The sequence below is a fragment of the Typopeltis vanoorti genome, chromosome 5 (assembly GCF_054136105.1).
Source record: "Typopeltis vanoorti isolate ZY-2024b chromosome 5, IOZ_Tvanoo_1.0, whole genome shotgun sequence".
NCBI classification, from domain to species: domain Eukaryota; kingdom Metazoa; phylum Arthropoda; class Arachnida; order Uropygi; family Thelyphonidae; genus Typopeltis; species Typopeltis vanoorti.
In genome coordinates, this window is record NC_143553.1 from 58,400,799 (window position 1) to 58,544,977 (window position 144,179).

Genomic DNA, 144,179 nt, shown 5'->3' on the forward strand with positions numbered 1-144,179 from the left:
GCAATCGCTGTCTTTCACTCGAACAAGCTTTATTCCTCATTTCTATCCCTTCCCCCCTAGAAATAAACGAATATTATTTTTCTTCTTGGTTATCGGCATCCACTTTTCCATTTGAACCTCTGTTCGTCAGTATATTTCGTAGCGCGCTTGGGAGGATTGGTGCTCAAAGTCCCTCGGATAAAACCTACGGCTTTTCGGTTCTTCTGAGATCCTCCTCTCCCCCCTCCGTCAAAGGCGCGGGGAGTTTATCTGCACGTGTGCATGTTCCACTCAGCTCCAGTCGTCTGCTGACAGAGTAGGATTAAGGCAGTGGCTCGGAGTTTCTGGTAAGGCAAAACTTTAATGTTTTCTTGGGGTAAAGTAATGCTCTGTTGGCCCGAACTGGAGAATTTTGTCCAATAAGAAATGTCATATTGGATTGAAAGAAAATGTCCTTCGAAACATAAAGTAAATGATGGTATTAAGCTACTGTCGTGACACGCATGGACCCCCATCCCTGCCCACTTCCACAATCTACTAAAAGTGCTGATGTTAAGCAAGCATTAGACCAACATATATATAAGAGAGATGTTGAAATTTGTAGCAGACAGTTGAAATTACAGAGGACAGGTTCTGCCATTTGCAATCTATGTGGGAGTTAACGTCTTAGTCGGACACGTCAAGGCAAAATAATTTCTTTAATTTTTTTTTTTTTTTTTTTTTTTTTTTGTAATAGCGTTCAAATCTCTCGAAGCTCTGTTTTGCCCAATAGTAGGAAGATGTAGTGGTTTGAGCAGTCTCTATTTATTGGAAATGACATATTGATTTATTTTAACGGATAAGTGCGTACTCACTTGCGCATGTCACCTAGTTCTGGTAATTGCAGAATCTAAACACAATAATAGAACATCCAGTTTCACTAATCCATTGTTGCTAATCGAATCATGGAATATTGTTTTTCCTTCAACAATGCAAATAACATGAAATTGATTTTTTTTATATAACTGTTGTGATACCAAAGTTATTAAATAATGTTTTCTAAACAGAAAAAAAAAACAATTAAATGAAACAGATTTATACAAAGGATTAGAAAGATAATTTTACTAACAATACATTAGCAAGCATACAATAGGAAAAATTCTGATAATATGATCTACTCATACTGGTAATTTTTAAGTTTTTTTTTTAATTGGACAAGTAAAAAATCTGTATGCTTTTCAGAAGTGTTAATAACTTTGGATAATATTTATATTTTGTTTTATCTCGAACGATAAAAATTCCCAATTCTCCTGCTTTTTCGAAATGTATTTTGTTCATGAAACGTAAAAAAAGAGCCATAAAATGCTTACATATATATATGTGTGTGTGTGTGTGTTCAAAATTAAATTTCAATATATATATATATATATATATATATATTGAAATGGGTGTCCCAAATTCACGCAAGATTTAAATTTAGCCCCATTTCTGCGGTAAAGTGTTGCCAACGAGAAAAAAAAACAAAAAAACAGCGTGACAGCTGACAGTTCAGGGTTATTAAAAATGACCCCACACAGCGAAGAGAGTTCGTTGAATGGATTATGGAACAACAACAAGCGGATGCTTATTTTTCGAACAAAATCATCTTCAGCGATGAGGCTCATTTTCATCTTGATGGCTTCGTTAATCGACAAAATTGTCGCATTTGGGGTTCAGAAAATCCACGAGTGATTGTTGAGAAATAAGTGCATCCACAACATGTCACTATTTGGTGCGGATTTTCGGCTGGAGGCATCATCGGCCCATTCTTCTTCGAAAATGCGGTGGTAAGGCAATAACAGTTAATGGTGCTCGCTATCGCGACATGATAATCCAGTTTTTTGTGCCTAAATTGCAAGATATGGATGTCGATGACATGTGGTTTCAACAAGACGGTGCCACATGCCATACAGCCCGAGAAACAATTCAATTACTGCATGGGTCATTTCCTGGTCGTGTAATTTCCCGTTTTGGTGGTCAGAATTGGCCGCCCAGATCATGTGACTTAACGCCGTTGGACTTTTTTCTTTGGTTTTTTTATGAAGTCTAAGGTTTATACCAATAAGCCCACCACCACCCACGCCTTGAAGGAAGAAATTGAGCGCTGTATCAACGAAATTCAGCCACATTTATGCAAAAGGGTCATGGCAAATTTCGAGAAAAGAGTGCGTATGTGCCAGCAAAGCCGTGGAGGTCATTTACCCGATATGCTATTCCATGCATAACCCTATACTGTATACTTTATGAATCAATAAGAAATTACAATTTTTTAATTAAAAACCCGCGTTTTCTATCAAAATTACTTCTTGCGTGAATTTTGGGACACCCTGTATATATATATATATATATATATATATATCCCACTAACACGCCTATTCTTTCTCTCTTCACTTATTCCCTTCAATTTCGGTATGGGATGTTAAAATCTGTTTCGGAGCGGATGTGTAACGTAGTAAGGGCGGCGTGTCTTCTTCTTGTAGTTTAAAGATTAGTACGTGGATCACTTCTGTTACCGTAGTAACTGTGTGCGAACGTGATCTCTCTGTTTATCTTTGCTCTTCTTTACTCAATCTTTATCTGTTTTCCGAGTCTTCGGGTGCTTCTGTGTTATCCAACAATAAATATGAAAGGACCGAAGTATCCTTGAAGAAATGTAGAGATCGCATAAGTTGCTTTGATCTCGAATCTTATGTTTTTTTTTTTTCCTTTTTGTTGCTGTTTTAGTTACCGAGAAGTTCAAAGAATCGATTGTCAATGCTGATAATTTGCACTTCTATCGCACATCCAGGTAGTCTCGGCATCACTTAATGATACTTCTTTCCTAGTATTGTTAAATATATGATGATGTACAGAGGACGTTTATTAAATAATACTGATGGGTACCTTCAAAACATTAGCAGAAGACGTAACTATTGGTTACTGTTGCTTGGATACGAACGCATTGTTGAAATCCTGCAATTGTCCATTTTTAATTATTGTTGTTACGAAATCTCTTTCATGATGTTTACTCAAAGACAACAATATTTGGCTAGCAATCGCTGAAAAAAAAATGGGTAAATATTGCACATTTCAACAATAGGTGCAAAACCTGAGTCACAATGAGATGCAGATTAGAATTTCTTACTATCTGAAATAAAAAATTCATTTGCACATGAAATAAATCTAAATATAACTTTAATTATCATGCAGTGAGTGGGTTAAGTAAACATCGTTGACACTTTACACTTATAAATAATTTTAATAAAAAAAAAAAAGTGAATCGCAAACAGGTTTTTGCTACATCAATTAGCGATTAAGATCTTTCTATTAATATATCGTTAGTGTCTCCATCTGGTGGTGACACTTGTAAACAACCTCCATTAAACAAACATTATTCTTTGGGAAATTAAAATCTCATATCTGTTTAACGACTCCTCGATTTTATGGCTATGAGCTCGTGTAGTCGAGTCATAAAGGACTCCATCAGGATCACTAAGATAGAGGACATCATTATTTAAAAAAGATCAAGAAAGAAATAATGAGCATTAATGTTGATAATGGAGAATCATAAAAAGTATAACGGAAAACTTTATTACTGAAGTAAAAGAGCAGATACATCCGATATTGGTACTGCGCTCATCGCAATAGAGGCCCGTATGGATATTAAACTCACAGTGAATATGAGAGAAAGTACTTGTTGAGGACGGAGGGAGGGAGGCGTCAGAGAGATGGGGGAGCACGATGGCGCATCTCTTGTTATTGTACAGTAATTTGAGTGTCATCCACAGAGGACATCTGGGAGCAATGAACTTTATATGGAACATTGAAGAAACCCAATTGAGTGCTACGGATTTACTAATCCAAACATTTCGGTGTTCTTTTGATGTAGCTTATATGTAATCATCTGAATGCAATTCTGCATTTTATTTCTTTATTTTTTTTTTAAATTATACTTCTGTTTTATTCATTTTCAGTTGTTTTTTTTTCACTTGTGGAGGTATATTCCTTTTCTCCCAGTAAACAGTTTCAGGCGATGTTATCATGGTTGTCATACATCCAATAGGATGGAGGCATTATAAAGTATCCTACCGTATCCAGCACTACTTAAAGTATCCCAATAGCATTGAAATATCATAAACTATCCTAAAGTATTCTAAAAATATTGAAGCGTTCTAAAGTATTCTAAGAATATTGAAGTATTGTAAAATATCCTAATAGTATTTTTGTTTACCCCCCCCCTAATGAGCAGGCTTACGACTAGCTGTTGCAGCCGGATCATCACTCCTTTCTGCATCCCCCCCCTAAGGGCAGTATTTCTGGGTGTAACCCGTGTGCGTTCATGGGATCGGTTTGCCTGTTCTTGGGAACGGAAAACCCGGGTTTCCGGGCGAAAAAAAAATCCCTACCTCCATATGAGACCGGCTAACTCACCTTTGGTTGAAAGAGATCAGATAAAGATTGCTCTCGTCACTGACGGGAATCGAATCCAGGTCTTTCCGACCAAATGGCTTCGTCCATACCAACTGAGCTACGAAGGCTCACCATAACTACTGCCGGTTATCAATAGATGCTTAGAGACAATATAGTGCTATTTAGTCAGATTAAAGGCGATAAACTTCTGCATCTTTTACAGCAAAAGAACTCTTAAATACATAATGTACTTATTAGGCAAAGATATACCAATACCCTAGCAATGCAGTAGAAGGACAATGGAGAATATATATTTTAGTTGGTATTTAACACGATAGTTATTTCTACAAAATAAAAGATTTTTTTTAACTAAAATTAGTCTGTCTCAAGGTGATAGACTCTTTCTTACAGAAAACTCAAGAAGAAAGATGCGAAAGAAATGTACCAAAAATGGAAAACTCAAATCACACAGAGAGAGAGAGAGAGAGAGAGAGAGAGAGGGAAGTTAACCAAATGAAGTAGAGTGAATTAGATTTCCAGAGAATGAATTGGGTTTCCAGGGTTTGAATCTCTAAGAAGTCTCAAAATAACTAAGAGGTACGTCAGCAATGCACACAGCAAGCCAAGAAAGAAGTTCTTTAAAGTTTTATTCGAGAAAGCACACAAGAAAAGAAGCAATCACTGCGATGAATTCCATTCGCATGTTCGCTTAGCAACAAAAGTTAAAAAAAAAAAAAAAAAACTCCGAAAAAAAAAAGAGATAAAAAGTAATACTTCGCCAAATAAAATCATTCTCCATAATAAATGGTTTTTAAGAATTCTATTTAATAAAACGTCCACCTGTCTGCTGAGACGAGTTCACAACGCAAATGGCTGAGAACGATGCTCATGAGTGAACACCTTTATTCTGGGCAAATGCAAACATCTGTTTCCTTTCTTAGCATCGTTAGGTGTGCATATGCCAAGTTTCTGAGAGAAATTTTCTTACGTTCGTGCCGATGTCTTAGCACCATTACTAAGGAATGGATGCCGCCGTTTCATTAACGAGAAATACTTTTAAAAGAAACATCGCCTTTGAATAACGACCTGTTTACGAATGCGTAATTGAGATAAGATGAAAGACAATTAGCACAGAGAAAAGCGCAGGGGGGAGGAGATTGAAGAAGGATATCGCATAAATCTATTCTTTTAAGATCTCGCTCTGATGACGTCATAAAGAAGTTCTCGTCACGCGTCTTAATGCATTTTCACTGCGAGACCACCTTGAAAACGGAATGTCTTCAACATCACTTATATACGTGGAGTCTGAATGTGCTCACTATATTAAAAAAAAAACAACAACTAACGATTGTATTATTTTAAAACTACATTCTTATTTCTAGCGGATTTATGATATTCCACAATACCAATAAAGGAATCAATCTCACCGAAGAGTTTAGCTTATATAAGGACACCATCTTGGCCGAAGGGTTTGCTTATAAATCATAAGGACCCCATCTTGGATTGGGAGAGACGTTTCCAAGATAAAAAATGATTTCATCATTCTTGTGTTTTTCCGAGATATGATACAATTAATGTTTGTTGTTTCTGTCTATATATTGACCATTAAGTTCCTTAACCTATCAGTGCTATATGATGAATAGAGCGTCCATTGCTCAGTTGGTTCAACCGCGCCTTTTGATTGGAAAGACCTTCGTTCGAATACCGTCTATGACGCGAACCTTTATCAAGGCTTTTCTACCAAACGTGAGTTAACCAGTCTCGTACGGAGGTGGATATTTTCCTCCCAGAAACTCGGGTTTTTCGTCTGTCATAACAGGCGAAGCATCTTTTTCTATAATAATTCCCTAGTAAAGTAGCATTGCTACCCCACCAACCACTAGGCTGAGGGAAAACATACACAAATGATCAACATATTGGAGAACCATTAAAAAAATAAAGAAAGATCTGTGTTTTTAAAACAAAATCCAGTTCTGTTTTCTCTATTCCTGGGGTTTTTGACATGCAATATTTTATTATCCATCGTCATCATCACCGTCAGTGGTTTCCACAGGCACTTAAGCACCCTTGACCTTCCAATTAACCCTGGATTTCTTAACAACAATTCTAGGATAGGGTGGTTAGCTCACTTTGTATGTAAATTGTGTGTGTTCACCGAGACCAGGTTTGCCTGATTCCCGGACGAAAACCTCGACCCAGGACAACATGACGTGGATTGGAAACCCACGCAGATCATCTCAGACAAACTGCATCTCGAAGATGTACATTGATAGATGGTCTGGCTTCGTAAAATAAACTCCTGATGTACCAGATTCACTTTGTCAAATAAAACCACGAACCATTTGGGTGGAAAAGCGTCTTCGACCGACTCAGTATCGTTTCTCCACATGTAACATTTAGTCCTGATACCGCAGCTATCTTAGAAGCTTTCAGCAGAAATTGTTCCTTCAAGACATCTCTTTTTGAATGTGATAGACGAAAAAAAAATGGTTTTATATTACATCACATCCCCGTTGAGTCAAGCTGCCACTTTTTTCCGCTAGGTGGCGTAGTGGGGTGTTGCTGAATATTTACAAGTTGTCATCTAAATCCGGTTAGCAGTCTCTCTAAAAAAAAAAAATAATAATAATAAATTTTAAAAAATCCTGAATATTTTCGAACAGAAGAAAAAAAATTAAGAATAAAATGTCTAAAAATAAATAAACAAAAAATTGAAATTATTAATTTATAAACACCATTATTCATTGACAGGTAACAACATGTTATAGTACATCGATAAAAAAAAATAATACAAAACCCTATTGTAAAAGAGCTAATAGATATTTCTCTAGCATTATTGACACTGCCATTTTTTCTCCTAGTATACATAAACTGATCGGAGATCTGTTCATAGACAATTAAAAAACTAAACAAAAAACCATTTCAGATAAGAGGAGAAGTTCCTTTTCATAAATCAGCTATACCAATGTTGGCCTACCTCAAAAAACAAGTAAAGAAACAGTTGATCCAAGGCAGCTAAGAAAGATGGAGAAGGAAAAAAAAAAAACAATTTGGCAGACTTCCAAATAACACTGCTGTGTGACACTAGGCTGGAGTGTCGTTATTCAGTATGTGCAGTCAACTGCCCTTAAGAAAAATTGCCTCCGGAGTGTATAATCAAGTGGTTAGTTGGGGAGGGGGTGATGAATAATAATAATAATAATATAGCGAAAAATGGGAAGATTCACTTGATAAGGTCGATAAACATTCACTGCTGATAAAAAAAAAAAATGAAAGAAATACAGTAGATAATTCAAAACACTACAATAGTATTTATTTAAACTTAATTAAACTATTACTAATTACCAGTAATTATTTATTTTTTAATTATTTAACATATTTCATTAAATTTTGCAATCATACTTTTAACAATATACTGACTTTTTCCTAACTTCATCGTATTTCGCAAAATTTTCAGCCATAGTTACTGTTGAAATTGTATATAAAATTGGATAATAAATTCAGGTATTAATGAACAAAAGCAGTTAAGTAGTCATTTTTTTTTTTATTATTATTCAGAAGTTTTTACACAATGCATCCTTTAGGCAGATGAAAGAAGAATGTAACTTGTCACTAACCTAACTGTAATCAGTCTTAACATTGAGATTTAAATAATAAAAATATGTTTGTTATAATAATGCTGAAAATTATATACATTACACACTTTCGAATAAATTAGTACAAAGTGGCATGAATTGAAGTACGCAAACGTAATTAAAAAAAATAATGTTATGAAAATAATTTACAGTTGTTAATCTGAGAAGATAAAAAAGGTGTGGAAGTAATCTCTTATAAAAATAAAAAACTTAGAAAAATAAAATATAAATTAGAAAAAAATATAAAAAATAATAATGGATACATCATTTTTAATTAAAAAAATATATTTTTTTGAAATAAAAAACCCACATTAGATAGAAATAACTAAGAAATGAATAAACACAAGCTATACGATACGAAACACAAGCTAAATACTATAAACAACTAAAGATACTTATCGGTTTAGCGTTTGATTGCTAAAACAATTACTGATACGTAGAGAAACAGAGTTAGGCTAAGATTACTGAATACATTAAGAAAGAGAGGAGGGGGTGGACATACAAACATCCCTATCATAAGGTCCAAAGCCTGTTACGTTCTGTTGAAGGGCGCAAAAGATAATTGCTTCTTACCTGTAGCTACGATTTGTTGTTTCTTGACTCGGCTTTCTCTTCATTTTTCTTTCACTCCCTGCTAACCTCCCAAAGGAATTGGACAAGAAGGATTAAGCTATTTTCCTTACACAGAACTGCAGGGCCGTGTGGTCTCATGAGAACAGCTTCTATCAGACTTCGTGTTCGAAGCGATAAAACCCTACTGTAAATAGAGCAACATAATGCACCAGAAAAGCGGTCGATATCCGGAAGGGTGTTTTGCAAACTACACTATGTGTAAATGACTTCGGGATCCATATGGGAACGAGAGGCCGAAACAACTATACGTCTTACTTACACTTCCACTCTCCCATCATACGGAATGCAGTATTTCTCCGGCAACATGAACTCCCCATTTAAACCAATACTTCTTAATCCACTTTAGCAATTTTTTTCTCTGATATTTTTCATGTCTGACATTTCATCTCGCATATACTGCGTCTGAGCTACATTATTAAAAAAAAAAAACTATATATAAATATATCTATCGGCACATGCCATTTATCCATAGTCCTTATAAGGACTGGCTTAAAGGGGCGAAGCAAGAATGCTTTTCATCTTCCCCGTTATCTGTAGAGGACAGTGTATGGATAAGGTGTTATTGAGCAATTAAAGCTCTGATCATGGCAGGAGGGTAACAGCAATAGCTGAGCCTCAGTTAGAACTTCATTGGCTATAGAATTGCCATCCATTACCTTCCAAGGATATTGGATTGAATGAATCAATAACCGTAATGTGTAAGTAAAGGTGATATCTCAAAAATATCGGACGATCCCTAGGCCACTCATTCGTGGGCGAAAGACCGTCCAAATCTCAGCGTTGGTTCTACTCAGTGAAACTCGATTACCGAGCAGAACCGCTCAAATTCCGAGGAAAATAATTCACCGACAAAGCCCCTCAGCGGGCCGTGCCGGAGAACACCTTCCCCGGAGACTCAAAGTGCTCCCTTAAGGCAAAAACCTTAAGAGAGCGAACTCAAAAACTCATCGCCCAAGTGGGTAAGAGCAACAGCCGAACCTCAGTTAAACTTCATTGGTACAGCTTTGCGTTGCTATCCATCACCCCCAAGGGCATTAATGAATCAATAACCGCATCTCACGGTCGATTGATTCCGTACCCAAACCGCCATTTATCCATACTAGTAACTAGTAACATTACTGGCTTAACGGGTGAAGCAAAAGCTTTTCATATTCCCGGCTATCTTAATAGAGACTGTGAGTAGAAAGAGTTTATGAGCTAATTGCTCGCCCTCAGCAGGCTAGGAGATTAATCCTCAGTGAGGGGTTTGAGGATGGCTTTAGGTCTTTTGTGCTTCGAGTAGTCCATAGCATCATAGTCAGCAGCCAGTTGGATCAGTCTGTTAGGGTGCACAGTTGCCTTTGAAAAGAATTTGGTTGCTATAGTCTGCATGAAGGTGTAGATATAGGGGACCTCCGTGTCCCGGTGCAGTCGGACAGTTCGGACGAACCATGGAGCGCCCAGGATCATTCTGAGACACTTGTTCTGAATGCGTTGTAATTTAATGATATTTGAGTTTGAAGTATGGCTCCAGGCCGGTGAGGCATAGGTGAGTATTGGACGAACCATCAGTTTATATATGAGAAGTTTGATTCTGGTGCTCAGCTTACTGTTTCTGTTTATTAGCGGATAGAGCTGGGCTATGGTTTTTGACGTGTTTACACAGAGAGTCTTGATATGGGAGTTGAAAGTCAGTTTTCTGTCCATTACTACACCAAGATATTTGATCTCTGTTTTCCACTGAATTTTTGTGTTAAACAGGAGAATATCTTCATTAGGAAGCACTGATCTTCTAGAGAATAAGACGGCTACGCTCTTCTGAGGGTTCACCTGGAGTCGCCATTTGGCAAAATATTGTTCTATTTGTAGTAGGTTTTCTTGCAGTTTCTTGATGGCTAAATGAGGCTTTAATGATCTGGCCAATATCGCCGTGTCATCAGCGTAAAGAGCTTTAATTGAAGATAATGGGTTGTGTGGGATATCATGCAAGTATAAGGAGAATAAGATCGGTGCTAATAAGGATCCTTGTGGAACTCCAGCCAAGATGTGTTTCTGTGCAGACACTACTCCACTTAATCTCACTTGCATGCGCCTATCGCAGAGGTATGTCTTGATGAGTTGAATGATTCCGATTGGAACACCGGATGATATAAGCTTGTATAGCAAACCATAATGCCAAACCTTGTCAAATGCACTGGCTAAGTCTAGGAAAACAGCCCCAGTGCATTGACGCCAGTTAAAACCTGTAATGATATGTTCCACCAATCTGTGTATTTGTTGAGTGGTACTATGCAACTGTCTGAAGCCAAACTGCTCCTCAGGCAGGATGTTTAACTGGAGTACTGAATCTTGAAGCCTAGTAAGAATTACCTTCTCAGCAATTTTTCCGAGATTAGAGATGAGACTGATTGGTCTGTAATTTTGTGGCAGAGTGGGATCCTTTCCAGATTTATGAATTGGTATTATGTACGCCAGTTTCCAGTAGGAAGGGAAATACTTGTAGTGAAGTATGGAGTTGATTATGTTTACCAAATGAACAATAGCTTTGCGAGGTAGAAGTTTTATAACTTTGTTGGAGATGCCGTCGGGTCCAGGAGCCTTTTTATTTTTGAATTTCTGAATAATAGCATATATTTCAGCAGGTGAGGTGGGTGTGATTTGAGTAGAATGTGTGGGAGCAGACTTGAGTGAATATCTGACATTACGGTGTATCTTGTAGATATGACTAATGTCAAGGTGACTGTATGCAGGTTTGCATTGATTTTCAAGATGATTCGCTATTGCCTCAGCTTTATCAGCATCGGTGTGGATGAGACCTGAATCTGTTTGCAGAGGGGGAAGAGGTTTGTTTTTGTTCTTGATCTTACGGATAAGATTCCATACAGAGTGGTTATCAGTGGAGATGGAGGTCAGTTTTTCTTCCCAGAGTTGAGATCTATGAGTTGCGAGTGCATCTCTCACTGCAGAATTTAACCTATTTAAGATCCGCTTGTCTTGTGGTGCCCTAGTGTTGTGGTATCTTTTCCTAGCCCTGTTTTTTCCCTAATCAGATTCATAATATCTTCGGGCAGATGGTTGGGTTTGTGGGTAGTTACAGGGGTAGTAACTGCTGCACAGGCTGCTGTGATCTGTTCTGTTAGATTTTTGACAGCTATCTCAATTTCCTCTTTTGATTTAATGATGGGAACAGGACCAATATATTTTGGAAGCATCTTGGAGAGCCTTTCCCAGGGAATAAATGAGTGAGGGGGTGGAGATAATTTTTCAAGATTTCCTAATTTTAATCGTATTGGGTTATGATCTGATGATAAATCATTGATTGTCATTAAATTGTATTGGAGTCTAATGTGCTGCAGTATGGCAATGTCCAATACATCAGCCCTACCATAAGTGTTGTGATGGGTGGGATCAGCAGGGCCTATTACGTGAAGGTTGTTGAAATCAGCATAGTTCTGTAGTATCTGTCCATTTTTGTTAGTGGAGTGGCTATTCCAGGTAGGATGTTTGGCATTTAGATCCCCTGCCACAATGGTAGGCTCTCCAGTATCAAATATGGCATTCAAGTCAGAAGATAGTAATGATTTTTGTGGTGGATGGTATGCTGCAAAAATTTTTAATTTGCCTACTGAGCTCGTGAGAATCTCAATGCCAGTGACCTCAAGAGTGGAGGTAGGAGGAAAGTTTATGGAGTGATGTGAGATAAAGTTCTTGATGAAAATTGCTGTGCCTCCACCTCTGTGGGTTGATCTGTCAGTTCTATATGATTGATATCCGTAGATTTTGGGATTGTCTGCTGGTCTTAGATGTGTTTCGTTTAGTAATAGAACATCTGGCCGATGCCTATGGACAAAATTTTTAAGTTCTAGGATCTTATTTCTTAAGCCGTTGGCATTCCAGGCTATTATCTCTAAGGATTCTGGTTTTAATTTTTTACTGTTCATTAGTGAGCGCTGAAATGATGACTTGGGTGTCTTTGAGGAATCTGTTAGTAGAACTTTGTGAAGGATTAGATCTGCTGAAATCTAATAGCATATTTGCCAGGGACGCGGTGATGATAGCTGTCAAATTTGGGCGTGAAGCTGGCTGTTCTAGGGATGTCTGTTTAGGGCGGGTTACATCCGCATATGACCTGAACTGCCTTTTTAGAGTTGTTTTTTGAGGGAACTCAGTTTTCGGCAGATGGGCTTCTGAATCTTTATTCTGAACTTTAGGAGACTGTGAAGTAGCTGCAGATGTAGGTGAGCTAATGGAAGGAGAGAATGTTCCCTCTTCTGACCTCCTATTACGTGGATTATGTAAACATCCTTTGTAGTTGGATGTGTGAGGGCCGCCGCAATTGGCACATTTAGCCGGGGTAGATTTTGGTTTAGAGCAGGTGTTCGTTGGGTGACCAACCCCACACTTCAGACACTTGAACTCTGCCCTGCACATTTTCTGGGCATGCCCAAATTTTTGACATCTGTGGCATTGCCCAGTAGAAGCTCTCTTCCTTAACGGTTCTACCGAGATTTTCAATCCACAGATGGTTGTCAAGTCATATATGTGTTTGTGGGCTTGACTGATTTCGATCAGCACCAGTGGCATTGGAGTCTTGTTCCTCCTGGTCATTCTGCTGACCTTGATTGGTGGTAAATCATTCGAGTGCAGATCCGCAATGATTTCATCTGTGGAGACATCCTCAGGTACGCCTCTAATTACAATCTTAAGATTTTTTTCGGAGCCGAGCGAATAAGTATGGTACTGGACCCCTCTAGAATTCAGTTCTGCTGTCAACCTACGGTAGTCTGAGACAGTGTTGGGGTGGATTTTGACACCATCTGTGATATTCTTTGCATTGTTGTACGAAATCTTTAGGTTGTACATCATGTTCTTTATTGTCATCCATTTTTTCTTCTCACGCAGAATAATCGGGGGGATCTTTTCCCTTGCGGAGGTAGGAGAGTCTGCAGCAGAGCCATCTTCTACTACAACATCCATTATTGGTGATTCAGAGGTCGCGGTTTTTCGCTTTTTGCTTGCGCGAACCTCCTGAAAATTAGCATCAGCATGGTCAGTGCGGGAATGATCATCAGCCGCCGCTGATTCCTCAGCAGCGCCGCCCTGAAGCAGTTCAAGAAGCTGAGCATCGTCAGCATCAACCTCTTGGATTTCATGAACTACTACCTTGCCAGGCCATTTTGTGTGGAGCAGATTTCCAATGTGCTTGAAAATGGCCAGGAGCTGTTTAAAGGTGAGGTCCTCGTACGGTACATCTGTGGTTGGATCCGCAAGTTGTTCTGCGGAGCAGTACATGCTGTCCATTTCCACCGCACTATGGTAATAGACAGTTTCTATAACACAATGGCGATGCTGATGGCAGTAAGCCTAGCGTATCGCCGTTGTTTTAGAAAGAAAAGGTTAACTTACCTACTAGATAAAGCACTGAGGAAAATATGTGACTAATTATGGTAGCAAGCAATTAACTACTAACCCTAATGATTAAGCATAACTATAAATCGCTAAAAACATATCAAACCCGATTATAATTCACTATCAATAATACACGACACTGAACACTACAACACGAGCCGCCATCTTTTTCCACTCCCATTTATCCATATATTTGATGGATGAATTTATCTTTATTTCATATAAGAAAAAAAAAGACATCTATTTAAATACTAAACTATAAATTGAAAGTGCTTTAATTTAGTATAAAAAGATATAATAATGGAGAGTATTATGGATCCATTCATATTTAATAACTAATTAACAAATATATTTGCTACAATTTTTAAAAATACCATAATCAGTGCAAATTAAGTATGATGCCGAGGTTATATTCTGAAAAGCTCTTCTAAATATTGAAGCTTATATTTTTTCTATATTTGACGATAAAATATAAATGGATCTATAATATTCTCTATTTTAATAAGACATGAAAGTAAAACTCAATTATTTTCACATATAAATTTAAAATTTTCTCCGCCTTAATAATCACAACAAAGTAAAAAAAAAAAAAGGAGAGAAAACAATAGAATTGAGACTGAGTGAACATTCATTTAATTAAATTCACTATAGCAGAGTTTCTTGATCTACGTGTTTGGTACTAGTCTTGCTTTGTCTTGTTTTACGTCATATATCTCTTTAATAATTGTAGAAGTTGTCTACTCTTAAAATATTTTAATTAAATTTATATAAATAAGTTTTACTTTATTTTGTTCTAAAATATAATTCTTATAATGATGTTAGAGAAGTGCCAACAATATTTAAATTTAAATAATATTTAACACCATGACTAATAAATAATAAAATAAATTTCGATAAATTTTCGAAGTCTGTAATTTTCTTTGTGACTAATATCTGAACTTGTGTGACTGAATAGTCAATGTACTTGATCATATTTTAAATTTCGATTTATTTTCCCACTTATTTATTTTGGAGTATGGTGATACACGCTATGAAGCAAGTACGGCACCATCTTATTAAAGCAAAGTTACCTAACTTTCGAGGCAAAGGAAAATTTAACTTAGCCAAATATTAGTGTACATAATTTTAACCAATTCTAAAAGAATCGATTCTAATTCTAAGAACATACATCTTGTGATTAAATTATAACAGCTGATTCAATTTAAATACTTTCGTTGTTTGTGATAATGGAAGCCGAATCAAAGTCTCGAATAACTCGGCTTCCGCTGTTGATCAAACCAACGAATCAAAAGGGCTCAGTGCTTGTTGTAAATGTACATTAATATTAATCTTATTTACATATTTATATTGCATAGGGACACGCTTTGTTTCATTACAAGCCCATCAATCATGGGAAACCGGTTTTTAATTTATTATTATCCTTTGGTATTGATGAGATTTTCATCCGGATGTGCACGACCGTATCCCATAGGCCATCTGTTACATTAAATAACACGAATTTGCATTGTTTTTAGTCGGAGCTACTTAATTATATTTCTAATTGTTAGCGAGAATCCTACTGTTACGTTATAACTCTTGCATTGCAATGAGACCAGGGTTATCAAAGATGAACAGTTGCTTAATTAACCTTCGTTTTCCTAATTGCAATTTTCCGTGACACGAGAAGGTTTGTTTTCTTCATTTGAATCTCTAGCGAGGAAACTAAAGGCGAAATACCGGTTGAAGAAAGCAAACATACGTTTTAAGAACAAGAATCGTGAACTTTTCTTAGCTTTAGGGCAAATATTTTTTTAGATAATTTTAGATTTACTTATATTTAAATTATCTGAAGATTTTTGGCTGGTTATTAAAACATTTCCAATCAAGGTTTCATTCACGCTGTCGTGAACGTTTTAAAGAGAAAAAGATCGTATCATTTGATCAAATGCTTTCTCATATATGAAGACAGGCCTATAAGAGCACTCAACTTCGTAGCGCATGGCGATAATGTCCTGATTGCCTTTTGATTAGAAAGACTTCGGTTCGAAGGTCATCTAGGAGGACTTTTCAATCGAAGGTGAGTTAAGTAGTCTCATACAGAGGTGAAAAAGTTATTCATCCCCTAAAACAGACACACTGGCGGAGAACACATGAAACTAACAGATATAACACACTGATCGCATAGCTTAAGTGGCTTCGGTTATAGCTCAAACCAATCGGATCCAAGAAATTTTGTATACTTTAAGGTAAAAATGGTAGAGAAAGCTACTTGTCTGTGGTAAAAGCAAAACGTGGGTTGCAATCGCTAGCATGATTCCCGACTACGAAATGGTTGTAAATCTGCATTAATTTTAGTACTGCAGCTTAGCTAAGGGTTACATAAAACCAAACATGGAATTTTTTCAAACCACTTTAGCCTTGCGGCCTTGTTGTTCGAATCCCACCATAGGCATGGATGTTTGTGATTGTCTGTGAAAATACTAGTGGTGGTGGTAGGCAGTAGATGGCGCTGGTGTAGATGATGATGGAGACGGAGAGATGTAGAGTAGGTGCCCTCCCTCGATGTCTTAGGATTCCGTGGAGGTGTCGTGTAATAATAATAATAATAATAATAATAATAATAATAATAATAATAAACTATAACTTATGGTTAAATGTAGGTTCATCGATCACATCAACCCCTGAAAGAGAGGAAAAAAAAACTTATATTAGCATCACATTGGGGCTTATTCATGAAGAGCCCCCCCCCCAAAAAAGTTTGAATCTTCGATGGGTCAAACAGCTAATTAAATTCATTATCTGAACCTTTTAAGTCCAGGTATAGAACCAAACTCCTAAAACCTCTCGCTTTAGAAATTAAATTCGAACATTCACCTCACCAAAAAATATGAACCGTTTGTACAAGTCTTGTTTAGAAGACAAAGAACTTTCATGTAGCCAAATCTTTTCAAACAATTCTCAAGTTTGTTATTGATACAAACAAAAACTCAGCTTGAGTTGGTTATTTCTCATGTTTCTTCCTTTTGTTCTATCTACCGCCGAACAGCAAAGTAACAGAGTTATGTGTCTGACAAATGTCGAGTCTTGCCACAAGGTCATCATCTATTTACTTCCCAAGAAAGCCTCCATACAGACCAGCCCCGGCGATACTTCAAAACTCCAACACACACAGCCAGTCGCTCGTAATACTGTGAAGTGATCCCGTCAAATTGTGTCGCCTTGCAAATTGAACACAGGAGATCGATTTTTACCCCCTCGCCCTCCTCTCGAGTAAGGCCACGGATGGTCGTGATGGATGGAGGAATATTCTTATAGCTCCATTATTCCCTTTCTGGCTGGATGATTGAAGTCCACCACTGAATCAAAAAGTCAACGACCATAAATATTACAAAGTGATAAACTTGACATCGGTAAGGCCAGATGGGGGGAGGGGAGGGTAGCAGCAATTTTAGCGTCCGTCTGTAAGGGTAAGCGATTGTTTCGTGGAGGGTAGAAAAATAATGGTCCTTTTATTGCCCTGCTGGTGGCACAGGCTGTGAGTTTAAAGGGCGAAAACAACTGGATATTCCACTTGCCTGATCTTCGAAAAGAGAAAGTTGAAGTTCATAAAGCTGCAAAGTACATACGGATCCAACAAACATCTCGAGCCATAAACCAAGAGCTGGAATCATAGATGCAAGAGAGAACAGACAATATTATTTTTAAAACTTCCGTATTTCCATTTTGCTAGAACAATTCGCAACAAAACTTGGAGGTGAGTAGAAGATGTCAATGACCTAACGTAACCTTTCGACTTAGGTTATTAAAAAATGCATATGTGTGTTATCCTCAGAGGGCAACCTTCAGAGCACGAAATCTGATTACACCTCGAAGAAACTGTTTTAAAGCTATAAAGTTGACTGATTCATGATGAATACTATCTACTTAAAAAAATAAGAAAAAAATTGACTTAGAATGCGCCCTACTTTATCGATCGTATACTTTATTACTTTCCCTTCTCTTTGTTACTGTTTACCGTGATAGAGCGAGTTTAGTAACATGTCAGACATTAGATTAATCACGAGTGACTTTTCTTGACACGGATCTCGGTAGCAAAATGCATTCCTGTGGCACAGAAAAGATAATTTTATTATAATTTTTTGTACCGTTAGCAATGTCGCCTTGAGATCTGTACAGGCGTGGAACGCGAGGAACGCGGGCCACCGTAGTAAAATGTGTAAGTATTTTATGGTTAGGTGACAGTTTAGGATCTTGCTAGAAGGATATGTCAGGATAAAACGTTACCGGTGCGATGATGGTCATTGGTTTATGGTTTGTCTAATTATGTGCACTTTTAATTTCCACTCAGGCAAACTCAGATCAATTTCAGCATTCCAAACGTTCTTCTTGCACGTCCAGAATGATGCGGTAAATATACAATACAGCAATGTCTGAAATTTGCTAGCGTAAGCCTTTTCACTTGGTGATGGTTATTTATTTTTTTTTTTTATAATTCGAAAATAATAAACTTTTTACGTGAGATTATATTACCAGAATAATTCAACAAACAGTTTTATTGAATGGGGAAGATTTCCTTAATATAATATAAATCTCACATCAGCTGAAAAAAACTTTACCATCCTAAGTATTAAATAAAGTTCTCTATCATTTTACCTTATAACATTCCATTATTTTAAAAGACTGGGAATCTTTCGAACACATCTGCAAACGCATTCATTCCTGAGGCATTGAGATATTCGATGATCTGAAAAAGACTCTAAAACTGAGTTAACCAGTCTCAGAAGGGGGAGGCGGGTTTTCGCTTCCCCAAACTCAGGTTTTTTATCCTGCAAAACAATACACGCAGTGAACAGACATCGTAATACTCTAGCTAAGATATTTAGTTCATCCTCAGTTCCAACCAACACAATCATACCTCTAGGTAACTTAGATCCTAATCTTGTACTTGTTTCCCCTTTCACAGAATTACGTCCCATCAACCACTCCCAACCTCGTATCCTTTGGCGTCAAGTGGGATGGATGATGGTCTCACGGAGAAGCTCAAAAAGGTTCTTGCATTTAGGACGAGATTGGTTAACTCACCCTCCCTCGAAATAGTCAAGGACATTTATTGAGGAGAATTGAAACCAAAATACAAGCTTAGCATAGTAGATGAAGTCTCATTTTTAAAATCTTTTATCCTTTCTAATATCAGACTTTCTTCTGAAATATTTGTTGTCAAATCGTTCGATGGTTTCGCCTCGTCTAGAAATGCTTATGTATAATATATACCCATACCGGCCACTGAATTAAGGACTTTTATTTAATACCATGTTGGATCTTCTTTAGCCCGAATTACAGCACATATTAGGTTTGGCAGGTATAGATTCCACAAGGTGTTGGATTGCATCTACGTCTACAACATAACAGGCGCTCACCAGACAGTCTTTTAACTGGCTGAGATTTGACGGAAGAGGACTGTTTTCTAACATGTCCCATACATTCCCAATGGGGTTCAGATCCGGGTTTTGTAGTGGCCAAAGAAGATGGTGGCAGTCGCTGTCATGTTCGCTGAACCGCTGCTAAACAATTCTTGCGTGATAGACAGTAGCATTTATCACCTATTGGATAAAAAGTCAACATTGGAAGACGGACTTGATCGGAACAATGTACAGATATTCCTTGGAGGATACCCGACCTTCCAGCAATATCATGGCACCCGTTCCGTACCAACAGAACCTGCCCAACACCATGACACCACCTTCAAAACGTTGTGTTTACAAGCCTAGCTGGGATAAATCCTTCATGAGGGCTCCCCGCCAAACAATCTATCTACCGTCGTTACAGAAGAAGGTATACCACGACTTGTCGGATCACATGACTTTTTTTCCCAGTCTTCCAGTTTCCAGTCACGGTGTTCTTGACACCACTGTAGATAAACTTTCCAGTTCTTCTCAGCAATCAGTGATTTTCTTATAGGAATGCGACCAATCCTCTTCAGTTCCGTGTGCATAGTTCGGTGAGATATGGGCCGGGAGGGGCCTTCATTAAAAGCTTCGGTCAATTACTGCACGTAGGAAGTTCTGTTTCAGTACAAGCCTTCTCAAACGACAACGACAGTCTCGTTCTTGACAGTCTTAGGACCACATTTACTCCTCTTAGACAAATAATGTGGGTTATTTTTCCACTGATTAAACCCCAGGGATATCTCATCTTTTGAGAAACCGGTCAGCTGAACTGTTTTCAAAATCGTGGCTCCAGCCAGCACTTACAAGAACCCCTTTATCGAACTCCGAAAGATCTTTTGTTTTTCCCGTTGTGATAAACACTATTGACTGACCAGTAGCGTTCTTAAATAGTGGCCTAGAACGCGGTGACGCACTGGCTAAGGATTTTGAATACACGCTGCGTAAGTGATGTTTACGTACATCTGCATAAAGATTTCTTGTTCAATGGCCGTGTGTGTAATTCGGCATTCAATTAGGCATACACCCTTTTAAATTGTCATCCATTCAATCATATTTTCGAATCATTTTGTTATGGAAAATTGTCCCATTGAACCCAAAATTCGAAATGATGGACATATTTTACTAAAGAAAATTTCACTTGCCAAGACAGTATATTCTTGCTTAATCCTTTATCCAAACGTACGCAAACAAAGTTTGCACGTGATGAATTTTCATCACTAAGTTACTTGTATATAGATGCTTCCCACCACTTAGTATCCCATAATGCGAAGAACACTTCCTTTTGGAAGTGTGTATTGCTATGGATTATGGGAAGGGCCAACTGTCCAGACAGGTTTCGACCTTGTTTTCTGTGGCTCATCAGTGGGAGCTAGACCCAGAAGAGATACTAAGTTTGAATTAATGCAGAAGTCATATGTTTCAAGTGCACATGTAGCAAAAAGAGAACCCAAATTATATATTTTTTCAGCTTAAACATATAAACAAAGCAAGCTTTATTGACCCCACACAGTTATTTACAACGATTTTTTATCAAAGAATTTCGAAACCACGTTCCCCACTTCTAATCACTTTCTATTTTTTTTAGTAAATTCTCTTTAAAATTTTTAATACAGTAATAGTAATTACATAACTTTAGCGACAAATATTTTTTCTTTCATTTTTATATGTTCATTAATTTTACATTGCAAGATACGTAAACATTCTGTTACAGACATAAATATTTGACATTTATAATATAAAATATACCTGGAAACATTTCTTTTAGATAATTTTTTTTTAAATATTAAACGCAGATACCCGGATCACAACCATCTCTATACCTCCGGAGAAAAAAAAAAAAAAAAAGACTGTGTCAGCATTATATAATGTTGGCATCCCTACTTGAACCTTAAGAGTAGTGTGTGTGTGTGTGTGTGTGTGTTCTCTTTTGAAAATGCAAGTTCCACCAGACATGGTCTTCCAAAATAAAGCAGCCTCATCAATATTAAAAACTCGCTCAGCTAGTGGCATCAATGCAAGCTCAACAGGCTATTTTTACTGCATCGCAATCTGCTTTATACGAACTCCCATGCAACTTAACATTATCTAGACTAAAATATTTCTTAATTTTTTTAAGCACGTCCCTCCTATTTAATTAAAATTTGCCATAGATTATTACCAAAAATGAAACATTGAGCATTAAAAACCGTAACCACGTTTCAAAAGCTATTATTTTTTATTTTTATTCGAATGTTTTAAAAATCAATTTTAAAAATATATAAAATATATAACGGAACAAATTAAGCTTTCAACAGATCAAATAGCGTCTATGTTTCTAATAATTTCCATAAATTGCTCAATTATGATTTTTTTTCCCTTCCAATTTCTTTTAAATTTGTGTAATACAACCAATACTTCTCCCTACAGATTTTGGATTTGGGAAACCGGAAACTACATCACTTGGGATTTTAACTTCCGGATCACGAACAACCGAAGAACTTTATTCCTATGTAATGACTGTCACTGGAGTCTTTTGTGGGATTATTTCGTTATCCCTCCAGGGAGAAAACAGACATCCGTCTCACTATCTTTTCGATGGATTTCTTCCTCTTGCTTGGTAATCCCCAGTACGGAATCGTCCAGTTTACAATTAGATCGTGTTTGTGAAGGAGATTACCCTTCCACCTTAAGCAGCTTAATTTTGCCATACTCTAGCTATGCTCAGGGATTTGGGAGGCAGCGGCTTCACCTGACGGCGTTCTAATGACAGTCAACTATCAGCACATCCTCGTTCAGACAAAAGAACCTTCTCCCCCTTCCCATCTCCCCCCATTCTCGTAGGAGTCTTTAAGCTTGGAAGACTTATAAAGATTTTTAGATGTAATTGAAGAAGTCTCGCTGAGATCCAATGGTGAGTAGGGGGGGAATAAGGGTTAAGGGGGGGGGGGGGGATAACGAACTCTGGGTCTGCGAACCAGTAATGAACGGCGCTATTCACCAAGGAATTGCTACACAAATGTATGCGGAACTTAATCAACAGTGTGCTGTTAGAATTAATAGGCCGTCTTTTACTCTTGCTTACTTCGTTGTATTCATGGCTGTTAAGACTAACTTTTGAGCCTCGATTCAAAGCAGGTATTTTAATACAAAGACCTCCGTTCCTGGCGTAACGAAACAAAGCCGTTTGATTTAAGAGGAGATGTAGAAAGACGCAGTTTTAATCAAGTCGTCTTCTCTACCCTCTTTGTAAGTTGATGCGAAATTTGAAAAGAGATAAAAGGGTTCTCCGTCCCCATCACTCATTCCAACTCCTCATCACTCCATCTATTTTGCAAGCGAAAGAAATTAAACTTTATTCTTAAGCCGGGCTTTTCTTTTTGGTAAGTCAAATGCATTTTCCCCCCACCCACCCACCTCCGGCGATGACTGAGATCGCCTTCTAGTGTATACAAAGAATTTTAAATAACCCTTCAACTAATTGCTGCTATTCTAGCTTAGTTTGATACTGCAAATAAAGCGCAGTTAGAAACTATGAAGTTGTAAGTCGTAATTGGTGAAATTCAGTGCAATCCGACCAGGTAGAAAGCCTGCTGAATGTCTGGTCCATAGATTGAATTACTAACAGTTCCTAATTCGGGGCAATTACATCCTACGCATCTGTATTTTCGGTATACTTATTATGACTAATATCCTAGAGTCGCGTCAAGCAACTAAAGGGTTCTTCGCTAGCTTATTATCCGCCCACTTAAAATCGTACACGGAACTGAAGCAAAGCAGCAGACAAATGCCTGCACACTTGAGGTAGCTGAATAATTAAGGTGTCCTAAACTTCAGCTGCTTTCTGAACTACTAATGGATAGAAGCAAGTGCTGATAACATACCAACGTTCAAAGATGATTTTCGAGTCATGAATATAAGTCAAGTTGCTTTTATGAAAGCAAAATCAACGCATGGTAATTTTAATGCTAACGAGATGTCTTTGAGTTGCTGTTCAATAGTTTCTTTACGTTAATTAGACACAAATTAAATATTATTTGCACCAATAAAGTACGATTTTGATATTATGACACAAACTTTAATATGTAGCAACAATACTGGGACATTTAATTCTGGCAATTTGCCAAATAACATTTATCACACAGCTAAAGGCAAAAAAAGAAATTGTTATACTCGTAGATATTGTAACAATACTAGACTTTATAATTCTACCTTAGACAAATTCTTTATTATTCTTATTTTATTATCTTATTTTTCGAACGAAAATAATAATCACTCAAGCGGATCTCCGGTTAATAAAAGTATCGGTGTGAATTTTATATAATTTCTAACAAGAGAATTTCTCTATTTAGCACTCAAAACAGACATCTCCACTTATACCAGATAAAAATAAATATTTTTTATGGAGTTAACTCTCCAAAGAAAATATTAAAGGAGAGATAAAAGCCATTAGAAGCACGAAACATCGAAGACCTTCTAAACAACAACTACCTCGCAGGCAAACATAATTTACACTTCGTGTCTAAGCGAGTAAATACTCGCTATTTGATCTTTTTCCTTTCGACACAAGTCTCACTAGGGACACCTTTTATTACTACCATTCATTTGGCTAAAATTTTAGTCCAAACGGACCAATCGTTGACGAGCCTGTAGGCGATTACAGAGACCAATGTCATAACTTTCACCTGCACGATGACAAGTAGTACTCTCTTGTCGCAATGGGTCCTCTTTTTTCTTTTTTTTTTTTGTTGCACTCTCTCCAGACGGCGCCTCGAACGCTGTAAAGTGAAGCGCTGTTTTGAGTTTTATTAGCGAAGAACGCCACCCTTTCGGTCACACTGGGATTTGTCGATCCCTGAAATAAAAGTTGACTCCGCAAGATTACTGTGTTGTCAACAGGACACGTGGACATTTTGTGTCGCACGCCAAATGACCTTTTCTTGTACGGCAGAATTTTATTACCATAGCCTATAGCAGGTATCGATGGGATGATGCTCACCTGAACATTTCATCTTGTCATGTGGCAGTTTCCGTTGACGTATTTGGCGAATAAAGTAAACCCTGTTAGTTAGTTGGTATCTTATAACACGATAAAACTACCAGGCTTGGAGAGTCGTAAAGTCTTTATATACATTTCAGAGGTACGGTGAATAAATGACGTGACAAATGGAGCTATCTGGAGTCTTGACTATGCAGCAAATTATCATCCTTGTGATATAAAACTCAGTTATGAACGTAATAAAAACACGGAAAAAGTCCGTAGGTTGCACAGTTTGCTGTCGTAAAGGACTCGAGGAGTACAACTCGGTTGAAACTCAATTTCAATGATTTCCGAGATCATTCTGTTTGCAGATGCTTCCAGGACCTCTGATAGTTTATTTATTTGCGAAGTACTCATCTCAGATATCTCATACTTTATTCAATATCATCTTGTTGTTTTGCAATTTTTTCCCTTCAAATTTGTGCATAATTTGATGTTATTGTTGCAATTAAAAACAGATTAGGATTGATTAGGATTTTTTAAGTTTCTATCTTTTGTAGAAGATTTATATCTATAGGTATCGTAAAAGCTTTGGAGTCTGATCATTTCTACAAACTGCCACAGGTGGCGCTGACTATCGATAAGTTCAATCCCTTTCTTTCCACGTCATTTATTCAAACTTCGTAAATTTACATTCCCCTATCTCCCATCATTTCTTTACCATCCGACAATTAATCCTGTACGAATACGTTCAACAGCCTTACATGAAATTCTACTTAAGAATTTTTCTCAAGATCGTCTTTGTTGATAAGAAGACGGCCTTTAGGATCGTGTATCTTTCGCCTGTGTGCGTCTCTCCTCATGGCAGAGATCTATTGCCCAGATCAGGTGTGACTTTGTGCGCTTTGCTGTGTCACCAGACGCTTCTGGTGATATATTTCGGAGGACCCGTATTGAGCAGGGAGGACATTGAGAACGTATGAGTCTCGCTCAAGAAAAGCACGGGTCTACATCGGTGATTTATTTGCTCTCAACTCTCTGTGGTGGATGTCAGCTGGAAAATAAACGTACGTGTTCCCCTCTTTCGGAGCATCGGATGGATCTTTGACACATCGCAGATTGTGCGTTGGTGTTTATACAAAAGAACTATTGCCCGCATAAGGTACGGTAGGCAACATCAAACTTCATCCCCCCCCCCTTACGTTTCGAGCTTGCTTGTGGAGAAATCAAACCCAATAGCTAATTCACCATTATTTAATCCCACAAATGTCAGCGTTTTGCTAGTCTATTTGAAACATTTCTCACTATATCTCTAAAACGATTGTTTAGAAATTTAAAGAAATACTTTAAAAAACTTTATATTTTGTTAGAAATATTAATGTAACTTTTATTTTACTTATATTTTAATAGTTAAAATAGTGAAAATATGAAGGATGTCTAAAATTTGGAAAAAAAATAGAATATACCTTTAAAAATTACAAACTATAATAATACAATAAATTATAACAAAAAATGATTCAATTGGTTTTCTGACAAATATTACACGAATAAAAGTAGAATAGTTCCTTTTTGAAATAATTAAACTTGTTAGATGTGAATAGTTTATGATAACCTGATGAGACAGACTAGGATTCGTAATCGTATGAATGAGCTGAAATGCAACAGATTTCAAAAAAAGAACAGGTAACTCAGATTTGATGATTTTATTGAAAAATGTTTTGAAATGATCTGGTCATTCATTCTCTTCTTTTCCTTTCTTTTTCTGCATTTCCTTTTTTTGCAGAAGGGTTATAATCTGTGCATATAAGACTGGCTAACTCAACTTCGGTTTCATTTTTAGTTTATTCGCAGTCATAAGCATCTTATCTTATCATCATCTTATCATCATATTACTACCAGTTTTGAATTTAACACCTCGAATATTTACTTCTTATGTCCTATAGAAGCTAGCGATAAATCAATGCTCATTTAGTTTTTATATTATTTATTTGTTGTAGTATCCTATCATAAAAATGCTGCGAATTTATAAAAATTATATATCATAATCATATGGTTCTCAACTATAAAATGATTGTGAATCATCCTTCGTCAACAGTTCGGATAACTCAGTAAATCTGATCTATAACCCAAAATAGTTCTTGTTCGATGCCACTTCAAGACTATCGTAAGCTACATGGTGACATTACACCAGCTGATAACAATCATCTATTAGTCCATGCCATATTCGGGTTTGATTCATATCCTTCAGTAACAAGGCAGGTTATTCGGTATTTAGTGTTTGAATACTAAAAATAAACCAATGTCCAAATAGTAATACAGTAGTACAATATTAATACCTAGTTGAGAGACTGAATCAAACCAATTTTGAGTCTAATTTTTTCCCGTTCTGGTACAAAGCACTATTAATACAAGTTTTTAGTATATTTTTGTTATTAAACGTAGTTAGCCTCGATAATATGGGGTGAGTCATCTAAAAGATTTTTTGCTTTTAAAGTTAAGTCTATTTACCCTGATAAAATTTCTGACACAATCCATTCAAAGAATAAATTATTAGCTAGTGTTTAGTTTTCCTATAGGACTGTGCATCAGACGATGAACCTATCAACTGACATAAAGAAAGACCAGGCCGTATCTACATATCAGGTTCTTTAGCAGAACGTACACTACAATATGCCCGCATTTCAGCTCAGCTTTGATCTCCCTAGAGTGGCATTCGTGATAACTCTTCCAAAAGAGAGAGAATGGGATGGGACAGAGAGACAAGATGCTTCGAGACATATTTGTCATACCGTCTAGGGAATGTAATGACAAACTCAAGAGAATGGCTGTCCAGATGGCTGCTACTACTGCATATAACGGAGAATGTTTTGTTACAGTGCTGCCGCCACCGGCGCGTTATTGAAATATTCGGACATGTTAAAATTTTTTTTTTCCATACATCATTAAACATGTAACTAATGCAATTGAAACTAGAAATAAAATTTTTAGAGTATATATTTTGAATTTAAACATTTCTAGCTTTTTAAAAATATTGATTTAAGTTGGTTTTCACTAGTTTGCTAGAGCAACTCAGCAAAAATTGTATTCACCGATTTATTTATTTTATTTTATTTTTATTTTTATATTTTTTTTTGTATTCCGTAGTTTTATTTGCGGAAATATTACACGAAAACTCAATAATTCTGACTGAAAATATCACCTCGTTTTCTATATCTACAAAATCGGAATCAAACACCAAATAAATTGTGAAGGAATCTCATAAAAGTAGCGCCCCTCAAAGGGAGAAATTCTCACTCCTATTTTCATCTTTATGCGAACGGCAAAAAATGTAATAATAATAATCGGTTATGTTATCAATGACACATCGAAGAATTCTTTACGATGTGAATTTCCCCTATTTATAGAAAGCTGTGACGGTTTTTATAGATCAAAAAAGAGCGAACCGTATGGTTTGCTTGCTATCTACTACCTGGCCATCGTGTCTAAGATAACTACACTTTATGTTATAGCTGGTGACCGTATGGAGAAGCATATGTAACGATTTTGTGTCAAAGATGCTAGAGCACCCCATTAGGATGGTGAAGGCTGGGTCCGTCTGACTTCTCCGACTGCGATCCCAAGTGTTCTACCAGCTGGAGGCAAGCAACTATCACTAGAGACATATCTTTCGCCAGAATGATAACAGAACTATTCGAGATGTGTGCTTGATGCAACCCTTTCCTATAATAAAGCGTGTCATGACCATAAAAGAAACGTGCTACGAAAATTCGACTTCTTTATGACTCGTAGAAATGGCGTTATAAATAATAAAACAACTCTGTTCAATGCGTCTTCTTCTCAACATACGAATGATTGGAGCAAACGATTTAAAAAAGAATTTGACAAAAAAAGTTGAGAAAAGATTTGCATTTGTTTTTCGTTTTAACTTGAAGTGGCGAGAAATGACGTAGGATTTTCATCTCTACTAGACTTCACGTTTTGAAATCCGACTTCGTTTGTAGGGGACTGGAGCAATTCGAAGATAGGAAAACCATGAAAAAGTAGATGACGTAACAATTAGTTTTCCATTCTTGCAACATTAGAATCAGCTGTTAAATTAGCAACAATATTCTAATTGTTGGACAACAATTAAATACGATATTTTGCCAATAGATGCGCTACTATATTTAATAACTTTTTCATTGTTAAAGTAAACAACAATTTATACAAATGTCATTTGTATAAGTACATATACAAATGAGGCGATACTAAACGAAAACATCCATTATCAATCACTATACTATATCAGATGCATATACAATATTTGAGATATTTCAAGACCAACAGAAGCCAGATAAATAGTATCTGAGAAGGAGGAAATATATGGCAACGAATCAACTTGGAGAACAGTGTTTTCAACAATAATCTTCTGAGAATCTTTAATAGATAAAAAAAAGTTGCATGGAAGTAAATTTTTGGTTTGAATTGCTCGAAACGAATAAACTACGAGGCCAGTAGGTTGCTTTAAGTTGTGCATTATGTCTATTAATTGAGTGTGTTCTCTGGCTAGTTTGTCTGTTTTGTGGTATGAAAAATCCGAACTTCCACTGAAGTGAGTCAGCTATGTCTCACACAAAGATTTCCTGCCAGAAACTCAGGCAGGAAATCTTTGTTTCCTGCCTGAGTTTTTTTATCCAGCAAAACAATAGACAGAGAACACACACGCAGTTAATAGACATAGCGCGATTTGGCTATAGGATTAATCATCTTATTAGAATTAATTCGGTTAACGAAAATTCAAATCATTTGATCATAACAGGCCATTGGATTTAAAACGTTAATGAAAATTTTATTTATTCAGCAGTCTGATTACGACAGACCACGCACCATTACAAACTACATTTCGTATCAAACATGCTTCTGTGGACGTTGAGGTGTGGAATCACCATGGCAACCAGTACTGTGCATCATTGCAGTGGCTTCACTATGATACGAAAATTCAATCATAAATTATGAAAACTAAAATGAAACTTCCTCAATCAGCACACAGCAACTGTTACTATGCTAGAGAAGCCGCAGGCGATAAGCAGTACGGAAGATAACAATAAATCCATTGATTCCGGATATCCTTTTAAGTTTGAAAGTAGAATTTGTTTCCTTGACAAACAGCTAAAGGATCTTACAATGAGTGAGATTCAATCAAAAGGGTCAGGAACTGAAAGTAGATATATTTTGATTGGATAAGAAAGAATGATGCAGCCACAAATTTTTTCGGACATTAGCGGGAGCATGTTTATATGAACGAATGCTCATGTGTCGTATAAATTCACGTGTGTGTGTGTGTGTGTGTGTGTGTGTGTGTGTGTGTGTGTGTGTGTGTGTGTGTGTGTGTGTGTGTGTGTGTGTGTGTGTGTGTCTAAACTTTATTTAGATGTATTGATCAAGGGAATGGCCGGCCAGAAATAAATTTCACAGTCGGCTGGCTATAAAAGCTGAGCTTTGTACTAGTTGCAAGAGAAAACATTTCTCTTACTTAGTGTCTTTGCAGAGCTGGGCTGGCTCTGGTCAATATTTAACTGTGTAGTTCCGGCTTATGGTTTTTGCAAGTAACACAGCGGAATCCTCTTTATTCCGCTGCACTTTGGCTCGGCTTGTGTGAACCACCATTGGTCCGGAGGGTATAGAGCGCTACAACGCCATCAATGATTCAGGGCATTACCTGCTCCCGTACCTCGCGGACAGAACGTAGCGTCGTAACGAAGGGTTCGGTCGTTTCTCGTAAAGACAACGCCTGCCCTTTAATTATTGACAAGTTTACCGCGGACAAAGAAGATACCGTACCAGATTAACCGGGGCCCTCGCGCAACTGTGCAGTGCTCTGTAGGAAACGAGGAAATAAATATGGCCAAACAAACATGGCAGTTGTAAACACGGAGAGACTTGAATGGAAAAAAAAAAGAAGCAAGAACTTGTTCTCTATCTCTCCCTCTTTCTGTCCTATCCATGCGCGCATGCGCAGTTTCTCCACGCACTAGCATTGAAGCCCTCCCCCCCCTTTTTTTTTCTGTCGATCTAATATTTATGAGTGATGATTATTTCAAACTCCGTTGTTACCTCTGAGATTTCTAAATTCGTTTGTGTGTGTGTTTCAAAAGAAACCTTTTTTTTTTTCTTTCAGGTTTCCACGAATTTCCCTTTAGCAGTCTGACATTGTAAGAGATCAGATTTGAGCTTACTGCAAGTAAGAATTCGAGATGTAATTCAGCACTCTCTTGAGAAATCATGAAAATCTTCTGCTACAAAAGATCCGGCACATACAGAATTTAAATTGCTCAAAATAACATAAAGTAGTCTCTTTATAGGTAGAAGGCAATGATTGTGATTTCCGGTCACGAGGAAGCTACCGGATATAGATGCGTTGAGCAATGACGAATGAAACATAAGAAGGAAGGTCAGTTATAAAACCTGCCGGTCGTGTAACAATGGACGAAAGAATGTTACATGATTTTCGGAATTCTTTCGATTGCAATGGCTGATGCAAATACTGTGTGGCAGGCAGTGAATATACGTAATCAATACGCATCATTTTATATTTTATTAATATTCGTTTATAATAATTTTTTTAAATGTATTTTAAACCAGTACGATCAGCTTAGTCTTGCGCGCATGCTCTGTGTTAACATAAGGGTGCTATTGACAACAATAATACGTGTTGTTAACGGCAATAACAATTAAATTCTTAGCAATGTACATATTGTTAAGAAAATTATCAATCACGTGAATTTATTTTTGCAACAATGTCTACATTATTCATATTAACAACATTGTTGGCAATTTGTCCTATTGCTAATGGCAGTAACAATTTAATTTTTAACAATATAATAGTACGAAATTTATCCCGTGCGTTATCTGGTTTTGTTCACATTATCAATATTGAAACTTTTTTGCCCATAGTAACCTATTTTGAATCATTTGAATAATATTGAATTATTCGCAAAAAAATAAAATTAATAAAATAAAATAAACATGAGACTTTACATTTGTATTGCCCTATAATAAATTTTGTATTTAATTTTATATCTTATTTTCCTAAATTAGCATACAATTTCGTCTTTGTTTCTCGCTTAGCTATCTCCACACTCATGTTATGGAAATAAATTTTTCTTGATGCTACAATACCAATATTTGCCCAAATAATTCATTTACGTTAAAAGAGAGAGCGGCAGATTAATATGAAATTGCGGGTGCCGCCTCTGGCACATTCAGATAAAGTCCAGTGCCATTCCACTAAGGCCACGGCACGGATAAACATTTAAATTACGGGACGAACTGGAAATAAAGTAGAGCTGACAAAGAGAATTAAACGAAACATTGATTAGTGCCATAAATTAGCCTCGTGGGGACATTACAGTGATGGAAAGGAGGGGGGAGGCTTACAATTGAGAATATATAACAGTGAATAGAGAGTACATTTTTGAAAATAATTCTCATACATTAACGTAAGCGCGGACGAAGCAAATTATCTTAAGCTGTTAGTGCCATCTATGAGTCATTCTAGAAAATACAACTTATAGTAATGCAATGCTAACGTCATTTATTACCACAAGTTACCTACTACACTTACAGAAACATCGAAAGTGTCGGAATGGCGACAAGAAAGCAGACCATAGAGTCGGTCATTTGATCTTCTTTCGTATTAGTGTGCATTTGTGTTTTGTTTTATTATATTTTCCACATTGTGTTCCACCATTTAAACATTAATCATGGATTTTATTCGTCCTCCTAATCTTTCCATTCCTATTTCTGCGTCCTTCTATGTTTTTCTACTAATAATATTCTTAGGGCATCGTTTAAGCAGTCTTTCCAACTTTTAATGTTATTTTTATTTATTTTTTCTCTTCATTCTTGCATACCATAATTTTATACAAGACCGTCTTTCACTTCTCTTAGAGATGTAGCCAACTTTTTTTCTTTTTTTCAATATAGCCGCCAAATGATTTTCCCCCTGCCTACTTCAGCAAGGATGAACCATTTGTTATCTTCTCCATACCTCATATGCCTACTATTTTCCCTGATCTCAACACTTCAATGTTTTGTGCACGTTCCACATTTACTTTTTTTATCTTTTATGGTCGAACTTATATACTGTTCAAAACTGTTTTTTTTTTTTTCAATTCGATTGAAGATCATCGTCGCAGCAAGTTTAAAATCTCCTTATTCCATTCTAATACTAATCCCTTATATTAATTAAAACTAATATTAATCTAATACTAATTAAAAGACCTCTATAACCTAGGTCTCAAAGGACACCTCCCTAATTAATGATAAAAGAAAACAAATCACTTCAATAGCCTTTCTGTTTACATTATCATTAAATTGGATCTTGACTTTATTTTTAATTGGACTTTGTATTTAGAGAGTTTTGGGACCTGCTTACGTGGTTAATTTTTTTTTTTTTATCATGTGAATTATAACCAAAAAAGACTGGAAATCTGTGATACAATTTTAGTACTGCAGTGAATTTGATAGTCTAATGACTAGAATTTTCAAAGAAATCCACTTATTTGATATAAAAAAGAGTCCACTTCCGTCATCCATTAAGCCAGATATGATCTTGGATCCGTAAATTGCCTCTCACCTAAAGACATTCACAAACATCGATGTAACGGTGGGATCCAGCCGATCCATGTGGTTAATCAGACAAACAAACGAGGGTATTATTAGATCGATTATACTTTTATTTATTTTAATGTCAAAATTATATTTCCTATTATCGATAAGAAAGGCGACACTTTACCGTCAAACATTATGGAACAGACAAGTCACACACTTCAAACATGTCTCAAATGCATGACAGTTAGAAGAAACAAATCTACAAAAACGTTGTTTAATCAACTATTGCTGACGAAGTTTTCGCTAGCAAAAAAAAAAAAAAAAAAAACCCTGAAAATATTGGATATCTAATGAACCGAAGAAGCCAGTGTCCTTTGTAAAAGATTTATCTTTGCAAAAACGCATCCAATCTTTTCTTTCATTATGACCCAGAGCATCCACCCAGACACTGTTAACATCCTCAGAAAGAATCCCCCCACCACCACTACAAAGCAACAGTGAGACCATTACTAAGATGTAATATCTTCTCAAAAGACCTTTAACCTTAGACATGTAAAATTAAAAACCGTAATCTAAAATTATAGTGTCAAAAAAAGTCGTTTCGGTCTCCCTCCACAAAAACTCAAGTCCCACCAGTCGTATTTATCTTCATTTATGAACTCCTAACGACCGATAAACTTGAGAAACCCTTTCTACTAATAAAAGAATTAACCAAACACCTTAAAAAAGAGACAGAACACATATCATCTCCGTTTAAATATTTTCCAGATTTTATTTACAAAATGTAGAATATCACATTTCATAAGGAGAGCTGATTAGATAACCTGGACAACCATCATTGTCCACATTTCCACGAAAAGAACACCTCCTTAATAAAGAAAAAAAAATAATCACGTTTGATTACTCACGATTGTTAGTCACGATTTTATTAATATTTTCATACGTATCCTTAATTCTAAGAGGTAGGCTATAACGGCGGAGTTTAAATTCCACCACCCATGGATGCTTCTAACAGCCTTTAGGTGGTACCTGCTTTTCGTCATCCATTGTGGCAGCATCTACTTTGCTTATTGGAAGTCTAGAGACCAAATCGGAGACCAAACATATAAAGCTATGTTTGGTCTCCGATTCCCTTAACCTACCCACACATTAGGCGGTAAAGTAAATCTATAAAAATGCACCATACCCACGATACTGCGTCAAAGGTTTCTCCAATAATAATAAAAAAAAATTCAATTTTTTTAACAGAACTACTGTGTAATTCTCCCTTCCCATTTTACTTTCTCTGTTAACACTTAACCTGTGTTTTTTCTTTCTCTCTCTCTTAAAAGCATTTACTTTTTTTTAATTCCTTCTCTTCTTTCTTCTTTTTCAAACAGACCTACACACGAACAGCTACAGAAGGCATACCAGATCAGTGCCGTGAGTGGCCAAGCAAGCAAGAAGAAACCTGAAAGTGGTGGTCCTCGGAAAAGGCAGAATTAGGGAGGCTGTTCTTCGGAATACTTTCCCTCACCTCACTTTATTTCCTTCCTTTTTTCCTTGTGCCTCTTTTTTCTTATGTCTTTTACGAGAGCGTTATTAGAATACCGAAAACCACCCGAAATGTAGGATTAGTATTATAAGTATTTAGGATTTGCTAGCAGTTAAACTGAGCCCCCGTAGCTCCCCTCCATGTGGGACACCTGTTTGTGGCGGAGGGGGACCTCCCAGTGATGGTACTAGCCCTTTTCATTCTTCCTCTTTTTCTTTGCTTTTCTTCCCGTATTCTTTGCTCTACTTCTCTTGAGTCTTTTTCACTATCCTTTTTCCAGACCACCATCACTGGGATCCAACGCCATGCCGCCGTGTTTGCCGTACGGTGCGACCCGTGGACATTCGGAAATACACAATGTGGTTTCCGTAGACATCGATCAACTTTATACCATTTAGTTCGGGTATAAACTTGTATAAGAGATGCATTTCTGAAGCGAGAACATCTTGTCTCTGTTTTTTTTGTTTTTTTTGACATGGAAAAAGCTTATGACACACCCTGGAGATATGGCATATTAAAGACCTCTATAACCTAGGTCTCAAAGGACATCTCCCTATATTTATTAAAAACTTTCTGTCCAGGCGAACTTTCCAAGTCGTAGTGGGAAGTACGCTATCTCGACCATATCTCCAAGAACAAGGTGTTCCCCAAGGCTCTGTCTTAAGTGTAACCCTTTTTGCTATTAAAATCAACTCAATCATTGAACAGCTTCCTCCCACTGTAGACAATGCTCTATATGTTGATGACTTCACAATTTACTGTCACTCACGTAACTTGAGGACAACTTCAGCAAGCAATTGATCATGTCTCTCTGTGGGCTCTTAAGAATGGGTTTAGGTTTTCAACAGAAAAAGCTGGATGGGGTGCTGATCGAGCTTCATTGCTCCATCTTTATCGTGCACTTATACGTTCAAAGCTGGATTATGGGTTCCAAGTCTATGGTTCGGCAAGGCAGAGTAACCTACGATGGTTGGGATTCCATCCATCATCAGGTTATATGGATAGCTCCTGGTGCCTTTCGCACTTCACCCACTCCAAGTCTCTATGTAGAAGCAAATGAACCGGCTCTATCATTTCGACGGAAACAGTTGACTCTTAATTACGCCCTAAAAATAAAATCTCTCCCAGATCACCCTACATCGAATAGTATCTTCTCTCTGCATTGGGAAGCTCAATATCACACACACACACACACATCAAACTGCTATACATCCTTTTGGTATGCGTATTAAAGAAACTGTGAAAGCTGTTAGTATAAATGTTGACAACATTAGCTACACCAAACATAACAGCATTCTTCCATGGCAGGTTTGCACACCATCATGCAAACTCTCACTTTGTCAGCTACAGAAATCTTATACCCCATCATCCATCGACCTGCAATTGTTTAATGCAGACAGAGCAGCACACGCTGATTTCTTACCCATCTATACTGATGGTCTAAGAATTAACACCAATGTTGGCTGTGCTGCTGTGTTTCCTGACATTATTGTTTCAAATCAGATCCCACCTGACTGCAGTAATTATACAGCAGAGTTACATGCCATTCAGCTTGCACTTGTGCATATAAAATAAAACTGCTACCAAAAGTGTATAATTTATACAGACTCATTGAGCTCTTTACAGGCTATCTCTTCTCCTATGCACTCGTATAATCCTCATCCAGTACTTTATGAAGTTCTACACCTGCTTCACAAAATGAAAATTCTTAATTTCGATGTTCAGTTCTGCTGGATTCCCAGCCACATCGGAATCAAAGGAAATGAGGCTGCAGATGCAGCTGCTAAATCAGCCCATACCTTCTCCACATACTATTTGACAGTTCCATATACAGACTACAGACAACTTTTAAGATCAAAGCTAATTGCTCAGTGGGAGTTAACATGTCAAGAAACATCAACAAACAAATTATATAACATTAAACCTGAAATTAAACACTGGCATTCTAGTCAACGTACAAAGAGAAGTGAGGAGGTTGTTCTTGCTAGGTTCCGCATAGGTCACAGTCACCTTACGCATTCTCATTTACTGAGAGCTGATGACCCTGCCATATGTGAAAAAATGCAACACACATCTCATTATTCATCATATTCTGGTAGATTGTCAAAAATTTACACGAGAGAGGAATGAAATTTTCACCTATCTAACCAAGCCATATACACCTAGGGAAATGCTAGCAGACTCAGGCGAATTGCATGACGTTTTTAATTTTTTAGAAAGAATTAATTTGTACAAACACATTTGACCATAAATTTGTTTATATGTAAATATTTTTTTGCTTAACTTAACTTTTATACATACGTATTATTGATTATGTTAAATCTTACCAATTATGTATTACCATAGGCCTTGATCTTGTATATTTGTATCGCCCTGCTGTAATTTTGTTAATATGTAAATACCATAATGCTAAACTTAAATTTTATGCATCAATGATGTATAATAATTCCTTTCTGACTCTTTAAGTATTAGTATAATAATGTTTGTTGTAAGCTTACTAGATGCAGACACTGTTTTCCTTGACTTGTTTTGTATATACATATGTTAACCTATAGTTATCTATTTATGTACTGCTGAAACCTCTGCAGTAATTTTGTTTATATGTAGATACTGCATCACTTAACATGCATTTTGTGTATGCATCTTATTTACTACTTTATGTTTCGAATAATCATGTAGTGCTGTAGGACATCTTACCTATTTGTGTACTTTCTAGTAATTCTGTTTATATGTATTCTAAATTCTGTTTCTACTGCATTGCTAAATTTAATTTTCATCCATGCATATTGTATAATAATCCCTTTTTGCCTATTTTTGTACTGCTATAAAGGTATCTATTATAATCTTACATATATGTAGATACCACATTCCTTGGCTTAGTGTTTCATATATTATGCATTAACTTATATTGTTAACTATTTTGGCACTACTGTAATAACCTCTGACCTTGTGTGTTGCTGTATCCTCTGCAGCAGTTCTGTTTACCTAGAGATGCTGCTTTGTGAAACAATTTTTCTGTAAATGCTAATGTTGTAACCTTTAGTATGGCACAGTATGACTTTTGTAGTTTTTGTGCCAAATAAACTATAAACCAACCAACCAACCAACCAACTATCGTAGCTCAGTTGGTTTATCAAGCACTTTGGTTGGAGAGACCTTTATCAGGTCTTTTCAATCAAATGGTGAGTTATCCGGTGGATGGTTTTTCTCCTTGAAAAACAAGGAAATCGGCCCGGCGACCTCACAAATCTTCGGCTATAAATACTTGCCTTTAGAGGATGCAGAAGAGGATTGGCTTCCCGGCTGCATTAATTCGCCGTTATCGTTAATCCCATCCCAAGGAACGGATGAGTTAAAGAAAAAGAGCAGTTATAAAGCGAAAAGTAGTTGCGGAGGAAGTACACCAAGTCGCTTGGACCGTGAAGAAACTATGTCTGAAATATGTTTTTGTCATGAAAGGCTAGAAATGTAAGATAAGCCTCAAAACGGAAACCTTATCTTATTTAGAGTCTGGGTATTTTCAAGATTAAGGGAAAGTGAAAAAAGACCTTTCTCTTGAGAGAACAGACAACAATATGTTTTGGCAACAATGAGATTCAGCAGTTGTCCTCACAGAAGGATAGACACGATCACAGTCATAAAAACTGCTTATGAAAGTTTCGATTAATGTCTTATCTCTCAAACCTAAACTTTGTGGTTGCTATTTGTCTTCAGTAGCTAAACTGTTTAGCTTCTGAAGATTCTTTAGCCTAAACACATCCAATCACATCAAATTTATTCAAAATTAAAAATCCAGTTAAAAAATTAATTTTCTTCCTGGAGAGCCCCGTAGCTCAGTGGGTATAGACGAAGCCCTTTGGTTGGAAAGACCTACGTTCTATTCCCGTCCATGACGTGAGGAACCTTTATCTGGTCTCTTTCGACTAAAGGTGAGTTAACAGGTCTCCTACGGATGTATGGGATATTTTTTTCATCCGAAAACTCGGATTTTACGTCCCTCAGAACAGATAAAGCGGCACCCTGAACAGATACGGATTTTCAGTCATAAATACATTTTTAATTCCTCACTAGAGGGCTCAACGAGCCGTAAGGAACAGTTGAAGAACAGGGAGAACCCCATACGAATAAATTAAATTAAATTAGCCAATAGTTAGGAATTGAATAATGGTCTGCAAGATCACTTAATAAAAAAAAATAACGTTAAGAAAATCATAAAACGCAGATTCTTTTGCTATATATATATATATATATATATATATATATATATATATATATATATATATATATATATATATATATATATATATATAATAACGAAGAAATTATGAAAGAATTAAACCAAGAATCAGTAACAGAAAAAAATAAAAAATATAAACATAAATGGAAGGAACACGTTCAAAGAATGAAGACAGAAAGATTACCAAAAGAAGCCTTAAAGTACAAGCCATTAGGAAAAAGAAAACCAGGACGTCCTCTTAAACGATTCAACGATGACTTCTAAGGCCGGAACAGGGCATGCTAGGCTTAAATCCTTGATACGCATGATGATGATGATGATGATATTAAATCTAAGACAGATGAGGGAAAAAGTAGGAGTGGATTATATAAATTTGGAAACGTACCTTTAATTTGACCATAAGACCATCTGTTTTGACTATAAGAGTGATACAATGGTGTTTAGTTTACATCTAAAGTTAACATAATCAAAGCAATGACTTAAAATTAAAATAGTTTTAATAATACGAATTGAAATGTAATGTAATTTTAGTATTCCCCTTAGAAGGATCCAGTTTCTTCATGTACATGAATTGCTGTATGTATTGTCGAATATTTCTTTACGTAAAATCTAATTATAAAGACGGAAATCCTATTTAGGATATAATTCCCGAAAATAAATGATGGGATGCAGTTAAAAAAAAAACATCGATTGTCAACATAAGTCGGATGTGGACACAATGCAATTAATTTATTAGGTAATCTTTTGTCTTTTAAAACCAATTTTAAGTAAAATTATATTTTACGTGGGATGTTTGAAAATAATTCATGCAATATACGAATTTTTAGAATTTTTTACATTCGAATTTTGTATGAAAGTGGATTTTCAGCAGTCATCAAATGATAATCCTATTTAGGAGATTCTTCTTATTGTAAGAGCGGCCTTCTTTATCACCAGCTGCTTTATAAATGACAAGGCCGACAATATTCTTTCTGTATTTTCCTCATGTGCTCCGTTAACAAAAAAAAAAAAAAATCTCTGATATCATTCGGTCCAAGGTTTAAATTTATGGTTCGATGATTTAACTATTGGAACATCTTTCTACTTTTATGACCATTGTAATGGAATTCTATTCATTTTTTATTGTGGCATTTTTGTCATTTTTTCTACGCTTTCTTTGATGTCAAACGTCTTATAACCTGCAGATCTAAAACTATTCTTAGAATTCATCTAGCTCTTTTCCAATTAAAGTAAAGATGCCATCAGTCATTACAGATTTCTAAATTTCTGTTTTTATCTCGTTATTGTTCTACAATAATTCTTTATTATAATTTTCGTTTACTCAGTAATCCATTAGATCTTTTTTTTTCTATCTATTTAAATGGTACAAAATGGAGAGTTAAAGTACTACATAAGATGAAATTATTGCTTTTTTTAAAGAACTATTTCTTTGATAAGTGTCTTATAACCTTCGGAAAAATAAAATAAAATAAAAGCAGTGGAGATTTTGTAGATTGGCTGTTGGCTGACTTTAGAATGTAATCTACTGACATTGCATTTGGGACATATTACTGCATAAACTCTTAAAAACACACAAAACTCAAAGAATGTCTAATCGCAGAATATCCAGACTTCTTTAGATCCATCTGTAATGTGCCCAACTTATCTAAAGCATTTGGGAAAGTAATCCATCCTCTCTTTTCGTGGCATATTTATTATTTTATTTGTTTTTTTCCCATTATCCATTCTTAATGACATACACAATCTCTCTAATATTCAAAAGATTAATGAATGCACCCAAATTTATAAAAAAAAAAAGTCATCACTTTGTAGTTTATCTGATGAATATCACTAATGAGAGCTGATCTTCTTCATCCAGCTCTGATGTGAACCCTCTGAGTACTAACTGTTTGTCCTACTTAAGGATGCACCTAGAGTATGTCATTTTGCGGACGACGAGCAGCTGAACCAAACTACTTGTAAAGCATTCCGTGTTGTAGTAAAGAGTTTGACGGGATATGAATATAGTGCCTCACTCAGAGATGAAAAAAGTGTATAGAAAACGATGGAGATGTTTTATTAAAAATTAAAGAATGCTTACCAAAGATGATAGATTAATCCAAGTAAATGTTATTGTTAAATAAATTATATTTTCTGAGAGGAAAAAACGGAGATATTACTTTTGTACTTCTTGTATATCATAGGGATTACGTATCAACATATCGTCCTTTGATCGGAAAGACCCGAGTTTAGATGGTGTCTAGGATGCGGGGGGAAAAAAGAGATTTTTCGACCAATATGTGTTTTTCAGGTTTCATGCGCAGTTTTTACCCTACTCCGAGTCTCTCTCAGTACAAAAAAAAAAAACAGGACAAACTAGCCATAGAACACAACACAACTCACATCGACAGTCATAAGAGAATGGAAGTGGGGTTAACTGCCCTATCATTACCAAATTTAAGCGTACAAAAACTAATCTCCTTGTCTATAACTGGTCATTGGAATTATTAATACAAAAGGGAATATAGCATATCACTTTATTCGCTGTTAAACAGATCAGGTTTTCCATATTGTTTACTTAGAAGTAAATATTATCAACTGAAGTGATTACCGTAATCAAAGAAAGAACAGATGTTAAGAAAGAAAAAAAAAGGTTTTTGTATTCATCTCTCTGCTTTCGCATGTATAAAGATGTTAAATATTTAATTAAGACCATCACACAATTAATGCATACCAGTGCTATAATTCTATATTAAGTTAACGAATTAATTTCTTTATCCTCGGACATTATTCATGGAGTAATAATAGAAAACTAAATATAAGACACCAAAGAAACTTGGAAAGAAAGTTAGGCACTCATAATTAAAGAGAAAAGTGTTTTATACGTTCTAATCACGAAGCAACAGCGTCTATCAAATAATTACAAGCAAGCAGGTTGACGTGTGTAGCTTAACAAGGACGTCTACACTAACAGCGTATCAACCTGCATATTTAAGGCCACGCTAACTGCTGTGTGTTGATGGCAGCCTACAAAACTTACATCTAAAATTGAAGAGAAATTAGCGTGTTAACCAGCAGTCAGTCAAGTAGTCAAGGGTTGCTTAATGCCAACTCCATCGAAATTAATAAAGGACAGAAGTGAATTGTCGCGTTTTCTGATTGGTGTTTGTATCTGTGGGAACAAGAAAGTGAATTATGTGTTTGAGACATTATGTGCGTTGACTTTGCAAATCCACAGAAAGTATGTGACTGAGATGAAATGAAAGCTCTTTCTCTTTGAATGTTGTTATGAAATATAGCGAGTTACAAACAAAATATTAATTAACGCAGTTATCAACTTATATATCCAACGAATATATTAAAGATATTAAAGATACAAAAACATCACCTAAAAACCGAACACATCTAGTTAACGTTGCAATTAAATTGAAAGGTGTTGGTAATAAATTTACAATTAATGCAAATATTTTAAATAAAATAAAGTGAGAAGCTTTTTTTCTTGGATAAGATTAATATTGCAAATCTTTTTTTATTTAATTATTATTTTTATTTTAAATTAAAATTGAATCATGTGACATTGATTCCAATAGGTTCATTACTGATGTTTATATTGATTTAGATGTTGATACCTAAATCAACCCGTTATATTTCATATTGCTGTACACTTAGTATTTTAAACGGTTAGTTGGTAGACATGGCGAAATATCAGCATTTCTTATTGAACTAACAGCCCCGTCTGTTCACATAAATTTCTTCATTATTCACGATTGTCTTTTTATGTAGGAAATGGCCAAACTAAGTAGAACTCCATATCGAAATAGAAAGGTGATTTGCATTAATCTTAATGCAGATTAACATGATAAAAGTCGTAAAACTCTTCCTTGTAGATAGTAATTCTGGAAAATGCCTTTTCTCAAGCACCTCTTTACAATCTCATTTGGAGAAAGAAAAAAAAAAGCTGCATAAAGTTTTAGACCTGAATAACAATTTCCACCAATGGGCTACTCTTTGAAATTGTCTGTAATGTTGAGGATTCTTGCTATACTAGCCATCCCCTAGACAAAGAGAGAAAGATGGCAACATCTCACGCGAAAGATATGTAGGGCAATAAATATATTAAATGATTATTGTTTCCTCCTAACAAAGCTTACAGACGTGACACGCCTAGCATAAATTACTCCATCATTGCCTCGGAACACGCGACTAGTTCCCTTGTGTCCTCGTGCTAGACCCAACAACAATGCCGTTCCTTCGCATCACTTGGCTTGTAGCGTAACAATGGGCACACGTGTTTACAGATGTAAATGGACTCTTTGTTGGTTCCACTAGTTTTTATTGTTTAGGTATTAAAATACCAACGAGATCCCAAGGCTATTAAAGGCTAACATAAATCTCTGCAGCCACTTTGCAGGTTTCCATATAAACCTCAAGTATGAATACATTAGTCATAAAAAGGAGAGCGTTATTATTACATGTCTGGTATTAAAACAAACTTTTATGACTTAACTCGGTCCAAAACTTGCATCCGTTGCACAAGACAACTTTAGCAAAGTTTTAAAACATTCGAAAACTTTGCTACATTTAAAACAACTGCGACCACAGCTAGGATATAGTAAGGGCTTCCTAAAGTGAGTTATAGTTATGGTTTCTGGTTAACAGTGGGGTGTTTTATGACCGCACTTTACTACGAATTACATGCGGTTTTTTGACGCTTAAGTAAATTAAGTTTTTGTAAAGGAAAAAAAAAGCGGAAATTTATGAAATGGCTATTTGCGTGATGCATGTTTGATTCCTTTGAAGGATTCTGTTATTTAATTACCCAACAGTTAGTAAATTTATTGCCCCCCTCATAATATCACTCTCATCAAGTATAACATCAGCACGTTTACCTTAATGAGACTGTCTAGCGGCTTTTGTGTATCTAAGTGTCTTCATCTTCCTTTCGTGTTCCACCTCAGCAAACCAATTCTACTTAACTTTTTTTAATTAACGAAGTCAAACAGAAGAAGACAACCAGAAACAACTGTAATTACAAAGAATGTGGTTAAGGAAATAAATCTAATTGCCACTAATTTTGGTTGTTTCCTATATCATTACCGTTTGCAGCATGTATGATTAGTTGGACCTCATTTTTATGGAAGTCTTCGCGTATCTGGATTGGTCTCACGCAAGATATCTTGGGTTTTCTTTTACTCACAGTCCGTCAATGAATACGTGACATGAGTGTTGCAAGGAGTCTTAAGGAGGATTAGGTCACATACGATGAGAAAATGCTCTGCAGTCTGTGTTACAGTGGCTATGAACTCGAAAAAGAGGGTTACGATGGAGAAGAGATTACTTGCAATGCATAAAACATTACTATCCGCAAATATGGGGTGTTGCAAGAAAATGAATTACTCAGGTTTAAGAAGTAGAAAGGAAGAAAAAGTAAAGAAAGAATATTATTCTCTCACTCTGTGTTTTGCGATTTCTTCTGTTAATTTTTTAACTGGAATGTTTAGAAGACGAAAAAATGCACCTTGTTTATACTAGAGGTAAACAAGGTGCATTTTTTTTCGTGTCTCTACTTGAAATAGAAATAACTAAGTCACGTATTTTTGAAGTTTCTCTACTTTTTGTACTACAATAGGATTCTATTTCGATGTGGTACACTAGAAATATTTATGAGTATTTTGCAACAAAAGTGAGTTAGGCAGTGTCATATGGATGTGGAAGAACAGTTTTTCTGAAACTTTGATTTTTCCCAAAAGAAGGCACGCATGGAAATCACAAAATCTCGTAGTAATTGCAGAAAATACATTTTCTTATGCACCTTTTCCTAATCATTTGTTTAAAAATGAATGAAAATAAACATATAAATATAAAGCTTTTTCATGCATTACTAAAAATCCTAAAAAGGGCTGAGTCCTTGACTCTTTATACCTTCATCTGAATGAAGAACATCTATGTGGATGGGATGTTATTGAGCTAAAAGCTCTAATCATGACGGAGTAACAGCAACAGCCGAGCCTCAGTTAAAACTTCATTGGCTACTGAATAAGTAAAGCCATCTATAAAAATTAGACGATCCCCCGGACCACTCCCTACGAGTGGCCGAAAGATCGTCCAACTCAGGGTTGGTTCCTCTCAGTGACGGACACCCCACCACTGAGCAGAACCGCTCATATTCCAGAGAAAAGCATCCACCTACAGTGTCCCTCACGGGCCGCGCCGGAGAACATCCTCCCCAGAGACTCAAAATGCTCTCTCAGGGCAAACCCCCCGAAATTCCAAGCCCCCCCCCTCACTGGGAGCAAAATTTCGGAAGAAACCTAAGAGAGCGACACTCTACATCCCAGGGTAACGGCAAGAGCTGAGCCTCAGTTAAAACTTCATTGGCTACAGCATTGCCATCCGTTAGCCTGGATGTCCTAAAAAGGACTCACTATCCTCCTCTTTGCTATATAAAAAAGGACTCACTATCCTCCTCTTTGCTATATATATAGCAAAGAGGGATAGTGAGTCCTTTTTTATATAAATATATCAATATATATATTTCACAACCTGAAATATCCAGGTGTATATAAGTTATGGTGCGATTGTAATATTCCTTATTTGGGACATACTAACAAATCTATTGAACTTCGTATAGAAGAGCATAAGAGAGACATCTCCTATAAAAGATCACATGCATCTGCACTATCCAATCATGTTCTTTTCTCAAACAATCCTCATGATGATCTACAGAGTCACTCAGTTTTTTGCTGGGATAAATCCGAAAACATTTTTCGTTGCAGTGATGAGTTTGGGAGGAAAATTGTGGAATCCTCCTTAATCCTGAACATTTGAACAGCAATTTGAGTTACAACATCCCTGATAGCCATGCTGCAGTTGTTCAATACTGTCATTCACGATAACTCGCAAGCACGCATGCAACGAACAATAGCGCGTGAGATAGAACAACTTGAAAAATATAACGTTTTTGTGTCAATTATGTGTTGCATTTTTTGTCTGTAATTCTCAGTTTTTTGTAATTTCAATTTTTATTATTATGTTCTACATTTAGTAGATACCTGAAGAAGGCTGTAAAAGGCTGAAACTAGTTGTATTATTCTCATTAAGACTTAATATTTTATCTCGGTTTAATGTCATTAAATATTTATTAAATATTTATAGTCCTTATATAGTCCTTATAAGGACTGGCTTATAAGGACTATTTATAAAAATATAAATATTTATATTTTTATACTATTTTATTTTATATCATTTAATAGTAGAAATTCAGTAGGTGTTCGAGTAATAATTTCTAAAAACATTTTATTTAATTGATATTTCTAATATTTTATAATAATTATTGTTATAATAAAGATTACATATTTTTAATATACTATTTTATTAAATATAAATGAAATGTAACAATTTTCTAAATATTTTCTTCAGTACATAATGCATTATGGGCGAAAAGCAATCACAACAGGTCTAAGATCTGATGGAGATTTTTTGAGCGATTTTACTCTTCTAATGATGAATGATTCCACACTTCTGAACAATATTAAAAGTTAATTGCATTTAAATAGTTTCGAATATCTTATTATCGTGATTCGATTATCCCAACAATGAAAATTTGGTCAAACGTTTCTAGCGCCATCTAAATTCACATTTTACACATTTTAGTATATTGAGATAATTTAGTGTATCTTTACATTCTATTAAATTTCTATTAAGAACGAAGACTAGCCTTTCAGTATATCGGAGCGCCCAATCTATTCTTGTTTGCTATTTTAATTCCATCATGGACACTGGAGTTGCGTGGAAGTCTAAGGACAAAGTACTAATGAGGTTATTTATAAAGCTGTTTATACCGCTCGAGCCTTTAATTAAGACAACCCCTTTGAAACCGTCTTACTCCTATTCACCGCTCTGTCATTATCAGATTACAAGGCCTTTTGGAAGATGTTTCAAAGTTGTTAGAGAGAGATGCTTCCAGGCAATCCGCCCAATCCACCCTCCCTCCTCGCGCTCCGAAATAGGGATGCGGCAACTCATCAAGCTGGCACAGGTCTACCGCAAACTCCTCTTCCACACTTGTGATTGTTGCTCGGCCACCTCTCACCTTCCCTTTCGACTTTATCGAACGTAGCTATTGTGATTACTGCGATCTGGCTTATATCACTATAATTACATTACCTCAGTGACCAGCGCGTGTGTGAGTGCACGTGGGCAATCAGTTGATTTCCTAAGTGTGCACAGATAAATGCCTTGAAATAGACTAGTCGTTTTTATCATGATTTTTCCCTCTCTCTCTCTCTCTCTCTCTCTTGCATCGATTTCAGCCAATGCATGCGAAGAACGTTGCTCAGGTTTATTCACTGCAAGGTTTAGGAAATAAAGAATAAAAAAGAAAAATACGGTGTGTGTGTGTGTGTGTGTGTGTTTCGGACTACTATTCGTGTATGGGACTTGGATTCGACTCTCGTCTAGAACGTGAGCAACTAAAAATAACCGAACTGAACTTTTCACACAAATAAAACATTTTTAAAGCCATTTTCCCATCACTGAGATTCCAATTGTCTTTTCTACTTTGTAAGGCGAAGCTGGAGCTACCGAGGCTTCCAATGGGTTCATGATCCACAATTCACTCCAGAGATTATTTATTAATCATGCGTTTTTTATGCACATTACGACAATAATTTCTGTCTGTTGAATGCTGTTGTATTGGGCCGTGCAGGACGTGCAAACAACGTGACTGCTTGGAATAAGAATGACCAGATGTTATTGTTCTTTATACTTTATCCTAATACAGTGTGACTGAGCTCTACTTCATGAAAACTGGTGTGTATTGAACCATTTGTTTGTTTTGGGCTGCCAGTTCTTTCCATTATAACTAAGAGCCGCATATCGATATTCAAACGTATTGTAACCCCAGCAATTACATATACATCAGTCTGACAACAATCTTCATCCATGTAAATATCTAAAATAAATGAGCGCCTCTGGGTGTGTGGGTGGGTGTGCTATGCAAACACATACACATGAAAGATCGTAAATCTGTAGTACATTAGTACCACAGGTAGACTAATGATTTCTTGTATTTTTTATTCATTTTATTTTCTTGTATTTTTCATCTATATTTTATATAACCTAGAAATGGTGCTTTAGATACCAGATATAAAACTTTTTTAAACATCAGATCGCCATTAAGTTGAGCGATAATCCTACACCACACAATGTCATTCATCTCCTAATTATATATAATTTTTAAGTTCCCATAATGATCCTGACACCCCGTGTGTGGTGGCCGGGCTAAGAATAGCTCCACTGTAACTCATGCATGTCGTAAGAGGCGACTAAAATGGAATGAATTTCGAGAATTTCACTCTCTTAGGTTAGGTTTCTTCCGAAATTTTGCTCCCGGTGAGGGGAAGCTTGATTTCAGGGGTTTGCCCTGAGAGAGCATTTTAAGTCTCTGGTGGTTCCATAATGATCCTAACACCCCGTGTGTGGTGGCCGGGCTAAGAATAGCTCCACTGTAACCCATGCATGTCCTAAGAGGCGACTAAAATGGAATGAGTTTCGAGAATTTCACTCTCTTAGGTTAGGTTTCTTCCGAAATTTTGCTCCCAGTGAGGGGAAGCTTGATTTCAGGGGTTTGCCCTGAGAGAGCATTTTAAGTCTCTGGTGGGGGGGTTCTCCGACGTGGGCCTTGTATGTGGATGCTTTTCCCTGAAATTTCCCCCCCCCCCAAAAAAAAGATCCTAACAAAGAAGCAGAACTTTGTGATATCCAAAAATGGGTATAATTTATTTTCGTTAACGTCAGAAACGGTAGAAAATATTCTGCTAAATGACGCATAGTGGTATTCAATTTTTATTGGAATTTAGCTTCCGGTGATATAATTAGCATAGCAAAGCAAATACAGAATATCAAACCGACAAACTATCGAGTCTTAAAACCAAAATCATTCCATAGAGTGACTTCAGAATTATATTCGTAACTGTATCATCAACTGAGGAATTAATATAAAGTCTACTTTTTAGTTTTTAGTCTTTAAATGTAGAAAAAAATATTGTTTGGGTTTATCTGGTGTCCTCCAATGTATCTTTTTTGTAACGTTTTGTATATGCAATGTAAATAGCATACAATAAGCCATCATAAAGCAAAATCGAAGTCTGTTTTAATCATTAGAATACAGGAACTCTAAAGTACACATGTTGAAAGCAGGATGTTGTTATAACAGTCGGTCTGACAAAGTGCTCCGATAATATTCATTAATTTTCTTTAATTCTTTTTTTTATATATCTTTAATCGCATTCGCGATTGATAACGTTCAATAAATTATAGGATGCTTACATCAGGCCGTTCGTTACGTTTTATTCTTTGCAGTTGTTCACCCTTAAGCCACGGTATCGATGTGCGATAGTCAAAGTATGGTGCATGCGGATCCGAAATTAGTGGCAAGTTCTAATCTAACAAGCTTTCTGTCTACACTGAAAATATATCCCATAAATAAAACCAAGTTTATCTTCCCTATAACTGGATAAAAAAACTCCATAACTGTTTTTTAAAGAATTCAAACATGTGACATGTTGAGAATATTGCATTTGTGTAAGTTTTTTTTATAGAATAAATGAATATGAATTCTTTCAATAGATATAGAGACAATTACAACGAGTCACAAATGCATTCTCTTACATATCCTTCCATTTACGCAATTATGTATCTACTTTATGCTACTGACTTAAAATCTAATAATCGGTATGTAAACATTAGACAAGAAATGCTTACTTATGCAGAAGAGTGACTTGCGAATAACTAGAAATCAACTAGTTAGGTGTCCAGGCTCTTAATTTGTGTACATAAGAGGGAGGGGGTCTGGAAAGTTCTGATAACCACCTAGAAGAAAATTGATATTAAAGCCACCGATATAACCACAAGAAAGAACATACGAGGATATAAGAACATAAGTTGCCTTCATAACTCTGCTACTAGTATGTTCTTTCTTGTGGTTATATCAGTGGCTCCAATATCATTTTTGTTCTAGGTGTTTATCAGAACTATCCAGACCCTCCCCCTCGTATTTATATCCTGCTTCTTGATGCTGTTTATCAGAGAATACGCTATATTTACGTGTATAATCTTCCTACATTTTCTAATCAGTATGAGATTTTTTGCACTTGGGTAACATCTTATGATATCCTTTGGATAATTTTAAAAATGTAATTTGAAATTTCAAAAATAAAATTTGAATTAAAAAAAATATTAAAGTGGTGCGCTTTGCGAAAAAATCCTACATTAAATAGTGTGAATGAACGTGTTAAATACGTCAAAATAAGAAAAACGTACTTCTATTGGATAGAAATAAATTTGGTCCATATCAATACTGCTACTGCTATTTTTTTTTCACTTTATGTTCTTCTCTATTCAAAAACATTGTGTTTATTCCAATGTTTACACCTAGGAGTTGGAAGTACATTGTAAAATATCGATTGTAAAATATCAGTAAAATGAAACTCCCTATTTGATTCAATCAAGTTCAAATTCCATCATAAGCAGGTATATTTTGCGAATATGCTTAGATAGGAAATGATTCCACTGTCCTGCTTACTGGGAATCTGAAGTTCCATATTTGGTATCTAGAGCAGACGGAATTAATCCTTAGCCCACTCATGATAACAATATAAAAATACTTATATACTATCAAGCTAACAGCTTCTACTGCGTGGAATTTACATAAAAGACATAACTATCATCAGTGATTTCATGACAACACTTAAATGATAAAACTTATTAATTCAGCACCAGTAATATGACTATCATTGTTATAGCTGTTTTTTTTTTCGTATGATGATACAACGACCGTGAACTTCTTTTACGGGGAGATACGGCAACATCTCAATTCCCACTATTTTATCCACTATTAATGTGTTTATGGGGCAAGTTTGCCTGTTCTGGGGGACGAAAAACCCGAGTTTCCAGGTGAAAAAATCCCCTACCTCCATATGCGACCGGCTAACTCACTTTCCGGCTTTGTCTATACCAACTGAACTATGGAGGTTCTACTTGTTAGTAAAAATCAACTAAAGAACTTCATATCAATTGTTCATATTGCTATCATATAACCTAGATGCAAAGAACATAATCGCTCCTTATCCTTATAAGGACTGGCTTAAAGGGGCGAAGCAAGAATGCTTTTCAATTTTCCCCGTTATCTGTAGAGGGCAGTGGAGGGTAAGTTGTTATTGAGCTATTAAAGCTCTGATCATGGCAGGAGGGTAACAGCAATAGCCAAGCCTCAGTTAGAACTACAGCATTGCCATCCATTACCCTCCAAGGGTAATAATCACCACATCTCACGGTCGATTAACTTCATCATTCCTCATCCCCACATAATCGCATGATTTACGCAGAGCACAACAATAAAAATTATATTAAAAATGAAAAGGTGTGTTTAATTTTTCACAGAAAAATTACTTTAATTATTTGATATTTTTAAGATATTTTTATCAAATAATTTTATTGTATATGTGTGTAATTTAATTTATAAATTATAGGTTTGCAAATTTTTACGTGAGATTCACATAAACAAACCAACTGTTTTTAATATAATTGCTAATTATTGTTACAACATAGGTGCTATTAAGAATATTTAGCGTGCATGAAACAATTATGTATTTTTTCGTAAAATGAACATCTGGGAAAATATACCAAAATATAAAATTGCTTCTATCACTTAATTAGGAGCTCCTAGTAGAAGTTAGGTCGGCGATTTAAATGACAAAAAATGATTATCCCAGGCGATTTACTCGTGAACTATTATTGATACCTTATAAATAATCTTAATTCTTTCGCTTACAGCGTGCAGAAAAAAGACCTGGATCTATCGAAGCAATACCAAATCGATACAATTTCAAGCAAAAATAGCCAATAGTCGATAACTGGCATCCATTTCTGGTTTAAGGGGAGTAGGAGGGGGGAACGTTTCTCCACTTCGATCACAACGAAACCCATTCTGTCACTGGTCACTTTGTAACGCGCGAGTAAATAAGGAGGAAAAAATACGTGAAAAGTTTGCTTGCTTCGTATGTTCTTTGCAGTTCCTTTGCTACATTTGCGATCCACAAATCAATAAGAGACAAGAAAAAAAAGAAAGAAAGAAAATACTTGGTAAAGTAGGGAGAGGCCAGCAGGGCTGGCTTTTCTTTTTATTTTTTTTTTTCTACGTTCGATAATAGACAGCTGGCGTCCTCTGTTCACTTGGAGATGTTGTCGTTTCGTTGTGGTCATTGGTGAAAGGCTGAGATCCTCTGTCGTCCGAGGATGTTCAGGATTACAACGGTCTTAGGGTTATTGCAGTGGCGAACATGCGCTTTGATGAAAGCGGAACTCTTGCAAGTTTCTTAGCCATCCTCCCCCCCCCCACTCCACTCTGTACCTCCCTCCTTCCCTTTACTTCCTTCTTGTGCTCTCCATGCGAGTTTGTCTTTGCCTTAGGCGCTTCAGGATGACTTCGTTTCCACTCATTTCTCAATTTTAATTGGCTAAGGATTATTACTAACAAGTGCACCTTTTAAATCCAAGTTTCAATTAAGTTTTTATCGCTATTAAAGATTCACATTCATTTATAGAGGCGGCGAGTGTCTGCACGTGTCACACTTAGGATTCGTGTGTTTGTGTCATTGTTCATCTATTTTTCCAGTCATACTTTAAAGCAAAATTCTTATGTAGATTAATTATTTCTGTTAACTGACGCATTCATCAAATTCTAATTCGGAAGAGTATTAGAAATAATACACGGAAAATTCAATTAAAGAAAATAAAACAATTATCTGTTAACATGTAAGATTTTCTCTTCAGATTTTCACTGATTACTTTTCTTGTTTTAAAAACCAAGAAAAAGACTTTCGATTTCGAAAATAAATCTCACTAAATCTTTCTTGTTATTAAATATTTATTGATAATTACAGTACTAAAGGATAGGAGAATTTCGTCTTGTTTTTATATAATTCCGAAAACAAGGCAAGTCTACAAGATTTTAATTTAGAATTTTAAATCCTCCATATCCCATTAAAAATAATCTCCAAATGTAAAAGAATATCTCTTTAAATATTGTAAGAATATTAATAAATAATATAGACATTTATATATTATAATGAAGGATATTATAGATCCATCTATATTTTATAGGCAAGTATGAAAAAAACTTGACTTTCGTGATTTACCAGAGAGCTTATGAGAATAACCATTGGCATCGATGTTACCTTGGTTTTTACAACTTAAAAGGAACGAACTTTGTTTTTCTTAAATTACGAAACTTTATATATTCGGCTATAAAATATGGATGGATCTATAATATCTTGCATTTTAATATATTATTTATGCCAAATTAAAGCATTTTGCCTTTATACTTTAGTATTTCATATTAGCATTATTTGCATAATGTGCACAAATCTACTTTTCCGAACTACACATTATAACGTGTTTAGTTAATTATTTATGAATGCATAATAAATATCGTTTAAGTATTCATCCAAAGAGGTTAACTTGATTCAAATATTTAGAGTCCTTATAAGGACTGGCTTAAAGGGGCGAAGCAAGAATGCTTTTCATCTTCCCCGTTATCTGTAGAGGACAGTGTAGGGATAAGGTGTTATTGAGCTATTAAAGCTCTGATCATGGCAAGAGGGTAACAGCAATAGCCGAGCCTCAGTTAAAACTTCATTGGCTACAGCATTGCCATCCATTACCCTCCAAGGGTATTGGATTGAATGAATCAATCACCGCATCTCACGGTCGATTGACCACACTTCTCACCAAATTTATATATATCAAATATTTAGAGTAAGAACTTGACATAAATTTTTAGATCTAAGATGAATTTTGTTTTATGGTGTACTTACTTTGGACCATAGTTTCAAGGTATAAATGGACTAATCCATTCCTTATTTGATTTTTGGAGTAGAAATTATGGATTATAAAAAATTAATAAAAGAATACAAAAAATTATTAATTAATAAAAAGGGACAAATTCTTAGACTACCCATGCTACTGATGTACTGTTGGTTTACAACCTTGTAGGTGAGAGTTGCAGAAAAAAACTAGGTAGAATACTAGCAATTATAACAACTGTTACATGTAGTATAAAATATACATTCGTATTACAATGTCGACACATGCAACTATACAATTATATTACATGCAACGTAGCATGAAATTCAGAAAACATAAAAAAAAAACATAATTTTGCAAAATCCTTGCATGCATTATGCAATCTATTTTTTAGTTATTTATAGAACAAATACTTATATAATGTGAATTATTATTAGTTTTTTTTTTTTAATTTCAAGAAAACTGCGAATAGTTGTCAGCGTGAAGTTGAAACGTCAGCAAAATATAATTTCATTTTTTATTCCCTTCAACATCAATGATTTTGTGGGCATTTCGAATTAGAAAATTCATTTCATTATCTTAATAGAATGAAAGTGGAGATTAATTGCCAAGGAATATTTTTAGCAACAGATGTCCCTCGCGATACATCACTGACTCGGTTCCTCGCTCTGTTGCGGAGAAAAATAATAGATTGCTTCTTAAATCGTTTCTCTTGGGAAAGTTTTCGCTTTTATATCCGATGAAGGCTGTTTTTATCTTCCTGTGATGGCAATAATTTGATTTTCATACACTCCTATTAGGAGCCACAATGTCTCGCTCGGTACGACACGTGCAAATTGCATTAGCGAAGTGTATTGGTCGACCAATTTGGATCTCTAAACCAAATTAGGTTTCTTGTCTTTTCTACTACCGCGCACAACTGGAGGATGGTAAAAAATAAAGATGGAGCAAAAAAAAATGTGAGTCGGCTGCCATAAAATTGAGCATACGATGCGTCACCACAGATTCCAAACAAAGCTAGATGCGCATCACATGACTGATTTTTTTTCTTCTAGAAACAGAGACACCTTTGGAATAATGAAACAGTTCACGCTATGATAGTCTGCTAGGTTGAGTTTCTTTGAACAACATTACATTTACACAGTTTCATATTAACAATGCAGACAGCTTATTCTATACAGACTACATTGTTCGATTTCTTCTGTTGACTGATGGTTCAAACAATACAAACTAAGCATAGGCGATTATTAAAACCTGTGTGACTTTTGATCCAGGTAGTTGTAAAAGTCGTGCACACACATACACAGGAACTAAAATATTATTATTATTACGAGACACCTCCAGAGAGTCCAAGGACTCATCGTGGGAGGGCATACGACTCTACTTCTCTAAATATATCTCATCCTCTCCACTACTACTTAATTCTCCAACTACGATACTACTACCATCAACGCCATCTATCGCCTATCATCACCAACAACAGTATTTTTTGTCTGTAAATTGTGTGTGTTCTGAAGGCAGATTTTTCTGTGCCCACCTAGCCTGCTTCTGATCAAACATATCGCACGGTTGACAGAAACAAGCCGGTGGTAGTCGGTATCATGTATGGAGATTGTTCTCACGGCATCGCTGGTGCGCTCATCCCCCCCCCCACCACCACCACCACTGAACACACGTTGACCGCTAATTCTTACTTGAACATTACTTCGGATCAGGTATTGTCCTACATGGTAACAATCAGGCCCGACAGATCTAGTCTTCCAGCAAGACAACCCCCCCCATGTATCGCATCTGTGCAACTATAGTTCATGGTTCGAAGAAAACATCCAAGCATTCCGTGTGTTCTCCAGGCAGCCTAATTTCCTGATATTTGAATTCCATTGCCTCACTTTGTCAGTAACCTGCAGGAGCTTATTCTAGTTAGTCAGAATATCTCAGGACACATTCTATGGTCTAGTAGAGTTCATGCCAAATACGACCCAACATGTAGCTAGGTGTTTTTGGATCATGACTGTATTTTTAAAGATAAATTTAAATATGTCATTTACAAGTTACATAATTTCAGTAAGCGATACATTTCAAGAATGCAAGTCTGCATTCTTGAAATGTATCGTTTTCAACCAAAAAGTCAATTTTTTTTTCACAATAAACAATAAGTTCTGTCTACTGCTTATAAGTGATATCGCTAAGGTAGGGTAAGCAAAATGCCCCTGTATTCTTTCAAGTGTCTCAAAAAGGATTCGATAAATTAAGAAAAACAACTAAGTAAAGAATTAAATAGAAAGAAGTAAATGCACTTCCAGGTTATGATCAAAGCAAAATCAGAACACATTGACATCAGGGAATTCACTCCCCCTTGTATAACTGGCCCCACCTTTACGAGTGACAGTACTTAGGTCACCATTCTAATTAATCTTGACAAGCGCCCGAGGAGTTCAGTTAATAATGTCTTTTCGGCATCCCATTTCTGCTAAAAGTACATGCAAAATAATAGTAATTCAATTTACTGTTAGCATCTTTAGTTAAATGAAGCCATCACAGCAGTGTCAGTTGCGCTCTTTCTTTCATTTTCATTTTTTGTATTAATAACGTCAACTTGTGCTTGAATTTGGTGATAATATATACGTTAATTTGGTGCACTGTCTTTCACGTACATCTGATGATGACAAAACAGTCCTTATAAGGACTGGCTTAAAGGGGCGAAGCAAGAATGCTTTTTATCTTCCCCGTTATCTGTAGAGGACAGTGTTGGGATAAGGTGTTATTGAGCTATTAAAGCTCTGATCATGGCAGGAGGGTAACAGCAATAGCCGAGCCTCAGTTATAACTTCATTGGCTACAGCATTGCTATCCATTACCCTCCAAGGGTATTGGATTAAATAAATCCCATGACAAAACAGAGAAAAATTCGTGAATATTAATAGAACTTATATATCAGCGAAGGCATGGTATCAGAGTATGTCGAGAGAAAAAACAATAGAGATTGCTGTTACGCTAAGTGGTAAAAAAGAAAATACAAGATTACATTAATTAAAAAAACATTATAATCAAATGATATAATTTTAAAATGACACAAAGTAGCAAATCACAAATTAAACTATCATTCAATAAATACTGGAATCATGATTTAGGTTTAAGCTTGTGGGGAAAAAATTAATACGCATGCTCTGTTTACCCAGCTGTTGCTCTATCTACTCTACTATAAGTGAAATTGACAATAATTTATTCAACAATAAAAATTACTAAACAATAAAATTAAAGAACTATAATTTTTCAATATTATTGTTGCTTGCGATATATTATTGTTACCAATACTTGCAACAATAAAACATGACAGAAAGGATTTAAATGCTGCAAAACCCTTTAAAACACGGAGTAAAAATTAATAAATATTCCAAGAAGAATGGCAGGAAGGCGAAAGAGTTAAAGAAATATTTTAATATTCGTGTTAATATTTATTGATTTTTTTCGGAAACAAAATAAAAGAATTATTTGGACGAATGCAAGTCCAAACTCAAAAAATAAACACACACACACACAAAAATTATAAATATAAGGTGTTCTTTCTGTTGTTTTTTTTTTCTGTTAAGGAAAACCACTATGCATGTATTTCGAAACTAGTTCCGACAACCTATTAGAATTTCTGGGCACATTCCATACATTTTGATTACCGCAATTCTGGGTGGTGTCGCCATACATCGTCGTTTTCGCGTGCTCGTCATCCTCCCATCCGCATCGCTCAAACAGCTAACTGACGAAAGTAAAAGACGTGTCTTGCAATGCGAGCGAGCTTAAAAAACTCAGCAACACGCATTGAGGGGAAGGAAGAAGGGGGTGGAGAGTTAGGAGAAAAGCTAGAAGAGAAACCCGAACATAAAGCACACAGATCCTCTATCGTTACTTTACAGAGCTAAATTCTTCTGTTGAGATGGACGAATGGCAAATGTCAACAACCCGTGACGACCCCTAGTGCTGAATTTCATTCGGTTCCATCCCCCTTTTTTCACTACCCCATCAGTCTCGCACTCGCCTTCGCAGCAAACTATTGTAAAAGAGGAACACAAGCGCGCATACCAAACATGCCCATCTCCCAGAAGAAACTGCCAGCTCGCTCTTCGCTTTTACCTTCCCCCTTTACACTTACTATTCACTGCCACGCGCAGACGGCATAAGGGCGATCGACTATTTGCATGAAGTACCTCTCCTTTCGGAAGTGTAACTCCCCTCCGTTGAGACTAGTTCTGTTCGCACAATATGTTGGCACTCCTGAATTATTAATGGCGTCCTTGCCTGTATTCGGGATAGCTGAATGTTCCTCACACACAACCTCATATAATGACCAGAGCGTGGAGAAGGTGACTGACGTATACGAAACCCAGCAGAAGCCCAAGGACTCTTCAATTACCTATATTTCCCCCTGCAGTCGGAAGTGACGTAACAATAAAGATTTTTTTAAAGAAACGAAATTACTGATTAAGTAAATTTCGAAACTTTTTAAAGTTTATTTTTATATTTGGCTATAAAATATAACTGCATCCATAATATTCTTTATTATATTTAATGATTTCACGTGTTTTTGCAACTGATTAATGTACTCGGTTTGGAGAGCTGACAAGAAAGTCAGCAACTATGATCTGAGGTAAAATCTCTTGTTTTTTAGGTGAAGAGTTCGCATATCATTCTAGAAAAAAATTAATAGTCCGATTTTAAAAAATTGAAAGATATTATTCCTTAAAAATCTATTGACAATTTTAAATTGAAAAAATACTAAATATTTTTTATTGATAAATTTCTTATATTTTCTTAATTATTCAATCTTATTTTTGTACACCTCTAACTTATATTTTTAATATCTTAACTAAAACAAAGTTTTTTTTTTTTTTTTTTTTGTAAATATATCCCCCGTGTGGTTGCCGGGATAAGAATAGCACCAATGTAGCTAATGCATGTCGTACGAGGCGACTAAAATTGGTACCCTTGGAGTGCAATGCTGTAGCCATTGAAGTTCTAACTGAGGCTCTGCTATTGCTGTTACCCTCTTGCCATGATCAGAGCTTTATAGCTCAATAACACCTTCTTCTTACACTGTCCTCTACAGACAACGGGGAATATGAAAAGCATTCTTGCTTCGTCCCTTTAAGCCAGTCCTTATAAGGACTTTGTATGTAAATATATATATATATAAAAGAAGAAATAAAAATATTTGTGGCTAGTAATTTTGTTTGTAACAGCGACACCCACTAGTGCATCTTCACAATACAATTCCTAGCTTCTATCGTACCCAGTAATATCATCTTCTACTGCAATTTCATGTCCTCTGTGGCTTCTCCAGCATCGCACACCAACTTAATTCGTTCCACTCCAGCAAACAAACAGAAATTCTATCTCATATATCTGTATAAATTCAAAACACACAGGTTGTTAAAAAACTCATTTATTCTAGGATACACTTTTAAATGAAACTTGAAATAGCAGAGCGTAGGGCGTTTGGCTTTAGGAGACTCGTTTTTTTTTCCCTCTTTCTTGAGACTCAGTTTCAAGAAAGCACAAAAAACAGATATCCAAAACGTTCCTTGGCATCACGATTTAATCTTCTGTTCATGTATTTAAATCAGATGTGTCTACAATTACTAAGAAAACTGACATCTAAGCGAGCGGAATCCAGCAACTCCCCACATTATCACGAAGCGCGAATCTCCTCTAATGCCATCGTCTACCGTTTACACAGGCACCATGAATATTTAAACGCGTCACTGTGTATACACAAATAAGATAATCTATCTCTCTAACCAAGTCGCTTTCATCAACGATATTCAATGCTATACGAGAAATAGATAGCAAGGTATTCCTATGTCTTCATAACAATCTCCTAGAGAGTGTTTCACTCTCTAGGCTACATAATTAAATAATAATTCTAAATTAGAAACGATTATAAGTTTCAGAAATGCATGTTTCTTGCCATGACATTATAACAAGTTTTGAAATGTGAGAATTACTTATTTGACAGCAGTGATCTGATAATCGACAATAAATGCTAAGCGACTCTTATTGTTAATTGTTAGCAACAATGAAAACTACTAAATGTGAAATAGAACTATTAAAACTGGTAATTTTTAGACAATGAAAACTATTAAAACTGTTGCAACAATGATCCTGCATCTATTGTCAAGGTGCAGACATTTGGCAATTGTAAAATATTTAGTAAAGATATAAGAATGACTGTTTCAAATAATGATTTTTAACAAATAGCCGCACAATAACACTTTAAAAGCATCTTTACGTAGCACCTCATGTCAAATTTGCCCAGTTTCATTAAATAAACTCTTAAGAAAAAAAATGAATGTAAAATAAACAACTCTTCATCATGTTAATCACTAATTTCACAAATGAGATTTTTTATTATATTAATTGAAAGACAAGATTCTCCGTCACAATTTTATTTAATTTAAATACGCGCAAGCAAAGGTTTACGTATCACATTTGTAAGTCGTAAGGTGACTTCATTTTTTTCATACTAAGATTGTCCTCTCTATGACAAATCGACAACAGGAAGAAACCTGATTCCAAAAATCATTTTTTTAAATGACGGAAGAATAGATGCGGAAAGAATTTATCAAGGACAGCAGAAAAGTTTGGATAGTAAAGAAAAGTGACAGGAAAGCAAAGAAAACTAACGAGTTACTATAACATGAAGGGGAAGGGAATGAGAAGGCTGCAGGAGAGCAATTGAAAACGAAAAAAAAAATTCCTCTGAACTATTATTTAGAAAAAATAAACATTATTTGTGAATGGGAACAATAATTTTGGAAAGCGGTGAGATACGATACTGATAGACAGTTTTAGAGAAACAAACGAACAAAAAAAAAAAGTCAAATGCAAAACTGGTTTAGTATTCCTTTTTTTTTTCACATTTGGAAGTGTTTGTCACTTCATAGTCATTAAACTCCTTGGATTTTAATCATTTATGACATTTTATTGTGCAGCCTCGATGAGTCCATGGACTCTCTGGAGATGTCATGTAATAATAAGAAGTTATAATGAAAAGATGGCCAATTCTAAGAGAAGTCCACTCATTCGACAAATGTTTGTTTGCACATGTATTTTTCCCCTCAACTAACTATGGATATGCAATTAAGATAAGTGCATATAAAGTACCTTGTGACTTTAAAGCACTAAACATAAAGATAAAAAAATGCATTATTTTAGTTATAAAAATCATCAGTTACTGATACTCTAATCATAAAAGCAAAGCAGATGTTCTTCATAACTGAAGAAGAACGCATTTTGACTCCTTTTTCTTGAGAATTATCTGCGTTTACGGGTAGTGAGTGATGTAATATTCTGTAATACGCACGATTTACTAGATACATTTTAAATATGATGTTTATTTCAAAAATTGAATCTACCTCTGTCATAAAAAATAACGATAAACAAACATTGTATAAAAATGCAGGTGGGGAGGAACTTACAGGGGCAGCGATTCGCAAGAAATAATACACGATCCTTTGTACTCAATCCTAATAATCATTTACTCTTCCATTAGTGGCGCCTCCGTGAGGCACAGAGACAATACTCTTTAATCAGAAAGATACATCGTCGTACGACAAGAGAGAGAGAGAGAGAGAGAGAGAGAAAAAAAAAAGCATAGAAACTAAAGATGATAAAGATGAGTTACCCAGGTCTCATGAGGAAGCAGCGTTTCTCTTCCAGGAATCTTAGGATTCTCTCATAATTTGCCCACTAGGAACAGCATACAATTTACGTGTCATAGTCGTATACATCGCCATATATTTACGATAAATATACATAATAAATAATATATATTTATAAACATTATTGTGATCAGTTTGACAATATTTTGTCAAAAAAACAATATGTTTGATTGGTTTAAATATGACAAATTTTGTCAGATTTAAACAGATAAAATGTACTTTTTATTAATTTTTTGGAAATAAATTTTTCACAATTTTAAAGCTACCTTCAGTTTATTACGCTACTAATATACACGCACATAAGGAACAAATATCTTTTAAAATTTTTGAACAAAACCTAACAAACACTAAAATTAATTAACTTTTCTGAAATTCTTTCAATATATATATATATATATATATATATATATATATATATATATATATATATATATATATATATATATATATATATATATATATATATGAAAGAATGATCATTAACTAGGTTAACATACATGTTTTTATGAAGAATTGAATGACTAGAAACCGAGATTTAAGTAAAAAGGTTTTAATATAAAAACACTACTAGTTTCGGCCTGTAACAGCCTTCATCAGGTGACATTATAAAAGAAAGAAAAAAGAAAACACACTAAACACTGAAGGTTAAAAGACTATGAACAACAGAGAGAGTCTCTATACATAATTTGCATGAAAACGTTGTAGTTGTATTTAAAGCTGTTCTTTCGTTTGTTGCATTGTTGGGAGAGTGCGTGCTTGCAGCATCACGTGAACGCCAGTACATGATTACAGCTGAATGACTATCTGGGAGGTTGTAGCTCAGTTATTATTTAGATGAACAGGATTGAAGACGATTTCTCTAGATTCCACGATTTTTCTCTCTAGTTCATCATTGCAACGGAAGATGTTAGTAGATTTTTCCCAGCAGACTTTGTGACTTTGGTTTTCATCATTAGAATTAGCCGAGAAAAGGATATGACTTGATAATGCACTGGCTCGCTGTCTCTTGTAAGTAATGTCCCTCATGTGTTCCTCCATACGAAATTCGACAGATTTGTCTGTCTGCCCAAAATAACGACTATCACAATTACACAATATTTTATATACATCAGGGTATTTGTGTTGATGATGACAAGGTTTTGGGTGGCTTATTAAGAAACGGATCTTTGGAAGTGGAGTGAACAAGGTTTTGATATTGTATTTTCTTAGAACTTTTGCTAGTTTATGTGAAACTGTAATTATGTAAGGAATAGATATATTGCCTTTGAATCTATTTGTTTCTTCTGAGTGATGTCTAGGAGGATTAAGAAGGAATTTTTAAATGATTCTCTTGGAATATCCATTAACTTCGAAAGAAGTTTTGATGATTTATTTCTGTAAGAAGTTCATTTGAGTCATCCAGAAGAGAACGGGCTCTATGTCCCAAGGTGGAAATTATTCGAAGATTATGAGGAGGGAAATGATAGGACTGACTATGCAGATATCTGTTGGTACGTGTGGGCTTTCTATATATCGATATTTTGAGTTTACCAGAAGAGCGAGTCAGTTTGACATCAAGAAAAGGCAAGAAATTATCTGTTTCAAGCTCTGCAGTAAACTTAATACTTTGATGTCGGCTATTGAGATGTTCGAGAAAAACCATAAGGGATTCATGTCCATGGCTCCAAATAATGAAGACATCATCTACATAGCGTTTCCAAACTTTAGGTGTTAAAATAAAGGAAGAGATAGCCTTAGTTTCAAAAACCTCTAAGTAAATATTTGCGAGTACAGGGGATAAAGGATTACCCATAGCCAGTCCATGATTTTGTTTGTATATATTATCTTGAAATTTGAAGTAACCGGACCTGATGCAATGTGTAAGCAAGGTTAACATTTTTTTTTGGATATCTTGTCCTTGAGAAATGTTAGGACTTCATCTGTTGGGACATTAGTGAACAAAGAAGTTATGTCCAAGCTAGCCATGATGTCATCTTCATTAACTGTAATATCCTTGAAGTATGTAACAAATTCTGTAGTGTTCTTGATAAAGAACATTTATTTGATAAAGGATTGGTGACTTGCCTAAAAACCGTTTTAGGTATTTGGCAAGATATTTTGAAAAATTGTATGTCAGAGAATTGATACCTTCTACAATGGGGCGTAGTGGGGTGTTCTCTTTATGGATTTTAGGAACACCATACATGCGAGGAATTAACGGATGGTGAGAGCGTAGAGATAAGCGAACGTTTCGGGATAATTCAGTTGTTGTTTTTAATAAGTTGTTTGTACGATTTTGAAGTTCACGAGTTGGATCTCTCTCGAGTATTGAGTAGGTATCATGATGTAGTAATTCGTACATTTTATTCTGGTAATCTTCAGAGTTGAGGATGACTGTTGCATTGCCTTCATTCGCAGGGAGGATAATTATATCTCTGTTGTTTTTTAAACTTTTAATAGCTTTGCGTTCCTTTGAAGTAATGTTATCTGCAGGTGGTTTTGCGTTTGAATCATGAATCTTGTTTACACATTGCATCAGGTCCGGTTACTTCAAATTTCAAGATAATATATACAAACAAAATCATGGACTGGCTATGGGTAATCCTTTATCCCCTGTACTCGCAAATATTTACTTAGAGGATTTTGAAACCAAGGCTATCTCTTCCTTTATTTTAACACCTAAAGTTTGGAAACGCTATGTAGATGATGTCTACATAGATTATTTGGAGCCATGGACATGAATCCCTTATGGTTTTCTCGAACTCAATAGCCGACATCAAAGTATTAAGTTTACTGCCGAGCTTGAAACGGATAATCCCTTGCCTTTTCTTCATGTCAAACAGACTCGCTCTTCTGGTAAACTCAAAATATCGATATATAGAAAGACAACATATACCAATAGATATCTGAATAGTCAGTCCCATCATTTCCCTCCTCATAATCTTCGAATAATTTCCACCTTGGGAAATAGAACCCGTTCTCTTCTGGATGACCCAAATGAACTTCTTACAGAAATAAATCATCAAAACTTCTTTCGAAGTTAATGGATATTCCAAGAGAATCATTTAAAAATTCCTTCTTAATCCTCCTAGACATCACTCAGAAGAAACAAATAGATTCAAAGGCAATATATCTATTCCTTACATAAGTACAGTTTCACATAAATTAGCAAAAGTTCTAAGAAAATACAATATCAGAACCTTGTTCACTCCACTTCCAAAGATCCGTTTCTTAATAAGCCACCCAAAACCTTGTCATCATCAACACAAATACCCTGATGTATATAAAATATTGTGTAATTGTGATAGTCGTTATTTTGGGCAGACAGACAAATCTGTCGAATTTCGTATGGAGGAACACATGAGGGACATTACTTACAAGAGACAGCGAGCCAGTGCATTATCAAGTCATATCCTTTTCTCGGCTAATTCTAATGATGAAAACCAAAGTCACAAAGTCTGCTGGGAAAAATCTACTAACATCTTCCGTTGCAATGATGAACTAGAGAGAAAAATCGTGGAATCTAGAGAAATCGTCTTCAATCCTGTTCATCTAAATAATAACTGAGCTACAACCTCCCAGATAGTCATTCAGCTGTAATCATGTACTGGCGTTCACGTGATGCTGCAAGCACGCACTCTCCCAACAATGCAACAAACGAAAGAACAGCTTTAAATACAACTACAACGTTTTCATGCAAATTATGTATAGAGACTCTCTCTGTTGTTCATAGTCTTTTAACCTTCGGTGTTTAGTATTTTTTTCTTTTTTCTTTCTTTTATAATGTCACCTGATGAAGGCTGTTACAGGCCGAAACTAGTAGTGTTTTTATATTAAAACCTTTTTACTTAAATCTCGGTTTCTAGTCATTCAATTCTTCATAATATATATATATATATATTCCTAGCATCATAGAAAAAAGGAACGGAACAAATAATAAAAAAAAGATGATAATATCATTAATTATTAAAATTTCTCTATACCATTAAATCAGCTCCATCCATGTAAAAAATAAACGCACTAAATTATTTAGTGTGGCTTTATTTAGAATGAAATCGTTTTAAATGAATAAGCATGAAACAGTGAGCTTACCACAAAATTCTTTCCCCAGCAGCCCTTCCGATAATTCTATGGAAACTAGATTGGAAATATGCACGAAGTTTACCTTCTAGCTTTTCGACTCATTGCCATGAAATATTTATTTCACATCTTGCTGAGGTTAGCGACTACCTCCCTGTTTCTTCCAAGAGTCCCCACTATCCACTTTCCCGCTTCATTTATCTTTCATACTGTGTTAAAACAAAAACCTGCACTTCTCCTTTCTTTAAATTTCCACGAGAACGATTTTTTTCGTTGCCCGCTTCGTTATTTAGCCATAGTAACTACAATCTGTGATTTTCCCAAATCTCTGACGTGTTTTCTGAAGATGAAGATCGGATGACGATTCACCTGGTAGATATCATTTTTACCTGATAATAACTGGATATATATATATATATTGAAATACTACGAGCAAGCAAGCATTAAAATAAATGAATAATAAGCAAACAAGGAAATCACTAAACTATTAAGCAAATATTTTGTTGTATAATTAAATCTGTGGAGCATACATGACTAAAAATACACGTGTAAGCACAGTAATAAGATTTTTAATAAGTAAATATTTCGTCCTAAGTATCATAGGACATATTCAGTACAATTAATTCAAACAATACTGGGAATCACAGTATTGTTTGAATTAACTTTATATTTAAATTTTATTATTAGTTATTATTTATTTTTAAATTTATAATATAAGTTAGGGCTCATGCATAGATATATGCGTGTAAATGGATATTTCATTGTAAGCATGCTCCCTAACTGTATGTGATTCCTAGTATTGTTTGAATTAATTATACTGACGATGTCCTATGATACTTAGGTTGAAATATTTACTAATTAAAAATCTTATTACTGTGGTTATGTGCATGTTAAGTCATTAATTAAGCAAATAAGTACATAAGTAAACAATTAGCATATGTTCGATAACTGCCCCATGGATCTTATAGAATTTTTTTATATAACTGCGCTATTCACCAATAAAAATTCAATAAAATGATGAATTCTAGAAATTAATAGAGACGAATCCTCTTTTTGGTGCACTGATTTTTCTGGAAGAGTGATATGCATCATTACCAAAGAACTGAAAAGAAGCCGAAACCCTCGTAGATATGCTATCGTATGTACATTACTAACAGTTAATAACACGTAGCATTGCTTATATTAATAAAATTGCGGTGGCATATGCACTGTATTAGTAATTTTTTCCTGTCGGAATTATTTCCTCATTTTCTAATTATGGTCGTGTAGTTTATAAGAAATCCGGAAAGAATAAGTCACTGGTTATTCTTAAACTTTGTAGAATTGGTTATTCTTAAACGATGAAAACCTAACTTCAAAAAAAAAAAAAAACGTTTTTATTTTGAGTTACGTTGTTTGGATCCTATTTTCTATCTCAGTGTTAAAATGAAAAATCCTTTTCCTTACTTTTAATTCATAAATATAAAAAAGGGAAATAAATTAAGTTTCATTTTAAATTTCCCGATGACTTCAGATCTTACATTAATCGCCACACTATCCTATTTTGAAATCCCAACACAAATCAGTAGCTGACTTTTAAAATACGTCAGTTGTTGACTTCGAATCTCGAAATTCAAAATTTTTCTAAGTCCCTCGAATTTGTGATGTTGAACTCATTCAAGATATGATAAAATGTCACCTTCCCTCAAATAGTGTAACACTTAAGGATAATAATCCCTTAATTGTAGGCTTCCAACAACAAACAAAATTCTTCAGCAAATGCCTTGAACTGCCGCTATTTCATCCTGGTATATCAATGCAACCATAGCTGACACACCTCCTGAAAATCTGCGTCCAGTTCATGTTTGCTATCGCAGAATAGTTTCTGATAATGAAGTCTTTTCAAAGCGTTAATTAACCGTAAGTTTACTAAAGGAATCAGATTGAGAGATTATAATCTCTCTCTCTCTCTCTCTCTCTCTCTCGTGTGTGTGTGTGTGTGTTTATTGTACTATTCTAATGGACTACACTAATAAGGAAATCATTAAACAATTAAGCAAATAAGTACAAGTAAGCAAGTAAATAATTAGCATTAGTAAGTACATAAATAATGGAACTGTGCACGAATTGGCAATATTTAAGGCATTTGGAAAATGCAATCGATAAAGGGTTATCTTGGGGCATAGTCGGTACGATGTGCTTCTCAACTACAATCTTTCGGATTCAAATATCATTGAGAACGAAGGTTCTTTAATCTATGTCCTTGCTGGCAAGGGTAAATTTTCCAGTTTCCGATGGAGTTTGAGAGCTTCTTTTTTCCCTTTAGAGAACTTTATTATCATACTTTGGCAAAGCAAAATGGCTACCATCGGTGTTCAAAACATCATCCAGAAAGAGAAGAGAGGTAATGTCTAAGTCTTTGCTAGCGATATGAGTTATCCGATTCGAAGATATAGGGGGTATTTTTGCCCTCGAGAAAATTATTGTTCTTACTTAAAAATCAGCATGCTAGGGGGAAGGGAACAAATTTAAAAAATTACGGAAAAGAAGGAATGATTACTGCTGGAGTGGTACATCAGATTATTCTTCTTCAGCAAACGAAATTATTCATTGAAAACCGCGGTTTGTGAACGCACACTTCGTACACAGTCGGCTAACCTCCAGACAGTTATGAAACTATTTGCAGTTTGAGCGGAGGGCTACCATCATCTCGCTAATGAGCCCCATTCTCTTCCCCTTAGGTCATGTAGGTAAAAAAATAATGAATCATTTGGTAAATACTAAAGGAAGAGACGGTTATTCCAATAGTCCATGTTTTTAATTTGTTCTCTGTCTTTCCCTTCATAATGGTTTCCCATTTGTAATGATGATGGCGATGGCATCCGCGAAGAATGCCGAAATATATTACCCACAGTTCCGTTTATGGTGTTACTGGCTGGCTCTCTAATGTTTTATCTGTAGTCACCAGAGGCAAAGAACTCCCTCATTAAAATTCTTCATCTCTTTTCCACTCTGTTGCTAATTTCCCGACTTCATTATCCACCCTTCTCCCTAGATTCAAATTACAGTGTAAATAATGTGTCCACTTAAGATTTTTTAATCCTTCTTCTCATCTAATGTTTGCCATCTCAGAACTGAAAGTAGTTTGTTTATCGAGCCTATAAATTCGTTGTTGCTCTCTCTCTCTCTCTCTCTCTCTCTCTGCAACCGGATGCAGTTCAAAGAGAACTAACTCTCTTGTGGTATCTTTAATACTTAGACATTGCGAAGAAATATTTCGTTAAACACCAATATGAGGTATTGCTCTTTCCTGACAAGTAAATATACCATACTGCAAGAAACAATTTTTACATTAAGAGTGTTTTTTTAAGGATTTTTAAATTTTGATTTAGAAATTAATTATGAACACAAAATACTTACAGGTGATTTAATGCCAGTTTATTGATTTTAAGAAATTAAAAAAAACAACTGATTTTACCTTTAATGTTTCCTATAAAAGAGGCTCCATAATTATTGTTAAGTAGAATGAATTATATTTTATACAGTATGTTGTGTGTGTATATATATATATATACACATACATATATTTTGCATTTATATATATATATATATATATATATATATATATATATATATATATATATATATATATATATATATATATATATATATATATATATATATATATATATATATATATATGCAAACATACAAAAAAATGTAAGAAATCTACACGAAAACCTCTGAAGAATATCTGCATAAAAGGATAAAGTTCTTCAAAAATTACATACTAGATACTGTACACCACAACAATTATATAATAATAGTAATTATTATTTTATAGAAAACTTGCAAAGTTCTTCGAGAGTTTTGGCAGGAGAAACCCGTGGCTCTTGAGTTTTTCAATTATGATTAAGAGGCTCTTGCTTCCTAGGTCGAGAAGCTTGGAAAATGGCGGCTCGCGTGTTAGTGTTAAAAAATCTGTAGTTTAGAACTTGCCATTTTAGGGTGAAATATTTGCTACCGATGATGGTAGATCGTTTGATCTACGGGATATTTACATTGGGCTCTAGGACCCATTTCTCAAACTTTATTCTAATAGAGTTGTTGCCTTCTATCAGACATGTCAAAACCTCTCAATGAAAGCATATTCAAAGAAGTTTACAGAGAATTCCTAAGATTAGGAAAACTATTGAGCGACAACAACTGGCCAGGGAATGTAAAGCTGTTAGATACATTCCCCCCTACAGCAGTTACAGAAGATAGGATGGGTGATTTTAATGATGGAAGTATGTTGACTGAACCAGAATTAAGACACTCCACGAATATAGAGGATGCTGCATCTTTGGATAATACTCCGCAGTTTTTGGAAACCAACACAGAATTCCAAACAGTCAAAAAGAAGAGGAAAATCTCCTCTACTGCAGATACACACAAAACAGCGGAGATAGAACCAGATAATCTAATTAAATAAAGGGTACCCCCAGTCGTCCTAAGGGCCAAGGAGCACTGGACGTCCGTTGCGTCCACACTGAAATCTTCAGATATCACCTTCATTAAAGCCACAAACACAGAAGAAGGGATTCGCATACAACCTAAAACGTCATCTGACTACAGAAAAATAACCAAACTTCTAGACAACAATAACCTGCCATACCACACTTTTGCACTCAACGGTGAGAAAAATTTAAAAGTAGTATTAAGGGGAGTAACTGAAACATTACAAATAGAAGACCTCACTGCAGACCTCCAACTTAAGGGATTTAGCCCAATTAAAGTCAGCCGAATGCGGAGAGCTGATAAAACACCCTATCCCCTAATTCTGGTGGAAATAAGCAAAGACCAAAAACATATATACAATCTCCAAACCATCTGTGATCTAGTCATAAAAGTTGAGGCATTGAAACATAAATCAACTACAACCCAGTGCCATAGATGCCAGAAGATTGGGTATGCACAATGATGCTGCAAGGCTGAATTTCGTAGCGTGAAATGTGGTGGCAAACACGCATCAAATGAATGCCATAAACCTCGCACACTTCCAGCAAAGTGTGCAAACTGTGGAGGACCACACCCTGCAAACTATAGGGGCTGTATAGAATTTCCCCAAAACCAAAAGATACAACTCAAAACCAGTAAACCTCTTCAAGAACACGCGTCCTCCCATCAAACCATAGTCTCCACAACGGATGGAAGATCGTATGCTGAAGTTACAAGATCAACCTTCCAAAAAAACCCAAAACCAAAGCGGTCACAGCAAACCAACAAACCTATTCTACTGAACATAACAAGCCACTTAGGTGAAATGCTTGCTGAACTCCAACAAACCAACCCAACTCAAGAAGCCAAGGATATCATCATAAGGCATACACAATCACTCTTTATGGAAATTCTTAATGGATAAGTCTAAAAGAAAATCGAGATCGTTACGAATTGTTTCATGGAACAAAAATGGTCTATCTATCAAATTACAGGAGTTTTCAGCAGAAACCCAAGCAGACATCATCCTCATAAATGAATCACATCTTCGTCCAAGTGACAAAATCAGAATCAACGGTTATAGCACTTACCGTACAGACAGATGCTTTGCTAGAGGTGGAGGCACCGTCATCTTTGTGAAAAGAAACATAAAACACAATTCAATAGCCGAACCCCAAAGAACACATGGAAACTACAGGAATAGAAATACATATGGAAAACACAAGCAGCATTACGATATATGCAGCCTACAACCCCCCAAATAAAAAACTCCTTGAATCCGACTTAGATGTGATACTAATTACAGGCAGAACAGTGATTATAGCCGGAGATTTTAATGCCAAGCATTCAGTCTGGAACAGCAGAAACTCAAATATTAACGGAAGAATACTCAACTCTTACACCACTTCAAGAAATATAACAGTAATAGGACCCACTGAACCCACACATTACGGAGCTACCGGACGTCCTGATGTACAAGATATAGCTATATTAAAAAACAGAGCGCACAGCTATCAGATACAAGCAATCAACGACTTAAGTTTTGATCATAACCCCATCATATTACAACTAGGCACCATACAAGATTTAACGAAAACACCACCACATTTATAAATTGGAAACAACTTCCCCTCAGCCTTCCAGGAAAACCTTGGTCCAATACCGCATATAACATCTGCCGAAGATGTAGAAAAAGCAGTGAAGACTCTTGAAAAACAACTGCTGACAGCTATAACACAGGTAACAAACATAACCAAATGTACACCATCAAATAAACTCCCAGAGGATATAAAATGTCTTATCCAAGAGAAAAACATATTAAGAAAACAATATCAGAGAACAATGGACCCAGCGGATAAACAAGCAGCAAATAGAGCAACAAATCAGGTTCAATATGCCTTAAAGGACCACCGTAACCAACTCTGGAATAACAAAATTCTCCAATTAAACACAGAGGATCAATCAATATGAAAAATGATGAAATCACTCCGTTCAAAGCGTTTTACATTTCCTCCAATCCAAGGTGAATCGAATGTTGTCTCCAACGACGAGGAAAAAGCTGAAGCATTTGCTGACAGTTTAGAAAAACAATTCAGCCCCATTTATATCAATACAGATATAAATTTCATAAGTAGAATTCACACCCAAGTGCGTAAAATAACTCAAAATCTCCATTCAATCCAATAACAAATCCGTGTCACCAACAGAAGTATATGAGCTTTTAAGAAAACTAAATAACAAAAAAGCTCCGGGTCCAGATGGAATAACAAACAAGGTACTCAAGTTACTTCCCCGCAAAGGGGTTATGCATCTAGTGGCCATCATTAATGCCATCCTGCCGAAGATGTGGAAAAAGCAGTGAAGACTCTTGAAAAACAACTGCTGACAGCTATAACACAGGTAACAAATATAAGCATATGTAAACCATCAAATAAACTCCCAGAGGATATAAAATGTAGATAGCCATCATTAATGCCATCCTCCGGCTAATTTATTACCCCAGAGCGATGGAAAATTGCCGACGTTTTCCTAATTCCCAAACCTGGAAAAAATACACAGTTTCCTGAAAATTACAGACCAATCAGCCTTCTTTAATGCATAGATAAGATAGCCGAACGTGCTATTCTCACACGGGTTCAAGAGGCAACAGATATCAACCATGTCATTCAAGATGAACAATTCGGCTTTATGAAAAATCACTCCACAACGCTACAAATTTACAGAGTTATCGAACATATAACCCAAGGGTATGAATGGCACCAACACTCTGGCGCAGTTTTCCTGGACATCTCTCAGGCATTTGATAGAGTGTGGCATCACGGACTCATTTTTAAACCTACACAAAGTTAGTATTCCATTACCACTAGTTCTACTTATCAAATCATATCTAAATAACCGAAAATTTAAAATAAAACTCAACTGTATCAGATCCACAGAGAGGAGAATCACGGCCGGAGTCCCTCAAGGCTCTCTGCTATCTCCCATACTCTACTCCATATACAAGGCAGATCTCTCCAAACTGTCTGCAGCTATCACCGCTCTGTATGCCGACGACACAATCATTATAGCCAGATCCCTCCGTCCACACCCGGCCACAATCAAGCAGCAGAGAGCAGTCAATGAATTGGAGGATTGGTACACCAAGTGGCGTATCGCAATTAATCCAAACAAAAGCTCTGCAGTACTTTTCACCAGACATAAAGCAGAATCGAATACAAGCATACAAATGTTTGGTAAAATCATCCCTTGGCGCAATTCTACCAAATATCTGGGAGTTCATCTTGATAGACGTTTAAACTTCAAGTCACATATGGATAGTGTTGCCACTAAGGCAAATCAGACTATAGAACAGCTATATCCACTTTTGAATAGGAACAGCTTCCTAAGCATAAGCAACAAAATCTTCCTTTTCAAATCGGTAATCAGACCGCAATTAACTTACGCCTCTCCAACCTGGGGTCACACGACTAAAAGCAACATCAACAGACTTCAGATAATACAGAATAAATGCCTAAGAATGGCATTTGATGCCCCATGGTTCATCAGAAACATCCAGTTACATCAAGAAGCCAATCTTCCAGATATTAAGACCTACATGACAACCATTGCGGAGAAATTCTTCACAATCACGGATAATCACCCAAATCAGTTAGTTCGACAGGCAGCGGACTACAAACCCTCAGATCGTTTCAAACATAAAAAACCGAAATCCTTCATCGCAAGAGAAAGCTGATTCAGCCTCAATGCTCACAATGAGCGGGTAAATTACCCACAATAATCTCATCACCCACAATCTAAAATCCAGATGAAGGGATAAAGAGTCAAGGACTCAGTCCATCAACCAATTAAGTTCAAAGTTCAAAGTACTTCGAAATGGGATTTAGAACTAGAATCCAGAAGGTGTAGCCTGAAGTTTAACTGAGGCTCGACTATTGCCGTTACCCCGCCATGACTAGAGCTTATAGCTCAATAACACCCTATCATAAATAACACCCTATCCATACATTTTCTTCTGCAGATAGGGAATATGAAAAGCATTCTTGCTTTACCCATCTAGCCAAACAAACAAACAAAAAAAAAGAATACAAGAACATAGTCAGCGGGCATGCAGTACAACATAGTGGGTATATTTAATGTGCGCAATTCTTCAGCTATTAAAAGCACTCAAAATATCAATACAGTATATTAATGTCCAATAACTATATTTGTATTGGGCATGCTATATTGATGCCCAATACAAAATACAGTATGATGCAATATCAAACATGCCATTGATTACACACTCCTTGATGGCTAGTACCGTTCCACTTTCAGCTACTGCTGTTTATATTATATATATATATATATATATATATATATAAAGAACTGTTGTAAAGATGTTTACAACAGTTCTTTTCCTTATGTTAACAGGAATAAGATTAAACATTTTTGGTTTAGAAAATGTGAAGTATGAGCGATCTCTCTCTCTCTCTCTCTCTCTCTCTCTCGCTCTCTCTCTCTCTCGCTCTCTCTCTCTCTCTTGAAAATTTGTGCTTCATTGACAGCTTGGGGTTACCATTAGTGAAAGCTCGTAGCTGCATACCTGTCTTTTATTTCTTTTTGGGAATAAAAGACATTAGGGTATATCGTAACATGTGGACATTTCTGGCATTCTGCTAACCATGGATGACAGATATGTACAACGTCGGTTGCCCAGGCATTCTTTCTTTTCTTTTTCTTGTAAGTAGTGTAATATAAGTATTACATTTTATGTTGGAATCTGAATAAACTCCAGTATCATGTCCATGTGAAAACTGGCCATAACCGCCATACCTTTCTTTTCGATACTATTGTGGAATCATCTTCTTGTAAGACTCCCTATCGAGATAAAGTTAGCTTAATAGTCACCGATAAATACTTGATCTGCAGATTAGATAGAATCCTGAGAAACCACTTTTTCACATCTAGTTCTTTGTTTACATAGGCTTACAATAATTTGCATAAATTGTTTATCTAGCACAAGGGGATTTTAAGCTATTTAAAGGTTGCTTAGTTCATATTCTGGGTATAAATGTCTCCAAAATGTCTTTATTATCTGAATACAGATATAATACAAATACAGATGTCTGATGTAATTGAATACAGTGACTGGTACACAATATCCGGAGAAAAAAATGGTTCTTGCAATAAAATACGATTTTTTTTGGCAGGGGTGGGGATAAAATGATCATGCAATATACAGTTTTTTGTGTTTTTTTTCACATTTCAAGATATTCAAGGGATGGTGAATGTTAATTTCCTGCTGCTGCTGTACACAGCGAATATGTATTAGTAACGTTTCATGCAGTTCCCAAAGAGAAATAAAACAATTCCCAAGAGATCAAGTCCACTTGATCTCTTGGGAATTGTTAAATTCTGAATTGTTTATCAAGTCTATTATTATTAGAGAAACGCAGGTGCACATAGAGTTGTGTTCCATATAGCGAGCCTTCCGTGATTTAATTGGCTGCGGACCTTGTGTAATGTTACGGGTACATAGGTATACACATGTATAATTAAGAAGATTCTATCTTCTTACAGGATGGATAAATAAATAAATATTTGCAATTTTTGTTTATTTGATAGTTGCTTTTATTTTATTTTTACGTAAAAATAATGTAACCAGATGTTACTTATTTTACTTTAGTTTTTTTTTAATACAGCATTCAAAGTAGTTTAGTTTTTTCTAAAACAAATTTCGGAAATATTGAATACACCTTTATATTTTTAATATAATAGTATTATAATTAATCTACAAACAAGGGAATCGACCGTGAATTTGCTCCAAATCTTCTAAAGTCATAGCTCAGCTCTACCCATTGATCAACCGCAAGAGCAAATTGAACCTACATAATAAATTGCTTCTTTACCGGATGGTAATACGTCCAGTCATCACCTACGCCTCACCAGCATGGAATCACACTTCAAGATCAAACATTTCAAAATTACAGAGAATCCAAAACAAAGGCCTTAGGATGATCCTGGATGCACCGTGGTTCATCAGAAATTCACAAATTCACCGAGAAACCGGCACTCCATACATCTCCTGCCTTCTTCGTGATCTTGCAGAAAAATTCTTCGTGAAGTCAAGTTCACATTCAAACCCACTAATCGTGCAAGCTGTCAATTACAATGAGACTGATTACTACAAACACAAAAGACCGAAGGCTATTCTTCTCTCAACCGATCATAGCTAACACTACTGCCCTCAGAGGGCGAGCTTAATTGTTCACAAATCTCCCATTCCCAAATAACTCTCATTACAGATAAACGGGAATAAGAAAAGCACTTGTGCTTCACCCATCCTGTCAGTAATGTCAATGGTCAAATCGACCGTGAAATGCTGTGATTAATACCTTTGGAGGGTAATAGATGGCAATGCTGTAGCCAATGAAGTTCTAACTGAGGCTCGGCTATTGCTGTTACCCTCCTGTATGATCAGAGCTTTAATAGCTCAATAACACCTTATCCCTACACTGTCCTCTACAGATAACAGGGAAGATGAAAAGCATTCTTGCTTCACCCCTTTAAGCCAGTCCTTATATAAGGATAATACAATCTTTGGCATTCAAATTCAAGTAGCCCAAGAATTAAATTAGGAACAGCACAACATTCTTTGCCCCGAAATTTGTATGTTTTGTCTTCAAATAGTTAGAAATAGCTGTCAAGTCAGTGAAACCATAATCTAAATAAACATAAACTAAGATAACGTACAGATTCTGTGTATGCCGAAGATTAAGCTCTCTGGTCGTTTGCGAAAGTTGATAATTTCAATATATTTTGACTGAATAAATGAATTTTTAATATCCTTCCTTAATGAGTGAAGGTGTGTGTGTGTGTGTGTGTGTGTGTGTGTGTGTGTGTGTGTGTGTGTGTGTGTGTGTGTGTGTGTGTGTGTGTGTGTGTGTGTGTGTGTGTGCGCGCGTACTCTCCCCCCCACCCTTCAACTATACATCAAGAAGATGCAAGAATAAATATGATACGGTCGAATGGCCATCTGCAAAATTCTTTTCTGTGTCTATGGTGTGTGAATAAAACATGAACATTGCTTCAATGTCTTGGACTACGAAATGCATTTTCAGACTACTAAAATGAGCTTAAAACACTTCTTCATAACACTCGCAGGTAAACGGCATATCACCTTCCAGGTATCTGAAACCAGTCGCTGGCTGACAAGCTGGATGGCCTAATATTTCAGCATAATAACTAAGGTGATATATACTCTCGTCGTCTAGAGTTATATTCATAAAATGGAAGTATATTTTAGAGGTTATTTCAGTTTCTATTTTCAGCTCTAGCATTGGACCATGCAATGCCCACGTGAGTCACCTTTTTTAAGTGGAAGATTTCCTGATGCATGAAAATAAAGTTTATCGACTACCGAATTCATCTCGAGGATATTTTTCTTTCTTTCTTTTTTTTTTTAAAAAAAAAAAGAATATTTGATATATTAAAGTGAAGGTAATAAACTATTCACTGAAAAGGCTGTCTTTCACCTTTCCTGACTAATCCTGTAGAATATATTCGGGTTCTTAAGTACAAGCCATTTGTTGAGCCCCTAAGCATGTCAAAAATATATGTCCACCGGTTTAAGCCCATGTCAGTACTTTTTATGGCTTCGTAACCATGCAGAAGTGATGGTAGAAAACAGTGTACTAGCTAACATTTTCACGCACATCGCAGCGATGACTTTAATAAATAAATAACCATGGAAAACTTGCTCAATAATTTTGAACAATAAATTTAAATCAGATGAACTCCATTCTGAGGCAATCTATAATCAGAGGACCGTCGCTGACATGCAATTTTAGTGACTTATAGCTTGCGTTAATTTTTTACGTTTATTTTTTATTTCTATGTTTTTTATCGAGGAAATAGCAGATAGGCAATTTCCATAGTGAATTTATAGTATATTTTGAGCGCATTGTGAAGAAATGCTGGTTTTATAAAAGCAATTTCTCTCTTGAGTTTCTGATTTATCTTCTTTAGTTAATTATTTTTTAAAAAAGGAAGAAACTCATATAATTCTCCTGTAAGTTTTAAGATTTTATCTATAAATTGAAAAATCAACAAAATATCTAAAATAATTGTTAAATACAACTCTCTCTTTCTCTATTTACACCAAATATTTTATTGTTTTTCAGAGTTGAAGTAAGTTGCTTTTTTAAAAAATTGTAATACTTCCGAATTGCCATTGTATTCATTATGTTGCGGGAATTATCAGTACAAACATTCTGGTTCTTTTTGAATATTCTTAGATCTTAGATATTTACATTTACAACTTTCATTCGATAGGAGGTATTAAATATCACAGTCCTTGATCGGAATTTAATATTTTCTTACGTTGTTTATTCTTTTCTGAGAAATTCAGTTTAATCGGAAAAATATAAAGGTGGTATTGCAATAGGATTTCCTATTTCCGCAGTCATTTCTACTGGTTGCTTTGCTGATTGCTGTTTAAAAAGATTATTGTTTTAGTTGTTCAGCATGTAGATTCTCCTCTGAACTTCGAGCAATACTAATTATTAAAAATAATGTTCGTAAAATATCCACTTCTAAAATGCGGCCAAACTCCTACCTCCTCAGTACTTGACTTGCTTTTTTTAAATATGATCTCATGAGATATGATAATATAAGAAAGTGCTATCGCTACGAAGAAGTTTTAAAGTACGGAACGTCTCAGGAATATATGTTAGATGGATCACCATAGAGTTCCAGAGAACGTTTGAAACTTGTTTGTGGTTTCTAATAGCAGAGTACATAACTGATGACAGGAGCAAGGTCATGGAACAACAATCCATAGACAAGAAGGGATCTAATATGTGCAAGTACAAAAATGATACGGAGACCATGAACCGATAGTTTTTTTTTCCTAATACTTAAATATGGATGCAGTTTGAACGAAATACCTAGACGAATTTCAGTAAAGATATCAAATTCAAGAAAAATCCATTTTAACTGAAATGATTCGTCAAGATCAAGAAAAAAAAGACAATATATATAGTTGTATATACAACGTGGCATAATTAGTGAGGAGGTGTTCAGCTCCCTGTATTGAAAAATGTATTTGGACGAAATTCAACCAAACTTGGTGTAAGTACACTCTGGAACATGTTTTTTTTTTTTTTTTATTTACAGAAGATAAAAAAAAACTACAACATACTGCCACCAGGGGGCATTTGGCTCCATAAGCGCGTGGTTTGGGATTATTTAAACAGTAATGACTAGAAGAGACACAAGAAATCAATTTTCGTGTTCGTATAACTTACAGAAGTGGTTCAATATGTCCTCCTTTCAGATGTTCTAAGAACTCCATTCTGTGAATGACATTTTGTACAGCGGAATGCAACAGATTGGCATTGATTTGCCTCACATCCTGCGTTATTCTGTCTTTCAAATTTGCCAAATCAGAAACATGTCCTTGACACACCAAGCGTTTCAGATGGGCCCCTACAACTGTCATAGGGATTGAAATCAGGCGAACGAGGTGGCCATGCTTTGGGAAATGCACGACTAATCACTCTGTGTTCTGCGAAGTGTTTTTGTAACATTCGCTGTGAGGCAATCCAATGTGAGGTGGTGCTCCATCCTGCATGAATATGGTAGAGCCAAGGCATCTTCGCTGCTGCAGTTGTGAAATAACAAAGTTGCTCAGCATCTCTCGATACCTAACAGCAGAGACGGTACAAGTCACTGGTCGCATCGGCGAAGTTCTTCGAAAAAGCACGGACCGATAATTAACGATGCAGTGAAACCACACCACACTGTGACTTTCGGTGAGTGTAAAGGGGTCTGATGGAACACATGAGGGTTATTCGCAGCCCAAATGAGACAAATGTGTGAGTTACCACTACCATTCAGATAAAAATGTGCCTCGTCACTCTACAAGATCTTCCACGGCCATGCGTCATCCACCTCCATTCCAGCTAAGAACGTCAGGGAAAACTCTGCAGTCGAGTTTCCGCAACACCAGGAAGCAAAGCTTCGTGGTGTTGTTTCACGAAGCAAAGCTTGAGTATGGGAGATTGTGTAGGGTAAAAACCTCAACATTTGACGTAGAATTTTCCATGCTGTTGAGTATGGCACGTCTAATTGCCTTGATATTGCCCGAGCACTGCTGGACCCTTGTATGTTATTCATTCCGTGTTCCACGACGGCACTTGCAACTTCGTCAACTTGTTGAAGAAGAATCCGTTTGTGACTTCGTCCTGGCCTCACTAAAGATTCGCTAAATCGTAAACTTATTTTTCTAAGATTTGTTATTGTCATTGGACCTTTTTCTCCTATCTTTCAAATTCCAGAATTCTCGAAGCGCGGCATTAGCGTTGCCGCGTTGTTAATAGTAAAGCTTGACTAGCAACGCACATCCCGGTAAGCTGAGCTCCATAGCACTTCAGTCTTGTTAGAATGACGCGAATCCGTTGCAGTCTTTCTTATATCTACCAACTCGCCAGTAGAAACAGTAAGATTATGCAAGTATCACGCGATTCTAGCGCCAAATATCTCCTGGTGGCAGAATTTTGTACTTTTTTAAATCTTCTGTAAACAGAAACCCCATGTTCCAGAGTGTACTTACACCAGGTTTGGTTGAATTTTGTCCAATACATTTCTTGCTATGGGGCTCTGAACACCTTCTCTTTAATTATGGCCACCCTGTACATAATTCATCTCATATAATAATAATTCAGTAATAGTAGGCATCAAATACCTGAACAGGAAACCAGCAACTCAAAATCGATGTCATTATAACATGTTTAAGAAATTCATCAATGCGAACATAGTTCCATGTATTACATCAATTTACAAATAAGAATAAGTGCATATGTTATACCAAAATGGTATCCAGTCTTGCTGAACAGTTGAAAAACTGACCAAAATGGATGGTAACGGTTCAGCTTCACTCTTTTACCTCATTTCTAAGGAGCAGCAGTCTTTCTTTCTCTCTCTCTCTTTCTCTCTCTCGCTCTTCTAAATAAACATGACTAATATTATATGCAAAACTGGAAAGGGATCATCTAATTGTTCATAATATAAGTCAGTGATGGTAGCTTTTGTTTCATTGAAATTATTTCCATACTTCTTGCGATGGGTTCTGCTTTTTATTGGTCACATACGATAAGAAAATCGGATTACGACACACACAGTTTTCTTGATTTTGAACAGGAGCACCTATTTGGTTTTTCTTTATGCAGGTTGGATTGACGCTAAGATGCATCTAACTGAAGCGACTTGTAATAATTTGTGCAATTTCTTTCGACGCATTGATGCAAATGGAATAGGATTTATGATTATCTGACCAGACCGTTATGTATATAATACTGAAATAAAATTAAATGGACAAGTACAAAAATGATACGGAGACCAATAGATTGCAAATGATGCAGCAGCGTTGTAACAAGTGTATAACTCTCCGTGGCGAATATGTAGAATAGTTTGTAAGTTACGTGGTTCTACCTCAGTTCCTTCCTGGTGATTATCACACCCTATCGTATAAACATATATAAGGCATATATATAAACATGTTCGCTTCAGTAGGGTTTTAAATTGCAATATATCTGATCAGATATATGTAAGATGTAATTTTATAAAAGCTTAAAGCACTTATTAAAGTGTATAAAATTAAAAAGGAATAAATCATTAATACTTTTATAAGTATTAAGGATTTATACCCTAAAGGGAAGAAGTAGAAGTCTCTTAGCTTTAATTTCTGGAAATCGGCAGGTAGCCGGTCACTACTTTAGTCGTCACCTGCAGTTACGTTCGTGGCTGTCCACCAAGATTTCTACATTTAGTAATGACGAGAATAAGTCAGGGAAGTCTGGCGCCAAATGTCTTCGATTTTTAATCCTGCAGGATTAAAAATCGAAGTTTCTAGGAGTAGAAAGACACGTACAAGACATCTCAAAGATATACAAGCACCTGTATTTTATTAATTATTTTCTTTTAATATTTAAAATTAATTAAGTGACCTTGACTTTTACCACTTATCTCCTTACAGCACATTCCATGGAAACAAAGAAGTTCGCATTTGATGCCCACAAAGAGAAACAACAAAAGAGTTATCCACAAGTATGGGTGGACGGTAACCATGGAGATAACGATGTTTTGTTATAGAAAAGAACGAAAAGGCGTAGTTAGATGAGAAAGCATTACATATAATCATTAAAGATTGAGGTACGAGAAACGAGACTAAGTTGATTAATGGAAGTTACTTTACTAGCGCCCATTTTCACTAAAAAAAAAATGTTTGAAATCGAGGTTGTTGAAACCAGATACGCCACTCTTTTTTCCATTCACTGTTCCCCCCCATTTTTGTTCGAGGCTATTTCCTGTTCTAACCCATCACCTCGAAAACACTTCGAGCAGAAGTAAAAGCTGGAAATAAAATTTTGATTAGGTTAAACATATTCGACCAAACACATAAGAAAGATAATCAAGAAACGCAACACTGAACTCTGCTCAACAGTTTATGGCTGCTTGCTGTTCGTATGTGACGGGCATTGGCTTAAGTGAGAGGTTGAAATTACCGCAAGTTTCGTCATTAAACAGCCTAGCGATATTTGCCGGAAACAAATGATTGCTATAAAAGGCTGAGGTTATGGCCAGTTCCTGGCTAACAGGGATTAAGGGGCTGTATTTAGAACTTGGAAGAATTAAAAAACTTTCAAGTGAGATTATTCAATTAAGGTTAGCACTGGCTACACTTAGTCAAACGAAGTTCTATGTTGCTACGAACGAAGAAAATAGTTTAATGGAAATTAAAACTTTCTCGTTCGCTTTTATGATCGCAGAGAGAACGAACAAGATAGATAGATAGAATGAAAGTAAATAAAGATTTTAAACGTTAACTACAGTATATATCGATGCCTGAATGTACTTGGGACATCATAAAGATGTTTCCGTAATAAGGAAATGATAAAAGTATTATAATAAACATTCATATCTTCATCGAAATACCTTTAAGCAGATGTTAACATAAAATTGGCCCAGAAATTGCCTCAGGAAGTGTGATTTATTGTGAGAGATAAATGAAGTTCGTTAATCGTCTAATATTATTGAGTTTCATATAAAAATATTTTAATTTTTATTAAAAAAACAAAGAAATACTTAAAATGATATGTTAAGATAAATTAAAATCTTAATTTTCCATTTATCTTTTTCGAAATCAAAAACATAGATTATAAACCCATTAGTTATTTTCATTTCATAAATACAGATATCATTACTTGTTTTGCATTCCACGTTCTTCAAATAGTTGCTTGGAACGCAAATGGCCTCAAAAACAAAATCCTGGAACTCCGTGCCTTCACATCTAGGTATCAGACAGATGTTATTCTAATCAGCGAAACTCATCTAAGACCCTCAGACAATCCCACAATAAGGGGCTATCACCTATATCACCTATATCACCTATACAGAAATGACAGACTACTCTACAGAGGCGGTGGCACTGTCATCTTCATTAAAAACTACATTAAGCACCACTCTGTGAGCATTCCTTCAACCACTAACCTTGAGATCACAGGAGTGGAAGTAGTCACCAGCTCCACTGGCAAATTGAAAATCTACTCAGCTTACAACCCTCCCCAAAAATCTCTACTTCACTCAGATCTAAATGCCATCTTAGGCATCAGATGGCCCACCATTATTGCCGGGGATCTGAATTCCAAGCATCCTGCGTGGAATTGTGTTCAACCACAAACAAGAATGGTTGCATCCTTTTCAATTACTTAGGATCAAGCAACGTTGTTGTGGCAGGCCCCACCGAACCAACTCATCTCAGTACGTTCGGCACTGCTGACATCCTGGATATAGCTATCCTGCAGGATATTAAACTTCAGTACAGTATCATATCTATGAATGAACTATCATCCGATCACAATCCAATTCTACTGCAGCTAGGAAATCAGGAATTCCTGTGTCCTCCTTCTCACTCCTACATTGTATGGGAAAGACTGTCAGCAGCACTCAAGGATTATATTGGACCTGTTCCTCACATACGCACAAAAGAAGAAGTAGAAACTGCAGTTACAAATCTCACACAACAAATTAATTCTGCTATAAAGGTAGCTTCCTCCTACAAATCTGCTCGCAAGCCAGATCGCTTGCCTGAAGACATCATGAACTTAATCAGAGATAAAAACAGAGCTCGAAAAAGATTCCGCAACACGTGTGCACCACAAGACAAAACAAATCTAAATAGACTAAATGGGGCAGTAAGAGATGCACTGAAAGCTCACAGAGACTATGTATGGGATGAAAAGTTATCCTCCATTTCACCTAGTGATCACTCCATCTGGGGACTACTGAAAAATACCAAAAACAAAGGCAGATCCCTTCCCCCAATATTAACTGATCAGGGCCTTGCTCACACAGATGTGGACAAAGCAGAGGTTATAGCGCACAGCTTGGAAGAGCAATGCAGGCCTTCGTATGGAAACCTTGACTTTGACCACATACATAAGATTCACAGCAAGGTCAGACACTCACTCAAACTTCCTATCACCAGCACTGACCATATTGCATCAACATCAACTGCTGAGATATATGACATTATTAAAAATTTAAAGAACAAAAAAGCTCCTGGACCAGACGGCATTACTAATCGTGTGATTAAACTTCTGGCCCGGAGGGCAGTGGTGTACCTGACCAGTATAATAAATGCAATTTTAAGATTTCACTATTTTCCTTCCACCTGGAAACTGGCTGACGTAATTCCCATACATAAGCCAGGCAAAGACTCACACCTACCCCAAAATTATCGTCCAGTCAGTCTCATCTCAAATGTGGGTAAGGTTGCAGAGAAGGTCATCCTCTCACGACTTCAGACCTCAATAAATGACCTAAACATCCTTCCAAAAGAACAGTTTGGTTTTAGGCAACACCATAGTACTACCCAGCAAATCCACAGAATTGTTGAATACATCACAACCAGCTACAACTGGCGCCAGTGCACAGGCGCTGTTTTCCTAGACTTATCCAAAGCATTTGACAAAATCTGGCATTTTGGACTCCTGCACAAGCTTATCTCAGCCGGCATCTCACCTAAAATGGTTCATTTAATCCACTCATATCTTCAAAATAGATCAATGCAAGTAAAAATCAACGGTTCTACATCCTCCCAGCGCCACATCTTTGCTGGAGTGCCGCAGGGATCTCTACTGGCTCCATTGCTGTTCTCTGTATACATGTCAGACATCCCACACAATCCGATGACTTCCATTTTGGCCCTATATGCGGACGATACGGCAATACTATCCAGATCTCTCAGACCCCTTTTCATTACCAGAAAGCTTCAAGAAAACATTCTAAAGCTGGAGGGTTGGTTCTCTAAGTGGAGATTGGAAGTCAACCCTCAGAAAAGCTCAGCCGTTCTTTTCTCAAAAAGGCCAATGTTTCCTGTAGGAGATTTGTTACTATTCAATACTAAAATTCCCTGGAAGTCAGAAACAAATTACCTGGGTGTAATTCTCGACAAAAAGCTATCTTTCAATCAACACATCAAGTCTGCATGCACAAAGGCATCTAAAGCCATAGCACAGATCTATCCGCTAATTAATAGAAATAGCAAGCTCAGCAACAGAATCAAATTGCAGCTATACCAGTTGACGATTCGTCCTATAATCACCTATGCCTCTCCGGCCTGGAGCCACACCTCTAATGCTAACATCATCAAAATACAGCGAGTGCAGAACAAATGCCTGAGAATGATTTTGAACGCCCCGTGGTATGTTAGAAACACTCAACTCCACAGAGACACAAATATTCCCTATATTTTCTCTTTTCTACGATTCTTAGCCACCAAGTTTTTCCTAAAGACGTCCACACATCCCAACGATTTGGTTCAACAAGCTACAGCATACGATCCAACAGACGTATTCAAATATAGAAGACCAAAAGCTATATTGGCCTCCTTTAGTGATGCATAATCTCCATGCCCAATCAGGGCGAGCATTCTGCTCATAAATTTTACCTTCACTGCAACCACAACAGATAGCGGGGAATATGAAAAACATCTTGCTTCACCCCTAAAGACATAAATGTCAATTGTCAATTGTCATTCCACGTTTTAGATTTGGAAGTTAACTGTTAGAGTATCCGCTAACGAATAATCATCATGAATTTTGGTCTTTGCTTTGATTTCTACGCAGATAACTAAAATTTCCTATTGTGTTCTGTAAACAGCCGCGAAATCAATAATAATAACAAACTACGAGAAAATATGGCTTATGGGAAATATTCATGACTGAGGAATGATTCTCTCCTTTCAAAAAAAAAAAAAAAAAAAAACCTCGTAATTTGCATTTATGGTGATATTACCTAAAATAACGATAATGTTGTCTGCGAACTTATTTAAGCTTGCAGACAACATAGCTAAACATAGAAAACAAAGCGTAATTAGATGTCATTTTGACAAAATATTCTCAGGATTTTCCTAGAAAACTAAGCGATATGTGCTCATAAATAATGGAAATATCAGTCGGAATTGTTTACAGGCTAAAACCGATTTTCTGATAACAGCCAAGAAATGGGATTTTTCTTTTTGAATTTTACATGCATAACTGTTTCGTGAAAATATTAATAAGTGATACGGAAATTCATTTTCAGAGAAATAATAATAAGAATAATCGCTCATTGAAATACCTAGCGTTAGTTCAATTGCATCGCTTCCACTGTTCCACTGATTGCTATTTTCTTCTCCTATACATTTGAGATATCTGACGATATGAGGTGCAAACCGTTTTTTTTTCTGTTTACCTATCAATAACAACGCCATTAACAGACAACTAATGATGATGACACAGATTATTATTTTTAAACATCAGTTCCACAAAAACATGCCTCTTATGATCATTGCCTCTGAAAGCAGGAGCTTTAAAATGAAATACGCGCAAATAAGTTCGCCATTCGCTCTCTGGTTGCGTGAATAGCGTACCCACTATCCAAATGCGCTGTGAGTTCGAATCCCACAGTGGGTATGGAAATGTTTGCGAATGTCTTTAGGTAGTAGCTTATTTTCATCGCCAGCTGCGATATCCAGATTACTGGAGATCTGAAGTTTTACTGTTGGAAAAAAAATTTCCACCTTTAATTACTAGAAGTGTAGAAATTGGATGTTATTTTAAAAACGTGCCGCTCTTTTTAAAAATAGGTCAAACATTGGTTACTTTTCAGAATAGACATCAGCAACTAGGAGAGAAGAAAAAGGACACTCTGAGTAAGAATCAGCACTGAAACACAAACCTGGAGGATAATAGAACTATTCAATTGCAAGAGATGACAACAAATTTGGACAAAAGTAACGGAAAATACGAATACTTTTGGCAAGAGACTAGACAGCCTCCTTAGGTCAGTCAGTATAGACGAAGACCTGGATTCGATTCCCGTCAGTGACGTGCGGAACCTTTATCTGGTTTCTTTCGAATAAAGGTGAGTTAGCCGGTCTCATACGGAGGTTGTAGGTTTTTCAACCGGAAACTCAGGTTTTTCGTCCCCCAGAACAAGCAAACAGACCCTGTGAATACACTCGGGGAACCTATGCTAAGATAACGGACGAGAATTGAAAGTGGAACATTTCATCATCACTGCAGGTTAGCGCATTTCTGTAACGTGCTAAACAAAACGCGATGCACCGAATCCTAATATGCATCCGCGAAACACTTGCATGTTTTACGGTCGTGTTTACTCTATTTTGGGGATTAAAATTTCGAGCTTTCTCTGGAAGAAAAAAGAAACTCTTTGTTAGCGTCAAAGATCGATTAATTCCAGAAATGATTAGAAAAAGCTTAGAAAAAGTTTCTGTGGTTAGGTTCTAGAAACTAGACACAGAAACGGACTAGAGACACCTGGTAAATCTTTCTTCTGAAGATCCTGCGACAATTTGCGTTATTAAGTCGCTAACTATGCAGGAGCATCCAGAGTAGTCCCACCGAATAGATTTTTTTATAAGTTCAGCCAAAATGCATGCTTAATTTACAAAAACACCAAAGTACAGCGTGGTGCGTGTTAAATGGAATACAAACAGGTCCCGGGAAAACAGAAGATTCAAAATCTCTCATCAATAAATACAGAACTGCAAGTTCCTCTATTTTCACTTCTTGACTGCTTTGATAGACACAGAAACTAGGCACTAGAAACTAGACACAGAAACTAGGCACTAGAAACTAGACACAGAAACTAGGCACTAGAAACTAGACACAGAAACGGACTTGAGACACCTGTTAACTTCAATAGGAACGTTAATATCTGAACTATCTGTAGAAAACAGCAATTAGTTAAGCCATTGAATGTCACGTGTAATTTAATTTAATTTATTCTTTCTATGGTTTTACACAATAGAATTCATAAAATGATATCGAAAATGCATTATAAATTTTCTATAATTTGAAAAAAAAAAAATTTTTTATAAAAAATCCTAATTTTCGATAAAGAAACTTCGACTAACTTTCAGGGAATTACATGAAAACTGGGAGTTTATAACTCCTCAAAATTCCTGAAAAAAAAAAAGTTAGGGTTTAGCATCAGCAGATGATTACACAGTCTACTGAGCTCTCTCTCCCATTATACCTATGAAATCAATGATAGCCTTGGGTTCAGCTGTCAGTGATAGCCGAATCAAGTTATCAACAGGTGAACATGTTAATTTAATAATTAAATTTCATCAGACGACTATGAAACAGTAGTAATAAAGGTTTAATATTTAAGTGATAAATTGCGTCTTAATATTCTGAGTGTTTCTTTCAGGCACTCCAATTTGGGTTAAATATCAGTTAACAATGCTAAATTTCTAAAGGAAAAATGTAGGGAGTATTCTGTATTTTTATTTTAATTAAATCCAAGTCGAATAAATAGTACAAATTAGATTGTTACACCTTTCTTGGATATTCGTTGATGTTATTTATTTCATGTCGTGCATTTTAGTATACTAAAGTATGTTGTTCAAACTTCGATGAGGGGTTAATTAAGCTCCGAATATTTCTTAATTTAGCTTTCGCAAGTGTAGCTTGGTTTTGATATTTTTATAAATTCATACAACGTGGTATTTCGTAAACTACATTCCACGCCACCTATCAGTAACAGATAAAACAAATGGTGATTAAGTTTATATTGCTGAAACTGTGTTTAATACATTATTTATTTATTTTTTTATTTCTGTCCAATTTTGGAATGTAACAAGCGCATGTCACACGAACTGAACCCTCATTTATTACAGGAAGTTACAAGTTTTGAAAGTTGGTAGATCGTTTCAAAAGATTCCTTTAATCCCTTATTTCTTACAGGGCTCAAAGAATCAATTTTCTTTTGGTGGATGAAGCTATTTTATCTTCGTCCGTTTCTTTTTCCTCGAATCAAAGCGATTCTTATTTAGTTTGATTTTTGGTTCGCGTCTGTTTTGGGAGGAGGTTTTCCTTTTTTGTTTTTTGCTGGGCTCTGATTACACTCGGGAACTACTCAGTAATTGGCTAAAAAACGATTACACATCAGACAAGACAAATAGAAATTCGAAGTGCTACTTTGAAACCAAGTACAAGAGATAAACGAGAAGATTGAAAGAATAGGCAGTAACAACAAGAACTCAGGGAAAAAAAAAGAACATAAGCAATTAGTAATTTTGTTGTCGGTAAAGAACAAAGACATGTTAACGCCAAGGAATTCACTTTACACGAAAGCGAAATTACCAAGGCTTACGGTTTTATGCTTTCTTTTATTTTTCCCTTTTCATCCAAGATCTTTTCATTAATGAAAGAAAGAGACATTCTGTAGATAATCGAGATTTCAAGTTTAAGACCACTCGGATTGGTTGTTATATTTTTATGAAAAAAAAAAAAGGTAATTGAAATGACGTCAGAGATTTTTGCGATTTATCTGAAGCAGGATATTTACGTAATCAACTCTTTTAATGTAAATCTGGACTGTAACAATTGTTTTAAATCGTTGATTTAAAACAATTGTTACAGTTGTTTTAAATGTAACAATTGTTTTAAATCAGTGATCTAACAATTAAAAACTCCTGTCTTGAGATGTGTTTATACATGAAGTTCGTATATTTGACACCAGGAGTATTCATATTCGTGTCTTCTTGGCTTGATTTTAACACAGCTTTGAACGCATTACTGAAATTAATGAATATCTGTTCATTTCATTTCAAGTTATTGTCTTTGCTTCTTTAACAAGTGTGCCAATTTAATTCAGGATAAAAATAAAATATACTGTTGACTCAGAACAAACCTTCAAGCTTCCATTCTTATCTATTGACCCTTGCAATATTTGCAAATATGGAAATTTGCAACTGAAATATTGCAAAGCGTACCTCCTTAGCATTATACTGATCACTGATCATTAAAATGGACGGCAAAGAAACAACTAGTCATACACTACTTCGCACTAAGGATCCATTAATTTTCCATTTAGTTGGGAGAACAGAGAGAGAGAGAGAGAGAGAAAGAAAGCAAACAACAGACCAAAACTTTAAAAAAGTTTGGTATCCAGGTTTTCTCATCATTTCTTAACATCCCAGTCTATTAAGATTTCTCCAATGACGCAGTGTTGATCTAAACTAGACTCAACATTGCTATTTTCCTTATTATCATATTTTGAAAAAGCGATAAAAGTCCATAAAGTGCAAATCTGACTCCATTATTCTGCTCAAAAGCTTGCAAATTAACGAAGAAATTATTTTGTTTTATAAAAAGAGGTTTTAATATAGAAAGCCTCGCACCTACCTCTCTCCTACCATTTCGTCCTTCACATCTAGGCAGTGCTGGCTTTACGTAAAAGCTAAAAAAAGCTACAGCTTAGGGCCTCACAATCTGCCGGGGCCTCAAATAATAAAATAAAAAGATCAGATGATGTAATTTAAAACAGCAGGGGCCTCTGGGTTTTGTATAGCTTAGGGCCTCAGCAAGTCTAAATCCAGCCCTGCATCTAGGTCATATGAGACCGGATAGCTCACCTTTAATTGAAAAGTCGCTTCTAAATATTCATTACTTCCTAAATATTCATTACTTCCTGCCATAAACACATCACATGTATAACTGTCTCAGCATTCTAAAAGCTACATATTTTTCAACGGCTTTACTTCATTAACACATTGCATTTTATGAATCAAAAGTTATGGAATATTGGTTTAATGATCGGAAGTTCCCCTGAAACGTTTTTAAAAAAATGCTAGACTTCCCACAGAAATCATTACAAATAATGTGCTCTTAATGTCTCATCATTAAAGCCTTTATTTCTACTTTTCTCCTAGCAATACATCTTTCTAGGGATATTTATAATTTCACAATATTTGATCGATGTATGTTAGAAAAACATGGTGGAAGTACAGATGTGGAACTTCTAATTGTAATTAGCAGTTATTCAAGCGTGCATTTTCTTTATTCATGCCAGTTATCATTCTTCTTTGGAAAACGCTTTCTTTATGAGCATTTCCTCACAAGTATAACCTAAATGAAGCATTTGAAATTATACAAATGTCATACGTTCGTAATAATATCTATTAATGCCAAATATGTATTTGCATTATCAAGGATTGTTATTTAGCGTAATGTTAATTGCTGATGTCTGCATAGTAAGTGATAGAGAATTTTGCGTTATAGCCTTACGAACTCTAAAAAAGGAAAGAAAATGATTTTCTAGTAATTCTTTTTGCAATTTTTTCTGCTGTGAAGTGGAGCAACATTTCTATTCTCCACACCAGGAAGCCACACTTCGCCTTCTTATCAGCAGTCTGCAGAGGTTCTGTTGAATAGTGGTGGTTAAATGAAGCAGAAAGCGTTCAAGAAAAGCACATCAAGGTCTATCGATCCGATTACATAAAGCCATAATGTAGTATTGCACGCGGACTCTTTTGGAGCATCCGAGGCCTGTGAGGGTGGGAAACACACTGTACATATTATACGCATATTTCCACATGGCTGCCGCACTTTTCAATAGTTTCTTTTTTGGGCAACGTAAGGACTGCCTCTCGCCTCTGACGGAGATTATGGCGAATAAAGGGATCTGTGTTGTACACAAGTGTGGAGCAGACTTTCAATAAAAACTCCCGGAAGAAAATCAGGAAGAAATTTAAACGCTATCCGCGTTATTGAAAGAGAGCAGCAACATTGGTGCATATGTTAAAAGTATCTTATATAGGGGGCGCTTTTTGGTAGTTATAGCGGTATTATAGAAACCCCTCTCTCTCTCTCTCTCTCTCTCTCTCTCTCTCTCTCTCTCTCTCTCCCCCATTGAAACGAAAATCCAAAGGCGGATGTTCTTTTTAAAAAAAACTACATAAAATAATTCCAGTGTATTCTGTATATCCTCTCTCTCTCTCTCTCTCTCTCTCTCTCTCTCTGTAGCTCTTGGATCTCGGATTGAGTGAGGTCTGTGCTTGATTTTAACTGTTTTAGATTACTTCAAGGCAAAGAAATCTATTATATCATTGTACAGTTTCAGTAATTTGTACGTGTTTCCATATTATGCAGGGGAAAAACTGAGAATTCCAACAGCAGAATCTATCCATCCCGATATGAGACCACGAACTCACCTTTGGTTGAAAAATCCAAAAATCCGTATAAATAATCATGTTATGACAGAAATGAAATCTGTGTTATTCTGGCCAAATGATATCATCTTTATAAACTACACTATATTAGTCTAGACTGCCGGAAACATTAGACTTTTCAAATGAAGGAGAATCGACCGATCTCATAAGGAATCGGCAAGATTTCCCACCTAGATCTGAGGTTCCCCTCTCACATAAAACTCGTCTTAAATTCTCTTAAGAATACTCTCGGTTGACATATATAATACACTGAACTCAGAGCTTTAGATACCATCATACTTTTAAGTGAAATAAAATGCCCTGCAAAGAAAGAAAGTAGGCAGAATTCTTTAAGTTCTAACTTTTTTTATTTATTTATTTTAAATAAATAAAAATGTTGAGTGCATTCCACACTAAACCAGTGCGCTAGATGAGAGAATGATTCTAATCCCAACTAGTATGTACCATCAACGGATTCAAGTGAACTGTGGAATAAATGCTAGAGTTTATTCCAATGAACAAAATATTCTGATCTCAGAATTCTTTAAAACACTTTAATGGTTTGAAAATATTCTCAATGAATTGCTAGCCATCTTCGGAGACAAACCGTCTTGCATAAACTGATTACAATGGATAAAGCATCTCATAGCAAAGATGGTTCATAAACGAGCATCATATGATATTATTTTATGGCAAATGCAGTCCAAAGGAATTTTGGACTGTACAGTACAACAATGTCCAAATTTCCAACAGACTTCTCTTTTCGGATTATAATCCAATTGAACAACCCAGAAGAGATTAAGAAATATTTGTTCTTATCAATTATCGAATTCAATTGTTCTCTTCCCCATTAGAAGAGCCGATAACTCATACAAATATCCCGTTTCTTTAATTTTTAACCAATTCTTCCTCAAACATATCACAGATTTCTTCTTAAGCTGGAAGACACGTTTAGAGTGCAAAAACCTGGGATTCGAATCCTGTCTAGGATGCAAGGACCTTAATAAATTTATTTGACGTGATGATCATTTAGCCGGTCTCGTGTGACGGTGATCGGTTTTCCTCCCAAAAAAAACGAGGTTTTTCCTCATGCAAGATAGACAAACTAGCCAAATAATGCACACTCTCATCGCCAGTTTCATGGATCATAATTCCAAACCACAATCAGCTTTCTTCTTGGCAATTCCTGACCTTAGCTTCTTTCTTATGGACATCTCTTTCCTCGGCCACTTCAAGCATTGTGTCCTTTTACTATTACATTTACACCAACCGAGCGATCTCTGTAATTTCCGGTCCCCCCCCCCTTCAATAGAGTCATATTATTGTTTCTATTCTATTGTTCTCTGATCCAATCATTGAAACAGTTTTCGTGGGAGTGAACGCATTCATTGTCATTTCAAATGAACGTCAATATCAAAGCTACCCCCCCCCCCAATAAGTGTGCTAATACACCCAAGAAAAAAAATTCAGCGTATTTCAAACGGCTTAAGACAAAATCTCCAGTGTTCTCCCTCCTACATTCAATTTTGAATCAGCTGAAAAACACACTGGAAATGCAAACAATGTAAACTATGTAAACTACTAAACCATCAACTACATAAAAAATATTTTAAAAAAAATTAAATTAAATTAAATAAATAAAAATAGAAAAAATCCGTAGCTCACCTACGGCACGAATATACTATGGGTTTACAAAAACCTTTCGTGGGTGAGCCACATAAAAAAATAAATACAAATAAAATCCAACTTCGAAAGAACGAAATTTAAATATCTAGAACTTTTATCCTACGGGTGTGTGTGGGGGGGAATATATTATTTTTATTTTATTTATTATTAAAAATTTTATTATTAATAACTAATTTGTGTGTGTGTTTTTATGAATATTCTCACCCACCGAAGGTTGGAAACTTCTGGTATAGACGTGGTATGAGGATCAGATAATCTGGAAACACTGTGGAGTATTGTAAAAATGGCACCTTTTGAAGCCACTTCAATCCTCCAATAAGCAGGTAGTTGTTTCATCCGCAGATGAACGTTATCTATCACTGCATAACCAAACATCTATGTCCAAGCAGAAATTCAAATGCACACATCCAACAACGAGTGGATAATGGACATCCTCTATATTCGACTAACCTGGAGGGTCAAGTTGCGACAGAAGTGGGTCGGGGGATGAGATTATTATAAAAATCACAAAGAAAAAAACGATTGACTAAATACTTAGTTCATATCCCGACCAAGCAATTAATGGATGTTCTAAAAGCTCTACTGTTGGTAGAGAATTTTTATTCGGATTAAAGCTGGAAATCTATCGAAGTTAATATTGCTACTTAATCACACAAACTTTCCGATATTTACATTTAATAATAATAATTCAGAAAGTGTTTCACTAAATATGATAATCGAGTGCGATATTTGGAAAAGATTTGTCGTGATTTATATATACGAAATAAATTAGCGATACCCGTCGATGCATTGGATACGAAAATAAAAAGAACCTTTAGTAATTCAGACCAAAAATCCCCAAGACGAAACAAAATCATTAAAGATTCCAAGTAAGTATCGCTCTTCCTTATCTGACAATATCGTTAGCTTTCATTAGCACACTGCAACAAGATATTTATGCATTAGCGAACTCCGAGATGTTTCTTTGATGTTAGAACAAGGTTACCCGGTTCACCGAGCGCAATTATACAACTGACTCCAACACTGAAATCGCCCGAGGAAAAGTAAGTTCAAGTAACAAGTAGTGAGAATTAACCAAAGGAGTCTGAAACATGAACACGGACTCGCGCTATAACTGCATTTTTGTAGTCGGAAAGTCAAGAAGTGTATTAATTATGATCAAAACTCCATTTTTCGAATCTTCTTCTTGCAGAAGAAATTCTGTTCTGATGAAAAGAGAGAGAGAGAGAAAGAGAGAGAGAGAGAGATGATCATTTAAAAAGGCTATTCAACCAAGTTGAATTCTGCGTACAACTTCTTCTTTCCAATCGCCCTCTACTCTGATCTTTTGTTCTTGGTAAACATAGGAGGTTACTCTTTCAGTTTCTCGGTGTTCTATTTACTGGCTTTTTGGTGACGAATTTATTATACATTATTTTTATTTTTAATTTTTTGAACATTCAATGCAGTGAACATTTCTTGAAGTTCTGAAGAATTTCCTTAAAGAACAATGTCGTCAGCAAATCGTAGGTGATTTAGTTCTTTATCATTTACCATAATTCCTTACAACATATCGAACGTTGTTATCATTCTTGTTATACTTCATGTAATCAACAAAAAATAATAAATAATACCAACACATTCAACAATATGCAAATTATTTATGTCAAACCATCGTTGGTTGCTAATATTTACACAATTATGAATTAATTAATATATTATTATATAATGTCTATGAGTCCCATAAAGGCAGGTATAGCGCACAATCTTATTTAACCAATATACACTGTTTGGAAAGAAGAAAGAAAGGATCCCCCTCCCCACCCCCAAATGAGCAAGTTACATCGTTCCATATAACGAGTCACATGCTTGTAGCTGGTATAAATTGGAGGAATATGATGCTTCCAAGTCAGTGCAATTGTGTCCGAGTGAAATGGCTGCGAGAAGGGAACTGACTGACTTTGAAAGAGGGGCGTTGTGATAGGATGTCATGTAGCATGCCAAACAGACAATTTGTCTGTTCGGCAAATTGTTCACAAACCGTGCCATCCCAGATCACTAATCAGTGATACAATACTGAGATGGAAGCGCAGGGAATCAACTGTAAGTGCTATCCGCAGTGGACGACCCATCACACTCAAAGAACGCGACTGCAGGGTACTTACGAAGGATAATATGCAAAAACCGGCATTCACCGTCGATATATTGAATACGGAGTTCCAGGTATCGACTGAAGACGAATCTGCACAAAAACATTCAAAACCGAGGCTCACAACATGTGTTTCCATGGTAGGACAGCAATATGCAAGCCCTACATTATCCAAACCAACATGCGTCGTCTTCAGTGGTGCAGAGAGCGTGTACAGTGGGACGTGGACGCTTGTAAAGCTGTGTTTAGAACGATGAATCACACTAGACGCTCTATCGAGCTGATGGATGGATGTGGGTGTGGCGGATGCCTAGTGAACGTCTGTTACTAGAGTGCGTAACCCCAACTGTGAAATTTTTAGGTGCGGCGTGATGGTATGGTCCTGTTTTCCCTCGTACTTTTGTTTGTGGTGCCATGAACACTGAACTCCAAAATAGGTATCTGAAAATTCTGAACATGCACTGCTTCCTACTTTGTGGCGTTTCTACGGAACTGACCATTGTTTCCTTCAGCAAGACAATGAACTGTGTCATAAGGCTGATGCTGTAACTACATAGTTTGTGGCCATGAACTTAATCGCACTCGACTGGCCTCCACACGGCCCTGATCTCAATTATATTGAATATCTGTGTGATGAACGGGAGCGTCGGTTGAGGTCAAGGGACGTCGCTCGACAACAGTTCAGGGCTTCATTAGGAGCTTACACGAAGAATGATCAAAAAGTCCCATTGATCGCTATAGTACACTTGTGGAGAGTACGCTCCGTAGGATTTCTACCATCATGGCAGCGACAGGAGGTCCTATATCTTATTAATGTGGGCGCCAAGGCTGTTTATTTCTCACGCTATGATGTTTGTTGATTTCTTTTCAAGCAGTGTATTACTACTGGTTGAAATTATTTTTTTAAATGCATTTATTTTCTGGGAGGTTTGCCTGCTTTGCTATATGACAACGACTCTATGAAAGGGGAAAACCTAGTAATACCGCCTAACTCACCTTCAACTGATAAGTAATTCTCTCTCTCTCTTACAAGATGGAATTTGATTGTTTTCTTTTTACTAACGGGTTAATTTCACAACGTCGCCGACTCTCCTATGGAGGCATTATGAATTTTTAAGATTGCGCTGAACCGTATTTGAAGTCATGTACACAGTCTTCTTGATGTTTCAAATCCTCAGCAACGAGCGAAATCGTACTCTTAATATTTTTGAATCTAAATCATTTATGATCACGTGACCAATAACATAAAGATGTTTGTCAATCAAATCGGAAATTAAATAACGTAAAAGCAAATTAACACAGAGACTAGCAGCTCCTTGTTCCTAAACGTTAACGTACTTGTCATAGCAGCGGTTGCAACACTTGCAATGTGCCCTTGGAACTGTAGTCCGTTGTCAATCATCATTCCAAGATCCCAAATTTCATCTCCACTTCCTGAAGCACAGCTCCATCAATACAATATGCAGTTTTATATTTTGTTCCCCAAAGTGCAGCACCTTGCATTTATTAGTATTAAAATGATATCTATCTCGCTTCCATTATATATATCGAAATATATATATATATATATATATATATATATATATATATGTGGAAATATATATATATATGGAAATATATATATATATATATATATGGAAATATATATATATATATATATATGGAAATATATATATATATATATATATATATATGGAAATATATATATATATATATATATATATGGAAATATATATATATATATATGGAAATATATATATATATGTGGCAATTGTGGAATATATATATATATATATATATGTGTGGAAATTCATCTGTGGAATACTTATATGTCCTTATAAGGACTGGCTTAAAGGGGCGAAGCAAGAATGCTTTTCATCTTCCCCATTATCTGTAGAGGACAGTAAGGGATAAGGTATTATTGGGGGATAAGGTGTTATTTAGCTATTAAAGCTCTGATCATGGCAGGAGGGAACAGCAATAGCCGAGCCTCAGTTAGAACTTCGTTGGCTACAGCATTGCCATCCGTTACCCTCCAAGGGTATTGGATTGAATGAATCCATCATCAATCCTGTGGAATATTTCTGTATTCAATTCAAAAGTCATATTTTTGTATACAAGTAGCTAAAAGATGTCTTACTTATTATTGAAATACTCTGGATTATGAAAGTGCATGGAAGTTTTTCCATTTGGTTAAACTATAAATTAACGATACCAAGAAATTATATTCTTAGTTTAATCCTTTATCCAATTGTAAGCAAAGCAGTTTGCGTGTGAACTACTTTCAGGACAAGGGCAACTCGTATATAGAAGCTTATGACTTAACATCACTTGCTTTAGTATCCCATAATGTAAAGTAACTTATTGAAAATAAAAACTTCCAACAGTTCTATTATTTATTGCTGTTTCATCGATTATAATCAGGCTTTTGATACAACAGATAGAAAATACATGATCAAATTCCTTGAAAAAACTAACATAGATCCCCTATATTATTAATCTCATTAAGCAATGTCATCAAGGTACAATAGCAATACTGAAATTTAATAAAATGGAAATAGAAGAAATATATATTGTAAAAGGAGTTATGCAAGGCTGTCCATACTTATTTAATATATATATATATATTAGTAGAAGCTCTAGAAGAATGTACTGGCCTCTCAGTAAATGGAACCAACATCACCCATATCAAATACGTAGATGATATAGTCCTTCTTACTAACAGCAAAGATATGAAATCCATGATCAGCAAAATAAACCAAATCACCAACAAATATAATGTGAGTATAAATTTTACTGAAGTAAAATAATGATAATAGAGAAAGAAAATAAATATATTGAAAAAGTAACTCAGTTTAACTATTTGGGATCACTCATCACTGAAGATCTAAATTATATGAAAACAATAAATTAAAATAGTTTTAGGTTGGTCTGTAATAGGAAAGCTAAATAAAATTTGGAATAATAATAAAATAAGTAAACAGCTGAAACTAAAAATATGCAACTCAATGGTATTGCCCGTGGTCCTTTACGAATCTGAAAGTTGGATAACAAAGAGAAAAAGGAAAAAAATACAAACTTATGAAAAATAAAACAAAAATAAATGGATTGAGAAAAAGACCAATCAAATAGTGAGAGATGAACTAAATAAAAAGAGACTAAAATGGTATGGACATATAAACAGAATGAATCAATAGATATTACCTTATATCGCCCTACATGGACGGAAAAACCACCGAACGGACAAGGAGGTAGACCAAGGATAAGCTGAATTACTAATATTGAGAAAGCTAAGATCAACAGCCTTCAAGATTTTTCAAGAAAGACTTTATTAAGAGAAGAATGGAGAAGATGACTCATGAAATACTCAACTCGTCTTGACGGAATCAATCAAAGGCACACATGAATTACAGTTAACTTGGAAAGCTAAGGTTAAATCTAAATTTTTTTTAGATATGTAGTAAAAGCGAGGGAAATACTATCGAAATAAACAATGAGTGGCTCAGGACTATATCTTCGGAAATCATGACGTTATAAGGCGAGGAAATTCGATTATCCTTTGCAAGGATTTGTATCCGACACAAATAAAGATTAAAATGAGTAAATTATAAATTTACTCCCCAGTGATAAAGGGGAAGGGAAAGTGCTAATAGTTTAAAACATCTGGCAACTGGCTGGTAGAGATGATACACCACCTTTAAAAATGGGTTAATACATTTTGTGGATGGACATCGGAAAATCCTGTCCTACACGTCTTACTGAGAACAACGTTTTATTGGCGTTACAAGGTGATGAAAATGCTCTCCCACCTAAAGACTCACAAACATTCATGTCATAGTGGGATTCTGAATTACAACCTGTGTGAATTAGTCAATCTTATAAGGAGGCGGTAGTAATTCTAAAACATTAATCAACAGTTTTTCGAGAGCAAAGATATCATCACCAAACTGGACAGAATCTAACGTTCTGATTAGAAGTTTGCTAGGGTTTCATAGTTCCTAATTTATATAATGTGGAGAATTACAGGGCAACATTAATAGGTAAGTGTTGTTGACAAAGTAATGGAAAAGTAAATTAGCATCCTTATCGTAACTTTCCCTGAAAGTGATTACTTATCAAACCAAATACAGGATGGTTTCGTTAAGGCTCAATAGTTATTTTCAAATCTAGTTACTTTTTTTTTTATAAAGAGGTCACTCTGAAATAGAAGATGATAATGTTTAGGATGTAATTTATATGGTTTATCGAAATACTTAGGATAATAGTTCTCATCTGGATTTACTGATTGAAGTGTCATTCTGTGTACTGACGATTATTTACTGTGTGACCAAGAAACGGGTTGACAAACAGATACAAAAGCTTAGTGCTTAAAGAGAGGACTTTTGGAAGTTCAAATTATAAGGAATGGAGAATAGTAAATATTTTTTTGTTCAATATATTCGTTAATGGCTTTTGGTTGAAACATTAGGAGTAAAACCGTTCTGTCTGCTGATGAGATGGAGCTGAGTAGGGTGATAAAATGTTCGTGTGATCTTAGGTTTCTTCAGGGTTATTTGGAAAGATTGGAAAACTAAACAAAAATCATGGATTAAAATGTAAAACGATACATTTGAATGTGTAGACTGAATGGAGGGGGTTGGAGAATAAAACAATACAAGCATTTGAATATTTTGGCTGATAGCGGTGAACCTTAGTTGAATTATATATATATATATATATATATATATATATATATATATATATATATATATATATATATATATATATATATATATATATATATATATATATATATATATATATATCGATAAGTCATCTAGTAAAGCTCAAAATATTCTTCGATTGATGGAAACAAGCCTCCGAGGAAAGAGAGGAGATTATGACACGTTTATATAGGTCTGCAGTAAGGTCAATTTCGGATTATGGCTCACAACTTCGGCCACGCTGAGTTTTATCGGATATCAAGGGAATCGGGGCTGTGAGAACATGATTTATTAAGGGCACTGAGAGACTTTCATAGCAACTATGAAATCGGATGGATAGCTGGGAAGTATTGGAACTTATCCAATATAGAAAGAAAACTTAGTGAACTGTCGGAGTCATTTTAGATATTATACTTATGTAACTTAGATATAAAATTCTGCTGTATTTTGTTAATGTACTTTCATTAGGTTCTCAGTGTTTACTTTTGTCTTAGAGTAGAAATAACAAACTCAAATCCAATCGTCATCAACGAATTACAGTATACAACGTCTTATTTAATAAAAGTATTAAACAAATCTGTCCGAGAAGCTCTCCAGAACCACAGGAACCAACAATGGGACAACAAGCTCACCTCCATCTCCACAGCAGATCATTCTATATGGAAATTCCTAAACAACCTCAGGAACAAGTGCAAATCCCCCCCCCTCTGCAAGCAGAACAGCACCTTGCATACACAGATGCTGACAAAGCCGAAGCCATAGCAAGAAACCTAGAGAAACAATGTAGTCCTGCATATGAGAACCTAAACATCAGCCATGTATACAAGATCCATCGTAAAGTCAGGTTCACAGTAAATCGTCCCGATGTCAATCCAAGTCCTATAATGCCTACCTCACCTGCCGAAATAATCGGCATCATCAACCATTTCAAGATCAAAAAAGCCCCAGGTCCCGACGGCATCACTAACCAAGTCATCAAGGCACTACCATGCAAAGCCATAGCACATCTGGCAAACATCATAAACTCCATCCTCAAATGGCAGCACTTCCCCAGTCATGGAAAATAGCTGACATCATCCCAATTCACAAACCAGGCAAAGACCCACACCCACCTGAAAATTACCATCCCATCAGCCTGCTATCCAATTTAGGGAAAATAGCTGAGAAAATCATCCTCATCAGACTCCAAGATCATGTCAACCAACTAAATATCATTCCACAAGAACAATTTGGCTTCCGTCAAAATCACAGCACCACCCATCAAATCCATAGACTGGTAGAATACTTCACCACAGGATTTAATTGGAATCAACACACTGGAGCCGTCTTCCTAGACATCTCAAAGGCCTTCGATAAGATCTGGCACCAAGGCCTTCTCTACAAACTTATCATCGCTAACCTTCCACTAAACATGATACACCTGATCAAATCATACCTCTCCAACGGGATGATGCAAGTCAAAATCAATTAAACAGTCTCAAACCAACGGAAAATCCTCGCTGGAGTTCCTCAAGGATCACTGCTAGCCCCGATCCTGTTCAACATCTATATGGCAGACATTCCTCAAAATCCTCTCACATCCACCATCGCCCTTTATGCAGATGACATGGATATACTAGCCAGATCTCGCCAACCACATCTCGTTACCAAAAAACTACAAGACACCATCCTGAATCTAGAAAAATGGTTTAAAGACTGGCGACTACAATTAAACCCCCCAGAAAAGCAAAACGATACTCTTCACAAGAAGACGAGCATCCCCCCAAAGGAGACATCCCCCTGTTCAACTCTAAAATTCCCTGGAAAACTGAAGCAAAATTCCTCGGAATACTTCTCGATAAGCGATTATGCTTCAACAGCCACATCAAGAGAACATGCACCAAAGCTTCAAAAGTTATCGCCCAGCTATACCCCTTGATCAACAGACACAGCAAACTAAGCTCAAGAAACAAAATTCTACTGTACAAGACAGTGATCCGTCCCACAATTATATACGCTTCCCCAGCCTGGAGCCATACCTCCAAGACAAACATCCTCAAGCTACAAAGACTACAGAAGAAGTGCCTGCGAATGATACTGGACGCCCCGTAGTTCATTAGGAACGCCCAGATCCACCGGGACATAAATATCCCCTACATCTCTCCACTACTACGCTCCCTAGCAGAAAAATTCTTTATGGAGACATCTATCCATCCAAACCAACTAATTCAGCAAGCCGGAAACTATGACGGTAATGACCACTGGAAACATAAAAGACCGAAAGCCATCCTAACACTCAACGACGAGTTAACCACTTCTTTCCACTCAGGGCGAGCTAAAATAGCTCACAAATCTCTCCCATCACTGCTCCCGAAACAGACAACAGGGAATATGAAAAGCGTCAAGCTTCATCCTCTGCGCCATATATGTCGTGCGTCTTCTCTCTCTTATTAGACATTACCAAATTTTTCCAATAAAAGTGGAATTGTTTTTTTATTTATAAGAAGATGCAACTAAGTCGTTGTAAATGAAATGATTCAACTGATTGTTGACTTGTTCTCATCTGGACATAAACAGATTCGTGTTACTATTAAAGGTCAAATATAAAATCGTAACCATTTTATAACTGATAAAACCATAACTTAGCTCCAGAGATCCAGTCTGTTTACAACGATCTATAGAAATAAAGCAAGCATTGGTTTGGAAGGCAGAATCCATTTGCTTAGTTCAAAGAAATACTGTCCTCGTGCATATCCTTTAATTACTGTGGTTCTTCCGAAACCACAGAAATTCGAACCGGTTTTTCATCGTGAAAAACAAACAACTGTTCTGAAGAACAAACCCAATTTTCAAACAAAAACATGTCTACCTCATAGACTTAGTTACCTCGGTCGTAATTCTAGGGACAAATCTAAGGATTTCAAACCATCTTCCTATTGAGAAAAATCTAATGTACACAACTACTCTAAATTATTTTATTAATTGAGACTAAAATTTCGTCCAAATTAATTACGTTAAGAATTTTTTAAACCGAAAATTATATCCATATATCACTCTTTGAAGCACCGTAGCTCAGTCTGAATAGACAAAGTTTTTTTTTTTTTGATTGCAAGGATTCGAAACCACCATTTAGGGCCAGAACTTTTATCACGACTTTTGACTTAAATTGAGTAAGCCTGTCTCATGAGGTAGTCGAAAGGATTTTTCATTTGGCAATCAGGCAAATACTTGTAAATTACACACAAAGAATACTTAATTACACACAAAGAATTACATTTAGGAAATCTAAGGATACTTGGAAGGCCGTGGGCACTTAAGTGCCTGTTAGAACCACTGATAATAGTGATGAGGAATGAAGAGAATGCCAAATAACTGAAAAATATTATACTACAAAGATTGCGGTATTTTTCAGTATACCAAAAAAGCAAGAACTAATAGATATCGAAGAATAATTTTCTCAAGTATGAACGACTTCTCTCTTCTCTCTCTCTCTCTCTCTCTCTCTCTCTCTTTCTCTCTCTCTATCTCTATCTCTATCTCTCACTCATTTGTTTTCAGTGTGCTTTTTGTTGACATTGCTTACTTTTTTACTTTTGGATATATTCACTCTATCGATATTTTACCTTTCTCTCCATCCTTTTCAATTCTAATAAAATGGTTGCGGATGCTGAGTGTCATAGATTACTGTAGAACAGCTAAGTACACTAACATCCCCGTTACTCTACGAACATTACCGGCGTGTCGATCGAAATGCGTCTCATCCTGTATTTTGTGTTGATGTATGCCATTAGGTACTGATGGTGTTCATCGGATCAATTTTACTGCGAAAACATTTATATGGTTGTCACTCAGACATCCATCCGCTCTCTCTTCGCTCTCTTCTGCCTGCTTACTGGCCGCGCGTCTGACTGTATCTCCCTAGACAGTGCATCCTAGTCTCATGGAATACTTGACATCACAGACTCAGAGACAGTGACTTGTGACAGGCGAACGACAGGCTCCGTTGTCAAGGTAACGCCTAATACCAAGGTGACAGGTACCGGCGAGGTAGATCATCCCCCATTATGTGCATGGGGAATGTCGGTATCCTGCACCATTACTTCTAATGGATGTCTAGTAGCAGAACAGTAGCCTAGAGCATCAGAGGTACCCCTTGACAGTGCAGGTAATGCACTAGCATTAGCTGGCTTTTACAAATCTCTGTGTGAACTTCTGATAGCGAATCACGGTCTAGATCCCAAAAGAAAATAAGTATTTTCACAAATAGCATGATCAAAAGATATGTACGCTTTACTTATTATTATTTTTGCCTTTGTGTTAAGATTCATTTTAATTCTAGGAAAATCCATACCGGCAGGAACACTCTTGTAAGTAGAAGTTGAAGATAATAATAAGGTCGGCTGTCAAATGTGAACATTTTTCCCTCCGAGATATAATTCCAAACATATTGTCGCTTCTTTAGACAAATAAAACAAAACTTTGTATGCAACTAATTAACATGAGAAAAGTTCTTAAAATTCAAAATGTCAGTTATCACAAAAAAAACTATACTTTTCAATATTAATTACTCAAAGATCATTATTGAAGTATTTATATAAAATATTTGATATCCTAATTTTTAAACTCTTTATTCCAGGAGTGTCTTATGTCTGTAGAAGTCTGTGTGTTCACGAGGCCTTTGTGTTCCTGTTCTGAGGAACGAAAAATCCGAGTTTCAGGATAAAAAACTCCCCTATCTTTGTATGAGACCGGCTAACTCACCATTAGTCGAAAGAGACCAGATAATAGTTCCTCGCGTCACTGACGGGAATCGAACCCAGGTCTTTCCGACTAAAGGGCTTCGTCTATACCGACTGAGTTACGGAGGCTCTATTAATCTATAGTAACACACACACACACACACACACACACACACACACACACACACACACACACACAGTGGTTCAAAATTCCACATACAAACTTTGAGGGGAGGTAGAGAACATCAAAATCAACCATATTCACATGGGAAAGCATGAATGGAAAAATAATAAAATAACTTTAATCAGTAAGATAATGATAACACCATCTAATAATATAATTAGTAAGTTCTAAATAAAATAATAATTTAATTACTAAGTTAAAAAACAAAATAATCTAATAATTTAGTTTGAAATTAAAATAATGTAATTAATAAATTATAAGAAATCTAATTAATAATTTAACTAAATCAGATGCAGTAACATTAGCACTAACCTTTTACGCATTATGAACTTCTGATAGCGAATCTCAATAAAAACATGTCCATCTTTCATTTGAAGTCTAATAGAAAAAAAGCTTCAATGGAATTACGAAATTACAGAAAAATGTCTTTTTCATTAAAAAAATCCTAGCAATTTATTTAAAACTGCTTTTGTTTCAGTTATCAATTACTTATAAATTAAATATTTGGTTTGTGAATTTTAAAATCAATTTTGCACATATCCTCCTAGAAAAATCGATAAATCAATACATTGCAATTTATAATAAAGAATGAAGTAAAAAAATCAAATTTCATTAACGAAACAATTGGATTTAATATATTTTCTTAAATAAATATATAAATTTTAGTTAAACACCATTATTTTTCTACCTTACATTAATATATATAAGCAAACTTTTTTTTTTTATAATATCAAGAAAAAAGGAGAGGATTGATTCATTCAATCCAATACCCTTGGAGGGTAATGGATGGCAATGCTGTAGCTAATGAAGTTCTAACTGAGGCTCAGCTATTGCTGTTACCTTCCTGCCACGATCAGAGCTTTAATCTAATAGCTCAATAACACCTTATCCCTACACTGTCCTCTACAGATAACGGGGAAGATGAAAAGCATTTTTGCCTCGCCCCTTTAAGCCAGTCCTTATTATAAGGATAAGGATAATATCAAGAAGATATATGTATGCGAAAAGCATATATTTTATGGTACGATTAAGTATATATTTTATATTTTATGAAATATATGAAAAATATATCAAGAAGATATATGCGAAAAGCATATATTTTATTTTATGGTACGATTAAGTATATATTTTATAATATATGAAAAATATATCAAGAAGACATATGCGAAAAGTATATATTTTATGGTACGATTAAGTATATTTTATGGTACGATTAAATATATATATATATATTTATTTTATGGTACGATTAAGTATATGCGAATATATATTAACAGAAATATGTTTTAAGGGTACGACTAAGTATACGCGAATATATATATTAACAGAAATATGCGAAAATATTACTTTAAGTAAGTAAAACATAATAAGTATAATTTTTAAGTCATTTAAATTAATTAGAATGTTGACTTCATTTATTAACACATTGAGTTTAAAATAATCTACATTTTCACTTCTTTTATGAATTTGATTTGTATATGGGTATCTTTATGAATAACCGAACTGATTACGCTTCGTAGCTATACAAAAGATGAGCAAATAAATAAAAATCAATCAGATGTAATTTTGTTGTTAATGCAATAGTGGTATGGAGCGCCATCTCCCGACTCGAGACCAAATTATAGGTTAATAAAAAAAAAAAGAAAGAAAGAAACTGACACCTGAAATGAAAATTATTTTCCATTTGTTTTTTTGTTTTTTTTAAAGTAAATTACATTACTATTTAATATAATCATTTAAATTTTGCTGAGCACAGTCGTGAATGAGTAAAGTATTTTATCACACCTTACATCGTTTCTTATATTTTTCAGTTAAAAAAAAACATAAACAAGCATATAAATTTTCATCAAATGCAAAAACAAAATTTAGCAAACTTCCCATTCGTTTTTCTTCCTTGAGTGATTAACATACTCTAACGAAAGCTTGCTGCAGGTCGATAATTCTTATAACGCATCGTAGTTTATAGAAATTGCTTTCTAGCAGCGGATTCTTTAAATATACAACCGAAGTTGAAACTGTGGGAAGGAAATCTAATTCATCTCATTACAGATTTATTAATATGCAAGCCTGTTATTAGTTTCGGGATTCATCTCACTGTTGTACAGCATCTATAAGTAAAGAAAAATTTTTGAATAAAAAGAGCAATAAAGCCACTGTGATGGGGATTTTTTAATATGAAACTAGGATGCCGACATGATGTTTGCATGGTGATTTGTTGCGAGTGACTCGTCGCATTCAACGACTGCAGTGATTAAGAAATGGAATACATAATTTATTTGCTTCTAGTAAGTCCAGCTAGGCTCAAATAAAATCTCATTTTCTGGTTAATTTAGATCCATGTTTATAAAGTTTTGTTTCGCTTTCTTTTTGAAACCTTTAGATTTAGTTCCTGCCTTACACAAATTAAATCTAATAAAGAAAAAAAATAGTTTCTGTTAAGCTTGTTATACTGGATTAGTTCGAAGTGAACGGTTGATACCACTGGACTTTGACAAAAAAAAAAAAAATGACATAAATTTATTGTTTGCATAAGAGATGCGCAGCCCAATCATCATTTTTTTTTTTTTTTAGAAAAATAAATTCTATATATTTTGTTTTAAAGATATTCGTAGGAAACCAAATAAATAAATATTGATTAACTAGTGATTTTTGGTTAATGACGTTCTTTTCTAAAGTTAACATGCCTGTCAAGAATACTCTATTCCTCATATGTGTTCGGGTTGTTACGATATGCACTAGCCATGACAGCTGAGATTCCAAAGATAACACGTTAAATGCCCACGCGAAAATAATTCCAATATTTTGATTCATATACGATTTCTTCAAAGCAAGGAGATATTTTTCGGATTACAGAGGACGGTATGTATATATACAATATATTCTCTACTATGCTTGAATAAACGACGATCTATGCTATAATTTACATTACATACTTTTCACAATTACAGCCTCTAGGTGTTGTAATAAAAAGGGCGACCGCATTTATCACAGTACTTAAACGAAATTATAGTGGAGCGGTTGCACTCACAGGAGTGATAATAATAATAGTTACTGATAATAGACTGTCTACATGTGATTTTTTTTTACAATCCTCGAGAGTCTGGGAACAATAATCTATAGAAGTGGAATAAATTGAAATTAATCTTGCTCTAATGTAGTTTTTTTATGATTTTATAGAAAATAAAAATAAATAATAATTCTGTAAATAAATTTCATTACAATTTCTTAGTCAATTTATTTGTTTTATAACAAAAATAAAAATATATCCGACACCTCTTTTTAAACAATATAAATAAATTACAATTGATTACTTTAACTTTACCCAGCCATGACTGGAGCTTTTTAGCTCAATAACACTCCATCCACACAGATTTACTTCATTCAGATGACGGGATAAAGAGTCAAGGACTCAGTCCATCGCCCAGTTCTTTTAAGAACTTTAAATAAAAAGGATAGGGGAATCAATCGACCGTGAGATGCGGTGATGGATTCATTCAATCCAATACCCTTGGAGGGTAATGAATGGCAATTCTGTAGCCAATGAAGTTCTAACTGAGGCTCGGCTATTGCTGTTACCCTCCTGCCATGATCAGAGCTTTAATAGCTCAATAACACCTTATTATCCCCACACTGTCCTCTACAGATAACGGGGAAGATGAAAAGCATTCTTGCTTCGCCCCTTTAAGCCAGTCCTTATAAGGAAAGGCTTTAAATAAATTACTTTAAATAAATATATAAATATAAATTGCAAAAATGATTACTTTTGCCTTAAGTGAGCAATTTGAGTCTCCGGCAAAGTGCTTTCCGGCACGGCCCGGTGAGGGGCTTTGTCGGTGAATGCTTCTCTTCGAAATTTGAGCGGTTCTGCTCGGTGGTGGGGGAGTCCGTCACTGAGTAGAACCAACGCTGAGATATGAGATATGGACGGTCTTTCGGCCACTATGGAGCGGTCTAGGGATCGTTCGAATTTTTAGAGTTCACTTTTACTTAAACATCGGTGATTAATACCCTCGGAGGGTAATGGATGGCAATGCTGTAGCCAATGAAGTCCTAACTGAGGCTCGGCTATTGCTGTTATCTTCCTGCCATGATCAGAGCTTTAATAACTCAATGACACCTTATACCTACACTGTCCTCTACAGATACAGATAACGGGGAAGATGAAAAGCATTGTTGCTTCGCCCCTTTAAGCCAGTCCTTATAAGGACTTCAATGAATAAATAAATAATGTTCGAGATAACGAAGCTACATCGATGCATAACTTTATGTAGCAGGTTGTTGAATTGAATGAAAAAAAAAAATCTATTACTTAATTATTTTATTCACGACTGTCAATTTTCCTCCTTATTGCTCTTCCCTTACTGTTTCATTATTTTTTTTTTTGATTCCTTTAAGTCTGAATGAGTGTTCAGACTGCTTCTAATATATTATTTAATTTACGTTAATAAACAGCATAATTTAATTGTTATTTTTATTGAGACAAATACTTCGTTTCCTACAGCTACTGCAATTCCCGTTTGCTAGTATTTGTTTGCACAATGCTGCCACCTAACGGAACGTCCTTTAGAGGAACGATAGGATTTATGACTTTTAGCAGTAAAACGATATAAGCAGAGAATTAATATAATATAATTACTGTGATGTGAGAGTATATTTATAGTGCATGTAAACAGCATGAAATTTGTCCCGAAAATTTTTGATTTAGTAAATTATGAGTTCTCAAAAAAAAAAAAAAAAAAAAAAAAAAAAAAAAAAAAAAAAAAAAACACGATAGTGAACTTAATACTATTCAGTAATAAGGAGAATGAAAGACAGCTTACATTTTGAGCATTTTTGGTAGGTTAATCAATTTCAAATTCGATTTTTGTTTAATAAACTTGACTTCATTTTCAAGATTAAGTAATGAATAAACTCATTAAATTTAACTGGGGTGACTTTTAGCCACTCTCCTGTATGTGTGCGTATGGTTGTTCGGTATTATTCCAATTTATGTCTCCAATCAGCTGCTTAAAATGCACTAATGATATATTACATTATTATAAATAAATATACTAAAAAGAATTATAAATATACTAAGAAGCTTTAAAAAGAATCAAAGTCAAACAGCTTACAGAAGTGAACTGTAGACTCACATAAATATTATTCAAGAAAAAACTGAATTTGAAAACAAAAACCTTGGAGATTCAGTGACAAACACGAATAAAACATTTTGATTGATTCAACAAGAGAAGCATGTGGTGAGGTTGTCTGCAAGGAAAGAAAAATCAAATCTCCATGGTGGACTAAGGAATTTGAGGGCAGTCAAAGAAAAGAAGAAGCGTATCGAAAGTTCCTGACAAGTAAGTCAGCAAGTGCTCTGAGAGAGAAATACAGAGAAAAATATAAGAAACTAAGCAATGTGTAAACGTTTTTAGTAAGAATATAGAAGATATATGTGAGAAGGGTGGCAAAAATATTCTAGAGGCTATTGAAAAAGCTTAGAAATGGACTAAAGAGTACCGTAAAAGTAATCGAAGATGATCATGATAACGTCAAAACGGAAGATAAATATATTCTAGATGAGTGGATTAATTACTGCGAAAGATTGCTAAATAAAAACAAGCAAGTGACAACACATTACGGTAACCATCTAGAGACACGTGGCCGACAATGTAGCCCCTATATATGCACATATGAAGTGCGTAAGCAATAAACGAGAACCCTAAGATAGCAATACTTCAGGTAGAAAACTCATCAGAAACTAAAATGTGGGAAGGTAGCTGGAATAGATGATATATCAGATACATTTTATATAAATTTGTAAATAATTTTTACAGTGGCTACACTGCACAATTCAGAGGGCTCGAGTAGAACCTCGAGTTCCAGATGACTAGAATAGAGCCCTTATAGGTTCTATGAAAATGGGAATAAAGATGAATTTGAGAATTACAGAGTCTTCCTATTGCACATTCCGTAATATTTAAGCAAACATCATGGGATCATTAAAAAATCTGTATTTAAGTTCCTATAGATCTGTAAAAGTCATATGAGATGATTTCAAGAGAAAATCTGTTCAAAAGGTTACAATTATATGGTACAAATAGGACATGGTAACGAGCCGTATATAGTTAGTCTACATCTGAGTTGTAAGATAGCAGTTTCAATTGAAGGAGGTACAGGAAGATGGCTTGTTGTTTCGTCATTTTATATGTATCACATTAGATCACAATATGAAAAAAAAGTGGCATTAAAACTGATATTAAAATTAGAGGCATCTTTGCAGATGATGTTACCCCTTCCCATTCGTGTGCCATCTCCTATCTAGAAGGTTGACTACCATGATGTTACTCATGGTTCACTACGGGCGTAACGACTTGTGGTGAGGACACTATCTCTTCCGCATATTGTCATAAATATTTCATGACTGTAAATCCGTGCATGATCATGGGGCCGGTTTGTCTGTTCCGAGGGAAGAAAAACCCGAGTTTCAGGTTGAAAAAACCTCCCTATCTCCTTATGAGACCGGTAAACTCACTTTTCATCGAAAGAGAACAGATAAAGGTTCTCACCTCACTGACGGGAATCAAACCTAGGTCTTTCCGACCAAAGGGCTTCGTCTATACGACTGAACTACTACGGGAGGGGGGGGCTCTCAGATGATGTTATACTTCTACATAAATCAAGTGCAAGTCTGTAGGATTCTCTGATTAAATTGAATAACTGTTATAATGAATTTTGAATGAAAATCAACAATAAAAAGACAAAGACTGAAGATATTCAGGAATAATGAAAACGTCAACTGCATCCTCAATGGAGAAACAAGTAAAACATTTCAGGTTTAGGCAAAATTTTAGTAAAGGTGGCAAATTAAATTTGCAAACAGCAGAATTAGCAAAGCTGGTATGCTGGGAAGTTAAGTGAATAAATTTATATGGAATAAGATAGAAAGAAAGTGTTAAAAACACTAAACTAAGTGTATAAAAGACAGCATTCGAAGCAATTTTAACTCATGGATTTAAGAGCAGGGTTAGAAATAAAACACTTGATGAAAGACTGGATGAGAGTTTTGAGAAAGATTAGTGGAGTGAACAGATGGCCTCAGAAGAGAATGAGCAGAATCGTATTAAAACGAGGATATTAGGAGGGAAAGAACTTAAAAGCATTATCATTCAAGGAAGACTGAAATAAAGATATAATTTTGGAGTCTTAACAGATAACAGATTAATCTGGGGTAGAAAATTAATAAAGATGTAAACTGTTCACGCAGTACTATCGTAGTATACACTACATCCCCCCCCCCCCTCGCAGGCACATATCAAAGATTTTATTATGGTAGTAATAAATATATGAGAGGGTGGGGGATAAAAAGTTCTGATAAACACCTTAAACAAAAATGATATTAAAGCAACTGATATAACCAAGAGAAAGACCATATCTTAAAACCCTTTACCCCTCCCCCTCCATGTTTAATCAAACTCTAATAATTTGTTCTTTTCTTTTATAACATAAGAAGACATCAGAGGTTTTGAAGAAATTCGAACACACAGAGGTGGGACCATCATCAAGTTTTTAGTGCTGCAAGAAACGTCCGCAACTGAGATTCACCACACTTTGTGTGACTTGAAGGGAATGTGCCCGTGGTCAAATTTTAAACTGGGCATCCTGAGACAACAGATGCCCCTAGGTCAGGAAGATCTTCCACAACGATCACACCTAAATATCGAAACAGTGCATGTCATGATCCTCGATAACAAACAACTGTCAGCCAAAAACATTGAAAAGACTCTGGGGGCATCCAGGGAACCGCGTTTAGTTCATTATCGGCCAATATCTGGATATGCAGAAGCTCTCAGCGAAGCGGGTCCCCAAATGTTTGAATGCCGACCAAAAGAGAGAACGTGTGCTGTCATCTGAAGGGATTTGGGGGCATTTTGAGAAATCAGATACAAATGTTTTAGCTCGTATTGTGACTGTTGAAGAAACATGACTTCATAATTATGACCCAGAGACCAAATAACAGTCAATGGAATGGAGACACATCCACGGCCAAAGATGTTCCGAACCCAAATTCAGCACAGAAGGTTCTTGCCATCCTCTTTTGGGATATGGATGGTGTAATTCTTACCGAGTACCTCAAAAAAAAGGTGAAACTGTTACAATAGCAGTTTATTCAAGAGTCCTGAAGGATATGAAGGAAAAAACGCTGTGAGAAACTAAGCGGAAGCGAGTTGTTTTTGCAGGACAACGCACCTGCTCATGTTGCTTATGAAACCCAACAGACAAAACACAACTTGGATTTTCAATGTTTGCCTCACCCACCCTATTTGCCAGACCTGGCCCCATTGACTGTTTCCTATTCCCAAATTTAAGAAACACTTGAAAGGAACAAAATTTATTACAGATGATGAAGTCATATCTGCAGCTGACTGGTTTGTGCAACAAGGAAAAATACATTTTTTTCAGAGAATTGCAAATGATGCAGAAGCGTTATAACAAGTGTATAACACTTCATGGAGAATATGCAGAATAATGTATAAGTTACATGACTCTACCTTAATTCCTTCTTGGTGATTCACACAAATTTTCAGCACATCCTCATAAATATACAATGCACTTAAAACTGGATATAAACACCATATTGTTTATACTGTTTGTAGGCATATACTTGCATTATCTAGACACCAAAAATACAGATTGAAACGATCTAAAAACTGTACAAAATATTGCTTATTCTCCGCTTCTTATAGCAAATGTTTTGATGCTATGTCTTGCTAGGACAATACATCAAACCGCTTTTTATGATGTCATCGGTTTCATTACAAATAGCAAATTATTGCCATTTCGAAGTTCTGCTTCTTGAAAATATTCCTGTGATTTAAAATAGTCATCTCTTTGTTCTATCTAAGAAAATTATTCTATGAGTCTATTTAGACTCATAGAATAATTTTAGACTAGTTAATGCTCTCATTCAGTGACATGAAACTACTTGAAACACGAAGTATATTATTGATCTGCATATTATCTGCACTAGTACCAATGCTCACAGATTAATGGAAAAAGTGTTGTGTACTAACACACCGATTGGTCACCATGTGTTTTTGTTCAGAGTTCAAGCAATGTATCATCCCACCTGTGATATCGTTTCAATTTGAGATTTTAATGTGATTTTTATATCAGTAATTATGTGTATATAAAACATTTATATTGTCTATAATATTATTACGTAGAGCCTTGAGTAGCTCAGTAGGTATAGACGAAGCCCTTTAGCTGGAAAGATCTGAGTTCGAATACTGTCTAGGATTTGAAGTACCTTTATCAGGACTCTCCAACTGGAGCTGAGTGAATCGGTCTTATACGGATATAGAAGGGTTTTTTTCCTTCCCGAAAAATTCGGTTCTTCGTCCGCAACCAGGCAAATCGTCCTAGTTGCGGTCGAAAACATGTATCTTCGAAGTGTAAATTTTATAGAACAAAGTGTAAATAAAGTTGTAAATTCTAATCACTTACACCCAAATGGGTGCTGTTTAAAGTGTTATTACACACTAAATAAATAATAATGTAGTACCATGTACGATTTTAAATCTAATTTTACTAATAATTGTCAAAGGGAATACGGAAATCATTTCATTGAAATAAACAAAATTAACTTCTCAAACAGAAGTTAATTCTCTTTGAAAATAATTAGATTAAATTAATTATTGAAGTGGAAGGGTTTATTTTATCCAATAATAATTCCAAGTTAATATATATTGCTTGGAAAGAGGTTAACGACCACCATAGTGTGAGGAACAAACAACCATGGCGCATACCTTAATAACATGTAGAACCTCCTTTCGCTACGATGATTGCAGCAATCCTACGGAGCATAATTTCCACAAGCATCCGATAGCGATCAATGGGAATTTTGGACCATTCTTCCAGTAAGCATGTAATGAGGTCCTGGACTGTTACGGAGAGAACGTCCCATGAACTCACTCCAGTTCATCCAAATGATGTTCAATAGTGTTGAGATTAGGACTCTGTGGAGGCCAGTCCAGTGTGGTGATGTTCATGTCCATCCACAAACCACGCAGTTATGGCAGCAGCCTTATTACACGGTGCATTGTCTTTCTGAAAGAGACACTGGTTAATTCCGTAGAAACACCATACCGTAGGAAGCATTGCATTGTCTAGAATGTTCAGATACCTCTCGAAGTTGAATGTTAGTGGCACCAAAAAAAAGAGGTTCCGAGGCCAAACCAGGAAAAAAACGGGACCATACCATCACACCGCCACTTTCGAAATGCATAGTTCAGGATACGCAGTCTAGTAAGAGACGTTCACTGAGCATCAGCCACACCCACACCATTCCATCTGCTCGGTAAAAGGTGTGGTGTGGTGTGATTCGTCGCTTCATAACATAGCTTTCCAAGTTTCCATGGCCCACTGTACTTTTAACCACTAAAGACGAAACTGCATGTTGGTTCGGATAATGTGAGGCTTGCATGTTGAGGTCCTACCATGAAAACACATGTTGTGAGACTGGTTTCTAAATATTTCTGTGCAGAGTCGTGTTTTAGTCGATGCCCGGAACTCCGCAATCAACGCGTAGGCCGACGAATGGCGTTTCTTACATATTATTGTTCTTAGCAACCTACGGTTACTTTTTTTGAGCAGAGTGAATCGTCCACTACTGGTAGCACCTGCAGTATACTCCAAACGCTTCCATCTCGTTATGGTATCACTGATTGTTTACTGTAATGACCCAATTTGTCAACAATTTGCGACACAGATAAGCCTGCAACATGGCATCCAATTTATACCGGTTACAAACACGCGACTCGTTACATGACACGATGTACTTTGTCCATGAAAGGTGTCCATTGACTTCCTTCCAAGCAGTGTATTTGAGAATGCCACGCAAGCTTATTATCATATTTGCTTGTTAATATCGCATTCTTTGGGAATCGTACTGATGAGAATGGAACATCTTTATTAGGTACGTCTTGTGAATGTTTTTTAGCTTCTAACTATTGTATTAGAGTTTATTCTGGTAAAGGGCTTCATCCATTATGGGTCCTAATGAAAAGGCCAGTGAATGTAACACTATGTTAATTTTCTATTTGTTAGGTTGACTAAACAGATACACTCAGTTTCTTGTAAACCTTATCAAGTTTATACCGTTTTTACGCATAAGTAATGCATAAAAGGTGTTTGAAAAATGTAGTACATCCGAGTACATGAGATTTTATTACGTAACTTTCACTACGTTTCTGTCTCATTTGACTGGCTTTCAAGTTATCCAAGATAACTTTGGTTTTATATTTTTTACATAATCGACTATTAAATCATTCAAATACAAAATCCTTGAAAAATTCATTAATGGGGAACGAATATCATAAACAAACTAATAGCATAACGATGTCTATGGAATCATCTGAAAGAACTGCCTCATATGTTACGCATACTTATGGAAGAGCAGCCATCTCTCAATAATAAAGCAGCAAAACAAACTCGCAACGAAGAGATGCGTTATAATTCTTTCAACATACGGAGCATCATTAGGTCGCTTGTAATCCATCGCCGTTGCTATTTTGCACCTCGGCTCAGATAAAGCCGACACACTCCATCCGATAATAAACTCTAAAGCAGTTATAAAATTCCCATAAAGTCAGCACTCCCATTAGTTTCCAAATCATTATGAACATATTTCTGCTTTTATAACGTCATTCTATCTGCGGTAACTAACGTTTGTTTATTCGTCCGCACGTCCAGCCGTGTGTTAGGTCATTAGATCGTAAAGAAACTGTTATATAAAGTAAGACAAATATTAGTAGCCCAAGGATGCTCTTCTCGGATCACAGTGCTTTGGCGTTTAGGAAGCTTGCCGTGTACGTAAGATGGGGGGGGGGATAGGAGTAAAAGTTGGCTGGTTATGACCTCCGACGCCACGTTCTCTGCAACAGGAAAATCACGCACCATCTGTACTGAATCTTTTATTTCGTAATCTCCATCTCGAAAACACGAAGTTTACGGCCTCGCATCATCGTACGGGGACTTGGTTTATGATCCATAGCTGTGACGTCAGCGCCGAGTTTATGATACCCGATGATGGGGGGGTGGGTTTCTGTATGGTGAATGTCATAAACTTTACCGTTGCCTCCCTCGGATCTTGAAAAATCCAAACGTCGAAAGTTTGACTTTTGGGAATGATGTTTGAGATTCTTATTAGTCTTTTACTGAACTTTATTTTTATTTTCACATTAGACATTAGCATACAAATAATTTTAGACGTCTGTTTCGTTCCAGTGACATCAGGTTATAATGCACAACTTTGTATTGATCATGAGTTTACGGTTGATGACGAAAGAGGGAGCTAATATCATTCTCACTGAAATCGTCCAGTGGACAGGGTGTGTTTATATAGTACCATTGATCACAGAATACGGAAGCAACATAATCATGAATAATGATTGAATTTCACTCGATATACGATCTGCGGAGGTCAAACAATCCATATGTGTTCCGTGAAATTATAAGTTAACCTATTACAATTCGGTAATCAATTTTCTGAATGATCTTTGTGTTAGTTGCATGTTTATCCTCGTTAATCTTTCCCAGCATTTACAAGTTCGGTAAATGCCGTTTATAGACAGTGATTGGATGTTTGAATATATGCCAAAAGATTTATTATGATTTTAGATTCAGCTTTGTATATCCTGAACATAACAATGATGTTGGCATTATATTTCATCAAGGAAATGTAGTAAACAACAGCAAAATGACCACAATTCATTTTTTAGATTTAACTATATCCTTCCCAAACTAGAAAGAATTATAACGCACCGTCTTTCTTCTTTTGTTGTTTCCAAATCAGTTGTTCAATTGGAAATATTTCTAACGATTCCCAAACATAAACGAAATTCCATTAGTTTAGAGCAAGCATAAAGTCAACAACCCTTGATATACAATAAAACTCTCAGGGAACAAGAAATGTCGACTACCACAGTGGATAAAAATCTTGGCTACATAAATAGTATACAGTTTCTTCAATAATGAAAGGGGAAAATGGTGATGGTAGATCCAAGGGTGAAAAATTTGATATCCCCAAATATATAATAGGAAAATGAAAAACTCGAATAGCTGATTACAACCATGAAGAGCAATCACGAAGACTAACTATGAAGATCAGAGCCCCCATAGCTCAGTCGGTGTAGACGAAGTCAATTGGTGGAAGACCTAGGTTCGATTCCCGTCCATGATGTAAGGAACATTTTTTGTCGACTAAAGGTGAGTTAGCCAATCTCATACGGTGGAGTTTCTTCACCCGGAAACTTGGGTTTATCTTCTCTCAGCACAGACAAACTGGCCTGTGAACACACACGGATCTACAGTCATAAAATACATACTTAGTCCCTCATTAGGAGGGCTCAACTTGTCCTAAGGGACGGGGGAGGAAATGGGGGAACCCCATATGAAATAAATAAAATAAATAAATAAATAAATACTATGAAGAACTACATGAAGAGTTCAGAACCAGTTCTTTATGGCGTTGTGTAGATAACAAGTAAAAATATGCTTCCTCAGTTGCTGTTCGTGTATGTCGCACATATCGTAACTTGACTGCAGTATGTACTGCCCTCTTTGACTAATAATCGAAAACATTTTTTGTAGACAGCCTTGAGAATCCTGTGAATCGAATTAGCAAGTATTTGGAAAAGCAGGAAGACTATGTTAAAAATAATTCAAAAATCGTGTATATTTTAATCTTTTTAAATTTAAGGAAATATAATTTGTGGTTACTTTTTTTTTTGGTTTACGCTCCTAAAGCCTATGTAGATACATAGTCTTGTGGTAACGTATGATGCAGAAGTTATATGGTAGTTTCTTGCATTGACGAGAGAACATGTTTACGCCTTGGTTCAGCTGATTTCAGAGTTAGTCGATTTTTAGTACAATTAAATAGGTTACCTCCTTGAAAAAGAAACTTGTGTTTAAATCTTTAAATCTTCCAACTCGGAAAAATTATACATATAAATAAATGCTATTTAGGATTAGGAACATAGAACTCTTTTAAGCCACTTCAGACATCTGATAAATTCATCTACCACTTTCAGACATTCACAACCATTTATGCCTGTTGGTTGGAAAACGGAAACGATATCTACTCAAACAACCACATCAGAGAGATTGCCAAAAACTTAGGACTAAAAGAGTTACGCCTAATTCTTTTGGGGAATAGAAAAACATTAGTAGATTTATTTCTTTTCAATAAGTAAAACTATAAATTTAAGTAAAAAAAAAAAGTCGGAATTTTTGTCCGAATTTTTTCTCACACCTTTAATTAGAATGTTACTGTTCTTAGAACATTTCGTTTAAATTTCTAATTTCAAACTGTAGTTTCAAAAAAAAATGACACGATCGATATTCGTATCTCTGAATATTCGCAAATGATATTCAGAAAGCTGCGCGCATTTTAATTTCGCTCAAAACAATCGCTTCCAATTTCACACACACACACACACACACACACACACACACACACACACACACACACACACACACACACACAAAATCTCATACCTAAAGTACAGTCGTTCAAAGAAGGCAGATTAGAAAGTAATATATTCTCCTTAAGAAGTCCCATGCGGTATCCTAGCAACCGTTTCGTCTTGTACGACTATTTTGTAATACCTTCCAAATCAGAAATAGAAGCTTACAGTTGAAATGCAATATCTTCCATCAACGAATCCAAATAAGAGTGCGTTGCTTTTCATCTCGTGCCGTTGCAACATCCCCGAGTATCTCATTCTTTGTAATCCCTCGCTTGTACATTGGTCTTTCTTGGTAAACAATTCCGTCGTCATGTCAACGTATGTGTGTGGGGGGGGGGGGGAATGTCTAAACGAAGCCTAGCTATGATCGGGTCTTGTTACAGAACAGACAGACAGACAGACAGACAGTGGATTTCATCTCATGTTTTCCATCAAAATAATGACAATTCGCGATAGAGAAGTGACATCCTCTTGTGAACATCTTAGATTCTGCTCCGGAAATAGATAACTGCAAGCACGAAAATAGATTTCCTAACTTGTTGACTATGGAAGTTTAGTGTTGCTCGAGTGTCGCTGATAAGTACAAGAAAAATGAGAAAAAAAACATATAATGCTTCTTCGGTAGCATAGCTGGTAGCAATGACGCATTTTGACTGAAAAACATTTAGTTCAAACCATTATATAAAAGTAGGGAGCTTTTATAATTGATCTTAAATTAAGCGCAGTCAACCTATTTTATGAAGTGGAAGAGCGCTTTTTCATCATAAAACTCTGGTATCTGATCTTTCCTTAAAACAGACAAACCGCCCAGAGAACACACCTATTAAGAGACATAGTATATAGACATAGGCAGACTATGGAGATAGGACTAACTACCCTCTCATACCAAAATTGGTTTATGTTCGATGAAGTTTATATGTTACAAACGTTATTACATATAAGATTCCTGACTCATATAACATTCTCCCCCCCCCCAAAAAAATAAACTTTTAATGTAAAAGTGGAAAAAGAGGAATTTCACAAAAATATTTTCATCATTTCCCTTTCTTTTAAGATTTCTTCTGCATAAAATTAACTTCCTTTTGAAACTTGATTAAAATTAATTTAAATTGAGAGATATTGATTAAAAGAAATACAAGCCAAGTCAGTCAAATGAAAAAAAAAAAAAAAATTTTTAGCGTTCGTCTCTAATACTTGATCTTTGACCACGTGGTTTTGAGTTGCATCAAAGGCCTTACCAAATGACTACTAATATTACACCTCCGCTGATGCCAACATCATTATGACAAAAGTATCAAACTTGTTCCGAAAGTTTAGTACAAAGTTTATTTTTTATTTTGTCAAACTCGCTTGTTATTGTTGTGACTTGTTTAGTGTAGTTGTTTTAAATTTTCCCCCTGAAAAGGTCCTTTCCATCTATAATAATGCCCAAATTTTCGGACAAAAACAAATATTTATTTTTTAATTAACACTTGCTTCAATCTATTCTTCCCACAGAAATCATTTATGGCTGCTGCTTCAATCTCTAAAAATAGCTTTAGTTTCTTTGCCGATATAGGCAATACTTCTCGCCTGAAGAATCTATTCTTGTTGGACAAATCTCAAACATAAACATCAATTATTTGGAGTAGTGCATCATAAAACTTTCCAAGGAATCCTTGATTCTTTCTTGAAAACTTTCAGTCTCTTTCTTACGGAAAATATGAGTTAAACTGGCAACCTCTGTGACCTTTTTCTTATTAACTCATTCTTTCCTTTAAAAACACACGATATATGATCAACATCCATCGCTGATCCAGAATTAAAACTGGAGAACACCCCTTCATTTTACCACCATGAGAATACGGATTGAATACTACAGTGATAAGAATGGCTGTGAAACTTCCTACTTTGATAATTTATTACGTATAGCATAGGTTTGACATAAACATCGAACTTTGTAATTAAAAATCCACAGAAATTCCCCCTCCCCTCAAAGGCTTAAACTTTCATGTATGAGGGTGATAAAAAAAAAAACTAACTGCCGAAATGATGTACACATCTAAGCTACGAAAACAAGTTGTAATCTAACTGTTAACCATATTACATACTCTGGGCCCTAATACTCCTATGTTTGTAAGAACCGTAGTTCATTAATAACCACGAAGTGGTATCAAAACAAGCGATATGATTATGACGAAATCAGAACAACAGATAGCCTTAAGGGTATCAATCAAGATGCTATTAAGACTATTTCATTTAGAAAAAAGATAAAAATTCTATAATAGCCTACATAAGCAAAGTCGCTTGCTAGTCTACTAGAGAGTGGTTTAACAGATGTAAAGTTATGACAAATTTGCATAACACTAACAGCTAATTGTGAAGATGAAGTTAAATCCTTTCTTCGTTCACGATCGATGCAAGTGCAGTTGCGGATCTTGTCAAACTTTACTGCTAATAAGAGAGAAAAATGTTTCTAATCTGTAGCTGAATTGGTCGCTTTTTATATAACTAAATATTTTCATGTGTGCATCTTTCCCAGTCCACATTAACAAAATTCTTTCAAAATCACAAAAAAATACCAATTTCCTCAAATCCCCAGAGTTATTTGCTAGCTCCATAAAACTAAACACAAGCCTGTTATCACACTTAGACATCAGCGTCTCTAATTCGCTACAGTTTTCAACTAAAACTCTCATGAGAATAAATTTAAACTTCCTCAACATCAGGAGTTGCCTTAATTTTTCTGCAGTTTTGGATAAGTCCCACTTCGATTACCGTCTGGTATTTCCCCATCCTCAAATATAATTTTGAAACGTTCCAAACTCCGTCTTCTTACAATATCTCAAAGGATTCTTCATCCATCTCAATATTTCACACAGAGTTTGAGACTTTTTAAATAATAGATGTCTGTCTCAATTCGAGAGAGAGAGAGAGAGAGAGATCGTCCTATCCACGAATAATTTCCATTATTTGTTATTGGCCAACTTTTAGCCAATAGTGTAGTAGAATCAGATGTGATCTTGAATGTTTTAAGTGCGCTGAATGGTGCAAAGTGATTGATGGCGATGGAAACCTAGCATAACACATCGCTGAAATCAATTAACTCGAACTACACTTCATTTTCATTATTATACACGCACTCACTTAGTGTGTATCCTTTGCCTTGTCTTGCTGTGCCGTGATTTGCCACTGGCACGCCACTCGGTAATAGAAAATACTTGCGATTTTTATATATTAGTAACATAATGTATATTGAAACTCAAATATAATTCAAACAAAAACAAAATTTCTACTCATCATGCAAAAATGGGATAGTAGTTTTTGTTTTTGTTGTTGTTGTAAAATTCTGGTTATAAAGATATTTTGGTTTCATTGAATTTGTAGCAAAAATTAATATATTTTAGAGTTGAAAAAGCCTAAAACAACTTGTCGACTATCAAGGATATTTTTTTGAAAAAATAACTCTATTTGAATATATATATGGTAATCACATGTATAAAATATTGCAGAAGCGATTTAACGTTATTTACAAACTAGAAATAACGAATATGACTCTTTCGAACAAATGCCATAAGAGTTATTAGACAAAAAGCGTTCTCTGCATTCATATTACGTTCTTCGGGTATCTTGAACGACTGATTTTATTCATGACAATGATGTCCCTGGAGTCCTCGATTCATTCGTCGATAAACTGTATTAGATCCAGCCCGTTTCGTAAGAACAATAAAAGGCTCGAGTATTTTCGGAAATTGATAAAAATAAGACTCGGCGTCAAACTGAAAAACCTGATAATAACTGCATTGTGCATGATAAGTGATGTTTTGAACTAAAGTTTCTTTATGGGTCATTTCCTGAGTTTATGATGCCATTTTCTAAAAGGCCATCATTGCTATTACAACTTTGTTCATGCGTATCACGACACAGTACCTTACCACTCCAATCGAAAGACTGACATCAGCAATTTGGTAGGTAGAACATCATTACTAAGGAGTAGTAATAACCATTAGACCATCGTCAACGGATTCGCAGATAATGTCACACAGTTACCAAAATCGACCATTACAGCAGAACCCTCTTTAGACATCAATGCCACATTCAGCTTTATGAAGTTAACTTACAGGTTGATCGGCTCTTCCGTTAAGCACTGGTGTCGTACAGGTAAGTGCCATTTACAGGGGCACACGTAAGTATCAATTGGACACCGGGTGACAAACAAACCGGCCAGTTTTAGTGTAATGACCAGCAAGTCATGAAAGTTATGAGAAAGGATAACTTTAGAAACCTTAAGCGCTCGCGTGGTGATAATCAATGCTTTTATCTGCGTGTTAGACTTTAACAGTCCATTTCGATGATCTACTCCGATTGTTCTGACGCTAGAGTTGAATTAGCGGATGCGTGCTAAGCGACTGGTCTTCAAAATGCTACCTAAATTACTGTATACTAAAAATATACTTCAAGGAATTTGATAAAAATGGGATTTAACCTTCTTCAGAATATTTATAAATCGTTAATTTCTAAATGTATCGAGGAAGTTAGTGCTGCAATTGCTAGCACCATTACTGATTGCTGATGTCACCACTGTTGCAACCTCTGTGATTGCTATCAATTTTCCTATAATAGTGCTAATGTTGTTACTTATGGGTGCAATTATTGTTGATTCAACTACTGTTAATGACTGAGAGCATAAAGTAAAAATCAAGAAATTTATCGTTTAAGATTATTCAAATTAAAATTATTTATTTATTCGATTAAGTAACATTTCAAAAATATAGTAAGAGGGAACAGTTATTTGATGAGGATCGCCAATCCAAAGCCATTATTTATATTATGTTTAATTTTTTTAATTAGCAAGGCAGAAAATTATGTGATAATTTACCAGCTGGCACATAATGGCGAGTTACAATTTTGTATTCATATATAAGTAGAACTGTAGATATATTTAAATGCCGATTCTTTGTTTTGTATATTTGTCTATATCATAATTATATAATGATTATAATTATTATATTTATAGCTATTTTGCCTGCTTCTGTTTATAATTAGATTATTAGATTTCTAATTAGATTATAATTAGAAATCTTTTAGTATTTTAACGGACCTTTTTTTATATTTTTGCATTAAAGAATGCAAACCTTACAACTTAACTATTTCGGCTTTAATCAAATAAATCAAAATGGTTGCTTTACATTTCGATTTCGTTTATGACATGAAAATATTGAAGTATGTTGTGCGAAGACCTGATAATTAAAAATAAGTATTCATTTATTATTATAAGGATACAATGATCAAGATAAATTTTTCATTTGTTTTATATGACAAGTAATTAAAGAACTTTTAAATTAGAAACTTTATAACTATTAATTAATTAAATAAACTTCAATACTAAGAAGTGTTTTAAAATATTATTTTTTCATCATTTACTATTCTAATAATGGTAATATTTTTTATTTTTAAATAGCAACTTATAGAATAATAACATATTTAGAGAAGAGTAACATATTGGAATATATTATTGTTGTTAAGATATTTCTTTTAAAGACGTTAATCTCAAAAAATTCACATTAATATGTTAAAATATTAAAAAAGGTCAACACATGAAGGTTCACGTAAGCCATTCGGAGTTCTTTATTTTCTCCAATTTAAATCTTACTCTAACAAAGCAATTAAATCTAAAACCACTTTCCTTTTCTCATTAGCTATAACAATGTATTATCCGTCACCGCTATCTAAAAACACATCTTACTTCCACAATGTTCCTGCTAATGCTAAAGAAATAAGGAATGCTTACACTTCAATATTCAGCCATAATTACTAAGAAAATATATCATTTTCTCCATTAAGAAATTAAACTTTCCTTCTGTTCGCAGAGTTCTCGCTTTCTCCAGTTCACAATTTAAAATGGTTGTAACATTTTTAAGTGACCTCTCTCTCTCTCTCTCTCTCTCTCTCTCTCCTCCATCTTCTTCACGTAGCAGCATTCTTCGCTATGCTTACTCAGTAAAGTAGTAATTAGCATGTCATTTTTGTAGAAAAATTGCGATGGAAAAAGTGGAGTAATTATCGCTAAAATGGGTGTTACCACTTACTTTAGCAGCTATAATCCCTGTCTAATTAGCCGGTTATCATCCGCATCTAGAGTAAAGTAATTTTGAGATTAATGATGGGACTTTAATCCCTGGGCAAAAATAGCTCTACGGAAGAGCAAGGAAGTGCTGTTTTGACTACCTATAAGCCACCTCGTCTCTCAGTATAGATTAACTATATACAAGTATATTTTTTAACTTATCTTACTGAGCGAATGGCATTTACGATTGTTGGATTTTTATGTATCCTTACATTTACAGATGGATGAGGATATGATCTTGCCTTTCGCAATACTTACCTGTTTTGATTTTTTTTTCTCAGTCGTAACTTGATAAGGAAAACATGAGTGTACTTTTGTACCATGAAACTACACATTTAAAAATAGAAGACTGACATAGGTTTGCATGAAAAAAAGTATTACTACTAGTGTAATTACTATAATTTATACAAGAGACGAAGTATAATCTTAAAGTTTAATCTAATTCAGATACTTTACAGGAAGACTTGCAATACAGTTCATAATTCATTCATTATCATTCAACGAAACATCTACAAACAAGTGGCTCAAATATACGATAGTCACAGTATCGAGTAAACAAGAAGGATAAGAATAATCTATAAATGGAATACAAGGCTTCTTCGGAGGAATTTTTTTTTGTTTTTGCTAATTTTTGATTCAGAATTTCCTTGTGAAGTAAATAAACTATTCCACATGTTAACCATTGAGGTGGCAGTTAAAATCTTTAGTATGTACCCTAATAAACACTGAACATCTTTGACTCAATATCATTTAATGCACTTATACTGCTTAATTAACACTTGAATAAAAACAGACAAAAACATGGGGATGGTTGCTAAGTACAACTTTAGCATAATGTTCTTGCTGTTAGAGCAACAGTTTGCTAATTTCCTGCTAATAGAAACACAAAAACAACAATCTTCAAGGAAATGGTTTGTTTATTTATTTTTTATTTTTCATAAATGAGTCAGAATTGAATTTAGGCGTTATACAAATACAGTTACTATACTAAATTTCATCAAAATCAGTTCAGTTACCGCACCAAATTTCATCCAAATCAATTCAAATGTTTTTTTTAGTATATTACACAAGTATATATAAATGAATATGGGAAAATCAAGGAGATAAAACAATTTTTCTTAGATATTTTCTATTTATAGAACAACAGAAAACATGTAAAGGTAATAAAACAAGATGATATCTGGGAAAGGAAAGATGTTGTCGAGCTATGCATAAATATTCGCCGTGGTGATAACTTGCTATTGTACTTCTTGCAAATCTTGAGGGTTCAAAGCCACAAGTAAATTAGATTATTTATTCTCAATTTAATAATAAATGGAAAACGAATCGGAGGATCTTACGGGATAACAAGGGGCTTCTTCCTCTATAGTATCTAATAAATATGAATTCAGTGGCGAGAAATAATTTTTTCTAAAGATATTTGTCTCATAATGGAAAAACTTAATAGGATCCATAGTTGCTTAGATTTTTGTTACCGCAGTGATCTACCACTTGCTGGAAGATAATTTTGTTTATCAAAGATATTCCATAAGCATCCTTTTATACCGACACTGTTTAGTTATAGTTCTATCGTCTAGAGAAATACTGACTTATAAAAGTTTTCGCGCATCTAGCAATTTATGTTCAAGATGGGAGGATGACAAAAGCTTGTTACGGTAACCATGGAAGAGTGATCCTCCTGAGCTCTTCTTTACTCTGCTTCGGAAAAGAGCTTAATTCAAAAGGCAATTCAGCGTTTTCTAAATATGCAAATATTAGATGAATACACAAACGGTAAGCTAACAATAATTTCAATTTACTAATGTTTTTCTTGAGATTTGTTAGAATCTTAACTATGAATAGCTGTATTGATATTTGAATTTAATGTAGTCTCTTCGTGGGGCTTTTGATTTTTTTTTTTTTGTGAGTAACCTTCAGCAGACCCATTCCATTGGCGGCAACGTTGATGCAAAAAATACTTTCTGTTTGTTTGCAATGTTTTTTTTCCAACTTGACATTTTTCTTTGATCATTAGATACAACCCATTTTTCTTATTATTACTATTTATCGCATCTTTCATTCCTATTCTGTTCTGATATTTTTAGTATTCACTAAATCTACAACATTTACTATTTCACGAAGTTTAGAATGACGATCTAGATCTTCAAGATTTCTTTTCCGTTTTCTGTTTAATTCCATTATCAGAAAACATTTGTCACACGAGAGTTTCTTAACCTTCGAAAACATGTACTAAATTTTCACTAAAAAAGGACTCAAAATTGTGAACAGGGCTTGCTTTACAATAGGAGACCAAAACACTGCAGAATGGTGTAAGAAGCGGATCAGCGAGCCGACCAGGAGTTCGTCTATCTTCTTTAAATTAGCCGGTAGGATGTTGTAAATTAGGATTTATTGTGTGGTCAGAAAAGTATAGATGCTATTACTAATCAATTGATGCGTTTCTAAATAAATGTGCATGTTAGACAATCACCTGAGATGATCACATTACACTTAAGAAATAAATTCAGGATACATAAATAATAACTAGCGTTTGGTTTCCAAATGGACAAACCAGAACAAGCAGTAATAGTGAAAATCATCACAATGGCAAGGAATGCTCTGCAAAAGTATATAAAACATGAAAATTCAATGAAGTAATATGCTATATGAAGGTCAGTAACACTATAAACAGCATTTACAGGTAAGGACTAGAGCTTTAAACATTGAGAAGGGGAAATGAGAAAGTGAGATTTTATAATCATCCTGTACGTAAACTACTTGGTTCCAATAAAAATGCTACACCTACCGGCCAGTGAATTAGAAACCTGTATGTAGATGTAGGTAAACGTCACTTACGCAGCGTATATACAGAATATTTGGTCACGTGCGTCATCACGTGTTCCAGGCAACCATTTAAGAATGTTACTGGTCAGTAATCGTCAGTAGTGTTGATCATAATGGAAGAAACGAAGGATCTTTCGGAGTGGGATGAAAAGTTTTTTGGGGTGACCGTCTGGCTGGAGCCATGATTTTGAAAACAGTAGAGCTGACTAGTTTCCCAAAAGGTGAGCCATCCCGAGTGTTTAATCAGTGGAAAAATAACCCACATTCCTTATCTAAGAAGAGTAACTGTGGTCCTAAGACGGTCTGTCAGGAACGAGATCGCAGTCGTCTAAGACTTGTTAGGACAAAGAGAACTTCTTGTGTGCAGCAACTGATCAAAGCATTTAATGAAGGCTGTTCGCGACCCATTTCTTAACGAATTATGCGCAGGGAATTGAAGAGGATCGGTACTGGCATGCCTATAAGGAAACTACTGATTTCTGCGGAGAACCGGAAAATTCGACAGCAGTGGTAGGAACACTGTGACTGAACACTCTAAGAAAGTCATGTGGTCTGTATACATCTTGTTCTGTACCAAGGTAGGCAGAGAGGGTGATGGAAGCCCTATGAAGCAATGAATCCAACTTATCTTGTAAAACACAACTCAAGTTTCTAGAGTTTGAATCTCCTGATATTGCTGGAAATTCGGGTGGCCTTCAACGAATATATATAAATATTGTTGACGTTCAACTTGTTGCAATGTTTTATCCATGGTTGTTTCATGGACGACAATGCTACTCTCCATCGTGCAAGAATGGCTCAGCAGTGGTTCAGCAGGTATGATAGCGACTTCCACCATCTTCAGACTTAACTGTTGATTTGAGGGGGAAAAAAGCATTGTGGTTATATAAATCCGGATCTGTAGTACGTTTGTGTAAAAGATGGCAAAACCAGGTATGTAGACAAGCATATGAGTTGGTAGTAGGCCATTCCTGTTTCACCTCTGGACAAGGTATAAAAGAAATAACACCGAGGATGTCATATAACATGCAATGAACTTTGCAGAGATGGCAAAATGATACTATGAATTTAAGAAATGTTTTATATCAAGCATCGAAATAAATCAGAATAACTGACCTGTCTTGAAGACAATGATACACCTGCCTGTCAGAGTTTCCATCTGTGCTATGAGAAATGTGAATTTCTCAATCATCTTCAATCATCATAGAAACCAATCATCTTCTTTGGTTATTGTATTTCTGCACCCTCGGTCTCTCTGACAAGCTAAATAACGCAGATTGTTTTGAGCTTTTTTCATTGAAGATCAAGATAGCTACATTTCTCACTTTTCAAACATTTTTCCATTATTGCTACAGGAATAGCTTAGAATTGAGACCATGTGACTGACAGATTAGCAAAATATGTCAAAATCGAACTTCAGCTGTTATTAAGCAGCAGGAATGTATACACGAGAAAATTAGAATCTCCAAGATATACAGTCTATAATATTTCTGGTTATCTGGCGTAAAAGTATGCACAACAGAAAGAAATTCGTGTGGAAGATCTAAGTAAACATCGATTTAAAATTATAATCGTGTTTATACGATTTTTAGGTATTTAAGTTGATAGTCAGAGATTGAATTTCTTCAGAATTGAGAGAGAAACAGCATTATGAGGACTTAGTCGTTTGTTGGTTCGCAAGGTCAAAAACTCAATTTTTTTCCGAGTGGAAAAATCCTTTTACCTCCATATGAGACCAAGTGATTCATCTTCAACAGAAAAACCAACCTAAAGATCTTCGAGTAGTAGAAGATATTGGAAGCTGAGCCTTTCTAACCAAATCCATCATCGTCAACGATTGGTACACTAAACAAGATGCTTTGTGGTTATATCACCGTCCTTTCCAAATTATAAATGTGGGATTTCATTTATCAAATCAATTTCAATCTCTGTGATACTGCCGTATCACAGAGATTGAAATCTTTATGTAATAATTCATTTTGCAAAAAAAAAATCGACCATCTGTTGTTCATTGAATTTGTACGCTTCAGTGTTTCATTCATGGTACAATGCGCAAGCATACACTGTCTCGTGCCTAATTAGAATTTATTGTTTTCTGTTGGTTATGCTTAACGTGAAGCGAAGTTATTTCTTTATGAGTGATCTTCGGTGATGTGTAATGCAATCTAATTTTAACCTTGAATTTATTTATGAATAATCTCCACGACAAAGTTTTACTGATAAACACGCAAATATTCATTACCAAATCATGAATTAAATGTAAAGCAACGATTTTCTTTATTTTTCAGTTGTAAGAATGCTTTATTAGTATTAATAATTTTTCAATAGATGTTTTATCCTGTGATAAGTTTAAAATATAAGAACTTTTATTAATCAGTTAATTGAGAAAAGTTTTAGTAAGCAATTATTGAGAAAAACTATCATTAGGGTGGCAGATGCGTAGTACGTATTGTGGATTATCTAGCGTGTAGATAATCCACAACTGTATTAAGTACTGTAGATGGTGGGTTGTTTGGTTGAGGCGTCTCCCGCGATGAGTCCTTGGAGTCCATGGAAGTGTCATAATAATAATAATAATAAATATCAGTTTATTAGACCTGACAAGACAGGCGTTTTTGCGTAGATAACACTTTTCCAGTATTAAGTGATTGACATGGATGAGTTGAGGATTAGATAATACAGTTCTATTGCATTAGAGGACAAAATATGAAATATTTCAGGCCATTTTGGCACTTAATAAATAGGATTGTGGTCTCACACCGGGCGAGGAAATTTACCTAGCAGCTAAAGACATCACAAAGAAGTAGGATTCGATATCACACTCAGTCAATCAAGCCAGCACAAGTTTTATTTCTTGAAATAAACAATATAAGAAAGTAAAGATTCTGATTGACAGTTTCATTCTTACAGTCCATGGATGCAAGAGAACATCCTTATCAATAATATTAATGAGCAAAAGGTATCAACAACAGCGTAAAAGGTCTTTGTAATTTAATCATCAGAAGGACATTTGCCCTTCAGTTGGTAAGACTGAATCCCATTTTAGGATGCGAGCCTTTCGAAATTCTCTTCGAGAGTCAGGAGAATTAGCCGATATCATACATACTTAAAACGCTTTGTCCTAGGGGACACCTCGCGCTTTCAACTCTGCTGTATTGTCGTAGACCGCAATGTAGACCCAATGGAACTCGACTCTTCGAGCAAAATAACGTCCCATATCACAAAGTTTGTACTGTACAAGCATGGTGAGAAGAGCATATCCAAGTTTTCCATGTATGTTCGCCTGGAGGTCTAATTTTCCTGATTTGAATCTCATCGAACATTTTTGGGATCACATGGAACGCAAAACGCACCAGTCAACGCCAGTGCCTCGCTCGGTCGCTTAAGTGCGGGATGTCACTCTGTCTAGTTCCAAATTTATTATTATTATTATTATTATTATTACGAGACATCCAGACAGTGTATCGGTTACCACAAAAAAGGAAAAGAGAAAATAATACCCGTCCTTCTCCCGTCGTAGTGCGACTCACCAACAGCCCAACAAAAACTACGCTCATAAAAGCTAGCAGGATTAAAAAACCAGTAGTCAAGGATCTGAAAGGAGACCACGACAATACCCAAATATACTTGTCCGAATACCTAACGCCATGTTATCAGAAAATATTCTACCAAGCAAAGAAGGTAAAAACAGAAAACAATTACCAGTTTATATGGATAAGAGACAGCAAAATATTCCTAAGAAAGACACAAGACGCGAAACCAATCGAAATAAAATCCGTAGACGACCTCAACATGCTGCCACATTGAAAGGAATATGGACAACTCGTAAATAAGGAACAGCACACCAACCAACATGAATGCAGACCATCAAACAGACGTAATCACCCCGGAATATGATAACTGCCACATTCTGAAATCAATAATAGAATGGAAACAACTAACAATCCCCAAAAAAGGACTATCTATTCTCCACATCAACATCAGAAGCATTCAAAAATACTGGCTGACTCTGCAAGCTTATCTGAAGGAAGATATAGACGACATAGACATTTTAATACTGACTGAAGTATCTACGACAAACGAAGAGGCATCCACCTACCAAATGCCACACTTCCAACAACACAAACACTGCAGACAAACAAAACGAGGCGGTGGTATAATAATATTTACCAAACATAAACTAGAAGTAACAGAAACAAACTATAAATTAGAATACGCAGAAAACATATGCATTGAAATTAAAAACACCAAACAAGAAAACTCCTTGATATTAAACGCAATATACAGACCACCCAACTTAAGCACCACAAAATTCCTAGAAGAACTAAACAAATGGCTTTCAACCACGGAAGTAGGCACCTCAGAATACTTGATGATAATAGAAGACATTAATATAAACATTAGGAACATAAATAACAACACAGAACAATACCTAGACCTATTATCGGCATATAATATAACCCCATCCATACAGTCGCATACACGAGAAGATATAATCGGAAACACAACAACCTCATCCTGCATCGATCATATAAATATAAGGGCACCTCCAAACAGCCACACAGCAGCCGTCATAACATGCAAACTGGCAGACCATTATTTCACAGCATTACAGTTATACACTGAACCAGAACCCATAAAAATCACTGAGACTACAAAACAGTATTATACCATTCTAAACGAAACAATAGTAAACGATGAAATCAGAAAAAGAGACTGGATGCAGATAGCATCTTTAGACTCTGCTGAAGCTGTATATAATAATCTTAAACTTGCATTTAACAAAATATATAATAAAGCATTAACAAAAATAAAAATACGTCCCCAAACGAAACAAAATCCATGGATAACAGACAACATACTAACAGACATACAAAGAAAAGATGCCCTATGGAAACAACTTAAGAAGTCGCCAAACAATATCGCTTTAAAAGCTGAATACAAAAGAAAACGGAATCTCCTAACAACACAGATAAGAACGGCAAAAAGAAACTATTACAACAACAAATTAACAACAGCTCAGAATGACATAAAGGAAACCTAGCACCTGATTAATGAAATGCTGGACAATATACACAGAACCACTGCCTCAGAAACAATAAAACACATCTTTGCCTGCGACCCCAAATCCCTCAAACAATTGGCAAACAAATTTAATCAGCACTTCGTGAACTCTGTCCAAAAGCTACAACAACCTTTCCTCACACAAACGAACATTCTCCACTAGGTCCACAAGCAACCCAGTCGATGTGGTTCCCCACAGTAACAAAAGAAGAACTATTACTGGCAATTCAACAAATTAACCCTAACAAAGGACCGGGGATAGACGGAATCAGACCAAAATACATCAAGACACACTCAACCGACCTACTTCCAGTTATACAAAAACTGTTAAATAAAATCTTCGAAACGGGACACATACCTGAAACACTGAAGACTGCATTAATCACACCCATACACAAAGAGAGAAAAAGAAACATTATAAGTAATTACGGAACCATCGCCACGCTGTCTGTAATCAACCAAATCATGGAGCGCATCGTGCATCAGAAACTCTCCACATACGTTGAAAAATTTCAAATCATACCCAAAACACAATATGGCTTTCAAAAAAAAAAAAGAAACAGCAACACTCCTGGAAGATTTCACAGATCTAATAAACGCTGCATTGGATAAAAACAGAATAACATTAGTGGTATTCATTGACCTAACAAAAGCATTTGACACACTAACACACAAACCCTTGTTAACAAAACTAACCCGTATAGGAATTGGAGGTCGTCTACTCCAGTGGTTTAAAGCGTACATGAAAAACAGAAAGCACACCACACGTATAAGATCAGCATACAGCAAAGAGGTACATGTAACCTGTGGAGTACCACAAGGAGCTGTCCTATCTCCCATTCTATTTAACATATACACACACACGACATAAGCCAACCCCCCCTAAAAAGTAAAATCTTCCAGTACGCAGACGACACGGCCATAGTATCCATTCACAACAATGCAAATATCGCTTAAACAAATATGCAACACGACATCAATCAAATCACTAACTGGTTAACTGAAAACGGCATATATATAAACCCAGGGAAAACAAAGCTAATGGTATTCAAAAACCCCCAAACCCTGCCCACAGAAACTAGATATCTCACTATCCAACATTCATCCTCCTATACACAAAGCATAGAACCTAAAATCACAATCATCCATCACACAGGTGAAAACAACACGCTACCTTGGACTTCACTTCGATGCAGATCAAAGTTGGAATAGCCATACAAACTACCTACATACCAAGCTTAGGATAATAGCAAGCAAACTATACAGATTAAAAGACATTGCCCCAACCCACATAAAAATACTAATCTATAAAGCATCATGTGAAACCATTTTAAGATACGCAATCACATCATGCGCATTCAGCGCAGAACTATAGACTTAACAGGCTACAATGGTTGCAAGATAACATGGTAAAACTGGGAACAACCCACTCTTATGCAGGAAGCACGGACAAAACACAAAATATTTAAGCTGAAACACTTATGCCACTACACAGTCATGTTAAAACATTACTACAGCCCAACATATAGAGTAACCAGAACAACATATCAAATAACAAGACCACAGTCAACAACCTACATAACATATAAGTACAACAATCACAAAGGCAAAGCCACCCGAAACTTCTACGTACCTGACATGATAAACAAACTGCCGTTCGACAACAGAAACCTAGGAACATAGCTGAAAGAGGAGCTGGAACAGGCGCTGTATAAATATTATAGCGAGAATGAAAATTAGAGCAATTCCTGTTTCCCTCTCCCCCCCGCACGCACACACACACAAACCTATGACAAACCCCCTCTCAAAAACCATCACTACAAGAACACAAAGAAACAAACACACCATGTCTAAATCCAACCCTATTTGCACAAAAAAGAAGGGAAAAAAAAGTTAAACTGTAATAGCAGTTGAAGTCTTCCAAGCACGTACCATCAGACAGTAAAATCAATACCTGGCTTGTGACCATTACAGGAACATAACCATGAAACCACCATCTATCATCTATTATCTTCCTCAGATAAACTCTGCTAAGCTTCGATGAAGAAAATTATTAACTTGCAAGTATCTGTTAATCACAATTGTAACATGTTATAAATATGATATATATATATAATTATTACAGCATCTATGTATGCAATTTATCTGAGACATAAAAAAAATAAAAAAATAAAAAATAATAATAATAAACAAATAAATAAATTATTATTGTTATTGTTATTATTATTATTAATATGTATACTCTATATTCAACAATTCCGTATAATCTTTATTGTAAATAAAGTCACTCAATATGTTAAAAAAAAAAATATATATATATATACAGGGTGTTCGGGATAAATTTGACAGTTTCGTAAGGAAAAAGAAAATCTTCTTTGTATCTATTAAATTTAATGAATTGACAAAAAAACATTACAGGCAGAGTTAATTACAATACTATCAACAAGATTTACTCAAAATAACCACCATTAGCATCGATCACAGCTTCAATTCTGCTTCGGAACCTCGAACAAGCTGATGCTACAGTCTCCCTGGGAAGGGCCGCAAAAACTGTTTTAATTTTATCCATTAACTGGGCTTTTGTATTACTGGAAGTGCGATTGGTGTCTTTTTCAACTGCGCCCCATACAAAATAATCCATGGGGTTAAGGTCTGGGGAGTTTGGAGGCCAAACATTTGGACTGGTGAAGTCGTAGAAATTTTCAGACAACCATTTTTGACTTTTCCCAGAGGTGTGGCAAGGGGCCGAATCCTGCTGCCATACATACGGCCTACCATTGGCTACCCTTGTTATCCAGGGCTTGACTACAGTTAGCAACTCCACGAACAAAGCCCGAATTCCAATGCCAGGGTTCTTCAACACCTGTTCCTGCAGATTTGCGAGGAATTCTGCTGTACGAACGCAATCAGATCGTCTGCTAGGGATCTTTCTTCTTGCTACATCCTCGTAGTCACCATTGCAAGTCTCTAGTTCATGCCTGATTGTTTTTACTGTATTCAGGGAGCATTGGGCAGCAGTCGTAATATCCTTATTTTGATGGCGGGCACGAATCATCATGATACAAGTTATTCTCTTCCATGATTCAGGTGGGTTCCAGCTATCCATCCTTTCTGACATCTTGTATATGAATGAAGAAGGGTCCAAACTTTTAAATGAAGAGAAGTGTGTGTTAATACATGTAACTTACGGAAAAATATAATTAATTATAAATATGTCAAATTTATCCCGAACACCCTGTATATTATTATTATTATTATATGTATGTAATTTTTAGAATTTTTAAATTTTGTAATTTCTATAATTTTATAATGTAATGTATGTAAGACACAATGAAGTGTTTAAAAAAATTATTATTATCACCGGCAACTCCAAGGAGTCCCTAGACTCATCGAGGGAGGTCCTAAACATCATGTCAAGAACAACTATTCAACATCCACACAGTATCTATCATACTTTGCCTTGAACTCATTCACTCATAGCACTCACAACAGACTCTGGCAACTTATTCCACTCATTCACCACTCTTCAAGTAAAAAACCTAGTTCTAACACCCTTGCTAACCACACTCTTCCCCAGTTTCCATGGATGGCCCCTAGTCTTCCCACCACCAGTCCTGTTCTCAAAAATAACCTCTGAATTAATCCTATAGAAACCCTTCAGTAATTTGATATTGTCTCAATCATATCACCCCTTTTCCGCCTGTCAACCAATTTCTGCAACCCACATATCTTTAACCTGTTCTCAGGTTCATTCCATAGACCTTCTATCATCTTGGTCACTCGCCTCTGGATCCTCTCCACCTCCTCCCCATCAAGAAGAAACCCTGGAGCCCCTATCTGGACACAGTAGTCAAGATGGGGAACAATAACTTGTTTTTCTCTGCTGGTCAAAGTATTCTTTTGTAACTAAGTAATCTAATAAGCTGATTTAGACACTTCTGCATTGTGCTCCCTAAACTTCAACTCCCTATCCACCAACACTCCCAAATCCCTGGCCTCAATCTCCTGGAGTACAGTTACACCAATGTGATATACTTCTGATAATCTTTTCACCCATAACCTTACACTTTGCTACATTAAACTGATATCCATTCTCATTAGCCCAGACTGCCAATCTATCCAAATCATCCTGCAAAATTCTGACATCATGTGCATTCACTATTGCTCTACCCAACTTTGCATCATCAGCAAACAAATGAACAGTTCCTCTCAGATCTTTTCCTGTATCGTTAATGAACAAATGAAATAGTTATGGTCCAAGAACAGAATCCTGCGGCACACCACTAGTCACAGGTCTTTTGGACTCTACCCCCGAATAAACTACTCTCTGATATCTCTCCATGAACCACCCTCCTATCCATCTCACCAACCCTCTATCCAACGCCATATTATCCCAGGACACCTTCCGTGGTTTAGTGGAGTCAATGCTAAGACAGGTGCAAGCGGTTTCTCTCGGAAAAAGGAGACCCAACACGGTAGGTGGTCATAATGATTTGGCTCATGAATGTATAATAACATAGTTTCTTTTGTTTGGTTAACTAAGAATGTGACATTATGCTTCCTTATCTGTATGATGACAAGAGGTGACGCATTAGTTAATGTGTTTCCTCTGCACACAAATCATCATTATTAAATCAGGTTGGGTTAAGAAAGAATACGAGATACTTCATTGCGCTACGCGTGAAGAAATTAATAAAATGATATACCTTACAATAAAAAGCAGTAATTTCCTACAGATTTCTTCACATTTTCCAACCTACTGCTTTACGGAAGTTGGTTATCATACAAGTCGGAAAACGTTTGTAGCAATATCGTACATCGGAAGAAGTGAGGTTAAAGGTTGGAGAAAAAGAATGAATTATTGGTATTCGACTTCACAATCGTATGTTATAAGCGTAAGAAAATGCTGAAAAAAGTAAACTGTTCAAGAGGATAAAGGGTAAGAAAGAAGACCCTGAGGACTGGGTATGAATGGATAATATAGACTAGATACTACATATTTTAGTACGTATGAAAATACTGGGAATATAGTTCAAAAGCAGTACGTCAGGAAGATCGTGATACAAAATGGAGTCAGAAAGAGAGAGGGGGAGAGAGAGAGAGAGAGAGAGGGAGAGAGTGCAAGAGTTGGGGATTAGCTAAACGATGATTAGTTATGTTTTAATAAACTAATGTTCTCCAGTTAAGGGTCATCAGTGTGGTTTCCAAGATAATTACACTTCTGAACAATGTGCTGTATACTAAGCATCTTAAAGTAAAATACAGTTAGATTTGTAGAGAGTAAAGAAGTATCATGAATGTTCATGCGCGATTCACCACTAGAGTAAAGGAAACCGAAATTTTAAGGATGCTGAGGCTGCTACAGAAGTGATATGCTTATACCGAGATTTCTCTTGCAAAATGATTTCTGAAGAAACAAAATAGGAGTGCGTTTTAGCAATCATTCCCACTAAATAGACGTGAAAGATTAGCATTTAAAGTGGTGGTTGATCTTGGGTCGCAAAATTATTTTTATCAAGTGAAATAGAAAAAGTAAAATATACTTATCAGAGAAATTATGAACAGTTTCACTGATAATGTGCTCCAACAGCTTATGCTAAAAAAAAGCATTGATTACGTTAAGCAACACAAGTTTTGTACTACTGGCACTACCAACTAAAATTTATCGAAAAAAAAACAGTTTTCAGTAAATAGTTCCAAGTTAGAAAAATGTGTCTAATTACTACTTACGGCGAAATCGTCGTCATTATATAAACGAGTTACACCTGCGATAGAATATAAATCGAGTCGATTTGAACTGTGCACTTTTTTTGATATAATTGTTGCTGCACTTACTCATTGTTTAAATTAGTGATAATATACGAAACAAATTCTAATTAAAAATCGAGTTCTAATTCTGTCCTATTGTTAAATTAATTCCTTTTTCTGTTCTCTTTATTTTACAGAAAGGAAGATTTCAACTGAAATGAGAAATTTGTGTTCTTTTTACATCGAGATGGCGCCACTAACGTCAGAAAATGCTGTATTATGTTCTGGAAAAGATACAGTGAGGAGGAGATTGGAAATAAGTGACGTAAACGCAGCTGTGAAAAGCGAAGTGTCAAGAAATAGCTCTGAGAATAAAAGTTACTAAATTATATATATTCTGAGAGAGAGAAACGAAATAAAGGAATGTTAGAGATGAAAGAAGATGTAAGCAACGTATGAAATAAAGAATTGAAAAGGACAAAATATCATGGAAAGATAAATAAGAGGAGAGAGAGAGAGAGAGAGAGAGAGAGAGAGAGATTGAAGTTAGTATAGCCTAGCAACATCATTTTTGAAATATGAATTATATAAACTAATGTTGCCTTTTGAACGATTAAGCATCTTAAAAACGTGCTGATTTGCAAAACAGCTTAACTGAAATTGCGTCATTAGTGAAACTCATTTGCATAATTAATTAAGGAGATAAGTGCTCCTAAGGAGATGAGTCTGTACACTCATTAAGATACTTAACAAAGAAGACAACTTTTTTTATTATTTTAAGATTCATAATAATATATCAATATTTCGGACATCTTCAGAATTCTACTAATATTGTTACACTTAAAAGTTTATGGAGGAGCGTAAAAAATAAGCAATACCTTTTAAGATATTTTCTATTAATTAAACTCATAATTTATCATCACGATTAATTAGGTATTATTAATTCTTTTTTTTTCAAGAGTACAGTAGTCATGTCAGCTCCTAGATAAAATCTTTTGGATAACATTGAAAAGGGTGCCCAAAATTTTCTGACATTCTGCGAAATCCATTATGGATTTCTATTTATAGGGTTTTTTACTTTAATTCAAAGGTCTCCAGTTAAAGGTTTCAAATGAATTATTATTATGAAGTAGTCCAGTGACAGTGTAATGTTCACATCATTATCATTATTATACTTCACTCACCAACAAAAGATTGTAAACTTATAGTACGTTAGTACCATAGATTTTGTATTAATTTTTTTTATTCGCATAACCTAGAAAGCCTACGCTAGAGACCATATATGGAACTCTGAGTCATCGAAGTCTGAATGCAAAAGGATCATGATTTGATTAGGCGATCATGAAAAGATAAAATGGAAAGTATTTCACAACTAATGCAAATCAAAATTAAAATTAAAGCTGAGAAACATTCTTGATTAAGAACCAGACAGGAAAATATTAATATTAAACATTAATATTAATATTTTCCCCCATCCATTCCATGTACCTTTTTTTATTCTGCATACATTCCTGATCATTCTTTATTAATGATGGCTTTAAGTTCTCAATGGAGCATTAAATGTTTGATTTCAAGCTTCACGAAGGATTGAAAAAAAGTAGAAAAAAACTTAAATCACCAATGCTAATAATTTCAGACTGTGCGTGTGTCGTGCAAATGGCATGATAACAATGATATATAATTAGTCACTGTCCAAAATTTGTGACTGTATTAAGTGAAGTATTTGAATATTTTAGACTGACTGTTCGCTCTAAACAAATATACAAAATTATTGCGCGCATGCACCCATGATGCGACGTTGTGAGAACTGCATTGCAGTTCAGGTTGGACATATTTTATATTGAGATATCTCTGCGCATAGTTTTCTTTAAGCGCTGTACATTAATTCCTTAACTACGTCCTTAGGAAATTTGTAACTTTTGCCATAAACGTATTGCAATTTAATGTGCATGAAATTTATAACACATTTTTGTGTAATGTAATTTATTAGTATGCTGGCAATAAATGTATGTCCACATTTGGCTGTAATCATGAAACCTTTGTATATACAGATAAAAATGTAGTTCGTCTATTGCTTTTGGATGCCAGTGTACTTAAGTATTAAGATTTAAATTTTATCTATCACTATAAAGATCATGATTTTTAACCTGTCCTTGGAAGAATATCATCATTAATATGACGGCGAACAACATCCGCGTTATTAATTCATTGCCCAGTTAATGTGGCACTAGCGGACAGCAATCCTATAAATTCATCAAATTACAATTTTAATGTCATCCATTATTAATATCGTAGCAGTAAACTAAGAAGAGTAATTATCCTGAACAGGAAGAGAAAGAAAGAGGGAGAGAGAGAGAGTAAGAGAGGAATATACTATTGATCACTTTTAAAATTTGATCGTCAAAACTTGACCGCTCAATACTGTTCTGCTCCTTGTTATCAGTTAATCCTTTCTTTCAATGCACCCTTCCTTGTACGTTCCTTGTATTTTCAGTTGTCAGATTCAGTTCTTTTCGATAAGGTATCAATTTCTTTGTTAACTCTAAATACAAAATAAGAATTAAAACTTACTATAACTGATATTAAAATATCAGTCCATTCCTCCATACATCTGTTATAGGATCGCCAATTGCCTATTACACTGCTTGGAAAGAAGTCAAAGGACACCCACATAGGCAAGATGAATCGTTTGCCGTGTAACGAGTCACGTGTTTGTAGCCGGTATAAATTGGAAGAATATGATGCTCCCAAGTCAGTGCAACTGGGTCCAAGTGAAATGGCTGAGAAGAGAACTGAGGGAGGCGTTTGAAAGATGTGTTGTGATAAAATCCCAGATTGCAGGCCTATCTGTTCGGCAAATTGTTAAAAAATTGGATCATCCCAAGTCAACAGTGAGTGATACCATTCTGAGAAGGAAGCGCAGTGATTTAACTGACAGTGCTACCTGCAGTGTACGACTCACCACACTCATCGAACGTGAGCGTACAGTGCTACGAAGGATAATATGTAAAACCGCCATTCACAGGCTGACACATTGAATGCGGAGTTCCAGGCATCGACTGGAACACGATTCTGCACAAAATCATTCAGAACCGAGGCTCACAACATGGGGTTTCTATGGCAGGACCGCAATATGCAAGCTCCACATTATCCAAACCAACAATCAGCATCGTCTTCAGTGGTGCATAGAGCCTATACAGTGGGATGTGGAAGTTTCGAAAGCAGTATTATAGCACGACTAATCACGCTACACGTTCTACCGAGAAGACGGACGGATAGGTGTGGCAGATGCCCGGTGAATGTCTTTTATCATAGTGAGTGAAATCTGAACCATGAAATACGGAGGTGGGGGTGTGATGGTATGGTCCTGTTTTTCCTGGTTTGGCCTCGGAGCTCCATTTGTGGTGCCAAGAACATTGAACTGCAGAGGTATCAGAACATTCTAGACAATGCCATACTTTGTGGCAGTTCCGAACTGACCATTGTCTCTTTCAGAAAGGCAACACCGTGACATAAGACTGCTGCTGTGAGTTCATTTTAACTATTCAACAGACAATTGCCAGTCAAGTGTGGTGACTGGCTTCCACATGGAATCCTGATCTCAACACTATTGAACATCTGTGCAATGAACTGGAGCATCGGGTAAGGTTCAAGGAACATCCTCCCCAATCAAACTTACCTACATGAAGAATGGTCCCAAATTCCCATTGATCGCTACCGTATCCTTGTAGAAAGTATGCTCGTAGGACTGCTGCAGTCATCGCAGCGAAAGGAGGTCCTACATCTTATTAAGGTAGGAGCTATGGCTGTTTTCCCCTCACATTATGATGTTCGTTGACTTCTTTCCAAGCAGTGTATGAATACGCAATATTAATTTCCAATTAGATATTAACAATATTCGCTTTGGTTCTTTATCATCGCCAAGCTAGTTTATTTAGGAAGTGATTTCATTAGTGCGGCTAAGACTACAATATGTATTTGTAAAATTTATATAAATGTATTTTATATTTGTGTTTTCAAATAACTACAACTCACAACTCTTAAAATAATGTCAATAAATTTCTTTCTCTATCTATTCCTACACACCATGCACGGCATT